The sequence below is a fragment of the Sturnira hondurensis genome, unplaced genomic scaffold (assembly GCF_014824575.4).
Source record: "Sturnira hondurensis isolate 20B ecotype Veracruz unplaced genomic scaffold, ASM1482457v3 Scaffold0021143, whole genome shotgun sequence".
Classification (NCBI taxonomy): domain Eukaryota; kingdom Metazoa; phylum Chordata; class Mammalia; order Chiroptera; family Phyllostomidae; genus Sturnira; species Sturnira hondurensis.
In genome coordinates, this window is record NW_028093774.1 from 25,224,105 (window position 1) to 25,367,447 (window position 143,343).

The 143,343-nt window shown below is 49.0% G+C and overlaps 1 protein-coding gene and 2 long non-coding RNA genes across 8 annotated transcripts in view; 1 reads left to right on the forward strand and 2 right to left on the reverse strand.

The window, feature by feature from the left end:
• Positions 1-33,389: 33,389 nt before the first annotated feature.
• On the forward strand, positions 33,390-39,766 carry LOC118976809 (uncharacterized). Its single transcript, XR_005064353.1, has 3 exons — positions 33,390-33,980; positions 36,597-36,836; positions 39,685-39,766. It is a non-coding gene; the product is annotated as an uncharacterized LOC118976809 (long non-coding RNA).
• Positions 36,718-106,344, reverse strand: LOC118976808 (uncharacterized). Of its 3 annotated transcripts, none has more exons than XR_005064352.1 (3): positions 105,982-106,344; positions 40,618-40,709; positions 36,718-39,807 (listed from the first exon to the last, which is right to left on the reverse strand). It is a non-coding gene; the product is annotated as an uncharacterized LOC118976808 (long non-coding RNA). The 3 variants fall into 3 exon arrangements; XR_005064351.1 differs by lacking the exon at positions 105,982-106,344 and adding an exon at positions 40,941-41,027; XR_005064350.1 differs by lacking the exon at positions 105,982-106,344 and having other exon boundaries at positions 40,618-41,027.
• Positions 106,345-128,200: 21,856 nt separating this feature from the next.
• The window catches only part of RAD51B (RAD51 paralog B), a 519,294-nt gene continuing 504,151 nt past the window's right edge, over positions 128,201-143,343 (reverse strand). For all 4 annotated transcript variants that reach the window (XM_037031686.1, XM_037031684.1, XM_037031685.1 and 1 more), the window contains 2 exons: positions 136,657-136,735; positions 128,201-128,670 (listed from right to left, as the gene is read on the reverse strand). In XM_037031686.1, the coding sequence (XP_036887581.1) occupies positions 128,654-128,670; positions 136,657-136,735 (96 nt within the window). In that variant the 3' untranslated portion in view covers positions 128,201-128,653. The remainder of the gene's footprint in view (positions 128,671-136,656; positions 136,736-143,343) is intronic.

Genomic DNA, 143,343 nt, shown 5'->3' on the forward strand with positions numbered 1-143,343 from the left:
AATAGGTGGTATCTTTTTTTGTAGCCTCCACATTTTTTTCTTTTTTTTTTCTTTCGACATTGGCATACCTGTTCCTACATGGCTTTCAGATGCTAGGATTTTTCTGATGTCCCCTTATACTCTGGAGCCCCTGGCCAAGTCAGCAGTGTCTAGTTTTGGGGTTTGCCCTCTTTCACTACTATTTCTTTATCATAATTAGTTCTTAAGATTTTTGCTTCTGGTCATGACAGAGCAACAAGAACCAGATTTACCCTCCCACCACAAACAACTAGAAAATGAGACAAAAATACTGATGACTTCAGATACTGCACAATAGGCAGCATAAGACTGTGATTGCTGAGATAAAGGAAGTAAATGAGGTGAGCCCTATGATCACCTCCATTTCTGATTGGAGATAAAGCAGAGAGGCATCCCACACAGAGTAAGGCTGATTTGCTGAGTTGAAAGACAGAAAGTGAAGGTCAAAGAGACTCTGGATAGAAGTTGAATGGAAAAGTTCCATAAAAGAGAGCTATGTGGGAAAAGCCCCAGAAATCTGCATAATATTTCTTAGTACTAAGATGTACACACAGAGTAAAATTCCATAAGGCTGGGCAAAGAATGACTAGAAACTATAAGATGAATAGTGGATAAGGTTACATGGAACTGAGAAATGTTCAAATATCAACCAGCTTGATACTCAGGACATTTGGTAGAGACCCCATAATGGTCATCCCTATCTAGTAGGGGTAAATTATCCCTAGAGAAAAAGAAACTTTATACTCACTCTAACAAAGCTTAAAACAAGGTCCTAAAGGACCAATCTTACCCACAAGTAACCTGACAACCAGATAAAAGCCCAACACTCTTCAAAGGGAAATAACAAGGCACTAATGATCAACAATGCAACTTTGAAAATATCCAACATCCAATCAAAAATTGCTAGACTCTCTAGGTAGCAGGAAAATGTGACTCATAACCCAGAGAAAGCTCAGTCAATAGAAACAGAGTTGAAACCAATGCAGTTGAGAAAATGAGCAGAATGAACACAGCTATTATAAAATATGTGTGCAAGAATTTAAAGAAAAATGTGAACTTAAAGAGGAAACAATGGAAGATATTTAAAAATAATCAAATGGAATGTCTAGTAATGAAAAATGCAGTATCTGAAATGAAATGTAAGTGAAATTTAAAGCAAACTGGACAATACAGAGAAAAAACAAGTGAAATTGAAAGTGTAGCAAAAGAAACTATCCCAGTGAAGCACAGAGAGGAAAAAGACAAGACAAAATAGAAATCAACAGAAAAAATGAAGAGGATCTCAGTAACCTGTGGAGCAATATCAAGTGGACAAATATATATATATACACACACACACATATATATATACATATCAGAAGAGGAGAAAAAAGAGAGAACAAGTTTTTAATGAACTGACAGCCAAAGTATTTTCAAATTTGATAAACACTAAAAATACCATAGATTCAAGAATCATGATGAGGCCCAGGCATAATGTAAGAAAACCATACTAAGGTACATCATAGTCATTTGCTAAAAGTTAGTGATAAAGAACAGATTTTGAAAAGCAGTCTGAGATATTTTGTAGAGGACCAAATATAAGAAATACTGCAGACTTATAATAAAACTATGCAAGCAGGAAGAAAATAGAAGGACATCTTCCAATGTGCTGAGGGGGAAAAAAGATCAACTTAGAATTCTGTATGCAGTAAATACACTTTAAAAATGAAGGCAAGAATAGAGACTTTATGAGACAAATACCTTACAGGATTCATCACAAGAAAATCTGCATTGTAAGAAATGTTAAAGGAAATCCTCAGGCAGAAGGAAAATACTTAGATTGACACATAAGCATAAAGAATGCCAGAGATGGTAAACATGAGGGTAAATCTAAATATGAAAGAGTTTTTTAAATGGAAAAATCTCTTTAGAATATTAAAGCAAAAATAATAACAAAGTTCTGTGGAGTTTACAACACATGTAGGAGGAAAATGCATAACAACAGTAGCATAAAGGACATAAGACATATATAGAACACCCCACTCAAGAACAGCAGAATACATATATTTTTTCCAGTTCCCATGGAACATTCATCAAGGTACACTACAATTTGGGTCATAATGAAAGGCTAAACAAATTTTTAAAGCATGAAGCCTCATCACAAAACAAATTAGGCATAAAAACCATAAATGTTTGCAAAATACATATTTGGAAGTTAAACATGACATTTTAAATAACCCATGGGTCAAAGAAGGCAGTGCAAAGATCATTTAAAGTTATTTTTTTAGTTAATGAAAATGAAAGCATCAAAGTTTGTGAGATACCACTAAAACAGTTTAAGTAGAATTTTTAAAACTCTTGCTAAAAGCTATTTATTGAGGTATAATTTATATAATATAAAATTAATCTTTTTTATCCTCACCTAAGGACATGCTTATTGATTTTAGAGAGAGAGGAAGGAGAGGAAGGGAGGGAAAGAGAGAGGGAGAGAAACATTGATGCGAGAGAGAAACACCGATTGGTTGTCTCTCATACATGCCCCGACCAGGGACTGAACCGTAACCTAGGCGTGTGGCCTGAGCAGGGATTGAACCTGCAACCTTTTGGTTTATGGGATGATGCTCTAAACAACTAAACCACACCAGTTTGGGCTAAAGTTCACCTGTTTTAAGAGTATGATTCAATGATTGTAAGTAAGTGTATAGAATCATGCAATCATCACCACAATGTGGATTATTTTCCTATGGTCCCTCAGAAACTACTGTTACATCACAACTGCAATAAAGTTACAATCATCAACTTCTTATCCACACAACCAGCTCAACATTTAAAAATTGAGATATGATTCAGATAAAATAAAAAGCATAATTTTAAAGTATCCAGTCCAGTGTTTTATACTGTATTTACTATGTTGGGAATCACTATACAATTCCAGAACATCACCCCCAAAAGAAACCCCACACCTATTATCCCCTGGAAATCATTAATCCACATTCTGTTTCTTTGAATTTCCCTATTGGGGACATTTCCTATAAACAGAATCTTACATTATGTAGCCTTTTGTGTCTTGCTTCTTAGACTTCAGATGGTAATTTAAAGTTTTAAATGTTTAGATTGGAGAAGAAGAAAGATCTATTTTTGATATGTTTACCAAGATAATTTAATAGGGGTAAAATAGTCTTTTCAGTTGGTGGTATTGATACAAATAGATATTCATATGCAAAAGAATGATGTTGGACCTCTATCTCACACTATATACCAAAATTAACTCAAAATAGATTAAAGACATAAGTGTTAAGAGTTAAAAATATAAACCTCTTAGAAGAAAACTTAAGTGTAAATCTTTGTGAGCATGGATTAGGCAATGGATTTTTAGCTGTAACACTGAAACACAATGAAAAATGAGTTAAACATCATTAAAATAAGAAACATTTGTGCATCAAAGTATACTATCAAGAAAGTGAAAAAAAACAACCTATGGAATAGTAAAAATATTTGCAAATCACATATGTATGATAAGGGACTTGTACCCAAAATATATAAAAAACTCTTAACAGTGAAACAATAAAAAGATAAACATCCCAAATATTTAAAATATGCAAAGGATTTGAATGGACATTTCTCCAAGAACATACACAAATGGCCAATCAGTATATAAAAAGACCCACAATGTCTTTAGTCATTAGAAGAATGCAAAGGAAAATCTAATGAGAAGCCTCTTCACACCTACTGGTATGGTTGTAATAGAAAAGACAGACAGTAACACGTGTGAGAGGATGTGAGGAGATCGGAACCCTCGCCGATCACTGACAGGAATGTGAGATGGTACAGCTGCTTTGGAAAACAATTTGACAGCCCCTCAAAAATTAAGCATGAGTTACCATGTGACCCAGAAATTCTCCTCCTAGGTATGTACCTGTGAGAACTGAAAATACATCTGCACATGCACTTGTACATATTAGTGAAAAAGTAGAAATGACCCAACTATGCATCAACAGATAAAAGGATACACAAAATGTAGTATTCCCATACAACAGAATATTATTCCACCATAAAAAGGAATGAACTGATGTCATCCCAACACATTTAATAAAAATGATAAGAGAATGAAGTTCTCATACATGCGACAACATGGATGAACCTTGAGAACATTATTCTAAGAAGCCAGACACAAAAGGCCACATACTGTGTAATCCCACTGGTAGGAAATGCCCAGAACAGGCGAATCTGCAGATGCACAGGAAGTTGGTGGTCACCAGGGGCTGGAAGGAGGGAGGAATGGGGGGTGACTGCTAGTGGGATTGCTTTCTGGGGGGATAAAAATATTCCAAATTAGATGGTAGGGATGCTACACATGACCTCGTGACTACACTAAAAACTACTGAATTATAAACTTTAAAATGGTAAAAATGTATGATATGCAAATGAAAGATTCAAGGGTCCTAAAGGAATGACTTTCTGCCCCAGTACTGATGACCGACAAGGATTAGTGTGCCATTTGTCTCACGGATATCTGCTTCGACTTGGGCCCTCTGCCAAAAGCGACATAATTTATTTTCTCAAAAAGTCTAGTTCGTAGGACTTTTTATTTTATTCTCACCTGTGGTTGCTACTGGGCCTCCTCCAAAGCCTGTCTTGTAACAGGCAGTGGGGGTTTAATTAGTATTTTAAGATCTAGGCTAGCTTTCCTGCAGTACGAATTCTCCAGAATTGGCGCTAACTTGCTCCCGTGGGCAGTTGAAAGGATGAAAGATACGGCGAGGTGCTTTACAGTGCGCGAGAAGCGTTTTCGTATTCACCCCTGTTTTGATCTTAGGCCTTTACACTTACATTGGGTATGACGGCTGGCCACCCGGTGGCAGGCCCTGAATTCTGGCCCCAATTTCTCTGACTCCAAAAACCTAGCTTTTCTTTGAACGGCCAAAATGTACTTTGGAACAGGTCATGGAGACAAGGCCTCCCATACCACTCTCTACCCCATACCACCAAGGGCACCACGCAGGTTCTTCGGCACTTGAACAGCAATTTGCACCGTGAAGATCCCGTTGGTCTGCCTTATGGGGAATGACCCCACATGAGCCGTGGGGACCGCTCAGAGGTTAAGTATCGCGGCCCGGTACGCTCACCTTCTTGACCGTGGTGTCTGTGGGTCCGTTTTCACTCCTGTGAGACCACGTACACCCACCACATGCTCGTGCACACACACACAAACGTACTTGTCTGCTTCGAGTCACTTGTCTGCTTTGCCTCCGCAGTGCTGTGACCAGGGCTGAGTTCATACTTGTGTCTCTCCCCCCCCCCCGCCTTTTTTATTGTGGTAAAACATCTGTACATCTAAAACAAAATGTACCCTTTTAGCCAGCTTTAAGTATATAATTTTGTGAGGTTGAGTATATCCCCATTGCCCACCATTCATTTCCAAACCTTTGTCATCATCCCAAACCGAAACTCCGTATCCACCAAACACCGACTCCGCTTTCCCCGCCCGGAACAGTCCCTTGGCAACCGCTGTTTTCCTTTCTGTCTATGAATCCAATGACTCCAAGTGCCTCGCAGAAGCAGAATCATACCATGTTGGTCTTTTGTCACTTGTATTTCTTGATGGCACAGAGTCACCTGGCCCCAGAGCTGGCCCCTGGGACCCAGTGCCTGGTGGGGTAAGCAGCCCAGGAGGAGTGATAGGGGGAGTCCAGAGCACAGAGTAGCCCCGGTCAGAACCAGGGGGGCTTTCTTACCCTGACGACAGCTGGAAATTCTTTCTGCTCTTCTTTGAGTCTGATGTTACAAACAGGCGACTTTTCAAGTCCAGTCCCAAACACAGGAATTCTCCCCTCGTCTGTCTGTCTCCTGGGCCCCAGTGAGACAGCTGGACTTCCCACGCAAGCCAAAGCATTCGACTGCAAGTGCACTTTCCTAGGTCAGCCTGCTCCAGCTTGCTCGCGAGGGAGCACACACGCTCCTTCAGAGTCACGCCTGCTTCTCTCCCAGGTTGCACAGAATGTGGCGTGGAGGACTTTCAGAATGTTCGTTGCTGCTCTGAGCAGCCGTGGAGGCAATCTGTGCCACCTCAGTTTGGCCTGAACAACTGCGTTCACCCAGTTATTTGAATTTTGCTGCAAGGGCCCTGGCTGGTGTAGCTCAGTGGATTGAGTGCGGGCCTGCGAACCACATGATCGCGGTTCGATTCCCAGTCAGGGCACATGCCTGGGTTGCAGGCCAGTTCCCAGCAGGGGACACACGAGAGGTAACCATACATTGATATTTCTCTCCTTCTCTCCATCCCTTCCCCTCTAAAGATTGAAAAAAAAAAACTTAAAAAAAATTAGTGCATTTTGCTGCAAGGATATGAGTCTCTTGCAGGATCCTTCCACTGGTTTTTGTGAAGTTGAGTGAACCATTCCTTATTACTGAAAGAGAGAATCCTTCCCTGTACTGGGGGGAGGGCCCCGCTAGACTGGAAGCAAGGAGACCTGAAAGTGGGGTGGATCTAATGGGCTCTGTGATGTCCAGGCCAGAATGGTGGGGGAGGGTTGAGTGCGTTCTGTGTGTGGCTGCCCAGGCACAAGGACTGTGAGAGCCTTCACCAAGTGAAAAAGATATTTTCTCCAGTTCCCCTACGAGACCTCGTGTGTGAGATTACCCAGTGCGGATAGTCAGAAAAACAAGCAGTGTCCTATTGGATTTTTACAAAACACACTAGTTTGTTTTTATAGGGTACATTTTTGCCTAGGAGCTATAAGCTTTACCATGCTTCAGAAGTCCTCCTACAATAAAGCAACGCTGCAAGGAGGGCAGGAGGAGCCCTTCGCACCTCTGTGGAAGGGCCAGCTGGAGGCCAGGAGACACACCGCAGTGCTGAGGGTAGGGGAGCTGGGAGGCAGAATAGGGAAGAGGAAAGAGGATTTTCACTGCAGATGCTGTAAGGTGGTAACTTAGCTGAAAAAGGTGTGAAAGCAATTTCCCTGGTGGTTCAAGAAACAGACTGTTGGATATTCAGTTTGGATGGACTGGTGGGGGGTTGGGAGGTGGAGGCAGTATTAGAAAAAAAGGCTGGTGACTCCTGGCTGCTCCTCTGAGGTCTTTCTGTTCTGATTCTAGCCTGCCCAGTTGAGGACCTTGAGTACGCTGTGGAGGACACGTGTAATCAGACCTTGGCAACTGAGCCGGAAGTTCCTTATTTTCTGAGTACTGCACCAGGAAACCCGGAGATGAGGGCTGGGATGTGATTCTGCCGCTGACTGGCATTATAAGACATCGGGACACTCTGGCCACAGTTTTATCATCTGTGAAATGAGGGAATGGGGCCTGATTCAAATGTAATAAACTCTTTCAACAACGTGTAGGCTTAAAATTTGGGCAAGAGCTATTCTTTGGCTGGTAGGATCACACAACCAGGGAGATATCACACACACACACACACACGCACGCACACCAATGTACATTTGGGTGCAGTTGTAATAGGAGAAAAACCACTGCTCTCAGGGAAAATGCGGAAGGGGAGAGATTGATGCTGCCTTTGGAATCTCGTAGGTTCTCGGAGGAGGCAGGCTGTGAGTTAGGCTGTGTGGTTGGATTGGGTGCAGAGAGCGGGTAGGGGAGCAAAGAAGAAGAGGTGCATCTGGCAGATAAAACAGGTGAACAAAATGAAGAACCAGCCCATGGGGTGGATGCAGAGTGGCAAGTTCTAAGAGTAGAAAGTAGGTGACGATGATCCGAGCACACGTACGTGTTAGGCAGTAGGTCCACAGTCAAGATTTGCTGAGCGATGATGGCTGGAAGGGCAGGCAGGGCTTCTCTCCGACTGGAAGCCACAGCCATGCCGAGTCCCCATGGGAGACGACCAGTACAATCAGGACTGTGTCCAAGAACATGTGGCCCACGGCTGAGAGAACACGTCTAGGGGAGGGATGATGAGCACTTGAATTTAGATAGCAACATTGAAGTGGGGAGGGATTTAGAAAATAGTGCTCAAGAAAATCCTGCAGGCTTCCAGAGGCTACTCAGATGTGCACGGAGAGGGAGAAGATGGAGATAACTGCAGTTTGCAGGGGTTTGGGGACCTGGGCAATGGGGAGGGTGGAAACTCATGAACAGAGACAGGCAAGCTGGAAAAGAGAGATGGGTTTGGAGAGGATAGCATCAGATTAATTTCATGCAGGAAGACTTTGGGATGTGTGCGGGGAGTCTGTGCAGAGACGGGCAGCAGGCCACTGGAATTGTGGCAGTTTCTGTAGCTGGAGATTTGGGGTTCATGGTTGAAGATGTGAATGTGGGTGAGAGGGAGGGGATGTGGTGAGAGGAGAGGCTGGCCGGGCAGAGGAGCAGGTGAGGGCCACTTGGAGAGGAAAATGTAAGCCTGGCAGGAAGTAACCAGGGGAGCCCAAGGAAGGAGTTCAAAGGGTGGGTGTGGGCCAAGCCACGTGAGGAGGCGCGTGGGGTTGGCTCCTGAGGGAGGCCTGAGAAGACGCCTTCAAGCTGCAGCCAGACGCAAGGGCCTGAGGAGTGGGAATAAAAGAAGCAGGTGTGAGGGACCTTATAAAGGAGTTTGTAATAAAGACAATGAGAACAGAAAGATGGGGACTGGAGAGGAGGTGGGGCCATTGGCAGCCATTTTAGGATAAGGGTGATGTGGCCATGTGCTGGGGCCTTGCTTCTGCAATGTGATGCGCATTCAGATCGCCTGGAACCCTGTTAACATCAGCTCTTGTCCAGCAGTGAGGGTGGGGATGAAATGGCATGGGAGAGACAGGCGCTGATAGTGCCATCTTGGACCCAGGTAAGTCAGTCAGGTTTGCAAAGGGTGGGGGGTGGGATGTCAGCAGCTCACAGACCGAGAGAAAGGAAGTAAAGGGTGATGTGAAGGATCCATTTGGTGGGGGAAAGGAGACATGAGGGAGTCCTGTGGAAAGGTTTGGACCCTCTCAGTCAGGTGAGTGGGGAGGGACCTGCAGACAGAAGGGAAGCGGGGAGCTGGGGGTTTGGAGGAGAGTGGAAGCCACAGGGACTATGGTCCAGCTGACTTGCTGGTCCGAGAGGAGAGGGACCCAGGGGAGTTGTGCAGCCAGTGTGGTAGCTGTGCTCCTGAAGGGCCTGGGTGCTGCAGAGCAAGTGGGCAGTGGGGTCCATCAGGGGCTGAGAGGCCAGAGGGTGCTGATGTGAGCTTGGTCAGAAGGGAAGCTCCTATAGGGAGATGGGGCGGGGTGTGGGCACGAGAGGTGGGGAGGGCCAGAGAAAGGAAGTGAGCAGAGGAGAACTGCTGGAGGTGTCTCAGGAGACAGCGGAGTGGGAGGATGAGGAGGGGTCCCAGCATGAAGGGCAGGGCTGGTCTCCTGGCAAGGTGATGAGTGACTGGGGAGGGACTGGGGCCCAGCAGCACCAGGAGGGGCAGAGCCCAAGGCCTGGCTGGGAAAATTGTTGTGGAATGTTCTTCTACTCATTAGCTGCAACATCTGCTGGAAGCCAGGAGGACTCCCAGAGGCAGAGGGGATCTGCCCTGTACTCCTTCACTCAACCCCCACTTCTTGAGGCTCCTTGAGGGAGGTCTTGGGCTGCGACGCTGAGGCTGAGTTTCATGCCTTTGGACTACAACACGGAGAGGAGGGCTTGATGACAGGTGACTCTGTCAGCTGCAGACCCACCACCCTGCAGCCTGCTCAGGATCACTCTGTGGTCACCCCAGCCAGCAACCTGCAGCTGCTCTCCCAGGTCAGGGAAGGTTAAAACGCCATTCTGAGATCAAGCGCTTAGACGCTGAGATTCCAGCAGTTCCCACTTTCCCAGCCCCTGGGACCCCCGCCCCTCACCCCTAGCCCCCAACTGCAAGGCCCTTTTTGAAGCAGGTGAGTGTCTCCTGCACAACCCCTGAGCTGGGGAACTCTGCTAGGGAAGGAGAACAGGCCATGGGCACTTCCTGCCTCAAGAGGACAAGCCAAGAGCACGGCTGGACATCCCGCTCTCAGTTTGTTCGGCTCAGTTTGATTCTCTTTCTCTCCCTGCTGCGCCCTAGTTTGGAGTTGTTTGCTCTTCATCAGCAGTTTATGGAAATGCTGGTGTCTGGGGAGGAAAGAAGAGAGAGAACTCTCAGATGCTGTGCTGGTGCCCAGCCGTGCTCGGGGTGGCCTCTGTGGGTGATGCCCACGCCCAGCCCTCAGACCTGCAGCCCTTGTCAGACTGCTCCTCAAAGTGTCCTTTCCAGGTCCCTGGGGACCGCTGACCTCCTACCACCCCCTGGCAGAAATCACCATCGGCCCCTTCCCTTTAAATCACAATCCTCCTCTCTTTATTCTCTCCGCCAAAGCCGGGGATTTCTGGGATTTTCAGCCCTGCTCTTCCTGTCTATGGAGGGAGGTCTTGCAAGAAAGAGGCAGCAGGCAGGGTGGCTGGCCTTCCCCAGCCTTGCTGTCCCTGGACAATCCTCTGGGACAGTCTCTACAGCTGGTCCTGCGGAGCCATCCCCTCGCTTAGTTCCCAGCACCACGGCGGACAGCCTCTGGTCCTTCCTGATGTGTGCCTCCTCCACGTCTGTTCGTCTATCTGTTCCTGTGCTCCGCACCCCTTCCCTGTGCCCCTGGTTATTTGTCCACAGAGGGGAAGGAAAGCTATGAAGGATTAAGGTGGAGACCCTGGGCAGAAGAAGATAAATGGAATTTGCAATAAATCCAGGAGCAAAGTTGTAACTTGACTTAAAAACAAACAAAAGGGCCAGAACTGCACTTAAGCTCAGCAGAAGCTCATCTCCCAGTGTAAACAGAGCAGGCGGATGGACGTGGGCGGAGGAACCTCACTTGGCCTAGGCCAGTCAGGGAGGGAGGGGTCTGGAGCAGGCTGGCCGCCCACTTCCTCTGGATGGGATGGGTCGTGGGGAAGGTCTCTGTGGCCTTGTGAAAGGAGCAAGAAGATGCTGGCACTGCTGTTGTTTGTCATTCACTTTTCCAGGCCTTACCCTTTTGAAAAGACACTATCGGGGTTGGGACTGGAAGGTTTTTTTGGGGGGAAGTGCTTTCTCTGTCTGTTCCTGGGGCTCAGGCTGGGCAGAAAAGAGCTGGGAGCAGCGAAGGGCAAACTGAAAGGCTGGGTGTGAGCCTCCAAGATCTTCCAGTCTTGGTCCCTTCCCTGGGACATCGTGGGGTGAGGGGGTTCACCTGGACCCCTGGAGGGGCCACTCTTGCTGGATGTGTTGTGCCTCACCTGGAAGTGTCAGGCGGTGATTACCACAGTTAGAGTGCGTTGCCTTTACACATACTTTTGAAGTGCTTCCACACAGGTCCTCTGAGGTGGAATAGACATCATCAGCATTTTATGGGCAGGAGAAGTGACACAGAGCGGTAAAGGGTCCTAGCCAACATCACACAGCAGATCGGCAGTTGACCTAGGTCAGCGCTGTGGGGAAGGGGCCTGAGGCCCAATGCCCACTTCGGTAAGGGCAGGCTGTGAGATCTTGGGTGACTTATTTTATCCCTCTGTGAGCACGAGCTTTCCTCTGTGAGATGCAGTTCCCTCGGAAGTTTAAACAGATCAGCTGCCGCCCCCTCTAACTCTCTGTGGCTTGGCTTTTGAAAGTCAGAAAACTCAGGAGGACCTGGTGGTGTGTCAAGGAGTGTACAGAGCTGCAGTTTAAACACGGCACTTCTTTCTGGGGCCTCATGTCTGTACTCAGATATTCCTGAAGGGAAGAAAGCCAGTCTTTTTTTAAAAAAATTGTAGAACAAGATGGCTATGCTACAGAAGATGCAAAATTCACACTTTAAAGTTGATCAGGGAACACGTCAAGGACAGTTGGTGCCTGCTGCTGTCTGTGTCAGGTCCCCTCAAGTACACGTCCACTCCTTCCTGCGGCCTGGGAGGAGGTGGGGATGTTTTCTAATGGGCATTCGGGGTGCACCAGGCAGAAACCCACATTCCTGGTGAAGGGGGGCAGGTAGTGCGGGGGCTGCATTCCCTTTCCTGGAGAGAGACGTGTTTTCACAGCATCTGGCACAGTTTTTCTCATTCCAGGCTTTACGTTAGAATCACCTGAGAAGCTTTTGAGACATACCCATGCCAGTTTCCACCCTGGCCAAGAGAAGCAGAATTCCTGGGAGTGCGGTCAGGGCTCCATGTGTTTCGAAGTTCCCTGGGTGATTCTGATATGCAGTGTGGGCTGGATATACTGACTTACTGTCCAGTCTTGGAGTCCAGGGAGACCCAGAGTGTCCACGTCCAGGAGGAGAAACAGTGGCCTACAGACAAGCTTCTACCCTCTGTGTCCCATCTACTGCTTAGACCAGGGGGCAGAAGCCCTTGCCCCCAACTGAAGGAAAGGGCAAGGGAGGTGGGGGGTAGGTGAAGAATAAGATACCTTTGCTGGGTGGGGCAGGAAGACTATACCAGGTTGGATAGTGTCCTGCCCCCCCCAATGATGCCTTTCCTGTCATCTCAGAAGCTGACCCTATTTGGAAATGGGGTCATTGCAGATGTAATTAGTTAAGACCATAGGTTGGCCCCTAATCCGATATGACTGTCATTCTCGTAAGAGGAAGAGACACGCAAGAGGAACGCCATGTGAAGATAGAGGCAGAGATTGGCTCTTGAGTGAGGAGGTCGGGCCAATGAGCACTAAGATTTCTACCAGTTCTGCTATCCCATGACTAGACAGGAGCAAGAAGGCTGGCTTGGCTGGAAGCCATCATACTGCCACTGGGCATTTTTGGGGGTGGCTGCTGTTTGTCTCTGAACAGGGCCAAGTGAGGGCTGCAGGGTACATGTGCCCATGAAGGTTTGGAGCGGGACCCCTGCTTCCCTCTCTGGGTGGAGATGACGAAGCAGGCTTCGCTGGAGGGCCAAAGCGGTTGAGGGCAAACACTGGTCCCGTCCTGCCAGTGCAGCCACTGGCGGGGTGCTATAGGCGGTGAGACAGGCCATGGAGGCCTCCACAAATTGTACAAGACCAAAAAATCTCAAGAATATTTTCAGCCCATTTGCACTTATCAAATATCACACTGGAAAGCCCAGCAGTCTGCTACGACCTCATTTCCAGAACGAGAGGATTTCACAGACTTGGCCTTGTGCAGGGTAAGTTTCTTGGAATTTCAGCTTCCGAGCAGACCTGGCTTCCTCAGTCTGATTCACTCGCCCTCTCCCACGGCTGCAGCCTCTTCCAGCACACCTGGCTGCCCTGTGCCAGCGACCCTCGAGACAGACACCCAGCCACAGATATCTGTGTTCCTCCGGCTCTTTGGTTTCCCCTTCACATTTTTGGGAATTCCGTGGCACTTGGCAGCCAGGGTTTCTGGCAGTCGAAGAAATACAAAGTTCAGGGCCTGAGGCCGCTGTGGCCTCTGCTGTGGTTTTTCTGAAGCTCCATTTCATTTGGGCTAGAGGTGAACACTTCCCTCCAGAGACGCCAGCAGGCTGGGTCTGAAGCAAAGTTCAAGGAACAGTCGCTTCTGTCGTGGCTGGGTGTTGTTACTCTGGCAGAGACGCAGCCTGACACGTGCCAACCAGGGGCCCAGGAGCTGCGGGGCCTGCAGACTGGAGGGGAGGTGCGAGGGGAGACGCAGGCCACCCAGCTTCCCGGTTCCCAGCAACTGCCTAGCAGCAGCCAGAGCATGAGATCCCTGAATGCTTTTTTTTAAAAAGATTTTTTATTTATTTATCTTTAGAGGGGAAGGGAAGGAGAGAAGGAGAGAAGGAGAGAAACATCAATGTATGGTTGCCTCTCGTGAGTGCCCTGCCGGGAACTGGCCTGCAACCCAGGCATGTGCCCTGACTGGGAATCGAACCGCGATCGTGTGGTTCACAGGCCCTCACTCAATCCACTGAGCTACACCAGCCAGGGCCCGAATGCTTTTATTAAAAGTTCCATGTTACCTGATGCTTGAACATAATTAAAACAGAACAGCCAATTGTAGTCAGCTTTCTTTTTTATGACCTCGCGGATTTTTCAAGGATGTCTCAGAACACCTTCTGTTCAAAAGGAAGCCAAGAGGTATGCTGAGGGCCCTGGGAAGAATAGAGAGCAGAATCCCAAATCTCCTCATACTCATACATGATTAGAAAAGAAAAAACATGAACTTTTTTTTTAACTTTACAGAAGTTAGCACATGGCCATAGAGGACAATTTGGAAGGCACAGAAAAGACTGAAAAGTCAAGTAGAAGCCACCGGCAACCCCACCCCTAGAGACAGCTGTCATTGTTCTGGGGACATGTACCCTTACTGGGTGTGAATGTATCTCTTAACATCTGTACCTTAAAAATAAAAATGGAAACAGATTTTGGCACTACAATTCATAATTTCATCAATGAGGCCCCAAAATCTTATACTTCAGGTAAATTTAACATAGGATCAGGGAAAAGACTCAAATTAATTACTGTATTTTGGACCATAAGATGCATCTGGGTTTTAAAAGAAAATAGGAGAAAAACTTGAAGCAAAAACTGTGGTAAAATAGTTAACATAAATAAATGTAAATGGAAACAGAACTCAACTGCAGCATTAACAACCATTATTACTCCCAAATTTGTGTGTGTGAGGTGCATCTTATGGTCCAAAAAATAGGGTAATCCACAAGTAACTGAGGGCCTGCTTTGTATGCAGCTCTCCCTTAGGTACCGTGTGGGTTAGAGACCCTTGCAGCAGGGCCCTGCTTCGGGAAGGCAGAGAGAAAGACAGAAAGCGCACGTTTGATATCCGTGTCCTCAGCTTCTAGCTCAGTTCGCCATTGGGCCCTCGGAATGATTTGCTGTGTCAAGTTGATGGGTGCCCATCACAAAGGCACTGCACTGCACACTCACTCAGCAGTTACTTAGCACATGCCCATGAGGAGCCGGGGGAAGGTGCTGTAGGTTTTAGAGCAGGGAACCGTCAGGACGAGAGTGAGGACACGTGGGATTTATGTGAGCTCTGGCTTACTGGATGGATGGTGTGATGGTTAATTATGTGTGTCAGCTTGGCTAGGTCATGGTACCCAGATATAAGACTCCCATCTAGATGTTGCTGTGAAGGTACTTTTTGGATGTGATTAACATTTAAATCAGTAGAGTATGAGTAGAGCGGATGAATGACCCTCGTAGTGTGGGTGGGCCTCGCCCAATCAGAAGCCCCTCAGAGAAAGGACCGGAATCCCCCAAGAGAAAGAAATTCTATATCCACACTGCCTTTGGGCTGGAGCTTCAACATTAGCTCTTCCCTGGGTCTCCAGCTTGTCAGCCCGCCCTGTGGACTTCAGATTTGCCAGCTCCCACAACTGTGTGAGTGATTCCTCAGTCTCTCTCTCTGTGTGTATGTAAATGTATATGTATATGTTTGTGTACATGTGTGTACATGTACATATAGGGCAGGGCCAAAGCATTTGCAGTTGTATGAAACAGGGTATATTCTCGTATTATTATGTACAATTGTATTGTTTTCCATATGCACAACTGAAAACCTACTTTCGCCTCACTCTGTGTATCTGCTCTTGGTTCTGTTTCCCTGGCTAACAGACGAGAAAGGAGAAAGGTGGAAGTACGAAGAAGGGCTCCTTGGAAGGGGAGAGGGAAGCCAGTTTCAGCCTGTCAGGATGCTGGAAGGGGAGAAAAATGTGTATGTGGATGTATGTGTGGTAGGTCTACCTAAGTGTGTACGCCTGTATCTATGTATAGGAGTGTCTGTGTGTTTGTGTGCATCTACACGTGTGTGATGCGAGTTTGCTTATGCATGCATATGTGTATGAGCTATGTGCACATCTGTGCCTTAGTCTGTGTGTCACTCTGTGTGTTTATATGCTTCTGTGTGTCTCTATCTGTATTTACACAAGGGAATGTGTGTGTATGTCCATGTCTGTTGGGGAGGACGTAGGCAGCGGATGAGTCGGTCATGGTGCCCCAGGAAAGGACCTCTCTTGCTAGATTCTCAGTCAGATCCATGAGCTGCTGGGAGCAAGTGTGGGAACTGGGTTTGGGAACCTGAAAGGAAGGTGGATAGGCAGGAAAGGAGGTCCTGAGGTATATGCAGCAGGAGTGGCCAACAGGAAGGGGGTGGGAGACATTTGGGTGGATTTGGGCAACAGGATGGCCAGAGGTCAAAGTGGTACAGAGAGGGCTGTGTGGCATTCAGGGACATGCCCATGTCATACCTGCCTCAAGTCTGGGGGTTTCTTGAGCCAGGGGAAGGATTTGGCAAGGACCAAGCAGGCTGGGAGAATAAGGGCCTGCACTGAGGGTGGCGATGAAGAGGGAGATCTGGAGGCTGAGTCCCCCGAGGCTGTGAAGAGAAACCGGGTGGTCAGGGTAGGAACGATGATAATTTTAGTTTTGGCCTGTTGGGGCTGAGGAAACCGCAGAGTGAAACTTCCAAAGATGAGGAGGGGCTACTGACCAGTGTCACACTCCAGAAAAGACAAGGAGAGTAAGGAATAAGAAAAATCCACCGGGCTTGACATCCACCTGCAGTTAGGTGGTCTTGGTGACCTGAGTGGAGGGGATGGGAGCTGGTGTAAGGACAGAGGCAGTAGGCAAGCATGGTAGGAGGGTAACGTCTGTTGGACCTGCTACTACATATAAAATGAAAACAACAACCAACACTAGGGTAATAACATAAGCGGACAGCAGAGCCGAGTGACGGGAGCCCCGAGCACATCTGAGTAAAGAATGAAACTCAGTCGTCAAGATATTCAGCCCTGATCCCATTAAGTACTTCCTCTAAGAGTTAGCAAACTGTTATCCTTTAATCACCCCTGCTATTTATGAAGGCCTTTCTCCAAAGAACTGCAAGTGCCCCATAAACAGTAATTGTTTCACTCTCCCATTCTCCTTCAGGGGGAACTTGGTGGCAGGTATCATCATATGTTTGTAGGCACAGAAACTATGGCCCGGACTCGAAGGACGCTGACAGCCAAGGTCACAGAGCCAGTGGGGTGGGAGGTGTCGTTCCGGGCTCTCCTCCTCCCACTGCTAGACCGTTCCTCAGCCCCTTACATCTTGCCAGGACCCCCAAGTCACTGGCGAGACTTGGCCATGAGACCAATTCCAGGGTCCAATGCTCCAGGTGGTGGCTGCAGGATAATTCCAGAGGGATCCTTGGACCAGCCAGTTGGGAGGGGTCGGGAATAAATCTTTTGGGTGGTCAGTCCCGGGCCACAAGGAAACCTAAGCAGCTCACTCTGCTGAGTCCTTAAGGGTTGCAGGCGAACGCTGAATGTGAGCAACCACAAAATCGCCAAACTCAGGAAAGCGGGCAGGTGTTCCATCTGCTTCATGGGTGGCCTCACACGAGCGATTCTCCAGTGGCCTCAAGCAGGGAAATGGCCCCAACCCTTGTGCTTCAGGCTGCGCAAAATCCAAGCATTGGCTCACAAGCAAAATCATCTCTACATGCAAAGAATAATCAAGGGCAGCACACTAGGAAGAGGATTTGCTCACCTTGGGTGGTGAGTTTGGGCTTTATCAGGCCAAGAAATGTAAGGAATCCCTGGGGTCCCAATGGTGGAGGTGGTCCACACAGCCCCCCGGCTGTGGCCCCGGAGGGTGCAGAGGTAGGGACCACTAGTCACTCTGTACTTCCAGGGTGGGGGCTGCCGACACCTGCGGAGCCCTGAGAGCAGGCTCTTCGCCAGTGAGGACCGGCTCTTGTGGGATCAGCTAAATGGTTCACATTCCCAGTCCAGTGTTTATGTCACTTGGGTGGACCTGGGAAATTCAAGGGGCCACTAGCATGTTGGCCCAAAATCAGGGTTTAATTAAGCCCTAAATCTCCCGTGATTCCATTGGCGGCCTGATCCCTGTGAGGCCAGCCAAAGAGAGCAGCCTGGGATGGGCTTTTGAGTCTTCCCCTCAACCCATTGTTGGCAGAGACCATGCTCGTTAGTGTGCGCAATCTCCTCATCATCACAGGGCAGCCTGCAGGAAAGCAGAGGACCCGCCCCACACCCGAGCCGCTTACCTATGGGGCCTATCACAGCAGGTGTAGGCCGTTCCCCACACCTGCGAGCTGCGGAACGTGGAGATCTGTGAAGAAAGAGGGTCTAGATTAGCACAGTAACACTTTCATCTTGGGGTTTCTGTTTAAGAATCCTGGGTGCTTGGTGAGCAATTACCAAAAACAGGTCTCGTTCAGGAAATGGAATAACTCAGGCTGACCATTTGAATTGGGAGGCCCAGAAGGCCCAACCATCCAGCAGGGAAGAGGCCTGGGACCCACAGGCCAGGCCTAATCTCTGGGGTCCTGCAGACACCTGGGAAGGAAGAGGGGGATGGGAAGTGCCTCTGAAAGGAGGGAGAGCCTGGGATGTTCAGGGAATTGTCTTCTCCTCGTGCCCCTCCCCCCTTCGCAGCCTCGAAGGAGAGAACTTCCAGCTTCCTACAGCGCAAGTGAAGGGGGCCAGCCCCGGAAGGGGCAATCACGGTGCAGCCCGCCTCACGTCTGGTGGCCTCAAATGGTTGAGAATGCCATTTCCACAGAGCTGGGTGAGAAAGGACACGGGCGCCTTTGTAACACAGGTGGGGCCAATGGGTTGGCAGGAAGAAAGCTGGGAAGTCCAGGTTTTCTCTGCCTTCCTTCATCTGAAGAGAGTGCTCGGCTTTTAGAGTCAGATGGCCTGAGTCTGCACCCTGGAACGTGCCCCCTGGAAATGTGGTCCCACTTGGTTTGGGGCCTGCAAGCCCCAGGCATGATTTCTCTACCTGCACTGAGGCCAATGCGTTTCCTGGAGAGGGTGGGCAGATTTCTGCCTCGAGGCCTCTCCCTTCTGCGGCTGCTGGGGAGGTAGGTAGCCTGCTAGCCTCCTGGGGGTTTAGGAAATGAGTTATGGCTCCGTGTTAACACAGCCTCTGGCACACCGTGAGTTCTGTGCGTTGGTCCATCATCATCATTCCGAGATGGCTGGACATGGAGATGCGTCCACGCTGCCCCAGCAGCGGCAGCCTCCCCATGCTCCCACACATAGTGTGGGAACGGGGCGCTGGCCTGTGTGTGACGGCCAGCACTGCCGAGGGTCATAAAACAGCGGCAGAGGGAGCGGCCAGCCAGATAGGGCACTGGAGATGAAAGCCGCCGTGTTTGCCTTTCCAAAGGGCCGCTGTGTTCCCGAAGGCCTGCAGCTTCCTCCGCCCTGCTGAGTCTTTTTTTTTTTCTTCCCAGTTCCTCTCAGTGATATCTTAAGAGGCAAACTTCCAGCACTAACAGGAGGTCTTTTGTTCTCCTCTTCTCTAAGTGGACTTTAACCCAGTTACGACAGATGAGTCACTGTGAAAACAAACAAACAATAATACTCCATTTTCTTAAAGGACCTTCCATGCCTGCTGACAGAAAAGGGGGGAACCCGATGCTGCACTGGGCCTTTGGGGCTTCTCCAGGCCCCGACCTTCTGGAGGTGCAGCCTAGGAGAACCTTCCAGAACACACTGGAGACCAGCACTGTGAAACTACTCACCAAGATTCTGGTTTATTTGGCATCTCACCTGATTTGAGGGGGGCCTGGGCTCTGAGGAATTTTGGTCTCAGCACAGTCCCAGTGGGGATTTACACTCCTGGGTCCACCTCACACTAGATTCAGGAGTTGCCTCCCTTCGCACTTGAGTTTCTTTATATGTGAAACAGGGCTATTAGACGCTCTCGGATTTTATCAGGAAGGGCTTTGCAATAAAATCCCTTCTGCTCTGTTAGCAGACTCCAAGGTAGGCTAAGAGCTCAAGTGCAGCCTGCACCCAATGGACTCAAGTTCGCCAGACCGTCAGTGAGGCACCGGGCTCACAGAGAAGAGAAAGACCCACCTCCTGCCCTGAAAGAGACAGGCGTGTACATGAATCAGTGCAGTGATTTCTGAGACAGGTAGGAGGGGCCAGGTGCCAAGGGTGGGAGCAGGGTGAGAAAGGGGTTGGCCGTTTGACCCTCGAATGCTGGGCAAGTCTTGTCAGAGGGGACGGCCTCTGAGCTGAGTCTTGAACCATGAGTGTCTATTCAGTAGACGCTTGGGTGAGAAGGGGACAGAAAGGGCAGGCAGAGGGAGCGGGGGGCATACTCAAAGGACGGAGGCCTATGGCCAGTTCCGACCCACCCTCCTGCAGACCCTGTCCAATCTTTGTCTAGGCATTTTTGCCTATGTGCTTAAATAGCGCTGGACCTTCATTCTCCTGAGAAGGCGTCATTGCTGGATGACTATGCCACTGACCTCAGGACTCTGGTCTGAGATGCCTCCTGGCTGCATCACACAGTAAGGCTTGCTTTGGGCCCCTGAGCACCTGGGATCACTGCTGAGGAACACAGCCATGCTCCTGACATGGTGGTGGTATCCCGTCACTCCCTGGAACTCAGATGCAGATTTTGATACATTCATGTCTACAAAACAGTTCAGTCGCCTGGGAAACTCCTTCTCATCGTCAAGCCCCACTTACAAGTCTCCTTGACCATGAGCCGCCCCCAGAAGCCACAGGCAGCCTAAGCAGTCACTCACTGGCCTTTGTGCTCTGTAGCCCCTTGTTGTTTGGCTTTGGGCTGCCACAGAATCGATTATTATTTCAGTTTCCCTGAGTGCCGTCCTCCCAGGCTGTGAGCTCCCGGAGGGGGTGGCAGGCTGTGCACAGCGTTTGGTTCATGTGAATGCAAGGTGTTCAGTAGACGTTTGTTAAACGGTCATGTGAGTGAATGAACGAGGTTTGAGTTAGTGTGCTTTCCATTGTCTAACAAGAATATCAGCTGAAAGCTTCACCTTCATCATCTTCTCTAAGACGATGGTAGGGCCTAAAGATTTCCTTCTGAGAGTACCACTTAGTGCAGAAGCAGATATCTCTTCCCCAGAAACTACTCGCCCTAGAGAATCTAGATTTAAAATCAGACTGAGCCCACAGTGACACTCTACTAGGGTTCTCCATTAAATCTGTGCAGTTTTCACCCCCTGAAATACAGCTCTTTCCACTTCTGTGTCAACCACCTGAAAAGTGACATCTTTCCATCTTTTGAGGTAGAAGGATACAGCTTTCAATTAGCAATGATTGCACCTTGGGTAAACTTCACTGGCTACAATACTGCGGCTGGGCAAAGCTGGTCTCAAAGGATGTATTAGGGTAGACTTCCTTCCATCTGTCTATGTCTGTCTGCGAGCGCTCTCTCTCTCTCTCTCTCTCTCTCTCTCTCGGAGTCTTATCAAGGGCCAGGTGGTGGGAGCCTTATTGTATTCTTCTACAGAGTATGCACTCTTTAGCTGGCCCCTCCTTTCCCACTCTGTACTCTGCCACCCTCAGGTGTCCCCAGGCAATCAAGAGTAGATGACACGAAATGGTTTTAGTGGCAGGCGGAGTGGGCATGGGTCCTGGACTCGGTGCACAGCCCAGCCTAGCCACAGCTTGTTTCTTCTCTGACGGGGGGAGAACTCGGGCCCCTGCCTCACACTTCGTCTCCTGGGGTTGAATTAAAGCTGTAAAAGGATGAGTGAAATATTCCAGGAACAGGCTTCTCAATGACAACAGCTGGCTAATTACTTCTGAGAACATGGAAACCTTGGTCTCCTGATGGGCGCAGTGACAGGCACAAGGGAAATTCTCCAATATAAGAGGGAAATGAATTTTCCAAAGACAGGGTGACTGACAAAAGCCACCATCTCTGACCATGCGCCAGAGTTAGGTAATGTAGCACCCCTGGAGAGGCAGAGTTGGTGGGCTGGAACAGTGGACTGGGGGGACAGCAGTGTTCCCAATACATTCTAGGTGCATTACCAAGGTGGGAATGGTGACTTCAGGACAGGCAGAACACTTGTGGTGTCATTTCCTGTGGTGAGAAGTAAGATGACCTTGACCATTCGGCTTTGGAAGAAGGTGGTGACGGGGAGCAGCTAAAAGCTAGATAGGTTCTCCAGACCTTTGCCGGAAACGGTGCGCACCAAGGCCGGCCTCTGTTCTGCAGCAGTGGCCCGCCTATGCCCTCCTCAGAGCTCATTTACTGCTCCTTTTGTCCACTCTCTGCTCGATGCAGACCACCATCCCTGAACTGGACAAACAAAGCCAAATTATCTTCTTAGTCCCTGCGTTTAGTTCTCTCCAATGTCCTTCATCGTCCTTCTGTACAAGGAGAAGGACCATGGTTCTTCCAACCCCTTCCCTTTTACTGTGATGGCAAATTTTCAACCCCCCCCCCCTACCAAGGGGTAGGATGCTGTAGAAAGGCCAAGGAGCAGGGGCGAATCACACTCGTGTTTGAAAGCCCACGGGGCAGCTGTTGACGTTTATAATTGTCCTCCGTGAGCCCCTCTCCACTTATTTATGATCTCTTGGAGAAGCTCATTCCCAATTAGGAAAAAAAATAACAGTTTTGGTATGATTAATTCCCAGTGCTAGGTGAAAACAAAACCTTTCCAAAGCTGTTACTGTCAGAGAGGAATTCTTGGCGATGCTGTTCAGGACACCGGCCGCTCCAGGCCTCAGGCTCCGTGAGTGTCTGCGGTGGGGAGGGCCGAGGAACTCGACCCTGCAACACACAGTGGAGAACAGACGTGGGGTAAGGAACAGGAAACACATCCGCCAATCCCTCAGATCATTTTTATGACATAACTTTCCCCTGATTTTGGAATAATAAGTGTTCATGGGAGACAATTTAAAAAATGGAGAAAAATCTCCCCCAAAGAAAAGTAAGCCAAATTTTACTACCCAGATAGCATGGTTAGTGTTCTTATACATATTCTTTTAGTTAAAAACCATATACAATGTTTTTTTTTCTTACAAGACCACTATAGTCTGTGCATACTGCTTTATAATCTGTCTTTTCCCCTTTAAAGGTAGGTTGTGAACCTCATTTTCCCATGAGGTTAAGCCTTCTTCTAGCACATAATTCTAATGACTGCCTAGTATTCCATCATACAGGTGTTCATTCAGCTAATACCCTGTGGGTGAACAGTAAGGTTGTACCTATTTCTTGCTATTGTAAATAACATAATGTACACACTGGGAGACTGACTCAGGCTGCTCCATTGTTCTGGTCATAAGTCACTTAGTCCTTCCTCAAAAGCCATTTGTCATTTTATGGGCCAGAGAAACTACATCACAGCTGACTTCACAGTCCTTGCTAAGGATATAAGCACAAACTTAATCTACCCAAGCTGGCAGTAGCCCTGAAATATCTCTTTAATTCCACAGAAATAGCTACCCCTGGAAAAAGGCAGTTGTTCTCAACACACTTGTTCATAGATGCACTACTTCAGACCAAACAGGGCGCCTCGACTGGTTCTCCTTTGACCCGAGGTCACTTTAAAAAAATTCTTACCCAAGGACATTTTTTCGTTGCTTAGAGAGAGAGAGGAAGTGAAAGAGAGAAACATCAATGTGAGAAAGAAGCAATGATCGGTTGCCTCTTGTATGTGCCCAGAATGGGATTGTATCCTCCCCAACCAAGGATTAAACCTGCAACCTATGTATGTGCCCCGACTGGGAATTGAACCCACAACCTTTTGATTATGGGACAACATTCCAGCCAACTGAGCCACACCAGCCAGGGCCTGGGTCATCTTTGAACAATGAAAGCAAGCTCAAGTAATAGCAGAGGAAGCTTAATAATTAGCAAGGTAATCCAGTAGAGGTAACTGGAAGCATGCATTTTGGATGAATCATACATCGTTTTGAATCATCTTCCATGTGTAGTATTATGGTGTCAGCGTTCTGCCCCATCAAAGTGAATAACTGTGAGTGGGACAGAATAAAGACCTGGGGCTCCGTGCATGCCAAGGAGTTTCCCAAAAGACTGTGTGGTAGCCTGGGCAGAGGGGGAAGATGGGCACTGAGCAACCTCTCAGTTTAGAATCTGAGGGAAGGTCTAGGCTATCAGTTCCTAGTTCAGCTCAGTTTCAAGAAACTCCAGCTGCCACATGGGGTGTGCCTTAGACACCTCCTGTTTCCATATTACTGGCACTTAGGCCCAACAGGAAGCCATGGAGGAAATATACTCTGAGGTGAGGGACAGGTGCTGTAACCCTGCGAGGCTGGGTGCAGGTGGGCCAGATTAGCAGGTCGCCTCCCAAGCCACTGCCAGCGTCTCATCCCAGTGGCCATGCCTCCATCTTCAGCAGTCGTGGGATGCTGAGATCTCAAAGGAAGAAGTTCTCATTCCAAAGCCCAGACACTCTTGTTGCCCTCAGAGGCCCTGTGGCTTCAGAAAGTGGCTGGTAGAGAAAGACTTCATGGAGAGACTTCAAGGAGAATGTCATGGGAATGCACACTATGGTTGAAATGTGCAAAAAAGTGTGAGAAATTAAAAATAGGGGGGGAAGGAAGAGTGGTGTGCACACTGTCACGGTTTAATGGGGTTTCTGGGAGAGGGAATGGTGGTTTCACAAGCATATGAAGAGTCCCAGGGGGACGCTCTCTAAACAGTGTTGGGGTGAGGAGCCAGAGGAATCCCAAGGTTCCTCTGAGGCAAACAGGTTTGTCCCACTTTCAAAAGGCCGACTTCCACTCTCAGTTGCTCTCGTGTGTCATCAGACACCCTTGCCCAGTCTGACAGGCCTGTGTCCCCAAATGAAGTGCCCCAGTGAGCCATTCCTTCCCCCATTCCTTCTGAGGGGTCTTCCGGGAGTTAGGGAGGGTTCTTTCCAGGCTGATCCGGCCCCGGCTGATGAGCTCAGCTGTCTCCTTTCCTAGTAAAGCAAGCAAGGCTTCTGGGAGAGATTTACAGCAACAGAACGCGGCCGCCTTCCACCACTTCCCCCGGCCACCTCGGTCTTTCTTCCAAGCTGGAGACAGAAGTTGGGGAATTTTATGGAAGGGGTGCTGGAGATAGACCAATATTCCTGTCCTGTGTGATTGGGAAGCTGTGTAAACGCAGCAGGAGCCTCTCTTCACGCCCATAATTGGACAGTAGCACCACTGAACATGCCAGCCCAGAGAAATTCTTCATTTCCAACCAGCCCAGGGACCAGGCACCTGCCTCTTGGCTTCCGGCGATTAAGAAGGAAGAACCCCATGCCCATTTGCCCATCTGCTATACCAAGGATGTGAATTCCTTTTCCATCCCATGAGATTTCATCTCTCCCTCCCCCTGAAGCTGGCAGGGACAGGCCCTCATTGGTTCCTTCCATAGTTTTCATCTCTCTACCACTGGTTTAACTTGGCCTCCACTTGCAGTCTCTGCCTACCTCAGCCTCAAAAGGCCAAGGTGACCATAGGCTGATGAGAGTGTGGAAGCTGACCCAGAGAGCCATCCATGGTCCGGGCCCTGCCCTGTTCTAAGGTCATCTCATGTGTTCATTCATTTGGTTCTCACACAACTCTATGAGATGGGTACTGTTATTGTTCCCATTTTCCAGATGAGGATCCTGAGGTCCAAGGAAGTTCATTAACTTTTCCCAGTCACACTGCTAATGAGGGGCAGAATGAGAACGCTAACCCAGCAGCGTGGGTCCAGAGCCCTGCCCTTATAGCCACAGCGCAGGCGGAATAAAATGGCTTTGGTTCTACCTGTCCTGCTGCTTGGGCCTCGGATCGAGGACCGCATGCTGTCTTGCTCCTCTGCGTGGGCTCCTGCTCTGGAGGCCTTCTGGCCTGCTCACCTGTCTAGGATACACTAGGATGCCTGTCCTTACAGCCCCCATTTCAAGTCCTGAGATCCCGCTCCAAGCCCATTCTAATGGTGGCAGCAACGGGCTTGCCAATAGATAGGTCCCAGAAAATAAGATCGATGTCTTACTTGAATTTGGGCCCCACAAAAAGCCTCTAGCAAACAAGAGGTGTTGAAAGAAAAAGGCATTACATGGAAGGAAATCAAGGCCAAATACTTTGTGTCTCAGTTTCCTCATCTGTACAAGGAGATCATGGAAAGCGGAGTTTTGCAGAAATAAGTAAATCTGTGTAAGGCACTCATGACAGTGTCTGGCGCAGGACAGGTACACTCCAGTGTGGGCAGTTGTTATTGTCACCTCCTATTATTGTCACTTCCTGTAGTTACATCATTGTCATTACTATGGACGTGCGGAAGACTTTGGGTTCTGGGTCAGAAACCAGAGTTCTCACGCCGGCTCTGCCACTTCTCACATCTATGATTATACGCAGTTGACCCAACGTTGCAATGCTTATTTTCCCACTTGAAAAATTACACAATAATACTTGTACCTCACAGGCTTTTTTTTTTTGAGAACCTGTGTGCTTATGTGCCTGACACAGAGAAAGATCTCGCTAAATAATAGCCAAAAATTATTAGTATTACTCTCGTGATTATTTAAAAACTGGGATGCATATGTTTAAAGCATTTTAGGCCACTCAGCCATTTTGTTGGGACCGATTCCTCTCTCTGAGAGTCAGGAATCACCTGCTCAGCATCTCTCTTCTCTCCCTTGAACACACCCACACCACACACCCACACACACCACACAATCACACCCACACAACCCCTCAAACCCTCACAACCTTATAGCACACCCTCCCACTCTCCCCATTAAACATACAGGCACACCCCTACTATACCTCCATCCTCACATTTGTGGTGCACTTAAGACCTCTGGGATTTTGAAGGTCCCCTCTCAGCCCATGAAAGCAGGGCCTTCTGATGGAGGAAGGGGATTGGCTCCTGGAGTCCCAGAGCGCATCCATCTCCTCACTCCTGGGGCAGAGGGATGCGGCGTCCCAGCCATCTGCAAAGGAGGGCTTGGCCAGGTCCCTCAGGGAACAGGGCCTTCGGTGAACAGAGAGAGTGAGCATCCCTTTGACCGCACAAAAGTCACTTGCCACCCGTGTCTGCCTGGTTCCACACAGTTCTGGGGTGGCAGGCAGTTTCTCAGGGCTCCATTCCTCCAGCCGGATCCAGCAGGGACAGGAAACAAGGGGAGTGAGAGGAGGACTGTTGGGCATCTGGGTGGCCGGACAGTCAGTCCCACGTCTCCAGGGCTCAGGCTTGCAAGCAGCACACCCTCCAACAAGTGGGAAGGCGCCGTGGCAAATTCTTGTGTGGGGAATCCTGGGGAGCAGCAAAAATGGAACAGGCAGTCCCCATCTCCCCCACCAGCATTTACGTGAGGAGGGCTTGGCACTGCCGAGGGGGAATGCCTGGGGGAGGCGAGTGCTGAGCAACAGGGCTATTGGTGTTGAGGTGATTCCAACTTTCAGAAGGATCTCTGGTTGTCTCTGGGGAAGCATACGTGCTGGAGGGGAATTCTGGAGGGACTCACGGAGGAAAAAGCCCAGGAGAGAGCTCCCCTCTTCCTTTTGTGGGTGACTGTGTGACAAGGGGAGCAAACAGAAAGGAGTGTCCTCAAGACTCTGCTGGAGGAGCGTGGCAGCTCTTCAGCCCCTGCCCTGGTGGGCCCCGGCGCGGGGGACCGTCACTCTCCTGGCTCCTGCTTCTGGGTCTTCTTCCAACCTCCACCCCCCACTGTCCTTGCGTGTGTCAAAACACTCCTGGAACCCAAGGTCATTCTACTGTTGACGACTGCTCTGAGCAGCCTCCCTTAATCCACTGCAGGGAAGGTATCACAACTCAGTGCCCAAAACACGAACAGACTAGAACCAGAGTTTTAACTTGTTTCAGTAGGAAGGAGGAAGGAAAAGGGTTATGGGTGAGATGTACATGCAATGCTACCACAGTGCCGTGAGGGGTGGCAGAGGCTGCTGGGCCCTTCTCAGGTGGGGCAGTCCCCTAGCGGGGGCTCCATGGGCTCGGCTCAACCACCCCTCCACTGCCCCTCTGGAAAGGGCCCTCGTGCTGAGAGTGTTGAAGATGGGACACTCTGAAGGCTCTACCCTCCTCCATGGTCAGCGTCAGGATAGTCTGTAGTAGTTGATACTTGTTAGCTCAGTTCTGAACATACCCCAAGAGGTGAGCCTGTGTCATTAGACACTCAGGCAGAAATGTTGCAGAGGCATGGAGAAATTAAGACCGATGTTCCTCAAGGCAATGGGCTAACCCCAAGTAAGGCAGCAGATGGTGTCGACATTTAGCTCTCCAGGTAGATGCATTCATAGATAGCCCCAGTGGGAGCCCGGAGCATAAATCCAGGTCCACTCCTCAGTCTTGGAGGCAGCAAGGGGTTCTGAGCTCCAGGTCTCTACATCATGGACAGATCTTCAGGTGAACATCTGAAGCTTTCAGGCTTTCTTTGTTCTGGGAACCAAACTCTGAGACGGGTGACCCCAAACCTGCAGGGCAGGAGAATGGGAACACCTCCCCATGCCAGCAAGCCGGGTGAATATAGGTGTTGATGTGCGGAGTGGCCAGACTGGTTTCAAGCTTGTCACCTAGCTGTGCAAAACTGGTTCCATTTTTCCACGACTGTCAACTTGGCCCCACCTGAGCCTGGGTAGCCTGGCTGGCTGGGCAGTTTGAAGAGAAGCGTGGAGATTGCGTCTCAGCTCTCACTCCATCAATCAGCCGAAACCTTCCCCAACCCACAGAGCCTGACAGACAGCAAGGCTCTTCCTGCCTCACTGGAGGGACAGGCAGGAGATCTGAGGCCAGTCTGAGGTTTCAGAATCAGCATCTAGGAGGACACACCAATCAGTCGCCCTGCGGCGACATGTGTGGGAACATGCAGGGGCTGAACGTGGGGTGTGGTGGAGGCAGGGAGGCAGGCTGTGAAACAGGGCTAAGTCTAAAGTGAAACTGAATGTCAGGGAACGCTAACAAACACCAGTTGCACAGATCTGTGTGCATGTGGAATGTGTGTGTGTGTGTGTGTGTGTGTGTGACTTGAAGAACTAAGGAAAAAGGGAGCGGGGTGGTGGGGAGAGGAAAAAAAAACGTTCTCTCTATCCCTGTAATCATTAGAAAGAAAATGAAGTCCAAATTGCGTTCAGGGCTGCTGGGACAGAGGAATAGAAGCAAGAATGGAAAAAACAGGCCATAAAGATGCCAGGGCTGCTTAAGCAGAAACATCTGTTGAAGTCATAAGACTAGGGGCCTGGTCAGGCTTCTAACAAACCCAGGAAGAGGAGAGTCTGTGCTGGATCAGGACGAGCCTGGCCCACCCTGTGCAGGGCCCCTGGGACCAGCTTACGTGTGTGGAGGAGATACCTTCTCCAGGGCTCAGCCTGGGCCTGGCTTCCAGCAGGAGAGGAAGTGAGAGGGAAGGGAGGGAGAGCCATCCCCAGTTCAGGAGGGGCCTGCAGCAGTCGTGGGGGCAGGGATGTGACAGCAATCTTGAGCATGTATTTATTTAAAGCTTGAAACTCACCGGGGCAGCCTGGTGAGCCACATGTCTCAACTCCTGCAGCCAAGGAAAGAAAAAATGGAGGTGGGGGAGGTGGGGGAGGTGGGGGAGGGGACGGGCAGTTGCTAATTTGCACAGAGTGGGGAGGCTGGGCTTTCTGTTTGCAAATGGAAATCACTCTCTTACTTGGGATTTTCTACCTAGGCCAACTGTCCAGGGCCCACCTCTTTGAACAGAAACGGCAGCTAACGCGGATTGATTGTATGCCTCTCTCTGTACCACCTTCTTTGTAAGAATCGCCCCATTTAATCCTCCAGAAATCCCGTTTCCCCCAGAATAGGTAGAGACTTGCATGGCAACTTCAGGGAGTTTCTCCTATTAGCATTGTCATCCTCAGAGGAAACTGAGGCTTAGTGAAGTTAAAGGACCCACCCAGCTGGCCAGGTCACCAGCCAGCACATTCCAAAGAACACCCAGGGGCTGTCCCTCTCGCTTCCCGCCGCCCCCCCCCCCAAACTAATTTGAAAAGCAGCCTCAGCCAAGCTCTGTTGGGAAAGCAGCTCTGCAAAATGAGCCCAGCATTCACGGAGACCTCAAGGTCCCAGCAGGCCCCTGTGGCTTGTCTCTCCAGTGCTCCGTTACATTAGCCCAGGAATGTGCAGGGAACTATAGCTACAGAACGCACCAACACAAAACAAAGGGAAGTGGCTTAGTACCTCAGCCCCATGAGGACGGAACCCTAGCGTCTCTCAAGAAAATGCAGGGATGGTAAAAGAAAGGAAATCCAAACTCTACTACTTGCTTGTAGAAAACAACCAACATGCCGTTTATAAGGCTCCATTACCAAAGTCAGACGCTGTGTCTCCTCTTCCTCACGACCCGGCCCATCCACATTCACGAAGTTCCTTCACCCATAGCTGTCCATCCTCCCCACAAGGGCACTCAGGATCTTATTTCATGTGGAGGGTAATGTGATTGGAGATGAAAGGCTTCAGGGTTCACCGTCAGGGGTCTAGAAATGGCCCCAGAAAATATAAAAGTGACATAGCAAGAGGGCTGGCCAAAATCCCAACTCCTGGTGGCTGACTTGGGGGAAGCAAATGATCTGACTGTTCCCTGAGCCACCAGCTCTGTGCTGCTAATAAGGACTAGCATTAGAGTCTATTGGTGCCGGGCCCCTGCCTCACATCAACACTTTATGGTAGGTAACACCCCCTCTGCTTTAAAGGTGAGGAAGCTGAGGCTCATAGCAGGTGCTTACCTGACCTAACATCACAGTTACTGAGCGACAGAGTTGGAATTAGAATCTATGAGGTCAGAGACGGAAGCACCCCATGCATGTTCCTCCCTGGGCTCCAGTGTCTCACCCGCCAATGCACCTTCGATCAGTCAGCCATCTTATTAAAATGCATCCCCTGATTCAGAAGGGGCCTGGGATCCTGCATCTGTAATCAGCTTCCAGACGATGGCCATGCTGCAGGCCCCAGGACCACACTGGGAACAGTGAGGCTGCGTTGCCCGTGCTTGCCTGTGCCATTGGGGCTGGCACTTCTCTGCCTCTTCAGTACAGCTTTGTCACCAGAACGGACCAAAAGCCATCTGTGCAGCTTGTCCGGCTACACTATGCACCTAATTATCACTAATTGTCTCACTCCTCCCTGTTACTTGACTGAGTGCTAAGAAACTCAGCATTGGCTTTGGGTGAGAAAGGCTGACTGCGGCCTGCAGGGGTGGTGTGGCGTGGACGGTGGCAGAGGTCCTGCTCCTCCAGGGCCAGGGTAAGACTTTGACACCATTCTATGCCTCTGGGGGGTGAACCTGTGTGATGAAATCTCTTCCTAATGCCCCGCGCCCAGCTCACCCCCCATACTGCTGGCCTCTCTGGAATTTCCTGCTCAGACCAGTGGAGGATCTCTGGGTTTGCTCCTCCAGTGCCCATCTCAGTGGGAAAAGAAACAAGAGGCAAGAAGGCAGGTGTGGCTTTGGTCTGAGCCCAGATGACTCGGGGTACTGGTTCTGCTCCATGTGTAGCTTCTCTGGTTTTTTATTTGCAGCTTCCTGGGCTGGCTCAGGGGCTCTGAGTGCAGGTCTTTCAGGAGACCTATGTTCCACAGAAAGGAGGGGCTGGAGCTCAGGTTTGCTCAGGAGCACAAAGACAACCTGGAAAACCCAGCCCCTGCATCTTGCAGACAATGGCCCTTCTTTGTCTCTCTTTTTAAGAGACATTGCTGACGGCCTCCCATGCACAGAGCTGTGCGAACGTTGGCATGTATCAGAGACCAGGATTCCCTGGCTCTGGCTCCACGGAGCTCACAGCTAGAGGGAGCTGACTTTAAACAGACCAGAGGAGTTCTGTGGGTCAGGGTTGGGAAGGGGAGTGGCGGCGATGCTGGGGGTACAGGCTCTGGGTGCCCATTCCCTGCCCAGCTGTGCTGATCATGCAGCCTGGCCGTCTCTTCTCCAAGGTGAAACCATCACTCTTTGGCTCCACGAACCCCCCCCACCCACACTGCCTGGCAAATGTAGGTCTTCCTTTCTCCCCTGACCGGACTCCACCACCCCTGACACCACCCTTGTAGAGCCTACTGGACACCTTGGTGAAAACCAGAGACACACATGGGATGCACTTCAGTGGGCATTTGGAACTTATCAGAATGAGGATTGGTGAGATCGTTCCTTGGAAACTCTGCAAATGTTTGCCTGGGTTAAGAATAAAGGTGCGTGTGGAGGGGAAAGGTCAGGTCAGACAGGGAGGAGATAAGAGTCAAAGCTGCGTGTGCAGAATGGAGGGGGAACTGGAACTGGAGTGCCGACACAGACTGGTTCTGCAGGGCTCCTTAGCCCCCAGCCTCCAGCAGTCCTGGGCCAATCTCCACTCTTGGACCGGGGCTATGGCAGCTCTGCCTCTGCAGACCAGCCATAGGGAGCTGGGTTGTAGCTCTTCTCTCCTTAATTATCTTCTCTTCCCCAGGCTACAAGGTGACAGGGTTGAGGGGAGGGAGTTCAGAGGAAAGCTGATGGCAGCAGATTCACTATTAAAGGAAAAGAGTAACGTGCTGTGGATGCTTTGCAGGGCGTGATGGGATCTGGAGCAGATGAGCAGTTGCCTTGGTGACGCTAATGAAAAGCAGGCCTGGGAGAGGTCCAAGAACCCCCGTGGGCTGAGTTATCTCCCCCCTCTGCCGCTCCCCTGGCCTCCCTGCCACCAGCCTCAGATCAAACTCCCTGAGTATTTATAAAATCTCCACCAGAAACAGAGAAAGTCAGCCGCCCAGCCAGGCGTCTGCCCACGTCCTTCCGGAGCTGCTCGGGGAACGCTCTCCAACGTGGCTCATTATTCTATTTTTCTTCCTTGCAGTGAGCAGGGCAACCAGAGAGGGAGGAAGGAAAGAAAAATGTTTGCTCTGCCCTAGTCTGGCTGATTTTGAAGTGGGGAGTTTACTCGTGGTTCAGGGGTCTTATTTTGGGCAGGTCACCCCATCCCCTGCGCTCCCTGCTCTTCTGCTCCAGCTCTGTGTTCCTTGCTCCCGTCGCTGACAGAGCTGGGCTCCAACCTAGACCCTCCGCTCCATACTCCGTGGCTGCTCACTCAGCCCCTTTCCTGTAGTGGCCACCAACCTTCTGCCTGGGGCATCTCATCAGCCCCTGGAAACTTGGAGGGGACACTTGCTAAGATGCCCTCCAAATTTCCAAAATGAACATGCAAAAGGATTATGGTGACTGGCAGCAGGAGGAGCTGGCCCCTGCTATGGTGGGGCAGGAATTGGGTTATCCTTTCTGAAGAAACTGGCAGACTGCAGGGAACTGGGCTGGCCTGATAAAATCTGGGTGACCTTTGGTAATCACTTTTCTTTTTTTTTTTTTGCCAGGTGGCTATTCAAATGGATAGCAAAGAACTTGAAAAAGTGGGGTATACAGAGATGGGCTGCCACTGTGGGCTCTTTCCTGCCGGGTAACAAGGAGGCCCCCTTTGCCAGTCAATGACTGGAGTACATGGGTGCCCTTCATGACCACCCCATCCTGTGGGTGACACAGAGCTCAGGGTGATACGGGGAATTCCTGGATTGGGTCAAGAGGCTTGAGTGCAATTTAAGTGTAATTTCAGCAGGTTCAGTCTGGCTAAGTTATGAAACCTTTCTCTTCCTCAGTTTCTTTTTTTTTAAATTTTTTATTTGTTTATTTTTAGAGAGAGGGGAAGGGAGGGGGAAAGGGAGGGAGAGAAACATCAATGTGTGGTTGCCTCTTATGTGGCCTCCACTGGGGACCTGGGCCGCAACCCAGGCATGTGCCCTGACTGGGAATCGAACCGGTGACCCTTTGGTTCCCAGCCCATGCTCAATCTATTGAACTACACCAGCCAGGATCTTCCTCAGTTTCATCTTCAAAAATGAGGATTGGACTAGGTGGTCTTTAAGATCTCTTTCAGCCCGTTGATTTTTATGTAACAAGGAAAGAATAATAATGCCGTGTGGTAAAAATGCTACCATGGATATAACTCATGCGCCAAATGTGGGGTCCAGGTGGTAAACAACACAGGTGATACACCAGGGGAAGGGTTATGGGAAGTATGAGGAATATCATGAAGGTGAAGCTTAAAATGAGCCTTGAAAGATGAAAGGGATCTGGACAGAAATACAAAGTTGAGCCAGGAGTAGATGAGCAGATAAGCGGACGCTAGGGGCAGGGAGAAGCCCAGGGGAGGAGGTGAGCTGGCTGGGGTCGAGACAGACATTGGGACACTGGAAGGTAAAGTTCAGTTGAGAAGGCTGGCGCATGCAGTCGGGGCGGAGCGTGAGGAGAGGAGAGGCGTGCTCTAAGCAGTGTAGTAGCACTTGCTTTATTGAGGAGCGATGAACCTGCTTTGAATGGCTTCCACCAGCACCCCAGCAGTGAGAGGTGAGAGGAAACCAGGTCAGTGACTGCAGGTCAGGACCTTTGCCATTGCCTCATGTGGTCGGGAGAAGCTTTGGGTTCTCGCCGAGGGATTTAACTCTCCAGAGACAGGTCCTTTGTCACCTTTCTGCCAAGGAGGCCAGCCAAGTGGCACAGGCTGGTGGGGATTAGAATCAGGGAGTGTGAGAGGAGGGAAACAAGCTCCCTCCTGTGTCAGGAGTGTGAGACGGTGACACCTGAATGACCCTGAGGCACGAGGCGTTGGGCAGACACCCAGCCAGGACAGGGAGGAGCCTGGGCATCCTGAAGACTCTTCTAGGAAACCTCCGAGGCTCCTCCTTCCCATTTTCATTGGCTACCCCCACTCCCACTGGGCACTGGCCCCTACATTAGGGGTCTTCTCTGGCTCTCCTTCAGCCACGGCCCAGAAGCCATGGGCCAGGCATCTGTGGGTTAAAAGGCCATGTCCACCAAGAGCGTACCACGTACTGCACTGCTAGACCTCGCTTTGGGTACTGGAGTTCCCCGCCCAGTTTCCAGAGCTTAACCCCAAGGCTGGTGCATGTCTTTAGCCCAAGTCTATCCTGCCAACGAGGGTGGGCTGTGTTACGATGTACATACCTGTGGGCCTTAAGGGTGAGCAAGAGGTGACTTTTGGGGGTGGTGTGGGTGTGCAGCTTGGACATGTGGGCTGAGTGTCCACACCTGTGTGCGCAAGGCCCTGCCTAGCACAGGATGGAGCTGGGTATGGAGCCCAGTCAGAGCTGGCTCTCTTTAGCCTGCCACATGCCAGTGTGGGACTCCGAGGACTCTGCCAAAAATTCAAACTTGGCCTTCAGGATGTCATGAAGGTATAGCCATCAAGGTAAGAAGAGAGAACATGTTATATTTAATAATTCGTTAGCTTGACTTACACCTTTCAAAGATTTAGGCATCTAGAAGCTGGCCGCCACTGTGTTCTTGCCCAGGCCCCCAAACAAAATCAGTGGGGGTGACTGAGGGAGCCATTCAATGGGGCAGCAGGGGCGGAAAACAACCCACACATGCGTCGTGTAACAGTGTCTTCCCACGCTGGCCACTGTTCTAAGAGCCTCCCACGTATTAACTCATTTCATCCTGACCAGGGTGAATTACAGTTGGAAACTGAGGGGTATTTCAAGGTCACACAGCCAGTACAAGGCTGCAAAGGGGTTTGAACCCTAGGAGATCAACACGTGCTGATCACTATATTCCAGCCAAGCCCGGCTGGTCTGTGAGCAGGAGGCGAAGATGTGGGGCAGAGTAGCAGGGCCTCCCGAATACGGTTTCCACCATGTCAAGAACTGTCCATAAGATGTCCATGTCCGCCACCTTCCAGAACACGGCAGGCACTGAAGGAGAACAGGGGATAAATCCGAAGGGCTAATGGGAGGGTACTGGAGCCTGGGCCCTGTTTCATCCTGGGACAGTGGGGCCAGTAGAGGCCCCGGGATGACTAAGGCAAGAGGCTGCTCTGATTTGGGAGTTGCTGGTGTGTTTGAACTGTGCAAATAGGGTTGTCCAATAAAACACAGAACATATGATACAGTTGGAATTTTAGACAAGCAAGGAATAATTTTTCAGCAAAAGTATTCTGAAATATGTCCCAAAGTATATGTCCCAAATACTTTATGGAACATACTTAAGCAAAATTATCTACTACTTATCTGAAATTCAAATTTAAATGGGTGATCTCTATTTTTATTTGCAAAATCTGGCAATGCTACCCTCAAACACAAAGCCCCGGCCTGACCCCCAGGGCACAGACAGAGAGCAGCCCTGGCTGGTGCTCTGCCTTCGATCTAGGGGTCCTGCTTGAGTCCTTGTGCTGCAGGAATCAAAGAAATCTCTGAGCGGCATTGGTTCATTGTCTGAGAAGTTCAAGTGCCGAGTGAAGAGGTCCCCCCTTCAGCTCACTCTGGTGGGGCCTATATCTCTGTGGGTTAGCTGGTTGGGGGCACAGGGGAAGTTTCACGGTTTGGAAGCAGCTGCACAACGGTCTTGAAACAGAAGACCGGGAGCTGGGTTCTCACATGGAAGGCTCTGAAGCGACTTGTTTTCGGATCCTTGAATTTTCCAAAGTAAGTCCATGTGTGTAAAGGGAGATGGGTGGTGGTCTTTTTGGAGGGAGGCCAAGCCTCCAACTCAGATCACTGAATACCCCAGTACTTCCAAAAATGTAGGGAGGGTAAACACAACTTAATAGATAACCCTCAAGGGCACGTTCCTCTCCTCCCTTCTCTGTGAACCCTCAATATGCCACGTCTTGGCAGACACACAGATTGGGGAATGATGTCTAAATCCAGACCACCTTCTTTGAAATTTCTTCTGGATTTGGCCCTCATGGTCTTATGACCTACTCCTTCCAATGGTCTCAGAAGTTAATTATCAAAGCCCCTTCCCTATAAATCGATATATCCTTCAAGGAGAAAGATGATCAAAAGACATTCAGGACCTGGGGTTCAGATGTGAAGCTTGTTTGTGTTTAACTAATTGCACAGGGGATCATGCCTGAGGAGGGTTGGACCATTTAGGAACCTCGCCGAAGGCTACTGTGTCACCCTCCCCATGGAGGGAAGTCATTCATTTTTGCTTATTTGCTTTCACTCCCATTAGCAACAAGTTCCAGCAACCGTCACCACATTCCACTGCGTGGGCAGCAACATGTGTGACAATATGCCAATGACAGACACGCGCCACAGAATGAGGAAGGTCAGCATGTTTTTCAAGAGTTTCCCTGATGGCAATGACTCAAGTGCTGGGCCACCTTGAAGTCCTACAAAGCAGTAGGCACACCCACCATCCCTTTGGTTTGCACCTACCCTGAGGACTGACTTCCATTTGTTCGTTCCTTCAGTAAGTACTTACGGAGAACCCATGACACGGAAGGCACTATTCTAAGTGTTGGGGATACAGGTTCGGAGAAAATAGACAAAGCCTATGCCCACATTGTGTGTGTGTGTGTGGGGGGGGGCGAGGGGGAGATGATTAAAAAGCAAATGTAAATATAATAGATGAAAATAAGTGCTATAGAGAAAAATAAAGCCGAGGAGGACAGAGAGTGCTTGGAGGTGGCAAGGCTGCCTTTTATACTGGGTGATGAGGAAGGCTTTTCTGATAAGGTGATATTTTAGAGACGTGAAGTGAGGAGCTAGTCAACAGCATTCGGGGGATAGAACACTCCAGGCAGAGGGATCAGTGAGGATAAGGGTCCTGAGGCGGGACCACACCCATTGTGTTGGAGGACCGCACGGAGAGCAAGGGCTGTGGGGAGGAGGGGCAGGGCCACACAGGCAGGGCCTTGTAGGTCATTGTTAAGACACTGACATGTACTCTGCGGGAGCATGGGGGCCCCTGAGGCCTTTGAGCAGAGGGGTGACACAATTGGTTTATGTTTTTGAACACGCACTCTGGCTGCAGCGTTGAGAACAGATTGAAGGGGCACATGGGGAGGTTGGAGGCAGAGACCCAGCAAGTGCTTTCACAGTGATCGGGGCAAGAGATGATGGCAGCTTTGAACAGTGAAGCTGAAGGCAAGGAGGGAAGAGGTTGTTGGGGATTATTTTCAAAGAACTACAAACAGAATTTGCTGGTGGCGAGATGTGTGAAATTCCCAGAGGAGGCAAGGATGGCTCCGTGACTTTTGGCCTGAACAACTGGAAGGATGGAATTACCCTTTGCAGTTATTGGGAGACTGAGAGAAGAACATGTTGGGAGGAGAATCAGGAGTTTGATTCTGGAAATGTGAGTCTGAACATGCTCAGTAGATATCCCAGGGGAGATGTCAAGTTGGCAGTTCGCTGTGCAATTCTGGAATTTAGGGGAGAGTTTAAAGCCAGAGACTCAATTTGGGAGTTGCTAGCTGACGGATGTCATGTACAGCTACGAGACAGCATGAGAGGGTGTGGGGAGTGAGTGAAGACAGAGAAGAACAGAAGGTCTGAGGGTGGGGCCCCGAGGTCCCTGCTTGATGGTCACCAGTGGCACCTCAGGGCCATGCTCAGCACTCAGTGCCAGGCAAGTCACCCACAGTAAGAGCTGGCTTTTTTGGAGTATAGGTTTAACCAAGAATAGTCTTAGGGGTGAGTGATGGCTCTGAGATAGATCTCACACCTATTCCACTGAACCTAGAGGAGGAGTTCAAGGAGACGGGCAGATCTTCATGAACCTATAGCCAGGTTTCCACCTAGCACTGCAGGCAATGAGACTTAATGTGTACCCAGTGGGAGACCCTCCTAGGGCATGACAGACAGGCTACAGAGGCAGGTCTTGGGTGGAGAAGATCATGTGCTGGGAATGGGCTCTGGGGGCCTTGGAAACCAGAGGTGTGGGCCAAGCAATATGTAATGAAATGGATCCTAAGAGGGTGGCTGTGCTTGGGTGAGTGGGTGCTGTAGGGAGGGATCTACGCAGATGACATGTGAGAAGGCAGAGAGGAACCTTTTCATGTGCCAGCTCTGAGAGTGGGCTCTGCTGTCAGACACCTGGGTTCAAATTGGGCAAGTGACTAAGCCATGCTACCAGTGAGGAGCTTAGCACTGTGCCTGCAAATAGCAAATGATCATTAAATGGTAACTTAGTAATTATCCTTCATGATTGTAAGATCAGCTGTTTACATCCAAGCCTATTCAGGCCAAGGCTGGGGGACAGATTTCAGAAAAAGCAAGGGCAACACACACCATTCCTCTAAGACAGCCCGGTTTCTAGAAATGCCTACATCGAAGGTGAAACAAGGAGGAGACTGGTTCTTCTGAGGTGGGGAATAGCTCTCTCCCTGAGAAAATGCATCTTGGAAGAACCTGACTCTCAGCAAGAACACGTTCTCATCTTCAAGTGTGACAAGAAAGGGAAGAAGGTGAGGCTGGACAGGACAGTCCGTGACTCGGAGCTGGGAAGGTGGGGCAACGGCTGGAGTTGGTCACAGCATTGGCCGAGAGACTGACCTCAGCTGCGGGAGACTGAGGAGGTGCCACCAGACAAGTTCCTTCTACAGGGGAACTGGGAGTGCACCTGGGGCCAGCCTCACCTTTCCATTTTGAGAGGAAATGTGTCTGGAGCCAGGACTCTCCACAGGTGGGCAGAGGGGTTGAGAGGACAGAGCCACACAGTGGGATCTGCCTGAGGTGTCAGGAAGGCGTGAAAGTGGAGAGCAAAAGGCAGGCTCCGCTCATGACCTGGACTTTAGAAGCCTGTGGCAATGAGCAGCCCTGGATTAGGTTTTTTGTTTGTTTGTTTGTTTTTAATTCTTACCTAAAAATCACAGGAACAAGGAGTAAAATCACAAGCATAATAATTTGCATTTCACTATAAAACATCTAGACTAAAAGAGAGGATTTGTCTTTGGTTATTTCTTTTTGAGGCTCGGCCTCCACTTTCAAAATGGTTAAAATCACGGCCAAGTGGCACAGAACAAGAAGAAACCAGTGGCTTTGCTCTAGTTACCCTGTGTGTGGGGTGGGCAGGGTGGGGATGGGACAGCCCGTTCCTTGGGTTCCCAAGAACCTGGAACAAGAAAACCTGGCATTGCTTCCTCTCTCCTTGTCCCCTGGTGTCTTCTCTTGAGTTACAGTCATCATGGAGATCAGTGTGGCTCTCTGGCTTTTAGGCTAAAGGTCAAGGCCTGGAAAGACTTGGAATCGGACCAGGGATTCTGCTTTCCTCTTCATAATTCCATGTGAGCCTTGAGCACCTCCTGTTTCTGCAGGTGTTGGAGAGCATGTTGGCCTCTTGTGTTCTGATCTTGGCCTTCCCAGCTTGCCTTCCAGAGAGTCTCAGCAAATCACAAATAGAACAGCACTGCTCAATCCTCCTTTATCCAGGATTTCTTCTAAACATAAGAAAATGAAACGTTTTCTCATGCTTTTAAAGTGTATGTATGCTGGGCTCTGCTGGGCTCAGAGAGCAATGAGCTCAGCAAAGAGCATGGATTCTGAGTCAAAAACACAGCACCCAGCCCAGGCTCACCTCTGGCTCTTTGCTCACATTCCCCCACCCCAACCCCCCACCGTCCCAGATCAACATCCAAACCAGATCTTGCTTCCAACACAGCCAATGCAACAATAGAGTTCTGAGGAGCAATACTGATCTAATCTACTGATCTAATCCTTAAGGGGCCAGGACCTCACTTACCCTAGAAACTTTAAGGTACCAAGGCCTGGATCCCTCCCTGCATCCCTCAGATCCAGTGCATGGCCATGGCTTTAGTGTCACTGCCTGCAAAGGAAGACTCGTTCCTCATCCATCACCAGGTGCCATGGACAGGGTTCCCCAAGAGGCTTGCCTTAGAACAAAGGCTTTAAGCTTTGGGCATCCTGAACCCTTTTTGGTGAAAATCTTGACATCTCATTCCCCAAAGCCTGGATATCCACAAAGGGTGAAATTGGCTTCCTACTGGGCAATCAGCCCCTGGTGCCGGGACAGCTGTTGGTTTCTAGAAATTTCTAGAAGGAGCAGGGCAGAGGGCCCTGGCAGTTGCTGAACCTTCCTCTTTGGGATAATTCCAATTCAACAAGTGTGTATAAGTGTGTGTGTGTGTGTGTGTGTGTAGGTGGGCAGTGGAGGAGGAGAAACCAACAGAACCTATGTTCTGGAATCTACCAGGCACGATTTAGAGATTCAATGGTCAATTTTAACTTACCAGATGGGATTCAAGACCCAAAGAAGCAGCCACTGAGTTCATTTCCCTAGGAGTCAGCTGGATCCCAGCTGAACCTGTGTAGCTTCACAGACCTGGGGGGAAAGTGCAGTCTGCAGTGTGGTGACCCCCAGAGAGACAGGAATGGGGCGTGGTGTATAAACTCTGAATTCAGACAGGCCTGAGTTCAGACTCTGGCCCCACTATTTAGAAGCTATAGAGGCTTGGGCAAGTCATGTAACTGCTTAGAGACTCAATTTCTTCATGTTCCAATTGGGGATAAAAACAACCACGTACGGTGCCAGGTGGGTGGTAGACTTACATACAGGGTGATCACTTCATAAGGTATAGTATCAGTGTCTAATCCCTAGGTTGTACACCTGGAACGAATACAATACTGTATGTCAACTGTCATTGGAAAATCAATCAATCAACTAAATATTCAAAAAGTTACCTGGAAGAACCCGAAGCACATTCCCCTAGGGTTGCTGATTCAGTAGTTTTGACTGAATACTCTCAGCAGCTCCTGGTACGGAGAGTTGTCGAAAGGGCTTGCTGAGACCCCTGGTGCAAAACAGATGCCCAGTAAATGGTCCACTTGTTAGTGCCTAAGCCCACCTTCATAGCATCCCATTAGAGAACCAGTTATTCTTAAGGAGCTTCGTGGAAGCCAAGGTGTTTTTAGTTAAGACTTTAGATAACCAGACAACCAGTCACAGACACGTTTTCCTTTTCTCTAACCTCACAGTGCGTTTGGACAAGAGAACTTCACCCACCCATCTGCCTCTTTTACCCTGTGGCCTGTTTCTCTGGTCCTTCCACACCCAGAAGCTCCTGAGACAAAAATCACTGCTAAAAAAATTAGCTGGCTTTTGCCCCTCTCTGAGAAGCTCTGGAGTTGACTGAGATTACCCTAGGTGCTGCCTTGCCACCAGCCACAAGGAAAACAAAAATAAACTATTCTTTATTCTCTGTTGGAGAACGGCGCTGGGGGACACTGACCTAGAGTCAACAGAGGGGAGGAGTACATAGTGCCCCAGGTTCATGCAGGTAGCCCTCTGGGTGCCACCCAGACAGGCTGCTGAAGTTCCAGGTGGGAAAACAGCTGCTATCTTTTCGGAGAGATGCGCAGCAACTTCTCAGTTTGGTTATTTTAAATGTCCAAGGGTGGGACGGGCTTTTGAGGGCTGAGAGTCAGACCCACGTGGTCAGCAGCATTGTTAGTGAAGACGGCTGCTTGTCATCCCTGGCTTGCTAGAATCAGGGTGAAGATAGAGGAGAGAGTTTGGGATTCTCTTCAACAGGTGAGTGAGCACCAAAAAAACAAAAAAGAAACCAAACAAACAAGCTAGCAAACAAAAAAAGTCATGAGAGAGAAGTGATCTTAGACCAGAAATCTGTGCGGCATGTTCTTGTTGGCCAGGCTACATGGTGGGAACTGCACGCCGGGGTGGAGCCAAACCTGCATCTGTGAGCTGAATGGAGGGTCTTCCACCTGGTGGCCCAGGAACAGGCAGAGGTTGGGACCTGGGTTCTAGATGGTAGTGACAGCCTCCAGGGAGCTTGTTCCTGAGGGGATCCTGGGGCTTCATCCATTCATTCAACAAGCATACGCCGGAGCTTTGTTCCCAGAGGGAGAGAGATAATAAACAACAGGCACATATCTCGGGTGTTATTAGACGACGATTTTATGGAGAAAACAAGCTGGTAAGGGGCATAGGGAGCCTCTGGGTAGGGAGGTCAGCAAAGGCATGGTGATTTTTCCTCTTTATGTAAAGTGTCAACAAAGACCTCCTTGAGGAGGGAACTAGCCATGATATGGCGGGGAGGGGGGAGCAATCAGGGAGGACTAGCAAGTACAAGGGCACTGAGGCATGCAGGGCCTGGCTTCCTGGAGGAGCAGCAAGGAATGCAGTATCGTTGGAGAGGAGGAGTGTCGGGGGAGGGAGCAGGGGGTGAGGGCAGAGAAGGAACAGGGCGAGGTCATCTGAGTCTGCTGGGCACTGTCCGTCTCCGGCTTTTAGTGAGTAGGACCGCAGCTACTGGAGGGGTTTGAGCCGAAAGGGGATGTGCTCCTCTGTACACAGGTCACACTGGCTGCTGGGAGCGGACAGTAAGTGGGGTAAAGTAGAAAAAAGGTGGTAATAGCGAGAGTTCCGGAGAGGTATGATGGTATCCCTCAGCCTGTGTTTGAATACCGATTGATCACGAAAGGCCCATGTCACCTGGGGTGGGCTATTTAATGTCTTGTGCTCTGTTTCCTCACCTGCAAAATGGACTAGTACCCATTCTTCCTAGGCTTGTTGTAAGGACTGAATGAGGTAATATAGCCACAATGCCTGGCATATAGTAAAAGCTCAAACATTAGCTATTATTACAATGCTGACGTTGTCGCTATTGTAACACAGTGTGGAGATGGGAAGTCAAGGTCTACAGGTGCAAAGGGGTATCGAGATTGAAGTCACCAACTGGAAGGCCAGTCATGGAAGCTGGGGCTCACTGGGTGGTCAGAATAAGCAGCAGGTCAAGGATGTGTGGACAGCCCAGCTTCCGAGGCTGGGGAACAGTCTGCTGGTGGGCAGTCGGGGACAGCCCAGGGGACTTCCTGAAGAGCATGCCTCAGCTCCCAACAAGGCAGGAGGCGGTTCGGCTGCTGCCAGTCCAGCTTGTGGTATGTGAGGTTGGGGGAGCCATTGGTCAGGGTCCACCAGGCAGGGCTGGCGCTGATGTGGTGGGGAGACTCAAACCCACTGCAGTGTTGTGAGGCTCCAGGGGACTGCTGGACACTTAGCAGAAGCCGCTGGTGTGTTTGGATTAGAGATAATATTTCTAAAGGTCGACCAGACGTTTAAACATGGATTACAAATACCCCTGCTTCTCAAGCATGGGACACTGGGCTGAGACCGAGGATCTGGACCAAGTTTTTGCCGGACATATGAACTAGCAGTGCCCCGGAGTCTCCAGGGGTAGGTGGGCTAACAAACTTCTCCAGACGGCATGTTTTCTAGTTCTTGGGATTGCACTTTATAGGTGTATTGTGATAGGCAATGAGATAAAAGTCAGCGTTTGCTTCCTGGGTTTGCCTCCAGCGGCTCCTCCTTCCCCTTGAGACTGCTCACTCTCGCTTTTCCCTTCTTCTAAAAAACGTGATTATCTGGCTCTTGGGTGAGGACCTGAGGGGCGTGTCTCAAAAAACAAACCACAAATAACCAACTAAACAACCAATAACTGACTAACCTACTAACCAAACCTGGTAGGCAGAATAATGGTCCTTCAAGAATGCTCACGTCGTAAACTCTATAACCTATGACTATGTTACTTACAAGGCAAAAGAGAATTAAGTTTGCTACTTGGCCAGCCTTAAAATAGGCACACTGTCCTGCGTTACCTAGGTGGGCCCAATGTAGTCACAGGGTCCTTCAAAATGGAAGAGGGAGGCAGAAGAGGAGGCTTTGCAGGTGGAGGAAGGGGCCACGAGCCGAGGAGTGTGTGCAGATTCCGACAGCAGGGAAAAGGAAGGAGACGGGGTCCCCCTGGAGCTTCCAGAGAGGAATCCACCCTGAGGGCACCCTGACCCTAGCCCAGCGAGACTCCTGCCAGACTTTGGTCCCCAGCACCGGAAGTTGATGTATTTGTATTTATTTAAGGCGCTAAACTTGCAGCAGTGTGTTACAACAGCAGAAAACAAACCCACGAACCCCCAAACCCTCTCTCCATTCAGCAGGGTGTAGCCCAGAGCCGCAGTACGTGGGGCCCTTAGCCTGGTTCTCTAGCCTGAGTTCACGTGGTCGCCTGTCCTGTGTTCCACAAGGTCACCTGTCCTGTGCTCCAGCCGGCTAGGGCCGCTTTCCGCTCCTGGACCGCCCTGGCCTCTCCCCTCTGCCAATGTTGGAGACTCCTCCTTGAAGGGTCGTTAAGTCTTACACATTCACAAGCTTTCAGGTGTACAAAGCCCCTTTGGTGGACAGGGTGAGGCTGAGAAGTAGTGGTGTGCATGTGAGTGCGCGCTGGAACGTGAACACAGTCTTGAAGGAGGAAGAAACTTGACATGTCGGTGACTCTCCAGCCATCCAGCCCGAGGCCTCTGAGTGCCCCAGAGCTTCCCCCCTTAGCACGCTGCCCAATGTGTCTCAATCGACAGTTCCACGATATGTGAAATTACCCCCTCACTAGATTTGAAGCCTCTCTGAGGGCAGGGTTTTGGACTTAGTTATTTATCTTGGCAACTCTCATTGAGAGACACTTCGCTGGGGTGAAAGTGGGCATGAGGATGAACACAACAGGGTCACAAAGTCACAAGAGGTGGCCCAGGGCACTGGCCCTACCGCCTGGCTTGGCCACATCCCCAGACTCAGACTCCCAGATGACTGGGCCACACGTTAGCCCTTTTAGGCAGAGTAGGGTATTCAGGACACAGTGATCGGAAACCGATTTCTCCCTGTACCTTCGCCTGGTTTCTTTCAGGTCCTCCTGCGAACTCCTCCAGATGCCCCTGGTCCCGGCTACCCGGGCCTGTCTTAGGCAAGGCAGCAAGACCAGTTTCACACAGCCTTGTCTGATCCCAGGCCTTCTTACCCAGAGCTGAAGGACCCCTTGGAGAGAGCCTTCATTCTGGGTCCTGTCCTAATCTCAGGCTCCCCCACAGGTCCTGTTCTGGTCCCTGCCCCAGACAGGACAGCCCTCTGGCTACTCTCTGTTCCCAGAGGTGAAGGGAATGGACGCCTGACAAGGAGCTACATGGCAGAGAGACCTGGGTCTAGGGACCCGTGGCCACCAGGGCAGGCCCATTCTTCCCTCTGGCTGGCACAGCCTGTCCCATTACTCTGGACCACTGTAGGTAAACAGGGGAAAGAAAACAATGACTGTCGGTTACGAAATGAAACCATCAGGAAAGGGGTGTTATTGCCAAGTGTTCTCAGAGGGCATAGCAGACAAAGAAGGTGAAAACCCGTCTTTAACCTCAGGGCCCGCTTCTGACCACGGTCCCTGGCAGCTCTCCTATGAGCGGAGGCCTGGTGGTTCTGAAAGAGGATCCCTTTCTCTCTGCTTCCTCTCACTTTGCCAGGATTACCTGGCCTGTTCCTTCAGCTCCTAGGTGAGGGGCTCCTGCCGAACAGCCAGCGCGGGGAAGAGTCTGCTGGGACTCGGGCTGCTGTCGGGGCTAGCTCGGTGGCAGACCTGAGAGTCCATGGCAATGTGGCTGCTGGCTGTGCTCTTTCAGAAGCGGCATTCCCATCTCCAAGGAGGCAGCCGCGTCAACACAGGACCTTCAGCACTTTGTCCCCTGGGCAGGCAGAGGTGTCCCATAGCAACTGGGGCTGTGATCTGCATAGGACAGCACATTGCGTCTATTCACGACTTTCTTTCCCTGGCTTTCTTTGAAACAAGCTTGCCCTATATCCAAGTTCCCTGTGAGCCCCATACAATGAAAACAGCAGTTGACAGGTTCCCTGTAACTCATGAAATCCGAGTGCATCCAAGGGGAGAAAGAGAGTGCTCATTACCGAAACACAAAACGAGCCCCTTTCAAGGCTCGGCTGGTCGGCCCTTCAGTTTGCGGCCGCTGACCCCGCTGCCCTTCCAAGCACAATGAGCAGAAGCAGAGCGAGGTCTTTACTCCGTAAGTTGCCAATTGATCACCCTCCTAACCCCTATGGGGGCTTCTTTGTTCAAACAATTCAGGTGACAGAGGTCAGGGCTGCAGCCCATTCGTGGGGGGAGAGCTCAGCTCTCCCTGCAGGGACTTTCCCAGGTGAAACAAAGCCCAGCTCTAAGAAGCCTCAAACAAACTCCTGCTGATGACGCAGAGGGGAAACAGAGCAAGGGGAAATTAGAGGTGCCTGGAATCACAACACTGGCCCTCAGCCCTTTCATCCAGCCAGACCCCAACAGTCTTTTCTCACCCTGGGCCTGGGCCTGGGCCATGCAGTGCGGAAGCCCAGTCAGGTTGAGCTCCCGCACGGTGGCCCAGGACCCACTGCCTAGCAGCCGCGTTGGGGTGAGGAAGCCAGGTAAGGGGTGGAAACTGCTCTACTTATGCCCACACTGGCTTATAGCTGATTAAACCAGCTTTCTAACATCCAAAATATCAGAAAACTAGAAAGAAGAGGTAGAGGAGGCAGAGGAAGAGGAAAAGGAGGAAGAGGAAGAAGGAATTTTTGAGGTAGGGTAAAACAGTGCAAGCATCCACCGAAAGCCTGTGGATAACTGCCCATTCCTAAGGCTGTCGCATGAGGGCCCTGGAGGATCCAACTCCGTTGCTGGAATACGCACCTGCCAGGGCACAGAGCAGCACAGAATAGTGTGAAAGAACGAAAGCACACTGGGACTCTGGGGCGTATCCCACCGGTCCTCAGAAGAGCAAGCAATGGCTGAGCAGGAGAGGGCTCTATTCTTTGGTTTCTGATTCCAGAAGCAGCAACTGAGAGTGAACACACAGCCCGGCTGTGCCAGTGATCTGGTGCAGGTTTATTTAGGGACCACAGATAATCATTCAACCCCTGGGCTTCCAATTCTATCACCGGGAAATACACTGTACCACTTGTAAGCCCCTAACTACACCATGTACTTTCATTTTTCCAATGCCATCCCTTCCCATTGCAATGCCCTCTGCCAACTCATCTACCTGGCAAATTCCTGCTGATGCTTCACGCTACATGGGAAGTGCTATATTCTTCATACATATTCATATCTTAGCACTGGTCACATTGCATTATGGTGATTGGTTTACTTACTTTTCTGTCACAAGGCTATAATTCTTTTGAGGGTAGAATTACTGTTTTATTAATTTTAGTATTGTTGCTGGTCAGCACATAGGAGCTATTCAGTAATCACCTAAAGATGGAACTGAATCATGATGAGGATAACTATTTCCTTTTAAGGTCCTAGGTTGGGTTTTATTGAATCACCAAGGACTTATGCGAACAAGGGAACTTAGGGAACATTGCATAAGGGCAGGGTCCCCATTCATATGTGAAAGAGGCTCCTAGAGCTCTGTATCACGGTGGCCCCACCTGTGGAACTCCTGCCACGGACCAGGCACAGTGCTAGATGCTTCCTGTAGCGACGGAGACAGAGCTGATAGGAGGTGGTGCAGTCAAGGGTGGGCACAGCAGGAGTCCGGGAAAGGAGAGACCTGTGTGGAGAACAGCCACTGGAGAGGGCTTTGTGAAGAAAGCAGGCCTCCCACTCCCCATGAGGACTGGGTAGAAAACAGAATCACAAAAAAGAAGGCCTGGAAAGCACAGAGGTTTGTGGGGGCTATGAAACCCTTCTGTGTGGTACCGTATGGTGGGCCCCTGTCATTATGCATTTGTCAAAACCCATAGAATGTACAACACTAAGAGCGAACCCTGAAGTCAACTGCACACTTTGGGCGATGATGAGTTGATGCGAGTGCATCAATTGTAACTAATAAACCATTGTGGGAGGGCAAGCAGATAGGGGATTAAGCAGGTATGAGCACAGGAGGTGTGTAGGAAATTTCTGTATTGCCTGCTCAGTTCTGCTGTGAACCTAACACTGCTCTAAAAAAAGAAAGTCTATTTAATAAAAAAAAGAAAACAGAAGTATGAGCCTATGGAGGGATATGAACAAAAACAAGCGTATTAAATAAGGAAGACGTGGGAGACAATAAACAACGTGGCCTGACCATAGATGGGGGAAGGGAGTACGCACTGAAGGGTAACGAGAAATCAGGTTGGATGGGTAAAGTGGGGCCAGGGTGAAGAACCCTGGAGGCCAAGCGGAGAATTGCCACTTGATTTTGGAGAACACAGAAAGGCCTGATAGGCTTTAGGGCTGAGAAGTGATATAATAAAAATAGTAGCTGTAGTAGTAGGGTTGGATGAGGGGTTAGAAAGAGGAGAGACTAGAACATTCTTTCCATCATCAAAGTACCAGGAGTGTCTCCCAGCTCAGTAGCTGTATGCTGTGATCTCATGACTACAGATGAACAGAGCTGGGGAAGAGCAGGGCTGATCCGGCAGCAGTGGATGAGACCCTCCAGTGCTCCATGAGCACGAGCCGTCTACTAATGGGTCAAGGTCACACGATGAGTGAAACTGACATAACAGTGAGTGAGACAAGGAACGCTCAAGCTTGAGGGGCTGGCCTGGCCTTGCTGCTTCCTTGCTATTTGAAATTTGGCCTTGATGTTCTTTTCCTAGTCTCTAACAAGGATGATAAATAAGACAGTTCTGTGGACAATGGCCCAGGTTCACCTTCTTGTTTATTCTCTGGATTTTTAGTATAGAATGTAAGAGATAAAGATGTGGTTTTCAGCACCTTGGGAACCAGCCAGTCACTCAGCTGATAGCTATAGACTCTGAGGTTAGAGCAGCAAAGAATATAGACAAATTCCATGCCCTCCCAGAGGTAACATTTAAGTAGGAGACCATGTAAAGTTTCTCATCAGCTGTAGTGGTGGAAATGCATAACCTGGAGAAGCCAGGAGAGAAGGTGACAAAAAACAGGGAAATGTGAGGGGTTGGCAAGAAGAAAAAGGAGCAAGCTTAACTTGTTCTAGGAAAGTAGTCCTCAACTTTCTTCCCAACGTACCCAAGGGAAGCAAACAGATACACCTCCCTCGGCAACAGTGACTTTGACCGCAGTGGTACCAGGGAAGGGTGTGAGTGGCGAAGCCCCCCGTGGAAGGAGAGATCCGGGACCATGCCCCAGATACATGCACTGGGATAACCAGACAGAGTGAGACACACCAGGGAGCACATTCTCCAAAACTAACGTCTTTTCAGCAATATCTTAACAGATAACACTGCCATGAAGATGTTAAAGCCCATCCTGAAAATACATTAAGGTGAAATCAAGAGTCAGTCTGTCCAACACATAATCAAACTATTAATGACCAGGCACGAGATGTAGGGAGAAGCCGAGGGAGAAGGGCTCGACCTTTGCCGTGTGTCTGCTCTGCCTGATGCTGGAACCTGGCCACACTGCTGTCCAGCTCTCAGCAATGATCAGAAAACTGAGTCAATGGATCAGAGTCACAGAGTGGCACATTCTACCTCAATATAAGAAAGAACTTTCTGAGGAATAAAACCTTCAAACAGTGGCTCAGGAGTCTTTACAAAGTAGTACGTACCCAACCCTGGAAGAATTCCAATCCCAGGAAAGTCATCTGTTGGAACATCCTATATCAGCAGGAATACTGGGTGCCATGACCACTCCAAGGCCTCAAAGGCGCCAAATCTCAGATTCTGGTCATGGAAAGCAGAAGTCTGAGGAGTAGGAAGAATCTGAGCACTAGCCTCGCCCAGAACGCAGAGGAAACCCTCTCTGCAGCAGTCACAGAAGCCCCAAAGGCGGTTCTTAAAACTAAGTGTCCACAGAATTCATTCCCTGTTCTTCACCGAGGGCTTGGCAATCATTTCTCCACACCATTATTTGCTGCTTGGAGGCATTTTAAAGATGGCTGGAGTGGAGTGGTGAGAAAGGGAAGGGCCTAGTTCAAAGGAGAGACTTGGCTGGCACTCAAACACAGTGAGGTTTGCTTGCAAGGTTCTGTGCAGAATCTCCCCATCAGAAAGGCCTGGCTCTGAAAGACTCAGATCTCAATGGCTCCTGAGCCCTTGTCAGCCTCCCCAGTTGGTTGAACAAATGGCTGTAACTCACCTTTTGCTGGAGAAACTGGGTTCTCACAGGAGGGCCTGAGATTGGCCCCTGATAAGGTGGTGCGTCCCGTCTGGCTGCCCCTCCACACCCTTGCAGCTGGGCCTGCTGTGGATGTCACAGAGTTCAAAGGCATGGCTTCCCTTGGACCCACATCAAGGGCTGGAATGAGAAAAGGGTCCTCTGACCTTCTCATACTGAGAGATGGGACCACCTTTGTATTGTGTGTGGGGCTTGGGGGGAGTGGATTTTTCCTGTCACTATTGTGTTTTTATGCACTGGATGTAGAATATCTGAAAACAATCATCGGAAATAGTCTTTCACCTATGGCCAGAGGCTGGAGCCTGGCCCAGCGTGGGGAGAGGCTGTGTTCACCCAGGGGAACCTGGTAGCCCATGCAAGGGATGCTCACTAGGGGGCATGGCTGGGCTTTCCCAGCCCCTGCCCCACACATGGGTGCCCTGGGATTCCCTGGATCAACTAGGCCCCTGGCTCTGACTGCAAGTGCCTTTTGCCCACCAGCTCCCTCAGTCAAGACATCCACCTGGAGGCCAAACCTTTCTTTCAGACACATAATCTACCTCCATCTCCAGGTTTTCCACTTTGGCTTCAACCCAACCTAATCAAGACCCTTCAAGGGTGATGTCCAACCTTCTCCTGGGTGCCTAGGAGGGTGCCTGGTGGTGGTGGCGGTCACGTGGGAAGCCAGTAGGATTTTCTCCCATCCTGAGAGAAAGGTTACTGGGGGCTGATGGTGGGGGCTGATGAACTTTGTGGCTTCAACTAAGGGAGGGGGAGGCTCCTTCAACCCGAGCCCCCCCCCATTCAGGGTACCAGCTTCCACTCTAGAAAAGGGGGCCCCCTTCTCCCTCTTTCCCAGGCTGGGAGAGACAGCCCAGCTCCAGAGGCCTCTTGTTAACAGAAAGTACCACAGAAATGCTAACAGGGACTGTCCAGGCCTCTGTGGTGTGACCTCCCCTGGAGGGAGCCTGGCCAAGCTGTCGGTCAACACCCACAGGCCGAAAAGGAGGAAGGAAGAATGAGAAGCACGAAGAGGGATACTAGCCGCAGTGAGTCGCTCTGCAGGCTTTCTCTGCCATTCTCCGTCAGCCATGAAGTTTAAAGGATCCGGTGAAGAAAAATTGGATCTCAAACTAATTATGTGCCAACTTCACCAAAAGACACAGATGACCTCTTTTCTGCCCCAAACATCAGGCGGAACAAATGCTATTAATAACCGTGGCCCCTCCCCAGTCCACACAGGGCAGGCAGGGCTGGAGCCCTTCCCTCCGACGCAGCCAGCTGTTCCGAAGCAGGTTTGGGAAAGTGATCTTTGGCACCTAATGAAAAGGGTGTGTATGGTGTGGGGTACCCAAGAGTTCTCTATCAGGGCCAATATTATTTTTAATTGCCGAGAATCGGCCTGTGGCTGTTCCTCAAGGCTACGGCGCCCAGACTTGCCAGGGATCGGAAACCAATTTCGAGGGAGGTAAGAAAGCAAGTCCCAAGGACTGTTCATTACCAAGCTGTCATTTCTTATGGAAAATCAGGTGACGCCTCAGAGTTTATACAATCCTCTCCCCGCCACCTCTCCCTCCTTCGTTCTCATCTAGAAAGGGAATAGTGAATTTGAGCAATCTGGGAATTTTGGTTTCTGACCTCCACCCCCCCGGCCCCGGCCCCCAAGCATGACCGATGGCCCATTTTTCAAGCCAGATCTCACCCCTTGAAGGCAGCTGTCAGGAAACCGCAGAGGTGCTTGGAGGAGCGCAAGGAATGGCTGGTTCTAATCTGGAGAAAAAAAATGAATTAACAAGGCAGCGACTTATGGAAGAATGTTTTCTTTTCTTCAGCCTCAGCCTGCATATTTTCACAACATGTGTACTCTGCTACCTTGTCACTTCCTTGTTTTTTTGGGGGGGTAAATAACTGGGCTCTAGACTTAGGAGAAAAAGAAAGAAAAAGAGCCAGCTCAGGAGTGTCACTGGGATGGCCTGCCTGGCTGATCGGAAGGGAAGAATGGGCGTGCGCGGGGGGGAAAACAGGCTGGTGGCACACCCGGCCTGGCCCGCGCGGCATGGCGCTTTTCCCTGAACTCCACAAGTCACAGTGTGGGGGTCCGAGGAGGGAGGGGAGACCTGTTCCCTGGGCTCTGGGGCTGGCAGACCTGGAGGCCAGGGGAAATAAAGAACTTTTCTCCTCAGCCAAGGCCAAGGGGAAGCCCTCTCTGAACTCGACAGAGTCAACATGGCACACTGTGGCTCTTCTCTCAGCCTCCGCCTTCCCTCTGGCCCGGGAGCCACCAGGGTGGGGGAGGTTGGCAGGCTGGTGCTCCCGTGGTGAACGCTGGCAGGACCCAGGTGCTTCCGTGGAGCGCAGGCATAAGGTCTTCCACTGTGGCGACACATGGCAGGTGTTTGGATGTGTAGGCAGCGATCTCCATCTAGAAAATGCCCAAAGGTTTTCTGAGTCTCTTATTCGCTTAGGTCCTCACAGCGAATCCCTTAGAATGGAGGGCCAATAGTACTCTTGCTCAAAACATCCGAACAGCCCATAAAAGGAGTTGGCTTATGTTGCTCCACATGCCCGTGGGTGCTGGCTCCCCCCTGCAGGAGGAAACCGAGGCAGCCAGTACGCAGGGGCTGAAACCAGCACCAAAGCCCTCACGGCCGACACGGGGAATCAATCGGGTGCAGTGTGGGCCTCTGTGAATGTGCGTTTCCTTTCTCCATCTGCTCAGGGGCCTTTGATTCCAGCCTGGAACGCCCTACCTCACCTTGTAGATCACGCAGCCTTCGTCGGGCAGAGGTTTGGAATTCAAAACCAGAGTTTTCAGTTGCAAAGGTCTGGCCCCCATTTGTTGAGCAGTTCCTTCGGTACCGAGGGAAGGGCTGTATGTGTCCCACGAGGTGGGGTCACTTAGAGAGGAAGGGGGTACCTGTTGCAAACTGGCACTCACAGGTGTTGAGGGCTTTCAGAAGGAGCAAAGGGGAAACCCAAAAGCTTTCTGGGAACAGGGAGACAAAGACATTCACGGGCTACCCAGATTATTCCTGTGGTCTCATTCTGCGGCTTCGGTCGGTTGGAGATGGGCTGTGAGGCAGGCGGCAGGGAGGGAGGGAGCCTCTAGGAGAAACGACAGTGGCCCCTGCTCATCCAGCTGTCTCTGGGCTGCTGCGACCTTTGCACGTGTTACCTCACTTCATTCTCTCGGTCACCCTCTGAAGTGGTGCTATTGTCCTCCTTTTCCAGATGAGGAACCGGAGGCACCGACGTGTCCGTAACTTGCCCAAGTTCACTCAGAGAGACCAGACAAGTGATGGTGGCTCAGGCAGGGAGATTCCAAAGCCAGGATCTCTATGCCGCATGCAGTGCTGCCTCCGAGGAGCCCCCAAGGGCCCCCTCCCTCTGCATTATGGCATTCAGGAGCAGCTCCGCAGAGGAGGCTCCACTGGTGCCCACGTTGGCAGCGGAAGATTTAAACATCTCTCCCGCCACTGTCGCAGTAGTCTCCACGTGGCGCCCTCCAGTGCTGGTCCCCGAGCGGTCGCATGGCGAAGTGCCTGCCCTTCTTCTGCTCACCTCCCCAGGCCCAACCCATGCCCACACATACCTGGTTTATATGGGCACCCCAGTCTGTGCCTTCTCACTTTGGGTCTTTACTTCCTTCTAGTTACTTCCCCCTGTAGGTGGCAGAGACCTTGTGTCAATGCACCTGATGAAGAATGAAGCCACCTTCCTTTAAGGGGGACCCCTAGACTCTGAACACCAGAGTCCTCTTGCTTTAAGAATGCAGAGCCTCAACAAGATTATCAACTATAGGACTGGATATCTGCATTTTTAACATCACCTCCCCCAACCACGGAAATGTGATGCTCCCTAAAGTTTGAAACCTGCAATCTAGGCTTTTTCTAAATCGGGGTCATCCTGAGCTCTGCCTCTTGTTGGCCAGAGGCTGTGGCGTGGGCACTGTGCGAGAGCTCAGGCTCAATCTGGGTCCGGGCAGGGGTTTCTCAGACGGAGGCTGGGGTGAAAGGAAGTATGGGTGGCAGAGGGAGGTGTAGGAGGCTGCACAGATCCCTGCCAGTTTGTTTCAAGTCCTGGATGGGCGAAGGTCCTGGCACGAAATTCCACAGCAGAGGCTCCAAGCAGAATGCCTCCAGAACCCGTGAAAAAGCGTTCCTGAATATGGCCAGGTTCCTGCTGGGTGATCCCAGCAAGCAGGGTGGAGAAGAACCAGGCCTGAGGGCTTGCAGAAGGGAAGCCAGCAAGCCTTATACGACAGAGCGGGGCAGGGCGGGGGGACCCAGGTAGGCTGCCTGGGCACAGCAGTGCTTGGGAGGATGAGAGCCTTTCCAAGGCTTCTGAAGGTCACTTTCAGGGAAGCTCAGGGAGGAGGCAGCCCCCGAGAGACCTGAGTCTCCAATTCATTATTCAAAGACATCCCAGGCAGGCCACTGTGTCTAGAAAATGAGACAAAACTTTTGGCCAGTCAGTTTGGAGTTTGAGAAAATGAAAACAACAACAACAACAACAAAACCTTTATAAAATTGAAAAAGGAAGTTGCCCCTCACCCCATTTCACCAAGAACTCCAGAACAACTGAACACAAAGTACTTTAAACTTGGCATACGGTAAGACCTCCATGAAAACAATTTCTTAGCTTATTTGAAGGGAAAATAGTGCTATTTTTGTGACCACCTATAACATTTGGGCATGCTCAGTGGAAGAAATTCAAGCGAAAACCCGACTATTAGTTGGAAAAGTGGGGCAAGGGGGAGCTACAGAAGGCAGCAGTGTGAGTCCGGGCGCCTTTGCGGGGTGGAGGCGTGCTTCCGCTTGTACAGCTGCTGTGCCCACATGGACTTGGACGAGCTGCTTCATGTTTCCGTCTCTCCCCTGAAACGAGGTAGAGAGGAGCCCTGCATGGGCAGCAGAGTTGCTGCGCTGGCACTGGGGACAGCCAGGCAGACACACAGCGCCTCTGTCCACCGCACGTTTGCGTCCTCTTCAGAGTCCAGCTGGACAAGTGCTGGTGTCTGTGGCACAGACAGACTTTTTCCGCCACCTCTTTAGTAGGAAAACCATAGAAAAAGCATTAAGAGCTGCTCTGTGGCTTTATCCTTTTGATTAATAAAATGAAGGCATTACTCAGAATTACTTTTATGATTTGTATTCTTACAGCATCATGAGGTCTCTCTGGAAAAAGTCCAACCATTGTTAACATAACAAGGACGGTTTGCACCAGATCGATGTAACCCGGGGCAGCCAAGGAGAGTGGACTGGGATGCGCATGTGTGAGCAATGACGACTTGGCTATACTAGTCAGTGCTGGTGGTTGACACTGCTGAATGAGCACGTGTACTGTGTGGCTGTTGCACTCGAAATGCCTGAACCAGTAGAGCAATGAATCTGCATCAGGTTTTACATTAAGCTTGAACGTTCTCCCTGGAAAATATTCAGAGGACCGAGAGGCCACAGCTGTGAGCGACTGGTGATTGGCAGCTTCATCACAACACAGCCCCTCACACATCACATCTCGTGCAGAGATTTTTGGTGAAACATCAATTCGCCCAGGAGACTCAGCCCCCCTAAAGCTCAGATTTGGTGCCCTGTGCCTTCTGGCTTTTCCCAAAACTAAAATCACCTTTGAAAGGGAAGAGATTTCAGACATTGATGAGATTCAGGAGATTATAACAGGGCAGCTGATGGAGACTGGGAGAACTGTGTGAGGTCCCAAGATGCCTACTTGAAGGAGACTGAGGTGTCATTGTCCTGTGCACAATGTTTCTTGTATATTGCATCTTCAATAAGCATCTCTATTTTTCATATTACATGGCTGGATACCTTATGGATAGACCTTGTATATTTATTAGTGTCATATATATTTATATTATGTCATTTATCGTACATACACATCACAAATACCTGTCATTTATATATATAGTGTCATATGCATTTATATAGTGTCATACATATTGTATAAGTATACTAAATACAAATCATATTATATGTATATATAGGTAACACCTATTACTTTATAGGTATTTATATATATATATACAACATGCACATATGTATAGGTATTTGTGTGTATATATATGACATTCTATAAATACAAATCACAGATACATGCACCCACACCCACATACACACACAGTCACTGATTAAGTAACCTAAGTCTTCCCAATGTGGCCACAGACAATAAACATTTGACTCCTGCTGTGGGTCAGACTGTGTCCCAGAAAGATACACTGAAGTTCTTACCTGTCGATATGAGCTTTGAAAATGGGGTCTTTGCAGATGTAACTGTGATGTAAGTGAAGAGGAGGCCATACTAGAGTAGGGTGGGCCCTTATTCCAATGTGACTGGTGTCCTTAGAAGAGACACAGAGATGGACATACATAGGGAGGAGACACAGACACGCAGAGAGGACGGCTGCATGACGGTGGTGGCAGAGAGCGGAGTGATTTGCAAGCCAAGGAATGCTGCAGATTGCCAGCAGCCCCCAGAAGATAGGGAGAGCGGGGAGGAATCTTCCCTAGAGCCTTCAGGGCATCGTGGCCCTGCTGACACTTTGATTTCAGACTTCCAGCCTCCAGCTTGTGCTAAGACACATTTCTATCATGAAGCACCGTGTGAGGAACCCTGTTCGAGCAGCCCTAGGAAACTAGGGCCGCCCACTGCAGGGTGGAAGGGAGCTGAGCCTCTTCTGCCTCTGCTGAGCCCCCAGTTCTTGGCTCCTTTCCATGACTCTCCCCCACTCTGTTAGGGGAAGCGGGGGTGGAGGTACTTAGCTGTTTTCAACTGAAACCAACACTTAAAAGGTTATGAAGGCCCCTACACCCCCTGCTCCTCTGTGGTGATGGCTGATGGCTCAGGCCACACTGCTACCACCCTAAACCCAAGCTTGATCATCTGGAAATGGGGAGCTGAGAGAGGACGGCACATCACAGCCTCACTCTCCCTGACCCGCTCCCTCCCACCCCGGGACAAGCCCTTTGAGCTCTCAGAGGGTGGCGAAAATTTATGGTCAGTGTGCCTGCAGATCAGAGCTCCTGCTGTTAGAGAGTTTTCTTTTTTCACTTTAATGGTACACAGGAATTCTTCTCTCCCTGCCCCGCCAAACAGCCACACATCTTTTTAAAATTTGCACCTTTTTTTTTTCAGGCTGGTTTCCTATGGTGAAGGAGAGGCTAGGAAATGCCCAATAAATCATCTGTCTGTCCTCACTCAATTGAAAGGCAGGAAATGCAGAGAACAGTCCCCTTACCTTTTCCACTTTGCATATAACAAGAGCTATCAGGACCCTTTGAATGGCAGCGCCTCTGACAGCAGTACGAATTCTTCAGGGCCACTGGAGTTGTTTCTAGGGACCAGGCCCAAAGGGGCCAGGTCCCTTTGGGATGGGGACTGCCTAGGCTGCCAGCGCCTTCCACGGGCAGCCTCTCTGGGGCTTGCTCTGGGAAGTTGATGCAATCAGCAGTGATTCAAGGGGCTCCATGTGCATGGCATGGTACTAAGTCTGTGCAGGATAAAAAGAATTTTAATCCCTTGTTTTTGTCATTAAGGGTTTACACCTAGAAGGTGCAGCAGCTAAGTCAAGCACATCGAGTTAATGACCTCCATGCAGAGGGGTTTATGGAAAATGTTCCAGGGAGGTTGGAAGGGAATGTGGGGAGGAGCAGAAGATGCTGGTTGGAAGAAATGGAGAAGGCCGGGCGGAGGCTTGAAGACTAGGTAGGGTTTGGGGACACAAAAGAAGGAAGAACGGCCTTGCTGAAGATGTGGAGACAACTGAGACCCGCAAGGAAAGCGGGCGTGAAAGAGGCTGGAAAGTGTGTGGCTTACACAGGAGACAGTGAAACACTCGGGGCGTGTGGAAATGGTTGGGTGGGTCTGGATGCAGTTTCGTGGTTGGGGTCTGTCCCCCTTACTCAACTGGGAGCCACGAGTCTGTGTCTGTTCTCCCCACCAAAGCTGCTCCAGGCGCGGGCACATGGTGGACATTCAGTCCACATCCACTGAATAAAGGAGTGTCAGCATGAAGGGACGAGTATGTAAATGAGTGACTCGGCAGTGCCCCATGGAAGAGAAGGGACCCTTTCTAACCCTCCTGCAGGTGATAGGTTTAGGACACGCCACCCTCAGTCATGGCGCGTTGGCACATTCAGTATTTAAGCTGAAGGAGTCGGAGGCAACAACATAAGCAGAAAAGTCACTTCGACCTTCCCCCAGGCCTCTCCCCTGAAAGACGTCATGAAACCTCGGGTGGGAGGTGCCCTTCCTATACCTGGAAGTGTAGCTAATCTCCGAAGACGAGGGACACTGAGAAGAATCCCAACCAACAGGCCCTGCTATGTTTCCCCCGGCTGACGCCACTCTCCTCGCGACCATGAACACTCACTTCTTCCACGACTGCTCAGTCTTCCTCAGACCCAGCGGCAGAAAAACACTCAGACCTGCTTCTCCAGGGCTTCATTTCCTCTGAAGGCTCCCACGTCACAGAAAACTTACAGTAAAAAAATGCATATGCTTCTCTGCTGCTCATCTGCCTTTGTCAGTTTAGTTTCCAGACCCAGCCAGGGACCCTGTGAGGGTCGAGGAAACCCTTCTCCTTCCCTACATGGGACAGCGAGCAGAGACCCAGGATGTATCTGCACAGCTGGCGGTGACAGCGGCTTCTGCTAGGTGGAAGAGAGGGAGCCACGCTCCATCGGGGTCCCAGGTCCTGTCTCCCATTTCCCCTGCACTGATGCCACTCTGGGTGGAATCCGAGACAGCATTGAACTTGCCCTCTGAGACCGCACTTCCCCTCACCTCCCATTAGATGGACCAGGAGACCCTGGCTGGTTCAGGGGTGACTCTCCCACTTGAGGGCTCGTGGGGGTTATTTTCCCCCTGGGACAGCTGCTTTATGGGCTGCAGTCAAGGCTTTGTGTACTGCCCCTTCCAGAAGTACGTTCATTTTAAATGATGACTGTGCGGAGCAAATAACATTTAACACAGGAGAGGGGAAGGAGAGAAAGGGAACCGACACAAACAGATTCCCCCTCTCGAACTAGTCACTGTGCTAGTGCCCTTAAGGATCTATTACTTATCTAACGCCTCTTACTGCTGTTCGTTGGATTACTTTTTGAGCACCTGCCATGTTCCAGGCCTGGGGAAACAGCAGGGAGCAAAGCAGACAAAGACCTGGCCCTCATCACACTTTCATTCTAGTGGAGAAAACAAATATTAAACAAGAAAATGAAGAGATTGCGTAGTATGTTAGAAGGTAATCAATGCTATGGAGAAAAATGAAGCAGGGTAGGAAGACAGGAGGTGTCAGTGGTGGGGGTTGGCAGTGGGGAGGCTGCCGTTTAAAATAAGGTGGTCAGGGAAGGCACCACGGAGGAGGTGGCATGAAAGCAAAGGCTTGGAGAGGTTAGCGAGAGAGCGGGGCTGCACCTGGGAGATGAGGTTCCAGGAGCAAAGGCCACAGCTCTGCGGCGGCAACGCGTGTGGTCTGTCCGAGGCACAGCGCGGGGCCGGGCCGGTAGGTGGACACCGAGCTGCACTTGAAACGCGGAGATAACTGGCTGTCCCCGGTAGGTCACCCGGGAATTCGCCTGCTCGCGAGGTCCAGGTCACGGGTGTGCTACAGCCTTGTCTTCCAGCAAAAGTCCTCTTTCAAAGACAGGACTGCTGGTCACAAGGAAATAAATCAGTGACCGTATCCCCGCCCTTTAGGCTGGTCTGAGGCCCGGCTCCACTGTGGCTCCCTGTGTGTCCTTGGGCCAGTCTTGCTCTCAGAGACTCCGTTTTCTGTTCCATGAACAGCAGGAGGGAAGGGGACGGTGTATTTAATAAGCCCGCCCCGAGAGACCGGGTGCATGTAGCGCATAGAGCATTTTGTAAGTTGTGGCGTGCTGTAGAGATCGTTCATGGTTGTTATTATTATGCCACAAAAGCAGCCCAGGCTCCATGTCCAGCTCACGCTGGCTCTGTAAAGCCACTTAGTAGGCAAAATTTTAAGACCTGTTTGCTAGGCCGAGAATACTGTTGTTACTCCCGTGTTACAGTAATCTTACTATTTTCGGCAGGAAAAGACTTCAGGAGCTTCTCGGAGCTTTGGCTGGATCTGTTAGGCCAATTCCTGAACCTGAGATAACCCTCCCTTCCGCACTCTCACTCCGCTCCCCCCTCGGCTGCGGTCACTCAGCCTCTTTGGAGAGAGCTGCATGTCCGTTCCGTCTGTGCCAATGGCCTTTATTACCAAATCCCACGGTGTGACCTCCACTGGGCTTTCAATGTTGCCAAACAATTTCCATCCTTTGGTTAAGTCCTTGTTTGCTTCTTGCGGTGAGAACTAAAACCCAAGCCCCCGGATTCACATCCTCTCTCCCCGCTCCAGGCAGATGACCTGGCTTGGGCCACACTAAGAGGTACAAGTTCAACAACGTGGGCTCCTCCCTGCGGGGAGACTCCTTGCCAGACCTCAGTCTTCGCTTTACTCTAGATCCAGAGCCAACATCATGTCCAACACCAGGGAAGGGATGATTTCTTCTTATGCTGGCAACCATGTCACACTTTCTATAGAAATCATCAGAGGGACCCATAAGGGTTTATGAATAAGGAAGTTGATTGCTGTTCTGTTAATAACGACAACAACTGGGAAGCAACTCCAGGTTCGGCAAACGGGCATTGGCTAAACTGACTGTGGGAACGGCCGGGAGCCATCAGGGAAAACTCTATAGGCTGTGCAATCTCAGCTGTGCTAAAAAGCCAAACAAGACTACCAACAACAGACACAAATATGTGTCTAGGCGAAAAAAAATGACTGGAAGGAAATACACAAAAATATTAATAGTGATTATGTTCAGGTGATGAAAGGATGTGTAATTTTTACTCACGCTTAATACTTTCCAATATTCTGAAGTTTCTATTGTAACCGCATAGAATTTATATAATTAGAACAAAGAGCAAAAATATTATGAGCAACATTTTGCCATAGAAAAGCTGCATGTGACTCAGTTCTTCTTGTTGTCTCTTTAAATGCAGGCTCCCCAGGTGGCGTCTGGTTGACAGCTGCACAGTGACTCTCCTGACGTGTAGGGACCAGCAGCGAAGAAAACCATAACCAATGAACATTACAGCGGGAGCCGAGGCATGCAGAATGGAAATGCCTCAGCGGGAACGTGTTATTACTAATTTTTTCCCCATTCTGGGACAGGTGTTTAAGGGAATGAGCTAAATTTGCTCCAGATAATTTCCTTTGAAAAATACCACGATTGCTTTAATTCTCTGCCTCCGTCTTCATGGGAACTTTAAACATGCGGAACCATGCAGTTACGGATGTTTTGTCCCAAGTCAATCTATTGATCGAAGGCCACCGGTGACACACAGGGTTGTCTCCCAGTGATTCTCCACAGGGGTCAGTGTGGCACCTGCCACTCAGGGACTTGGGAATATGTGTGGCGGTGTTTTTGACCGTCAAAATGATGGAAGGAAGGGTGTTACTAACTTAGTGCAGGGTTGCTAAATATTCTGCAATGTGTGAGACAGTCCTGTGTAACCAAGAATTGGCCAATCCTCAGGGCCAACGCCCCGGGGGAGAGACACTGGACTGCGCAGTGGATGCAGACAACGTCTGGGAGGGGCGGAGGGAAAGGAGGGGACAGCTGCTTCTCCGAAGCAGCCCGGCATCGCCATGCTGAGATTCAGGGTCACTGGATCTCCCGAGTTTTCCAGCAAAGCCAGAAATGTAGATGATGATGTAAAATTTCCTGATTTTTAAAAAACACTGCGTAGGCCAAACACAACACATCTGTGGGCCAGATTTGGCCCTCGGGTTGCCAATTTGCAGCCCTGTCTTTGGGAAAGACACAGTCCTGTCTCTTCGAAAAGAGCATAACAGAGCCCTTATGAGCTCAAGTTCAAGTCCTAAAGTGGACAAACCTGGGTTCAAATCACAACTCTGTCATTCACTACCTACAATTTCAGACAAGTAAATATCCTCTGAACCTCAATTTTCTGCCACAGAAAAAACAAACAAACAAACGCCCCAGAACTGGGTGGGAATACTCAATGGTTTGTTATAAAGATTCATCCAGGTAGGAAAAGTCCTCAGTGCCCTGCCCATGGGAAATGTTTAATACGGCAGAACTATTATTATTATTAAGGACTTCCCAGTCTAAAATAAGCACTTACTGTATACAGCACATTGTGCTAGGTGCAGAGGTCTCATAAATAAATGTGAGAGGAAGCCCTGGATCGGGAGGTATTTTCGTCCTGCAAAGAGACAAGCCCTGGACATAAACATGGTGGGTGGGCCAGATATAAGAATGTGACCTACCTCGGACAGTTCAAGGAGACCAGAGAGGCTGGTGAGAGCCTCATGAAATCTCTTCCTACCAAAATAGTAAGAGTACTCTAACACCAAAGTGAAAATAGTCTTTGCAACCTCGCAAAAAGATCTTAAAAGTCGGCCTACTAAAATCACTATACAGACCCCACATGAGCTGGACATATATCCTGGGATGCTTTAATGGTGTGATAATAACAATGAGAAATCTCCTTTTAATTTTTTAAAGATTTTGTTAATTAATTTTTAGAGAAAGGGAGGGAGAAAGAGGGAAAGAAACATCAATGTGTGGTTGCCTCTCTCATGCCCCCTACTGGGGACCTGGCCTGCAACCCAGGCTTGTGCCCTGACTAGGAATCAAACTGGAGACCCTTTGGTTTGCAGGCTGGCACTCAGTCCACTGAGCTACACCAGCCAGGTCACAATGACCAATGTCTTCAGCACATTATGAGGAGCTGGTGGGGTAGGGGATGGCGTCCAGACAGAGGGACAGAGAGGAGTGACCTGAAGCAAAGGGTGTGTTATAAAATCATAATAACAACCGAGTGCCTACCACATGCCACTCATGCTCTCAGTCCTCCAGTGGGTGGTGAATATGCTCCTTGGCTTCAGCCATATGAGGGACAAGGCATGACTCTGAAAGGCCTTCTCCTAAACAGTTTTTAAAAAATTTGGAAGCAATTCCTCCTCTCATTAATGTGTTGTTCTTTTCAGATCTCTCCAGAAAGCCTGCACTTATGCCCCTACCGACCCCCTTCTGCTTCGCTAGAACACAGGTCTCTTCGGCTGCAAAGAAGCCTCCAGAGTCCCGACCCACCAGGCCTGGCTGCTATGGAGTCCTGTACTGCATGTGACGAACAGAGGCTGTGCGTAGCAAATTCTGTAAGTCTTTTCCAGGAGGAAATGGTTAACCCACTAAAAGAACAAGCTACTTCCAAGTGCTCCAACACCATTTTCATTCCAACAGGCAAAATGCTGTTCACACAGGAGACCCATCTATCTTTCAAAGTTGACCAGGCCACACCTCTCCCAGGGAAGATCTTGTTAGCTGTGGTTCTGATTTGTGCCACGGGATGGACAGGCATGAGGCTGTTTCACTGGGAGGTTTGAGGTCTGAGACCGTTGGGACCATAACTTGGGTGAGTCTGCACCATTGCAGGTTCACAGCAATGCATCTTTAGCATGGAAAGTGCCCAGACTAATTCCTTATCCCCTTCCCTCACCCCAGTTTTCCAGTTGTCTGTGGAAAACACACCCCTTAATGATTCTCCAGGGGAAAAAAAAACCCTTGTGTCTGTATTTCCTGGAGGAAAAGTAAATAAATGCGGTGCATGGTGATCAGATACTGAGTGGGCCAGGAGGGAGCACCTTGCAGCTTAGACACGGGAGGGGAGCAGGGCCACTGCGGGGTGGGGTGACCTTCCATGCTGCATCCTCAGAAGGTGGCTGAGTCCCACAAGTTCTCTGCCTCTCCTCCCAGGCTCCACCCCACCAGTGAGACAGACACCGGTGGACAGCAGAACAGCTCGCAGCAGGGAAGAGTCATCAGACAACAACCAGAGCTGACCCCACATTTTCCTGGGCAGCCTCGGAGATGGCAAGTTTCCATTTACAACGAGAGGCAAGCAAACCTCTCTGTCTGTCAGCGGGGACATCGGCAGGATTGTGCTGCGGCTTCCTCCAGGAATCAGAAATGGAGAAATACTGATCAGAACCCCTCTTTCCCTCTTCTAGAACCTTCTATAAAGATGTGTCTGCAGCAGGGATGAATAACCAGATATGAGCTAACAGTACTGTGGTTACCTGGCCCCTGATTTGGTGCAAGTCACTTCTTAGCTGTTAAATGGGGATTTAAGGCCCCCCAAAATCCGAATTGGCTCCTGAGCTCGAACATTCTATGACTTACAGATACTGGCTCAAACACTGGAACTCTTCCAACTCCCACTCAGAGCCTTGGAATTAGGATCGGCCTCCTGAGGGGAGGGGAGCTGGAAGTTTATCTGGAGGCTTTTGAAGAGCCTGACAAGGCTCTGGGCTCCAAACCCTCTCAGCTCCCACCCTGCCGCCCCTGGCCTGACATGTCTGTCTGGCAGTCACTCCCTGGAGATCTGAATCCACCGACTGTTCTGTTGGGGGGGGGGGTACTTTAATCAAATGCAAATTATGCCTGTAAGCACCAAAAGGGTGGGAGGAGGGATTAGCTGACAACCCTGGGAGCACTGCCTGCCCGAGTCCCTTGGGAGTGACAGCCCCCAACAGGGAAGGTCAGGGGAGAAAGAACAAAAAGGGGAGAGCTCTGGAGGGGTCAGGCACCTCCGGTGGCCCCCACTTCATCCCCCGCTGTGCCTGGAGCACGGCCCTTGGTGGGAGGGGCTAATCCCCAGGCCCCTGGCCCTTGCATTGTCTTGGCCGGGTCAGGACCCCCACCCATGTGTCACTGGCTGCACTCCTGGCACTCGGGCCATGGTGCTTCTTGCTAACCTGCAGTTCTCCAGGCAGACGGCCCAGACACATCCCTCTGTCCCTCTCACTCCTCCCAGGCTTGGGAGTCAGCACTGAACACAAAGAGAGGGGGGCCTTGCTGGGGCCACAGCTTGGAGAACAGGGGCACACAGAGAGTGGCAGAACCAGCTTGGAACCAGCTCCAACAGAGTAAACCAACGGCTCTCCTCCCTGCCCTGCAACCCTTTCCAATCAGGGAGTCTAAAATTACCATATTTACAGCGTCTGCAGCCAAGCCAACACTAAGCAAGATGAATAGCCGTGACGCACGAGCTGGGTAGAAGTATGCAGGAGGGCTGGGCTGGGCACCAGGGTGAGCAAGCCACAGGGGGAGAGCAGGACGGGCCCAGGCAGGGTGGCGCACAGGATTCACCCAGCACTCAGGGGAGGTGGGAGATGGGTAAGGAAGCCCCAGCGTGTCAGTCTTCTAGAAAAAGAGATGGAGCTACACACACACAGAATATGAGAGACAGGCAGTCAGACAGAGAGAATATGAGACTGCGATGCCAACTTTAGAAAGCTTCTCCCTTTCATCATTCCATCTCTCACCCTAAGAGGAAACTGTTGAGGCCTCCATGACAGGATCCTGTAAATTCTGTGTGTGTGTGTGTGTGTGTGTGTGTGTCTGTGTTGGGGACGGAACATGCAAGTTTGGAGTCCCTTTCTCACACAGCCTTTCCTAGGGGAGCAGAGAAGCTCTGGTCAACCCATGCACACCGAAGGACTCCATTCATAAAAAGGGCCTGAAAGTCAGGGTGATGCTGCTCTGGAAGCGACCAGGCAGGAACGATAGGCCTGTGCTCTGGGTCAGGTTGGCTCCAACGCTCTGTCCCAGCAGGCCTGTTCTTCTCCCGGGAGGGAAAATGCTCAGGGAAAGAGAGTGGAGACTCATGACCTGCAAACGCTCTCTCAGAGAATGTCAGAGTCAGGAGGGACCTAAATATAACAGAGAGAGGGGACAGGGCTGAGCTAAGGCATCTAGGCCCACAGACCCCATGGGCCTGTGCATTTCTCCTGCCTCCCAGGCTCACGGCAGAGGCCCTGGCGCTAGGACTCCTGGACCCTACACTCCCACCTTTAGCTAGAGCAACTCTACATTTTGCCATGTATAATGTGCACCCACCTTTTTGGCCTAAACTTTCAGGAAAGAAATCTTTTATTTCAATTTTTAAATTCAATTATTTACTTATTGATATTTAGAAACTTGTGTGTTTTTTTGGTATTGTAATTTTAGCATTTATTTATTTATTTAAATTTATTTATCTTTAGAGGGGAAGGGAAGGAGAGAGGGAGAGAAATATCAATGTATGGTTGCCTCTCATGTGTCCCCTGCTGGGAACTGGCCTGCAACCCAGGCATGCACCCTGACTGGGAATTGAACCGAGATCCTCTGGTTTGCCGCAGGCTCGCGCTCAACCCACTGAGCTACACCAGCCAGGGCTTCTTAGCATTTATTTTTGAACATATATGGTACAAGAAATTTTATGAAACAAATAATTGCCAAACACAAGAACAGGTCCAAGGTATTTTAGGTACCCCCCACGCATCCATATTTTTCCCTAAAAAATTTGGGCAAAAAGTACACATTATACATGTCAAAATATGGAAGGTCCTGGGCTTCTCTTTAAGTTTTCATTTCATTTCCATGACATTTTCAGTGACTAAAGGAAGTGTGGAAACCCCTGGCCTGTATTAGTAGACAGGATAGCTAGAAGGAAAGCAGAATAAGGCGCCTGTATAATAGGGACTGGATGTGGGGGGGGGGTGCTGAAGAGAGGGGAGGGGAGCTGGAGGTCAGTGCTGACACATGAACCAGCCCCCCAGAGGAAGATGGCTCCCACCAGGGCCCTGGAACTAGCCGCTGTCTACCTTGACCCTGCTGGAACCTGAACCCAGACCCGTAAGTGGGGCCATTTGTTAAGCAACCATCTCGTCCAGGTGAGCCATTCTTGATAGGGGGAGTTGTTGGCATTGTTAGCTGCCCACCCAAAAGATGTTTCCAAGCTGAGGACACCCTCTGGTAGGCACACCATTCGTGCATTACTAAACCTGCCCTCCACCCCCCGCCCCACCACCCCAAGAGTCTGTTAGAAGGAGAAAGTCCTGATAAAGCTGTGTTTTTGTTCTCAGTGGCCCGGAATCACTAAGACACCCCCCTCCCCCGCCCCATCACCACTAGCATGGTAAGAAATGGGCAGAGAGAGCCACCCAAAATGACCACTCCTATTCCCACTGCTCTGTCCCAGGTGGGGCCCCTATTTCTCAACAGTGGCCAGGGGTCCCCCTCCCTTCTCTTCTCTTCTCCTCCTACGGCTCAGACCTTGCCTTCTGGTTCCTCCACTGGCTCCTCTTTCCTACCCTTCCATTAAATTGTATTTCTTCCAGGTTGGACTGCTGTTTTCTCTTCAACTCTGCTCTCCTTGAGCAACCTTAGTCTCTGCTGGCTTCATTCATCACTGAAAACCCGTGACCTCAGCCCCAGCCATCCCTTGAATTGCCCACATGCATTTCCAACTGTCTGTTGAGCATCTCCAGTTGGACCTCCTCCAGTTGTCTCAAATTGCACATGTCCAAAACTGATCTCATTATCTACGCTCTCCTGATTCCCACGACAGGCCGCTCCTTGGGTTCCTCTCCTGCCCTTTCTCTCTCAGTCAATGATATCACCAACCACTTAGACATCCCAGTGGAAACCTTAGGGTCACCCTGCCCCTGCCCCCCCCACCCCTGCTCCATCAAGCTCTGTCAGCGTTCACTCCAATGAATCCTTTAAATCTTTCTCCCTTCCATCTGTGCTACCAGAGCCCCAGACCAGGCTCTTAGCGTCTCCCTTCTACTCCAATCCCTCCTACAAATTCCCCCAGGCTTGGATCTCCCTCCACTGTACAGACAGCGGATCAGTGCCTAAACACAGACCCAATTCAGAGAATACTTCCTAGGGCCCACTTTGTGCCCAGAACCGGGCATGTGGCAGTGAATATGACCTGTAGGCTCCCTGTCCTCATGGGCAAACAGCCCACTTGGGAAGCCAGACAGGAAATTAGCACAAAACAGGTAAGTGAATAAATACTTCTAAATTGTAGTAAGTCCCATGAGAGAAATAAGTCAAGGCTAGGGTGGGACGTAAGTGGGGGGGGGGGGACAGATGTCTGTGCCACCACAGCAGAAAGACCTTTGAAGGACCGTTGTTGCCTATGGAACAAAGCTTGTACTCCTCAGCTTGGTATAGGCCCTTGCTAATCCGGCCCCAACTATTTTCCAGTTCCTTTTCCACCACCTCCTCTCTCTTGCCTTCCCTCTCCCCCATGCTCCCTGTCTTATTCATCTCTGAATCTCTAGCCCCTTGTTCCTGGCAAATAACAAGCAGGTAATACATGTTCTGGGAACTGGTGTGTGGATGGATGAATGAATGATGGATAGAGTCTTTTTTATAGTCACGCCCTCTTGCCTTGCTCATATCTGCTCATTGGTAAAGCTTATGTATAGTGGTTCCTACCTCTAAGTCTTCGTAGCGTTTCTCACAATATTTCTGCCCTGGGTACTTACAGGACGCATTTGACCGGCTCTCCTGTTAGAGTGCTAAGGTATTGAAGGCAAGGGCAGTTCCATTTGGAAAAGAATGCACATAGTGGGCCTGAAACATGCTAGTAAGTTGACTGTGAAGAACATGAAGCAAAGGGAAGTGACAATTGTCCTTTCAAATTGTTTTCTGTTAAAAAACACACAACAACCCAAAACTCCAGTGGCCAGAATATTTGGGTGGAAAGAAGCAGTGTGGAGACCTCCATTGCCAGCCAGTGGACAGCCAGGGGCACATGCCTCCCCTTGCTCAAGGAACAGCCTCGAAGAGGCCCTGTGTCACTTTATCTTTGCCTCGAAAAATACTGTTGCACAACCGAAGCCGAGAACAATGGAGCAGGTACGTGCCCTTGGAAGCTGATGATCAAAGGTCTGCCTGTATCCACGTGACCAGAAACTCCCCTGAATTTGGAGTTGGTTCTAGGACTCAGCTTATCCCTTCACCAGATCTGCGAAGAGCCAGCTCGATTTCCATGCTAGCAACCTAGGGTACTTCTTTCTGTCCAAGGGCCTTGCATGAAACCCAATTTCTCTGCTCTTTCCACACCCCGTTTTTGAAACTCCCTAATCATTATTCCTTCATACCAGAATAATTGAACACAGAGGTCTGTTGGCTTTTGGCAAATACATTCAGAGTCTCTGCCTCCTTTGGTGGGGTGGTGGCGGTGAGGGTGGGGGTGGAACGTGGACAGGGAACCAATCACAAAAAATTTCAAGAAAAAGTCTGATTAAAGGTAAGAAAAAAAAAGTCGATTTTGTGAATTGTTTTAGGCTTGGTGCCTGCTCTCAGAAAGGTATTGGGCATGTGCCAATCTCCAAGGCTTTTCCAAATCAACGTTGGTTCATTTGAATTTCACACATGGTCACCTCATCCTTCTTTCTTTTTTTCAGTCTCCCCAGAAAGCACCCCACCCCTGACCTGAGCATTTCATTAGTCCTAGGGCCTAGGACTAATGGTCCATAGGGACCATTTGAGATTTTTCTTGACAGTCTTTTTTATTCACTCTGGTTCAAGGTTGCCAATCTCACTGTCCTCAGCCAAGCCTCCAACGGAAATACGATCCACTTGCTGCGTCAGATCGTTTGGAAATAGATGTGATTGGCTTGGAGTCACTCCCACCACGCGGGGCTGTAAAACTGCTCTCTCTCCTTCTAAGTGGGTTGGTTCAAGCCCAAACTGGGGCGAGAGGTTTCCAAGGAATACAGAGCGGAGGAGTGTAGTAAGTGGTGATTCAGACAGTGGTCCTCTGCTTCTGAGTCAGTATGAACCTTCCCCTGGCAGCAAGTGTGCAGAGGCAGCCTTCATAGTCAAACAGAACAGTGAGGTCTTCAACCCTGGGGTTCACGAAATGTTTTACAAGAGTAGCGGGGATGCAAGCTTGGGGCGAATCTCTTCATTCAAGCCAAGTGCTAGTTTAAATTTTTGTGTTTCCAAGATAAATGAAAGTTAGTTACATTGATTTTGAGATTTATGTATCTTATGCAAAGTTGGCCAGGTGTCTATACTTCCACTGGGCCAACTCCACCAAACACCCTTGAAATGCTCATATGCATTGTCCTAAGGTCTCTTTGGAATTTTAGATGGGATTAATTTCTTCTTTGAGCTAATTTTGCACCGTGTTATTTTTGTCTAATTACCTGGGAGGCTGTCTGTTATGATGAAAGAGTCTAATTTTGGAACCAGGGAACCAGGGCTGAAGTCCCATCTATCCTGGGGCAGGGCAAATCAGTTAGCTTGCCTCAGTTGCCTCATCTACAAAATGGGAATTGTGCCACTTGCTTGGAAATCCATACAGTAACACAGAAAGGTATGAAGGTTTTAGCCCTACCAGTGGCTGTGTGGTAGGACATAAGGGATTCTCCAGCATCTGTTGAAGCTGCGGACCAAGACAATGTGACAAGAACACGAATGTGGGTGGTCAGGTGAAAAGGACACTGACTGCCACGTTAGAAAGCCTACTTCCGACCCAAGCCAAATCTTGTCATCTCATTATTAGAATTCTCACGGAATTTTCTATTTGGGGTAATTCTTAGAAGTCACCTATTCAATCTTATACCCAATAAAACAATTTTACTCTCTTTTCCCATCAAGAACATCATGATAATGCTTGACAGTCAAGAAGATATCTTTAATGAATAGCTTCTAGGTCCCAGAACTCTAGCATCTAGGGACTAAGAAGAAAAGTCTTTGATTTGGGGGAATTCAATTTTTTTGGAAAGATGTGTTTTACATAGACAATCATGGAGAAAAAGCTAGGAGAGGGACAGTAGAAAGGTGACAAGTTCTCTAGGGCAGGGTTGGCAAACAACAGCTCTTGGACCAAATCCAGCCCACGGCCTATTTTGATAAAGTTTTACTGGAATGTAGTCATGTTCATTTGTGTGCATATTGTTTATAACTGCTTGTGAACTACAATGGCAGTATTAAGTATTTGGGACACGGAGACAGTATGGCCTGCAAAACTTAAAATATTTTCTATCTGACCTTTTATAGAAAAAGTTTGCTGATGTCTGGTCTAAGGAAATCAGGCCTTTCAAAGATTTAACTTGGGTCCTCAAAATTAAGTAGGAATTAGGCAGGTAGAGAACAGGAGAAAAGCATTGTAGTTGGCTGGAACAGTAAAGAGAAGGAGCAGAGTTATCAAAGGACATTTCATGTTTAGGAAGCAATGGGAAGCCTCCATGGTGCACGACAGAGAACAATGGGTGATAAGGCTGCAGAGATGGGCTGAGGTTGGACAGACATGGTCCCTTTAAATCAATGCCAATGTGTGTGAAATTCATCCTGTAGACCTTTGGTCTCCAAATGGGATCCACGCCCCAGAGTTGCACAAGGTGATCCATTAGAATTCAGGTAGAAATTACTGGAACTTTATTTTTATCTAAGAAATTTGTCCTTATAATACATAGTATACATATTGACAATGGAGTCCTCCCTCCCTCCATGGCATACGGCCACATGTCGCAGTGGTTCATGGAATGAAGCATCTTGCAGCAAAGTTTGGAGTCACACGTGGCACAGGGGTTGATGGTGGTGTCCTCACCCCTCACTCCTCCCCAGGCTTTTAACAAAATAGGAGGCAGCACAGTCTACATGGTTTGGGTTCATTCGATCACAAATACTATCTAGTTTGACCTGGCATGCCTCAAAATGAACAAGGGGACTAAAGATAGGCCTGCGTAGAAACAGCAGCTGACAGGAACACGAGTGGTACAACCGCAGACGGACGCCCAGAAGAGAAGCTCCGACACTCCCCAGAGAACAGGTTCTCTTCTCCACGTTCGAGCTGAAAACAAGGGCCAAACCTTAAGATGTGACCAGAAGTCAAGCCAAGACGGTTAGAAAATGCCGAGAAAGCTACTGGACACATGGATTTATATCTACCACCCTTTATATTGAATCTCAGCTGATGTATTTGTTGTTTTGTGATTAGTTAACGATTGCATGAAGAAACCAGCATGATTAGCAAGATTTTTTAAGCGATTGCTTACTTCATCTTTATTTCAGCCTTTAAAAATTTTAATATGTGTATATTTTATAATGTGCATAATGCATTAACAAAGTAATACATGGGTATAATGTCAAAATTAATATACATATTTAGAAGTCCATAGTCAAAATTGTTTATTCTTAGAAGGTTCAATAGAAAAAAGTTTGGAGACTATTTCTGCAAACAACAGAGAACCAGCAGAGGTCTTAGTAAAGAGACACAGGGCTTTAGTTTTGTTTTTGAGGAAGACGCCACAGGTTGCCATGTGGAGAGGGAGAAACAGCTGCTGAGCGACCACGTCAGCCATTTTTAGGTGCTTGGAGATCTCGAAACAAAAAGTGCAAATACTAAGAGCTGTTATTACACATTCCATTCTGCCAGCTCTATTTTTTTTTTTTCAAAATGAATGGTGTTAGGTCCAGGCCAAGCCACAAAAGAGCACACTGACAATGTAGCTGTGCGATGAGCCACGTTAGCTGGGTGACATAAAAGCACAGAACAGGTTTCAGGTATGAGAAAACGCACCCTAAGAAGACTGTATGCATCCGGACTCAACTTTCCCCTCTGACCCGCATGGGTTTCCAAGGCAAAGGATTCTTTAGTCAGGAGGGATGCAGCCACGGTGTCAGCCAGAGAAGGGCCATCCCCACTGCTGACAGGCATGATTAATTAGTTCTGACAGGCAGACACAGTCTATCAAGACTGTGCGTATAGGATGTGGCTTCTGGGAAGGACTATGGCTTTTCTGCTTGGAAAGGGGCCATTAACCTATTACAGTCTTTTCTCCTTAGCCATCTATTCACTGCTGCAAGGAACCCAGTTGCCAGATTTGAAGAACTGAGCCTATATCCCGCCAAATCTTCAGGAAAAGAAGCAGCTACAGCGAACTGGGCCCGGTGAGGCTCGGCAGGATTTCTCAAGGACACGGCCCCCAGCAGTCCCTAGAAGGAACCAGCATTGGTCTTGAGCCCAAACTTAGGAACCCTGAAACACCAAAGAGAGTTTCCGTCTTTGTGCTCCATGAAGGAGGGCATGCCTTCTTTCTTTCTGCCTTTCTCTTTAAAGCACTTGAGGGGGGTAGGGATGGAAATAAAAACAAAGCAAAAGCAACAACTACCCCTTTTTAGGGCTAAAGATGGAGTTAGGGAGGAAAAAATGCATGCACTGGCTATCACAGCTCTACCTCATTTGGCTTTATTCTGCAGTTGAAATATTCAATCTTCTTCCTCACATGGATTCTTCACATGGAGAATTCCCTTCTCCCAAACACGCCATCTAATTTAACCGTTCGCCCGTGGTTGAAATTCTACTTGACCTTGGAGCACTCGCAAGCCTCCGTGAGCTTCTCAAAGCTTCCCTGGCTGCTCTGACTCAGCCTCTCTTCCTTCTCTGGGTTAGCCAGGGTCTCACCTTCATTTAGGGCCCCCCCCCCAAAGTGTTTCTCTAATCATTCTGGATCTACGCAGCTGACTTCCTGGGGGTGGGGGTTATGTGTCAATATGTATTTCCATGGAAGCTAGAACCATGCTGACCCCAAATTTACAAATACTTATTGTTTGACCACCCAGTTAATAGTGTCACACAGAGAAATGAGTGATCAAGTTGGAGAATAAAGCACCCTCTCATTTCTGTTTGATGACCAAGATCTTGGGAGGGTGGCAAGTGAATCGAGCTGAATAGGGGGAGGTGGACTAATAATTCTCCTGGTTCATGGGGTCAGAACTTATCTCAACTGTCAAGGATTCCTGGCTTCTAAAGACTTCCGATGACCCCCAACACTGTTGTGTGGTCTGCAGTGGAACCCTAGGATCTTGAGCCTCAAAATGAGTGCAAGGAACTCAGAATCGTTCTCCTACATTTGACCTGAGCAGCTTGTTCTATTCTTCCAGATCTCGCATCACAACAAAGTGCAGGAACAAGATGAGGTTCACTCCTGACCCAGGAGCCCTGGGAAGGGGCTGAGAGCAGGCAGCTCCATCCACAGACTCTCTCTGTCTGTGTGGCTTCGGTACAGCTGCTGGGGACAGATGCCAGCACAGACATGCTCTTACAAGGACACATCCTGCCAGGGTTACAGGGCCTAAAAGAAACATCGACAGGAGACAAGCCTCACACCCTTTCTTAGTGCCTCCGTGGAAAAAAGCAAATGAGCAAATGCAGGAGGCTCAGCCCACAGCAGCCTGGAGCTGCTGGGCCCCTGTTGGAGGCCACAGTTTAGCATCCTTTCACTCAGACGAGGGGAAAAAAGTCCCTCCTTTCTCACCCCTTCCCCAAAATTAAAACAATGAAAATCAGTTCTCATTATCCCGATAATTAAGTCCCATTCAACTAGCTGACAGCGGCCAAAGAATGATTTTTCTGTGCTGCGCTGTGTGGCTGCCCTCCATGGCCCGATTCATGGGCCACTGTGTGCATTTAATCACCCTTAGCCGGCCGAGCTAATGAAATGCTGGGGCCTTGCCCTGCCCTGACCCTGCTGCTATTTCTATCTGAGCTCAGCACGCCCTTTGCTCGACAGTTGCAACCGAACAAGCAGATTTTTCTCTCCCATCTATGGAGTGTAAAGAGCCTATTCTGGCAGCCTGTGGGGCTGGGGACCCCACTGGAAACCCAGTGAATGTCCTTGGAGGCTAACTTGCAAAGCTGTTTTCCAGACCGAGAGGCGGGGTGGAGGAGGGGGTTGAACGTTGAGACCTGAAGCCACTGAGGACTGTGGCCCCCACGCACACGGGAGGAGGGCAAGGGCTCTTCTGGGGCAGGAAGGGAAGATGAGCCTAGAAGAGTAAGGGACCACGCAGGGGGACAAGCTGATTTATCCTGACGCAAACCCGAACAAAAGCTCTTTGTCAGTTATCAAAAATCTCCCTCCCTCACTGGGGTCAAAGTGAGAAAATGAGTGCTCCGTTTGGTTTCCAGTTCGCACGGCCTGGTGGAAAGAGGGCGATCCCCGCCAAGAGACTGCTCTCTTGAAATGCCTCGCTGCTGTTTTAATGATTCCCCAGGATTCAGAAGTCAGGGAACAGGATGCCAAAACTATAGGCATTTATCCAAATTGAAATTTAGGGAATTTCACTTAGCTAATGAAAAAAAAAGGCAGTTTTCTTAGAGGATGTTGGAAAGAAGAGGCAAAAAAATGATTAAACGTGTTAGCATGGTGGGTTTACACCAAAAGGACATATCTAATGAAGGACTTAAATCGGGGGTGACGAACTCGAATGTCCCCAGGGGCCAGAGAGGTCACCAAAATGAGTGAAGGGAGACAGGTGGGAACTGTGGCCAATGGGAAAACATCTGTTCCATCTAGAGCAGGCAGTTGCCACACAGCCCCAGACCCTTCTGTCGTACAGATAGGTGGGCCCTGAATGACACGATTTTCTGTGTCTTGTTAAAAAGAGAAACCAGAAATCTCACCCTGGCCGGGTGGCAAAGTCTATTGAAGTGTCATTCCACATACCAAGAAGGTTGCAGGTTCGATCCCCAGTCAGAGCACATGTGAGAGGCAAGCAATCAATGTTTCATTGTTCCCCCTCTCTCTCCCCCTCTCCCTCTCTTTCTCTCTAAAATCAATGAACATATCCTTGGGTGAGGATTATTTTTTAAAAAGAGAAACCAGACAAGTCCATTCTTATATGAAATCTCCCAATTGTTAATGTTAGAAATTAATTCAAGATGTTAAAAAAAAAGCCAACCGAGCATGCTGGCCAAACGAAGTATGTTGGCACACTGCAAGCCCACCCCTCACATTTGCAGAGCCTGGGGCAAAAGTACGATGGAGGCCTACATATCATATGCCTAAATATTTAAAAAGTACAAATCAAGCTCACTAAATGTTAAAGGAAATCTGTTCCATCTGCCAGCAACAAAAAGATGTGCTTTCTTAACAACCTGCCTGGAAGCCAGGTGTGCGTTCACAGGTCTGGGACACCCTGGGGCTCCTCACAGAAACCGGGCAGTGGCGGCGGGGAGCTGGCTCCTGACCCTTGTCCTGTCTCTTGCCACCCCCAGCTCCATCCTGCATCACCAGGGACCTTGTACACCCGTGTGGACACTCCCGCCCACAAGTCCCCACTCTGGCTATCCCCGTCACTCAAAATGGTCACCCCATGGCTGTCCTTCTGGCTTCGGTCCATACCAAGGGTGCAGCCTGACCTTGAGAGGGTCTGTCGACCCAAGTGGGCTTGGAGACATTTGACAGACATCTCCTGGGACTCAGACTGTGGTCTAGAAGGAGGAGTGTCGGCTCTGGGTACTCACTGCTCTTTGGCCTGTGGGGTGAGACAAGGATGGAAGTGGAGTCCTTTAAAGCATGGGGCCCAAGGCAGTCCTTCTATCCCCGCCCCAAGATCTAAGTGTGGGGTTGGCATCAGTTTGAGATCCCTGACTTAAACAATCAAGTGCCCAGGAGGGAAGACATCTTAATTCTTGGCCTGGTTTTATGACTAACTAGCTATGTGACTTGGAGTAGTCATGATCTTTTGATAAATCAGTTTCTACATGAATCAAATGAAGGCAAAATACTTTTTTTTCACCTACAGATTTGAGAAATAAAAAGAGATTATGCAGTAAAAACAATACTTCAAAAGTAATAACTAAACAGAGAAATAAGAACGATGATTAAGAAAATAACTGCCACAGACACAAATGTATCAAGAGGAAATACAGGTCTCACTCATAGAATTTCATTAAAATATATCTGGAAATATATCTTATCATAAGATACAGGTGAAGTCTAGAATTGAAATTATAGTACTTTTCATTGAGAATCTTCTCTCTCAATTTCCACCCTAAAAATTTCCATGAGGATCTTTCCATAATAAGTCAGGAATTTTATTTTTAAAGACTTAAGGAAAAATAACATTAAACCACACAGGGGAGACAAAGGGTAACTTGGCATAGCAGGCAACGTTTGTGTGACAGTAATTTTAAGGGTTCCTCCCAAAGAAATATTGCTCAATACTGATAATCATGTCAAAGCCTCTCTAGCCCTGGACTAAAAGATATCTTTCAGTTTGGACCAAGCCCGGGCTGACTCTGAAAGTACAGCAGGGAGGAGATAAGGTTTTGTGTCCTCTTAAATGTCCCTGGAGGAGTTGGGGATTGATGGGGATTGAGGGGGTTTGTTGTGTTACAACACCTAGCATCCATTTCCCCTTCCAAGTAACACCCCACTTCCCTTTTAGGGGGTAATCTCTTCCCTGTAGGATACAGTCTGTGGGCAGAGCTTCTAATTAGGAAATTGGTGACCCAAGTCAGGCTTCCTCGATGGAATGTGAATTTTGAGCAGAAGGACAGAGGGAATGGAAACATTAGGAATGTCATTCCACCCAAGTGGTGTGTCCTGATTAGACATTTGTGACATTTGTTGTGGTGCTTATTTCCTCGTTTCTTGGAGCTTGATTGCTTCTTGCCTATTTCTGAGACTGGCTCCTCCAGTCTTCCCTTAATCTTGTAGGCCCCCTATATCCTTGTTTCAAATTTGCTTTGGCTAATGTTAGAGGATTTTTTGTTTGTTTGTTTGGTTGGTTTTAATAGATTTTATTTATTTATCTTTAGAGGGGAAGGGAAGGAGAGAAGGAGAGAAATATCAATGTATGGTTGCCTCTTGTGAGTCCCCTGCCGGGAACTGGCCTGCAACCCAGGCATGTACCCTGACTGGGAATCGAACCGCGATTGTGTGGTTCACAGGCCCGAGCTCAATCCATTGAGCTACACCAGCCAGGGCTGTTAGAGGAGTTTCTGTTACATGCAACCAAGGAACTTAGTGGATACAATAGCACCAATGCACCATGGGAAGTGACCTTCAGTCCAGTTTACCAGATGCTTATCCAGACCTTCCAGGTGCTCTGACCCCGGGGGAGCAAATGTCTCATGGAGGGAGATGATGCAGAGGCTTAACACAGGAACGGCGACACTGTCCCAGGCTTCCTCTACCCAGTCACACACTCATTTTCTTTCTTGGTTTTCCTGACACGTTGGAACATTCAGTGAGTTTTTCACTTCGTAGTAAGATGAGCTGTTCATAAGCCGGCCAGCAGAATCTCAGCACTTCAAAAGGCGCTCCCAGAATGAGTATGTTGTTGGAATCAGTATGACAGTGAGTCATCCGGGTGATCCCAAGGCCTGAGGTAAGATCGATGTCTCAATATCACATGCTTAGAAACTCGGTTCCAATGTGCCTGACTGCCTTGAAAAAATTTAGTGGAAAAGGCTGAGGTTTTTGCCAGGTGGAACTAAAAATAACAAAGAAGGGAGATATCGGGGTGGGGTGGGGTGGAAGGAAGGAAGTGAAAAGAACTGGAACTGATAGCAGAGAGCGCCTCTGTCACAGTGGGGGGTGAAAAAGTATCTGACCTGAGGGACAGTAAGTGCCTTGTACTACCTTTAGGTAGCTTTTGAAATCAGTAGTAATATTTATTGTTTAACTTTTAACCTCATAGCTATTTGGTCATTTATCATCACCTGGACTCTCCTCTTGATATATCTCTGTGTCTCCTCCAACCACAGGGAGGTGGGGTGATTTGGAGGTTAAGAATACAGGGGCTCTAGAGCCAAACTCCAACTAGAATGTGCTTGAACTTCAGCTTTGCTACTCACTAGCCCCATGAACCTAAGCAAATTATTAATCGTCTTTTTACCTCAATGCCCTCATCTACAAAATAGGGTAAAATAATAATACACATAAAGCACTTAGCTGTACCCATGGCAAATTAATGCTCAATAATTATTAGCTACTATTATGCATTTGACAAATACTTATTGAGCATCTATAATGTCCCAGGCACTATTCCACTCCTTGGGGATACATCAGTGAACAAAATAGCCAAAGATCCTTACCCTCATGGACTTTATATGCTTGTGGGAGAGAGACAACAAAAAAAGTTGGTGCTATACTTAATATCTAAACCAATTATTATTATCTGACCCAATGTCTGCCTTCTCCACTGACCTTTCTAGAGTTCCCTTAACTCCTTGTCTTCATTAAACATTTTGTTCATCTTAGTTCCTTAATTTAAACTTACTTGGCCCTGAGGGTGTGGTTTTCCCCATTGTAGTCAAAAGTGGGGTTTGCTTTCTCTTTCACTCCCCACATATCCCAGGGCCTAACGATAGAGAAGCGGGCTCCCGTGCTTCCCACTGCTTCTTCCACACCCTTCCTCCTCCTGATCCCTAAAAACCACAGCTCTTTGGGTGGTCACTCCTGCAGACTATATGACCCTTCTCCTACCTGGTTGCTCTCATCAGCTTTCCCATTACTCGTGTACTGAGCTCACCCTCTTCCCTTTCACCCCTACCTCAGTCATCATTCTTGGTGACCTCAACGTCTTAGTCTCTGAGTTCCTTGACCTCCTAACTTCCAATGACCTGTTCTTCTACCTTCCTCAGCTCCTTTTAAATGAGACTGGACCTTATCATCACCACTTTTCAGGTCTCAATTTCCATCATCAGAGGATCCAATCACCAGTTTCTTTCTAGCCAATTTTTTTTCTAGTATTTCTCCTCCAATCAGCTAATCTCACCTGCTTATTTTTACCTTATTTTTATTTACTACCCTCTCACATGTCCTCATTCTTCTCTTTACCCATCATCGAATCTATGGCTCATTATTATAAACATGGCCTACAAATATCCTCAACTCTTTCGACCCTCTGGCTTAGGCTACAATGGCCGTGAGCAGTTTAAAATTAATGGAGAAAATAATACACCGAGTTGACTGGTCGTACTTTAACTCCATGACTACTGCAGTTCTCAAATGAGTACAAAATGTTGCCCAGAAATCCTACATTGCTTCCTTACTAAATTAATTTGATTTTTTCTGAGAGCACTCTGCTATTGATACTCATAATGGCGCCTTTCTTTTATTTAGTATTCCTGGTGTATATTGCGTTATCTCTTTATTTTAACTTCCTGTGTGGTTTGATCTATGTGTGTCTTGGGAAAATGGCCTACTGCTAGATACTTAAAAATTCTAGCCTTAGTTGGTGTGGCTCAGTCGGTTGGAGTGTTGCCCCATAAACCAAAAGGTCATGTTCATTTCCAGGTCAGGACATGAGTAAGAAGCAACCAATCCATGTTTTTCTCTCACAGTGGTGTTTCTCTCCCTCTCTCTTCCTCCCTTCTCCTCTCACTGAAATCAATAAGCACATCCTCAGGAGAGGATAAAAAATTTTTAATCTGATAATCTCTGATTTTTGATATGTATATTAAATCCATTTATACTTATTGTGGTTACCATTATATTTGACTTGTTTCTTCTATTATATTTAGAGTTTTTCATTTATCTTTCTTCTTTGTTTCCACACTTTTCTCTCTTGCTTGCCTTCTCTTAAACTGGTAGGATGTTCTAAATTCTATATTTTATTCTTTGTTGGTTTGGAAGCTATAGATTGAAGTTCTTTTCAGTTCATGATTACCCTAAATTTCACCATACACATTTAACTGTAAATGTTTCAAAGTGTAAAGATTTTTGCTATCTTATCCTCCTCTTGAACAGGCAAGGGCCTTAGCATATATTAACTATCTAATAAATACTTCCTCTCCCATCATATTATCTTGATTAATATTTTGATTTAGCCTTTGTTTTAAACTACAGATTTATTTTTATAATCAGTTGAAGTGCATTTTAATCAATTTATTTGTGTCCACTGTAGTTTTTTATTTGTATACCCTACTCAGGACTCAGTTTTCTTCTCATTATAATACACTCTTTAATGGCACTTCTAGTAAAAATCCAAGACTTCATTTTTTTTTAATTTCTAAAAATTCCCTATTTTAAAGTCACTTTTATATGCTAGTTTAGCTAGGTATAAAACTCTAAATTAACAGTTTTTCCCCTTAGATCTTTGAAGATACCACTCCACTGTTTTCTGGAATCCGTTGTCATTAAGATGCCTATTATAAATGCAATGTTCATTTCTTTATATATAAATAACTCCTTTCCTTTCTGGTAGCTTTTAATATTGCCTTTTTTATCCTTGAGGTTCTATAGTTTCACTACAAAACATATAGGTATGGATTTAATTTTTATTTATTCTGCTCAGTATTTAATATACATTTTTTTCAATTCGTATCTTTTCAAATGTTGCTTCTTACCATCCCTTCAATGCCTTTCTTCAAGAAATCCTACTAGACATAAATTGGAGCTTCTCAATGGTCTTCTAGGTCCCTTACTCTGACTTTGGCTGCATTTAGGATGACTTCTTCAATACCACCTTCCCACTCACTAAACCCCTCTTTATATATGTCCTATCTAAAGTTTATCCAATCTATAGATTTTACCTTTCTAATTGGTTTTTGTTCATATTTAACAATTCTTGTTTCATTTATATCTGACTTATTTCACAATTTCCTTTTAAAACAGATGTTATTCCTCTTTGAATACTTAAACATACTTAAAGTCTTTGTCAGATTGTCCTGTTAGTTTCTTTTGGTCAAAATTCATCTAACAAATGTCAATTTTGTGAACTCTTGCTTTTAGTGTTGAATATCTTTGCTTGGATAATAATTTGAGTGGGGAGATCTCTTTCTTTTTTTCTCTTCATCTTCTCTCTCTTTGAGGTTTTTATAAAGGTCTCTGGTTCAGAACCAAGTGATAGTGTTGGTTCTGCCTAGCCATAGTATTAGTGGTCTCTCCTGACTAGGGGCTTTAGCCCTGTTCACCATTTCAACATAATCCACAAAGAAAAAAAGAAAATCAACTGCATATGTTGGATCAGAATAGGTTTGGGAATTATTTAGAGCTGGACAGACTAGGGTGGCAACCACAGACTCATCACTTACTAGTTGAGAGACTGGCGGAAACTTCTAACTTCTCTAAGCCTCAATTTTTTTCACTCATCAATTAGAAATGATAATATCTATCTCACAAGACTGATGGGGTAGAGTTTGAAAAGGTGCCAGGCACCTAGTAGATGCTCACAGCATGCATTAGAATGATTATTAAACAATCACTTTAAAAGGTAAATATTTAGTCTCAAACAGCTCCACATTTGTAGTCAGAACTTTTTTCCTCACTAAATATAAGAACCTAACTCTGCAACTTTCTCCTTCATGCTCTTCATACTTCCCTCCTGGTACTTACTGGTCAAGATGTTTAATAACATGAATTTGACCTGACTTCTTTTTAAAAGAGATCAGGTAAAATTTTATTTATTTTGTTTATACTTTATGATTTATAGCCAACTTTCAAAGAATTCTCAATATAGTTTACAACAAAAGATGCATGCATAGTAGGGGGGATGAATAAGAAAAAGAGAAATTTAAACCATAGAGAAGGGAAAGAAAATAATTATGCCAAAAACCTGAGCTAGTTATTACTGTAATTGAGCATTAAATTTGTTCAAGGTTTCCTGGCAGCTAAAAGCAAAAAAAAAGATTGGGTGACATAACTCTCCATTGTTTAAGTTTTCTTTTAAAGAGTTTAGCAAGGTCACAATGGGCTGGAAACCATTTGGGGTTTAAGCTTCATTCAAGGTGCATGGTACAGAAGAGGAGGGAATTCTTTGCAGGTGAGTGGTAGACTCTTTATCAACAGGTCAGACAACTCTGGTTTTAGATGGTTTATACAACTCTGACTGACACCAGGAAGCTGGGATTGAGGACTTCTTAAACAATAATGTTTAAAATTTTTCAAATAATAAAAACTAATATTTTGATCGAAGAGTTGGAAAATAAAGAAGAAAAAATAAATCCTCATAATCCCATTATCTAGAAACAATCATTGTTAAAACTGTGATGCATTTCCTTTTGGACTTTTTTCTGTGCATACTCATTAGCTGACTTCTTGCAGTTTTTGCTAGTTAGTCACCTAACTAGCAGAAGTCTGGTGGCTTTTGGCCTAAGTGGTCGATATATTTGATAATAAGAACAGCTACTATGCTACTATTGAACACCTAATGTTCCCCACACTGTATCATCATTTCCAGTCAGTCTAGTATCAACCAGTACAGGCAGTTTTTCCTATTTGCAGAGAGGTTATGTCACTCGTCTAATTCACACACCATGAAAGGAGGAGCAAAATCACAAATTCAGGCATGTGTTCTGTACAGCATGTCTCTTTCTCCTACCAGGTGCTTCTTCCCTGAGACACAGGCATGTCCCTGACTCCTGCTATTCACCTGGGACTCCTGGGCGCAGGGGACACCTGGGTCTGACATAGGCTCAGTGGACTCAAGACCCCAAATAGCCAACATAGAAAGTAGAAGGAGCGCATTCTTTCCTACTCTCTTCTTTTCTTCCCTTCCCCTACATGCTAGAGGTCAAGAAGTCAACCTGTCTAGGCTTCCTGGTTAGCTCTGGCAGCCATTCTAATGTTTTTTGCTTTGATGAACTAGTGTAATTAAAACCTCTTTTATGGGGATAAAGGTAAGAGAAAGTCAAGAATCCCAGTCCTGTTTTTTTCAGTCTCAGTGATACTACAGAGTATGGAGGATTTCTGTTTGTTGTTACTATTACTGTAGTTTATAATTGAAGCTTTGTGCACGCATAGCTTTCTTCTCTCTTGAGCTCCCTTATCTGCTCAGAAACTTGGCTTGAGCCACTCACAGACCAACGAGTTCTGCAGCAGCCCCAAATAGCCACTGGGAGCCTGCTCTCTCCATATACACCCAGGCCACGTGGTTGTTGCCAGAACAGGCTGGTTGCCACACCCAGAAAAAGCAGGCTATTGTGAGGGGCCTCTGGGCAACACGGGCAATGTTCTGGGCACCAGGGGGAATGAAAACTGGACAGTTTTCTCCCTCCACTGTCACCACTGTTTGGGACCTATGAGTTGAGTCTTAAAGAACCAAGGGGACTAAATGACAGGGTTCCTGGTAAGTCAAGTGAGCTGAGACTCTTTGAATAAGTGGCGAGCTCTGAGCAGTCTGGATGAATCAGGCCGGGATGCCAGGGGGTGTGAATCAGCCACTGAGATGCCCTCTCGGCAGGACACTTGCATAACAAAAGCAGGGCTTTGTCTTTCCCATCACTCATCTGGCCCTGAGGCACAAGTGCTTGCCTCCTGAAGGCCTTTTTGTTTGTGGGGAAAAAAGTTCTAGAATAGGATGTCACACACCTGAGCTTGGATACTCTGTGAGGTAGTAATTCACCTCAATTGCTGGAAGTATAATCTGTGGTGAACCATGAAGCTGGTTTTCCTGATGTGCCAAATGACTTGTCCCTGAGGTTTGGGACCCATATAATAATAAAAACAACCAGAACAACATCATTAATAGGAACAACAAATAACGCGTAAACAGCACTAAGTGTGTACCACACATTTATTAAGTCATCTACTTACCCATTTTACAGACAAGACAACTGAAGCCCAATGACGTTAACTAACTTAGCCAATGTCACAGAGCTAGTAAGAGGCTGAGCTAGAATCCTGGGGATTCTAGATTTTTAACCCAGTTCAAAAGTTTGACTTGTACTTCTGACTAAGATGGAGGTATAGGTAGACGCACTGCCTCCTCGCACAACCAAAATTAAGGACAACAAAAATTTAGAAACAATAAAACAACCAGATCTGACAGAAAATTGAATTGTACAGAAGTCTGACAACCATTCATCCAGACCAGTAAGAAGGGTGGAGTTGATGGCCAGTGGAGAGCTTTTGGGGCAGGAAAAGGTGGTGGCTGGCAGACCTAGGCACGCAGGAAGCGTGGGGCTAGCAGACCCTGGGCGCAGGGAAGAAATGAGCAGACCCAGTGAGGCGCACAAGGCATTTGGCTGACCTCAGACATACATTCGCGTGCAGATAAACCAGGCAAAAACAGGCAGCGAGACAGACCACTCAACCCAGGGCCCCAGAGCCAGGAAATAAAGCCTCGAAACACCAATTGAAAACACTTGTGGGGGTTGAGGTGCTGGGAGAGACTCCCAGCCTCACAGGGGAGTTCGTTGGAGCAACCCACAGGGTCCTAGAACGTACACAAGCCCACCCACCCGGGAACCAGCACCAGAAGGACCCAATTTGCTTGTGGGAAGCTGCAGAGGGGACCAAGATCAGAGAGAGCACAGAACAGGTGCCATTGTTCCCTCTCTGACCCCGCCCCCACGTATAGCGTCACAACCCAGCAACTGGGTTGCCCCGCCCTAGTGAACACCTTAGGCTCCACCCCTCATACATAACAGGCGCAACCAGACCAAAAAAAAAAAAAAGGTTCAAATGAAAGAACAGTTCAAAGCCCCAGAGCCAATACATCTAAGTGATCGAGAGATAGCTAACCTATCAGATGCCCAGATCAAAATACTGGTGATCAGAATGCTCACAGTACTGGTTAATTTTGGTTGCAAATTAAATGAAAAAAATAAAGGCTACATTAAGTGAAACAAAGGAAAATGCACAGGAAACCAATAGTGATGGGAAGAAAACTGGGATTCAGATCAGGGGAGTGGACCAGAAGGAAGAAAGAAACAGCCAAACAGTAAAGAAGAAAGAAATAAGAATTCAAAAAAATGAGGAGAGGCTTAGGAACCTCCAGGACATCTTTAAATGTTCCAACATCCAAATTATAGGGGTGCCAGAAGGGGAAGAGGAAGAGCAACAAGTGGAGAACTTATTTGAACAAATAAAAAAGAACTTTCCAAATCTGGCAAAGGCAATAGACTTCCAGGAAATTCAGGAAGCTCAGAGAGTGCCAAAGAAGTTGGACCCAAGAAGGAACACACCAAGACACATCATAATTACATTAGCCAAGATTGAAATGAAGGAGAGAATTCTAGAAGCAACAAGAGATAATGAGACAGTCACCTACAAAGGAGTTCCCATCAGACTGTCAGCTGGTTTCTCAAAAGAGACCTTACAGGCAAGAAGAGGCTGGAAAGAAGTATTCTAAGTCATGAAAGGCAAGGACCTATGTCCAAGATTGCTCTATCCAGCAAAACTTTCATTTAGAATGGAAGAGCAGATAAAGTGCTTCTCAGATAAGGTCAAGTTGAAGGAGTTCCTCATCACCAAGCCCTTATTATATGAAATGTTAAAGGGACTTATCTAAGAAAAAGAAGATAAAAAATATGAACAGTAAAAAGACAGCAAACTCATAGTTCTTAACAACCACACCTAAAACAAAAGCAAACAACTAGAACAGGAACAGAACCACAGAAATGGAGATCACATGGAGCATTAGCAACAGGGGAGTTGGAGAAGGGGAGGTGGGGAAAAGGTACAGAGAATAAGTAACATAGATGGTAGGTAGAAAATAGATAGTGGGAGGGCAAGAATAGTATGGGAAATATAGAAGCTAAGGAACTTATGACACATGGACATGAACTAAAGGGGGGGGGGATGTGGGTGGGAGGGGGTGTGCAAGGTGGAGGGAAATGAAGGGGGGAAATGGGACAACTGTAATAGCATAATCAATAAAATACATTAAAAAAAGTTTGACTCAGATGTTTGTGTGAGAGGAATGGCGGAAGACTGGAGAAAAATCACAAATTTTCCAAGAAAGCTTCTCAGACCCAAGGTTGTCCCCGCACATGTAGGCTGTGTAGGTTCTGTCATACTGATTCAATTTTCCAGAGCTCATGAAGTTGTAGCTGGCTATCTGGAAGGGGAGAAAAATTCCCCAAACCTTGTGCTGTCCAGAAGTGCCTGGCTTTTTGGATGAGTGTAAAGATCAGCACACTCTAATGTCATGGGGTGTCTGGACCACACTGGGGGAGGCCCCACAACACTGCCCTAAAGTGGAACACCCCCAGTTGAGAAGAAGCACCATGCAAAGAAAATTCGGATGGCTGGAGTGTGCATATGTAGGTGGTACTTGGCTAGGAGGGCAGTGCGCATTTCCAGTCATTGAGAAAATGCTGAGGTGGCCCTCATGGTTTTCAGCCCAGTCATGGGACCTGGAGGAGGTTGCTGTCTTTCAAGTTGTCAACCATACCCTGGATTAGTTTCTCTATGGCTTCTATAACAAATTGCCACAAATGCAGTGGCTTAAAGCAATACAAGTTTATCTTACAGTTTGGGTGGTCAAAAGTCTGACACCCATCTCACTGCGCTAACACCAAGATGTTGGAAGGGCTGTGTTCCTTTCTAGAGGCTCTGGGGAAACATTATTTTCCTTGCTTTTTCTAGTTTCTAGAGGCTGCCCATGCGTCTCGGCTCACGGTCCCCCTCCAATCCCAAAGGCAGCAATGGCCCATTGAGTCTTTCTCACGTCACATCATGCTGGACCTGATTTTTCTGCCTCCCTCTTCCACATTTAAGGACACTGTGATTACACTGTGCTCACCTGGATGATCTAGATAATATTCCTACTTTATGTTATTTTTTTTAAGAGTTTATTTATTTATTTTTAGAGAGATGGAAAGGGAGGGAGAAAAACATTGATGTGTGAGAGACACATCAGCTAGTTGCCTTTCACACACCCAAACCTGGGACCGGGCTCTCAACCCAGGCATGTGCCCTGACTGGGAATAGAACAAACAACCCTGCATTGGCAGGCCAGTCTGCAGTCCACTGAGCCATACTAGCCAGGGCTAATATTCCTATTTTAAAGTCAATTGATGAGCAACCTGAATTCCATCTATTCCCTTAGTTCTCCCTTCTCATATAATAAAACATATTCACAGGTTCCAGGGATTTGGACATGGACATTTTTGGATGGCCCTTATTCTAGCTACTACAGCCTAGCCCCAGTGGAAAAGCTGAGAATCACTATCATGAGCATTCACAGCCCAGCTGAGAGCCTGCTAAGCTGCTGGCAGTCTCTGTTGCATGCTGGAGAAGATGCACTGGGGACCTGCTTCAGAGAAAAGGCTGGGAGATTGCATGCACAGTATTTAAAGAGCTACAGGTACAGGAATCTTCTGGAGAAAACGCAAACAACTAGAGGTCTCGAGTTTCTGTGCTTGTGTATATCATCAGAACCTTAATAAAGCACCATCCCATGGGGTCAAACCAGTGACACAGACCGCTGGAATCCTCCTGAACAATGACTGAGAGAGAGAGTTTATAGGCACGAGAGGCAGTCTGCAGGAGCATGTGAGCATTCTCCACAGTTAATTCAGCCCTAAAAAAATCTAAAAAGTATGTATTGAGGACATTTCTTAGTCATGTGTTTGGGATCTGTTAGGCACACTGTACTTAAAACCAGCTGGAGCCTGTAGGCACGCTTAGCTCGCCTACAACCTAGGACAGTAAGTGCAGTGTGTACCTGCATTTCTGGGTCTTGAAACAACTCCTCCAGGAGGGTATAGGAGTGAAGACTCTAATTCCAACACTCCATGGGGCTACTGCTCAGTATTTTCCCTCTCCATACACTTTGGTCAGACCAGCCTGAAAAGGTTGGATATTGAAAAATTTGAGCATCTTGGGTCTTTTAATTTTTTTTCTTTTTTTCTTTTTGGTGTTTCTAAGCCACTCTGGGGTCATGACAATAGCCCTTTCTGTTGGTCTGTCATGAGTAGTACTGATTCTGTGTGTGATCTTGGGAAGGTTGCTCAGCTGCTCCCTGCCTCAGTTTCCTCACCTGCAACATGAAGACAGCGATAGCACCTACCTCCTGGGGCTGGGGCAAGGCGTCAATGAGTAAACCACGCACAGCCCTTAGAACAGCGCTGGGTACTTGGTAAAGTCATGATACAACTTGCCCATTATAATTACCAAAATATCGAATCAGACACGAGCCTCTATCTTACAGTCACAGAACTGGCGATTTTGATGACTCTCGAATCCTGATATCCACCCCACCTTGAGCACAGCAGACACATTCCTAAGCAAAGTCCCTTTTTGCTTTGCTCTACGGGAATACTGTTCCCATAAAGGCCATTTCTTAGAGTCGGAGGGACACATCAAGGCCCACTGTCAAGGGGGTGAATGACAGGCAGCTGGGGAGCTGAGGACTTGTGCCAGGGCCAAGAGACTCTCTTCTCAGCTTGGAGAAGGGGCACAAACGCAGCACCATGAGTTTTCTTGGGGCTCGTTGGTGCCCATGGTCTACCTTACTCCATACTCAAAGGGGAGCCTCCGAGAATAGTGTCACGTTGCCCTAATAGTCAACACAGTCCTATTAACTCAAAAGGCCACCTGGACAGTCCTTTTGTGAAAAGATCTTGGCCAAAACCACCCTCACCTGGCTTCAAACCTCATACTCCATTTCCACTCCCATCTCTGCCCTTTGTGGTATGGTGCTGAGCGCCATAGAGCAGTCCTCGGGTTCTGTAAGGAAGCATGAGCCCCCAGGCTTCATGCCCTACTCCAGGGCTGCTTGCTGACCTCTGATCTCATGCCCAGTACTCTATTTTCCACTCTCATAGCCATAGTCCCTGCCTCAGGATGCCAGGTTCTACCGCCAAGGCCAGAGAGCTTCAGAGCCAGAGAACCTTAACTCCCAGTGGCACGCAGTCCACATAAATACCTCAGCTACACCCTCCCCAAGAAATGCGTCCTTGGGGATTCGGTTTATCTTACCAAGTTTCAACGGAGGGAATAACATTCTAATGGCATGTAAGGAAAGCTGTCAGAGAACTGTTTTGCTTAACATCAAATGCATTCCAGGCCTTATCTAATCAGAAAGACTTCTTCACAGCTGATGCACAGGCTGTTGCTGCAGACCGTCCCTGAGCCAGGGAGAAGGGCCTTGGTTTTGAATACAAAATAAGGGTTCTTTTGGCTCAGGCGAAGTTGGTGGGCAGCTGGAGATTTGGGGTGACCCCTGACCCTCTCCCACAGTTCCTCCTGAGTCCCGCTGCACAAAACTAAGCCAGCCTCAAATCCCAGGCTCTAATTGGCTCTGGTTTGTTTTGCTTTTCTATTCTATCCCAAGCTTCAAAAGGCGCTTCCATAATTGTCTGAGGCATGAAAAAGGCAGGTTTCAGCTTTCCTAACTGGAATTGGAGGTAATTACTGTCTTGCACACACGGGCCGGTACATGCTTCAAATCAGCTGGCTCTGGGTTGTTTTATAAAGTGTAGCTGGGCCCCTGAGCCAGGAGAGGGAGGATTATGGAAACTTCCAAGAGCTCCGTTCCAGAGAGAGCATTTGGACTTCTCAGAAACGGGCAGGGAAGGTTCCATGTTCTTCTGCAGTCTCTCCAAGCTCTGCCTGAGAGCTTTGGCCTGAGGCGGGTGCGTCCTTGGCCTCAGCCTAGAAAATTCAGGAGGTGGGTTTTTTTTTTTTTTTTGGTCCTTTCTCTCAAAAGACAGAAGCTGACACCCCACACCAGCCCCGTCTTGTTTGTAATCAGCCGCTGTGGGCTCGGCCTGGGCTGTACCCCCTGTGAAACCTCAGAATGGGGCCAAATCAAGCCAGGCTTAGTAAAATCAGAGAACCAGGTTGAGGATTCACTTCTGTGCTCCCAGGACGGCAAAGCCAACATGGAAAGTCTCAGACTTATCTCCCACCCACACTTGCCTGAGTGGGGACTGGGCCGCAAGTTTCCAATGTCATCTTAGTAGCAGTATGTCCACAGGCAGCTGGCTCACATCACTAATCCTCCACGGCTTCACCAGCAGAGCAAGAGCTGTGAATGGCTCCACCTCGCAGGGTTGTTGTGACGTCCAGATGAGGTCAACCTGTGCAAAGTGCTTGGTATAGCATCTGTACGTAATGAGGGCTTGTTAAGCGTCAGGAATGTCATGGCTGCCAAAGGAACCACTCGGAAGGTAGTGGAGGGGCTCAGGGTCCAGCAGTGGAGGAAGAAAGCAAGCTGCTGCTCGAACAACGTAAGGAAGCTGGGGGCTGGGGGCAGTGGAGTCACAGACCCCACCTCAAAATGTCTTCTCTCCCAAGGCCCTCACCTTAGATATATCAGGTTGTTGAACTTGAGGAACTGATGTAAGCCTAAATGTCTGATGTGGGGAGAGCCTAAATGATATTCACGGACATGACCCACTCTCAGTTATTCATCCCAGTGGATAATCTAATAGTCAATAACCTAATAGTTTGTAATGTCATAGCTTATAATCTTGAAAGTTTTACAGGATCGGATTACATTTCTGAATTTGCATTAGGATATAAGGAACTCTAGTCGTTTAGGAAGTCACAGTACTCTGAGCTCAGATGTCCCTTGTTACTGTCCCAGGTGCCTTAAGGACTCCTATTGGGCTCCAGCCATGTGCAGAAAAAAATACTGCATTGTATTCTTTTGCGAGGAAAGTGCTTTGGTCTTTTTCAGTCATAAGAATTGGGGTCCACACTGCAGTTCTTTCACTTGCTAACTCTGTTTTCATGTCACATGGTCTCCGTAGTCTCGTCAATTTCTGCCTCCCAGGACTGTTATGAAATTCAGCCAAGTTCTCAGGGAAAATTGATCTGAACCACTTCCTCAGATAGATGCAGAATAAGTCCAATGTGGAGCTGGCCCTCCACAGACTTTCTGTCTCACATCTGAGAAAAGAAAGATTTCTCTTCCCTTCTTTTTTCCTCTTGTTCTTTCTGCCTTAAAGGACCCTCTCTTCCAGGTTCAGGGGGTTCCAGTAAACAAAGGCCTTGCTTTACAAACCACGTTGGACCGTGAGAGCTCCAGCTAATGCCTGTGCACCCCTGAAACAAACACTGTCCTGGGGGAGCTAACGTGGAACACTGGCGAGGGCCCTCCACAGCCCAGTGACAGCACAAACGATGGCGACTCCCTTCATGTTGCTGCACATGTCTGGGCACTTGCCCACGTTGCCTGGAAGCCAAATCTCAAGGTTGGAAAGCAGAGACAAGCTGAGATCCAAGGCAGAACCGACCATGTTGTCAGTGGGTGGCTGGGACTCCAGAGTTCCCACCTCCTTTTCTTGTCATGAAGTTTATATCTCGAGGGAAAACAGCTGTCCATTCTCAGGCCAACTGGGACCGAAGCCAGCTGCTCCTTCCAGATGCCAAGAGCCAGATGTGCACCCACGCTCCTCTCCCACTCCCTAAGCCTCAGGTCTCAGACTTTACTGAATTTATTAATAACCATCTCGACTTGCTAAAAAATGCATTTCTGAGGGCTCCTCACCCCGTGCCCCCACCCCGCCACCACAGCATCTGATTCAGTTAGTTCAGGCTGGCCAGAAAAATCTGCATCTTGATAACACCCCCCACCCTTCTCTTTTCCCTGGGACGTTCAGATATAATTAGTCTGAGAATCATACTTTGAACAACAGTTTCACAGTAGAGGCACCAGGTCACTGGTAAATGTTTAACAACTAGTTTTGGAGGAGAGAAAGTGTGGTCTGCAGCCCTCTGATTTCTGTGATGTAAGTATTCCCACCATGGTCCATTCAAACTACCCACATGGCAGGATGGTTTCAGAGCTGGGAAAGGGGTGTGCACGAAGTCCCTACCAGCTCAAAGGGGCTGCCGTAGCAGCCCACTGGATGCCCGGCTGGCGATTCCCTGGCTCAGGTGTGAGAGGGCCACCGTCCAGCCCACGATGTCTCAGCCCTTAGTTCTCTTCTCTCCTCTAAGCTTTTTGCATGGTTCATGTTGGTGACTGGTTCCCAGAGACCTCTGGGGGTGCCACGGTAGAAAGAGAGGGCAGGGAGAGAGAAGGAGCTCCAGGAAGGAACATGCCATTAGTGGGAGACGCTGGCCTCAGCCGCACTGGCACCCTCCTCCAGCCAGCTCTTGGCAGAGAGGAGGTTTTCAAATCCCTGTTTTTGCCTTCGTCTGATAAGCTTTTTGGTCGACTCATGTAAACCTGATCCTGCTGACCCAGAGAATGATGAAAGGCTGAGTGTTGGGGACCTGAGGGGATGAAAGGCATGGGGGAGAACCGTGAGGTGGTCATATGACCCGGGGTCACCGGTGGCTTAGGGCTTCCCCTTTGTCCCACTGCTCTGGCCCCACGTTGGAAGGTTTCGGTGATTTTCCCCGGCCCCCCTGCTGGGCGAACACATGTGGAAAGGTCTCCGGTTCCCAGGGCTGCGGACACAAGGTCTTGTTGTTTCCGCCTGCAGATGGGGCCTGTGATCACAGATGAAACCACAACATAGTCACTCACTGGAGAGCTGAGGCCAGGCAGGTGCCGGGCTCCGACCTGCTCTACGTGTCTGCAGCTAAAAGGGCACATGAGCTAAGCTGGATGAGGGTGAAAAGTAACCACTGCCCTCGCTGTCTTGCTCGAAGTCCACTGTACAGAGGTGCTGGGGGACCCCAGGAGAGGTGATGCCTTTAGCTCCCCACAGTGACAAAGTTCGCTGGGTGACTCGACCATTTGAATTTGTGCAACCTTTAGGACCTGTTGCTTCTCTCGTCCCTCACAGCGGGTACTGTGGATGCGAGACCTTTGCCATTTGACAGATCCAGTAACTCTGAAAAAGACATGTTTTCACTGCTCATTGGAGGAAAAGGAGAGAAGAAAAGGGTTACAGAGGAAAGGGTGCTGGTGTCAGCTTCATTCATTATTCAGCACCCATAGACCAAGGAATCGCTCAGAGCCTGGCTTCCTACCACCATCCACACACTTTTTATAAGTGGGACCCCCCCCACCAAAAAACCATAAAGACACCTAACCTACTGTAAATAAAGACCCTGGGTCATATCTAGTTCACCCACAAGACTAAGCTGATGTCTAATGAGATGTTTTCTAGCCTATACAACAAATGGTGGCCGTCACAACTTTGCACGAAGACCTTGTTCGTGCATGTCTTAGCAGGTAGCACATTCACCTGGAAGTGCTACCAGTGAGGAACAGCACCTGTCTCCTTAAAGCTATAGTCCTCAAAACGGGGTCTGTGGTCCCCCTGGGGTCCCCGAGGCCCCATTAGGGTATGTGCAAGGGCAAAACTGTTTTCATAATAATACCAAGATGTTATTTGCCTTCTTCGCTGTGTTGACATATGGGGACAATTGCTGGCGCCAGACACTGTGCTGGCAGTCATCATGTTCTTCCCCACCACGAAGTTGCAGGGCAAAAAGAAAAGAAAAAAGAGACCAGTTTCACTTAAGAATGTCCTATATGAAGCAGCAAAATTATTGATTTTATGAAATCTTGTCCAAAATATGATTTTTACTGCTCTCTGTGGTGAATCGGAAGGTGAGCATGCAGCGTCTCTGTGCATCCCCAAACACAAAATTTTGTGGGTCAGAAGCTCTCGTGAGAGTCAGGGCTGTGAGCTGGGCTAGCTGCTGTCGGGGACCACCGTGCGTGTGGGAGGGGACCCAACAGACTAGGCTCTTCCACAGGCATTTTCTCTGAAGTGAACAAACTGAGCCTGTCACTTTAAGAAAGATAATTGATAGTATTGATTGCCAAAATAAAGCTTTCAAGCAAAAATTAGAATTTTTGAAAACTTGTCTCTGCCACAGCAGACTTAACACCTTCCTAATACTTATGAAGGTTTCTTAGGAGCTCAATGGTGATAGCAACAAATGGGAATTTCTAGCTTTCTTCATGAAATAGTGTCACATTGGAAAGATCTGCATAATTTAGTGAAGAAATATTTTCCAAGTGACCCATGCATAATATTACAAAATCATGCCTGAGTAAATGATCCATTCAAAGGGCAAGACACACTAAATGGATTTTAATGTAACTGAGTACAAAAAGTTCATTGATATAGTTTCAGATTCCTGGTTGCAACTAACCTTTCATAACCTATTATTTGTGGAGTTTTGGTATAGTGTCAAAGAAGAATACTCACAATTATCTGAAAAGGCTATTAAAAGCATGCCTCCCTTTCCAGCGATATATCTGTGTAAGGCTGGGTTTCCTTCATACACTTCAACCAAAACAACATTATCACAGCTGATTGAATGCAGAAGTAGCTATGAGAATCCAGCTGTCTCCTATTAAACCAGACATTAAAGAGATTTGCAAAAATGTAAAATAGTATCACTCGTACTACATTTTGTTCTTCTGTGCTTGGAAAAACACAGTCATTTTTACAATAAGACTGTTATGTTTAACTTTTAAACGAATTAACGAATATAAATTAGTTTGTGTAAATAAACATTAAATAGATGGGCAAGCTGATATTAAATATTGTTAATCTTAATAATATTCATTTAATATATTTACAAGACTACCATTTCTGTGTTTTAATATGGTAACTGATTTAATGATCTATGCAAGTATTGAAATACTCCGAAACCTAGTCACTTGGAGGAAGAATCACCATCTCCCCTCACAGTGTCTGTGGATCAGGATTCAGCAGTGGCTTGGCCGGCAATTCTGGTTCAGGGCCTCCCAGAAAGCTGGGGTCCTCTGACGGCTTGACTGGGGCTGGCGGATCTGCTTTCAAGGTGGCTGACTCACAAGCCTGGCCACTTGCTGCTGCCTGTTGAGACAGGCTCTCAGTAGGTCTCTCCATGCAGGTCTCCCCCAGCGCACTCAAAACATGGCGACTGGCTTTCTCCAGCGCGAACGACCGAGCAAACCCAGTGGGAAGCTATAGTGCTCCTCGTGGCCTACCTCTGAAATCACACGCCCTTGCTTCTGCCATTTTCTATTGGTCACGCAGAATGGCCCTGATTCGATCTAGAAAGAGAATACCCAAGGGGGCATGAATGCTAGAAGATAGGGTCTTTGGGGGGGCTGTGTACCCTGGAAGCCAGCTACCCCAGGATTTCTCAATAGATACAGCCCACATATACAAAGGATTTTTAGGGTCTGCATCAAATTTTAAGAGTATAAAGGAGTCCTTAAAACCCCAAAATTTGGGGGCCGCTAGCCTAAAGGACTTGCTCCATGTGTTAAAAGGGTCTTCTCCCCTCCTCCTTTTGTCTTGTCGCTTACAGCTCCACCATCATTTAGACAACTTCTTGCTCACCCTCCATGAACTTGAGGACAGTTCCTTCTAGCTCTGTTTCTTCTGAACTTGAATTTATTATGGGCTCTTTTATGAGTTTCACCTTCCCCACAACCTTGGCTTGTTGGGTTTTTGGCCTGCCAATGCTCGGGGCTCACCGCAGCACTGGCCATTCTCAGATCAGGCTCCCTGAACAGCCCCTGTCTCCAAGAAGGAAATCACTGGCAGACAAACCAGGTCGCTGCACAGACGAGCAGCTCTGAGCCCACAGCGCACGGGCACAGGACAGAGAGCAGTGAACTAACTAAACAGACCAGAATGCTTGCTCTCATGAAGCTTGAAATACCAGAAACGAGGAGAGAGAGGAACAATAAACATTACCGACGTGTAAATTATGTAGTATGTTAGAAAATGGTAAGTGCTGGGGGGGGGGGTGGTGGGAAAGGCAGAACCAGGTCAAGGGCAGTGGGAGCACAAGAGGGTTGTGACAGCTTGTGAGGTTAACTATGGTGGTCAGAGTGAGCCTCAGTGAGAAGTTGAAATTTCAGTGAAGACTTGAAGAGGTGAGGGGGCAGCTGAAGCAAAGGTCCTGATGCAGACACATGTCTGTTTGAGGACAGCAAGGAGGCCAGTGCGACTGAAGAAGAATGAGTGAGGGGACAGGAAAGGGAGGGAAGGTCAGCATCAACAGGGGCCAGATCCCTTAGAGCAGGGGTGTCAACCTCACTTTCACTGGGGGCCACATCAGCCTCACGGTTGCCTTCAAATGGTTGAAATAATTTTAGGACTTTATAAGTGTAACTACTCCTTAACGGTTAAGGAGTTTAAATTACATTCGGCCTTTGAAGGCAACTGCTGTTGTGGCCCCTGGTGAAAGTGAGTCTGACACTCCTGCTTTAGGGCTTCAGTGGCCACTATAAGGACTTTGGCTTTTTACTCCGAATGAGATGGAAGTCGTTTTGAGCCATCTGGAGGTCTGAGGCAGTGGGGTATGTGCTCTGACCTGGCTATTATGTTGAGAATCTACTGTAGGGCAACGAGTAGCAGGGAGACCAGTTAGTGGAAAGTGGACAGAGAGACTGGTAGGGGGCTCTCACTGTTGCCCAGGGAAGAGATGGTGGTGGCTTGGACCAGGATGTTGGCAGTGAGGTGGTGAGAACTGGTTGGGTTTTGGATAGATTCTGAAAGCAGAGTCAATAAGATACCCCAGCACCTTGGAAGTGGGCTGTGAGAGAAAGCCTGGTCAAGGATGATTCCCTTTAGGCTTTTGGCCAGAACACCTTAAAGGCTGCAGTTACCTACCACTTGAGAAAGTTGCAGGTGAAGCAGCTTTCAGTGGGGAGAGGTTTAGAAACTTCCATTAGACACACGCAGTCTCTTAGTTTTCCATAAAGCCCCAGGGGCATTTGCCCCTCCACATCCGAGGTACACCTCCCGGGGCTTGTACGGGGCCTTCTACCACCTGCTTTACGGAACACAGTAAAGGAACTCACTCACTTGATGCAAGTTTATTTAAAGTACAAGAATGTTGTTCTTCAGCCTCTCACTCTTTTTTTTTTCTTCCTTTGTCTTTCTTATTGGAAATGAAAGAAAACAGCCAGAGGAGATAGAATCTCAGGTCTAGAAATCCTAGCAGGTAATTTGGGAGTTGAAAACCAATCTCCCCTGAAATGCACTAAAGCAGGTGAAGGGGATTCCAGCTTCAACTCCTAAACTACACCTTCTCCCGGCCTAGAAAATAACTTCCTTACAGCCCCAGGCAAACCCCAGCTCCCACCCACCAAATGCCTGCAGTTAATAAACCGTTAAACAACAACAAAATCCCAAAGTGGATAAAGGAAGACTGATTGGAGGCGGAGATGCCAGGAGCTCTGCTTGGGAGCCTCTCCCTGAGGGCTGCGTGCGTGAGAAACCTTTAGAGGAGGAAGCCGGGGAACCCCAGACGTGACTGCTTTCAGAGCTCCAGCGTGCTGTAAATATCTGGCTTGAGTCAGAATCATTATTTCTCTGGATTAAACTTGCTCCTTTGTTTCATTAGAGCTTCATACCACACTAACCATGTTCAAACTCCTCAAAATAGCTAAAATCTTCAGAATCCATGATCGAGCCACATTGTAAGTGGTGCTTCCTGCTAAGTTGGGCAAGTCAGCTGAGAGTCGGCAAAGAAGTTCTCAGACGTCCAGGGAGACCTGAGAACAAGGAAGGGTCGTGTTATGCTATGCGGAATACACTCAGCAGTACTTGTTATTCCCATTTTACTGATCCGAAAATGGAGGCTCAGAGAGGTTGAATGACTAGCCCCACAGGTAGCCAGTAGCAGAGACGTTCATATGAGAATCATGGTGACTATCGACTTGCTGAGCCCCTAGAACAAGACAGGCGAAGTGCCCTGTGCTTTGTGTGTGTTGCCTTGTTTATTTCGCATGGGTTGCTTCTTCTTGAAGAAGTGAAACTGTCCGACAGAACTTCCTGCCACGACGAAAATGTTCTGTCTCTGCTGTCCAATACAACGACAGTCAGAGGTCCCATGTGGCTGCTGAGTGCTTGAAATGTGCTGAGTGGGACTGAGGAACTGATTTTTGAAAAAATTTCATTTCATTTTAAAGGTAAATAGCCACTTGTAACGAGTGGTTACTATTTACTGTATTGGACAGCAGAGTTCTAGAAGGTTCAGTAGATTTTCCAAAAGCTCGTGAAGTGGCGAGGCAAGGGTTGCATCCCGGGGCTGCAGGGTCTCCGAGTCCGTGACTTTCCCCTCTCCCTTCTGCTCCCCAGTGAGGCGGCCTGCATTTGGACAAGTAAGAGGCCCTGGGCAGGAATCTGACCAGACAGTATCACGTCAGCCAAAAATAAAGCCAGAACCTCTAAAGGCTGGGTCTGTATTCGAGCCTGCTTCTTCTGAGTATGTCCAGAGGTCCCCATAGAGGCCCTAGCAGGCAGCCAAACACAGCATCTGGGGGCGCGAGGCCCTGTACCTGCAACTTCTCAGAGCCTGCCAGTGGGGGTCTGGTTGACTGAGGGTTCTGTGACTCATGGGTCCCAACCCTGCTATTTAAACAGCAACGTTTCCTTTGTTGGGGCTTAAGACTAATTGGTAGAGAGGAAGTGAGCTCCCAGGCCCAGCCTCGCTCCTGCTGAGACATGTAGCCCTCAAAGGTTTTTCACGTCAGGCACCGCCCACGAGCGCAGCTGTCATCCGCCCCGTGTCTGAGTGCCCATGTTTAACTCGAGCCGGGCCATCACCATTCGTCAGCTTCTCCACAGCCTTCTGATGTACACCTATACCACATCACTCCCCCGCTTCAAGGCTTTCAAAGACACCCGTGAGGCTCGGAACAAAAGTTACCGTCTCAGTCCTGGAGCTGGTCACTGCCCACTTCTCTGACCTTACATCCCACTGTGGTCCCCATCGCTCGCTCTGCTCCAGTTCCAGACCTCCTTGCTGTTTCCCAACACATCAAGCTTGTCCCCGTCCCAGACCTTTGCGCTAACAATTCCTTCTGTGTAGAAGGCTCTCTCCTAGGATCGTCCATGGCTTACTCTCTCTTCATTCAATCTCTGCCAGTCTCCTCTTCAGAGCAGTCTTCTCAACTCCACTCTGTAGAATAGTGCACTCCTCACACCTATCTCTGTACCTTGCTTTTACTTTTTTCGAGGAATATATATATTGGGTTGGTTTGTTTGCTTCTTGCCTGTCACCACCACTACAAATTGTATGGAGAGTGACATTGTCTTTTCACCCTGAATCTCCAGTGTTCAGAATAGAGCCTGACATGTAGGCGCTCACTGAGTATTTGCCGAGTAAATCAGTGCATCCGTGGATGCACGCATGCATGGTTGCTCAGTGTGAGTGTGAGGAGGTGGGGGTGGGATAGGCTCGGGCTGGGCTCATTCTACACAGATCAGTGCATCCACAATTTGGATACTGAGCCATGAGAAACAAAGAGATTTGTTGGTCTAATTTCTTTTGCCTTGGGAAAGTTGCAGATCACAGATAATCCAGAACTCGGTGCCAGGTTCTGTGACTGGTAGTTGAGGAGCTGTTCACATAGAGGTGGACAGGAGCAAAGGCCCGACCAGGGAGCTGCGGGAGGGGAGCAATGGGGAGAGACGGAAGGACCCTCACAGTCCACACACCTTCCGGTCTGGGTTCCCACCAGTGTCGCTCAAACTTGGACCAGATAATCCCTGACAAGTTTCACCCCCATCTTCCTTTGGGCCAGATCTCCCAGGTGGCCCTTGGGGGGCATGACAGGGACTATAAGCAGAGGCAGCTTAGGTAAGTCCCATCCCTACATGACAATGAAACCTTTTGACCATCTAAAAGGCACACTCAGAACGGTAAGTGTTTGCTAAGGATGGCCGGGCTCAAACAAACAAACAAACAAACACATGGATTTGGGGGCAAAATTGAATAAATATTGAGTGAATGAATGAGAATGTCAAGGTGAAGGGGAACCAGGACCCAGGGAAGAATGGTATAGCTGAGCAGACCCTGATAGTCAGAAACCAAGGGTTGGACCCCCTACTCCTGCTCCAAGGTCTCAGTGTCCCTATCTGTAAAACAAAGGCCTGCACTAGCTAGACTCACCTTTCCTTCCCAGTTATGACACGCCCTCTCCAATCCTCTGAACCTGCCTTCACAGCTTTGTCACGTGGACCAGGTCTTAACGCGTGTCCTACTAACAGCAAGGCCTGTTGCTCTGGAGACCATCCGTTGTGTTTAAGCACCAGAAGTTATTTAATAGCAATGCTCCCAGAATATTTTTTCATGAAAGAAGGTTCTGGAAGGTAGCCATCATCAAAACAGGAAGTAAGCCAGGCCGGTGTTCCATTTATCAGATAACACAGGCTTAACCAAAGTTCCTGTCACCCCCTGTGGTGATTCTGGGAGGCTGACCAGGTTTCAGAGGTTTATATTCAGAGCGGTAAGAAATCATCTCTGTGGCTTGTGGGATTTGGTACCTATTTCCCTCCGTTCCCACAGCACAGGGCTGTGGGTGCCAAGTGAAGGCTGCGGGGGCTCTTCTCCCACCAGCTCAGTGTCCGAGGAGAACTCCCTTCCGTAGGCACCACCAGCAAAACGCTCCGCGTGGCCCTATCGCTTCCCAGTCCGCTACAGCATTTTACTTACGCTGTGTGCGAGTCTGACCATCTCTTCCCACTCTTAGAAGTGTCTCTGAGTACCGGTGCAGCAGAAGTTGGACTCTTTCTCACCGTTCCTACTTCCTGATGCACCAGGAACAAAAGGAACACCGATCGGGGTCATCTCTCTGGGCCTCAGTTTCCTAGGATATGAGGTCAGGACGGGGTGCTGGCCTGTCGCCCTGCCTCTTCCAGCCTTGTGACTCCCTCTGGGCTGGAGCAGAGCCAGCCCTTTCCCACAAGGGAGTCACAGCTTGTAGGTCACGTAACTTCCATAAAGGTGGGGCTTTTTCTTGTCTTTTCTTTTTAATGTTGGCAGGTACACCAGGAAGAGAGCACCATTTTGATGATCCTCGTCCCCAAATATCGTCATGAACATCATGGCAACCACCCGTCTAATAAAACCCACAGCGAAAGCCTCTGCATCTTCAAATGAGGCCCCAGGAACCCAGAGCTCCCTGAAGCCCAAAGGGGCCGGGGCCTCGCGAAGGCCTCGCGAAGGCCTTGCGAAGCTGGCTGATGGCTGGTGAAAGGGCTTAAATGTGCCACTGAAATTCTCCTTTCCAAGATAACCTGTTAATTACAGACACACAACCAGCCCCAACCCCGTAACAGGACGAGGGCCTTTCACCAGGGAGAGCCCAACTCCAAGGCTGGCTGCTTCCATGATTCTGCACATGCTTTGTGTTGGGTGAGTTAACTCCAGGATGAGAATCCAAATTAATTAAAACCACATGACCCCTCCCCTTACCCGCAGCCTCCTTCCCACCTCCCTCCCCTGGAGACAGAGGCCAGTTCAGTCTAATTTGGTCCAGTGTTTTTGTTTCCTAAAATCTGTCTTGGGCTCTGGGCCATTAATAGGTTGCAGCTGATTTTGATCCATATGAATCAGAGACCTCACTTCTTTGGTTTTAAGGAGATTACAAATTGTGTGTCCCACAAACGGGAAGGAGAAAGGCCCTGGGCGGGGAGGGGCGGAGAGGGGGACAGAGCAAAACTCTGCTCTCCATTAAGCGGACGGGTGTGAGTGAGCCTGGGATCTCTCAAAGCTGGGGGCAGGGAGCGGGAAGGAGGTGATGGTCTTGCTGCTGTGACCCCAAGGCAGGAGCCCAGAACCCGGGCCTGCGGGAACAGAGAAGTCTCTGCTCGCCCCTCTTCAACAAGTTAATTTTCTCAAGGCTTGCTGGGCACCCATCGGGCGCTAAAGCAGGGGCCAGATCCCTGATCGCCCCGCACTCTCCTGTCATGGGGCCTTTGAGGAGGAAGCGAGTCACTCTGAGGAGCTGCTCCCTGAAGGTGACGTGGGAAACAGGCAGCAAGGTAGGAAGTGCCGGGCCTCTGAACGACAGGAAGACACTCCCTTTGGCCAGGGAGCTGGGGGTCTTGAACATAACGCCACTCCCTTTGGTGTGTTCCACTGGCCATTTGACAAGGTGTTTTTCATGTCTGGTTCTACAAACAGTCCAGTGAGGGGCTCATGGTAATGTATCTGCATTGTTTAGGTGGAGAAATGCAGCAATGAGTATCAGTGGGTGGCAGTGAGAGTCAGGCCAGACTGCATATGCCCCTTGAAAAGAACGGTTAGCCAAGGTCCAAGAGCTAGTGAGCACTGGGGGTACTTAGCCCAGGCCTTCGGGACCCTTGATGACCCTCAGTCAGGACCCCAGGCTACCCTGCCCCCACTTCCCTTTCAGTGTGTCTCTGAGACAGCCCTTGGCCTTCAGAGGCTTCCTGGCTAACAGGGAACACACAAGGAAGGGGAGAATTATGATTCAATGACAGGCACAGGGATGGAAAGGGGTGCTGGGGAGAACAGAGGAAGGAACTCAACTCTTCCCTAAAAGCAAGCCCCTCCGTAAGGAAACCTGAGCAAAGAACCCCCAGTGCAAACACTGCTGGCCGGAAATGCAATCAGGCCCCTTCCAAGGCCTATGCGGGTGAATTGCTGGGGTCCTCGTGGGGACGGGCAGGGAAGCCTGAGAAATCAGCATCCTCTCAGGGACGTGCCTCGGCGGGCAAGCGGATGACCCCGAGACAGTGGCTGCCTTGGAACAGGAGGGAAAGTGCGGGTCTCTTCCCGGAGGAACCCGTTTCCTCCAGGGCCAGGCCGGCTTCCAGATGGGACATTTCTAGCCAAGGAAGGACATCTTCCCAGGCCGCGATCACAGTGGCCGGGAACACTCTGGAAGGTGGTCGTGTTGGGCTTTGAACAGAATCACAGACCAGCAGATGCCACCTCCAGGTCCAGGTGCCAGCCAATAGGAGCTGAGAGTTTCTATAAAAGGGCAGTCATAGTCCATACCTCACTGTCTCCATCTCCGCTGCTACCCCATGTCCCTTCTCCTTGACAAGCTTCCCCCTAAACTTGAGGCTGTGCCATAAAGCACTTTTGGAATCCACTGACAAGTCCTGAGTCCCAGCCTTTAGAGTCGTGCTATTTTTCAAAGGTGTCCAAGTGACTAAAGATTGTGAATTGTCTGGGGGTGATGGAGGGACTCCAACTGTGCAGGGGTGGAATATAAAGCAATCCTTTTACCATAAACAACCAAAGTCCTGCCCTGGACCAGGGCAAAGCCTCCTGGGGTCCCATCATTAATAAAGACTGTACTCAGAAATAGCTTTACGCAAAGCTTAGACCTGGGTGGATGGCCAAGGAAGAAGGTCTGTGTGAAGAAGCTGTGGCCCCTCTGACACCTACTTCCTGGGGGGCCCCTAGCACATTCCCTGATGGGAACTCTTTGCTTCCACCAGCCCAAGGGGTTGTGACTTGGTTCCCTGATGGGTTCAGACTCTCTGCTCCCTGGAACCAAACAGCCAGGCCATTTTTGCTACCTCCTCCTTGAGTCTAGACTGGAGGAAGAGCAGAGGCCCAGGACTGTCACACAGGTGCCTCAGGGCCCTGCCAAGGGTGCAGGACACCTGATCCAGCAAGGTCCTGAGCTGTGACAAGGAGCGGCTGTTGACTCTGTTGATGCCAGTAATGGCTTCCCGGCCCATGAGTAGATCGGAATGCACCATGGTTAATTAGCAGCCACTGAGCATTTCTCATGAGCTGGGTGCCCCACAGGTGAGCACACTGGCAAGACAGAGTCTGAGGAGGTCACATGCCAAGGGGTTGTTTGCGCAGTGCAGTTTCTCCCAATCTCGAGGTGTTCAGAAATGTCTGTCCACGTGCATGCTATTGGGGGGGCGGCGCGGAGCCAAACTCCTTAACCTGGTGGCAGGGGCCAATCCAAGGACCCCAGAGACCCGGGGCCTTGTACCAAGAAGAAAGTGCTTAAGGCCAGCTACCCCGTTCTGTGCCACCAAAGGCAAGCCAGAATAAAGCCAAGCGGAAAAGCTCACAAACACTTCCTGGGGCTGGGCTCCCAGCTGAAGCCCAGAGTGGAGCGAGCCAGACCAGCTTCGAAACACATAAACATGTGAGAACGTCCAGTTGCTGTTGGCGGAGCAGACCGGGTGCTACAACAGCTTCAGGGTGTGGAAGGAGGACAGCATTTTAAACTTAGGTCCTTCTCTTCTCGCCCTCCCAGCATATAAGTGCGGGGATTATGGGTTAATATTGAAAACTGATTCCACTGGTCTTTCAAAAGATGCAGGGCAGCGGCCCACCCTGTCCATACTCCTTCCCCGTCTTCTCCAAATAACCTCTTCCTCAACTCACCTCTGATACCTGGAGCTCTTGCTCTAAATCATTCTTCGTGTCCTGTATAAACAAGGGCTGGTAACTAGAACAGGAAACGAACTTCACAGGCATTGAATGTGTACCAACCTGTGGTGTGGGGAGCTGCCAGATTTTTTCTGAGAATTTTCACAGACTCTTGAAACTTTCTCTCAGCTTCCCCCCTGCACACTTGAATGCATGCACACCCGCCACACATGGCGAGTGGCCCGAGGGTGCTGGAGGGACTCCAACCAAGCGGTGTACCGCGAGCACACACCCAGACGTGAAATTTCCCCTCATTCTCCCCAAACACGTGATCAGAGATATGTGTTCACATACAGACACACTCCCGTTCTCGAAACTTCCCCTTGGTTCCCTCCATCTATAAATCTGAGCATCCAAGCGTGGGGGCACTGCCAGCCACCCTCACAGACACGCACAGAACTTTGTGCGTTCTCAGCGTCTGCTCAGTGCACAGGAACTCAGCCAGGTGAGTTTGTACTCACACGTGTACACACACACACAGCTATTTTTGGGCACTCACAGGACAGAGAGGTTTGCCATCCATCTGTAGCATTTCTCCCAGGCTGGGGTGTCGGTAAGGTGGCTTTTTAAAAGTCTGTGTGGATGGCAGCCTGAAAAGCAAGGACAAAGGCATCCCTTCCAGTCTCCTGCCTGAGTGTCACTGGCTAATGAGCACCATTCTGTATTGTGTGTGTGTGTGTGTGGGGGGGGGTGTTTCTTTATTCAGCTGAAGAATTTCTGGAAGTCTTCGCTCAGTTTCCTGCTTTACCATCTCACCACTCCCATTATTCTAGGTCCAGGATGCCTGAGGGCAAACTGTGCTTGGGTGGGGGCAGAGGAGGATGGTCCCCGGCACCAGGCAGGTGAGCAAAGGCTAATTCGGGTGGAAACTAAAGGAGATGAAAACGGCCTGAGTGACCACTGCCCCTCTGGGAACTTCGGCTTTAATGATATAACAACAAAAATTGCACATGGCTTAACGTTGTGGACAGGTTCTTAGAAACGATGACTTCAGGCAAAACAGTATATAATGAAGCCGATTTTACCATAGGTTGATGGAGATGAACAAGAATTCTATTTCTACACATACTCCTGGTCACAAAAGCTTCACTGAACTTTTAAATAAGGACCAAAAACATGTGTGATATTAAACACTTAAATAAATGTGAGCTCTGCGTAACATTTAAGGAAGATGAATAAAAAGAAGGAAGATCATTGTTTTCCAACCCGATTACCCAGTTCAGGTTCTCAGCCTCTTCCGGAAGGAGCTCGGGGCTCCAGCTGCGAACCCACCCTGGACAGGACAGCATTAGGTCACAGGGCCCACGCACACCCACGCTCACTCAGACTGGGGCTCAGACCCGCCGGCACACCAACGTGCACATCTCTGGGACGTGGGAGGAGGGAGACCCACACGGACAGTGGTGAGAACGTGCAACCTCCGCAGAGACAGTGGTCCCAGCTGGGAATCGACGTTCTTTTCCTCATCCCTGTTCCAAGGAAGCAAAATTGAGTGAGCTGACATTACTCGAGGACCTGCTGTAGAGAGAATTTCCCACCGCCTCCCCCAATGGCAGTAAAGGTCGCACTGCGTATACAAAGTGGACGGGACGCCATGTTTGCTTTGACAATCGGACTGGCTACCATACATGTTCGTTCCTTCCTTATTTCCAAGAGCCAGAGGGACTTAATGCATCTAAGAAACAAACAAACCTGGGTGCTTGCTGCGTGGGTCAGGACAGAAGGGATGCCTTCCATTGCATCGTTCACACGCTGCACAACTGGGGGTGTCGCGGGTGTCTCACTGTGAGCCACTGAACAGGGCCAGGGGGCTGGCTAGAAGTATTTGTACTTTGTTCTCAGCATTGCTTGTAAACTTGACCCCACTCCCCTCCCCAGAAGAGTCCTTTCTTCAAACAAAATCTTACAAGGAGGGGGGACGAGTTAGTTGTGTGTGTTGGACAGGACAGGACACCTATGGTGGTGGGTGGTGGGGCGTCCATCTGCTCTGGCTCCATCCCAGCTGGGGGTTCTGAGGGGTTCTGCTCTGAGGGGTTCCTTGGATGCCCGTTTAAAAACCACTACCAAATACAGGTTCTTTCTTGTAGTAGTCATTGAACTTTAGTCTCCAAGAAAACACACAATGACAAAGAGCCACTAGAAATATGACACCCCTTCCACATTAGCCTTAATTTTATATACTCTTGATCTGGGCTGCATGCAGCCCAAATTGGGTGTGGCCACCAGAGGTGGGGACCCTTGTGAAACTCCAGGGTCCTCCACATGTCTGTGGCCCACCAGCTGAGAATCGCTGCACAGGCATTCGGAGAGGAGCAAGAAACGAGACTGGGGTCCTAGACGGAGTCCCACGATGAAGGGGTTCAGGGCAGGAATCCATGCTGATGCTATTTGGCAATGGAGAGCCATTAAAAGGCCATGTGCAATTATTACTGTTGTGTTTATCAAAGCTAAGAAATGACATGGTGGGGCATAAACCAGCAAAAAAAAGAATCACTCCTTGGGAATTAAGTCCCCCTTCCCATCTCCAGTTGTCTGAGCCTCGCCCCCATGTGTCCACCAGAAGCAGTTTCCCCAGAATTTCACGGGCAGGCTTCAGCCCAGGGTTTCCCAGCCCTCGTCCCCAGGGGCACTTACTCCCTGCCGTGACTGTACCTAAGATGGGTACCTCAGGCCAGGCCTCTGGGCCAATAGCACACATTGATATGTACAAATGAGTGCACGCCTAAATTGAAGAACACTCATACAACTATAGGCAAAGAAAGAGGGACTTATATTGTGTGCAGGTCAAAGTGAGGCCGAATCCCTCAGCTCTGCTCTCATACCTTTCTTGACCTTCTGACCCCCAACTCCAAAACCCCTCAAAGAAGAACTTGGCTTTATTTGCTGAGTCAGGAAACACAGCAAGAGGTGGCGGCCAACCAGGTTTGGGGAAAGAGGCTGTGCTCCCAGCTCCAGCTCTGGGCTCTGCTCGCCTTGGGGAGGATGGCTGGAGATTTTGGTGCCCAAGACAGTCCACACCTAAAGCGAGGGGCCTGTGACCATGCACCTGCTGACTTCAGACAGGGCGGCGGGACGGAGGTTGGGCCGGCACTGCGCTTCCTGGGTGAACGGCAACACTGAAGTTCTGTGGCCTGCCTCCTCTGCTTTTGTTGTTCCGGTTCCCTTCTGCTCTTCCTGTCTCGGGTCCGCATAAACTTTATTAGGTATTAATTTCAGAAAAGGTCCCCTTGTGCCTCAGAGCAGGATTTTATTTGGTGCCTCAAAGGATTTCGTTCCATAATCCAGACCCTCAAAAGTTTCCTCATGGTCAGGGTGAAAGAGGCTTGCATGTGTTCAGTTCAATTTAACAAATGTTCGTGGGGCATCTATTAACCCAAGCCTGGCCTGGACAGGTGGGGCAAGACGGGAAAGAGAGGGGCAGGTTTATGAACTTTGGAACCAGGCTAGCTGAGGGCCAAGTTCTAAAGGACAGGTCCATGTGTGCCCTTGAAGAGCCTTGGTCACCTCTCAGAATTGCCGTCTTGTCACTTGTAAAATGGAGACAATCTCATCCATCTTGTGGGGCAAAGCCAAAAAAAAGGGGGGGTGTATAAATGGGGTAGTGAGCGGTGGCGGGAGTTTAGTAATTTCCAGCTGTCTCCCCTCATGAGGATCTGGCCTCTGGAGAAATGGAAGGAGACGCCTCTATCCCCACATCTGTTTCTCCTGCTTGAGGCCCTCTGTCCAGTCCTGTTCATCCATTTTGGAAAGAATCCTGGTTAAATCAGCAGTTCTGGAACTTTCTCACAGAGTCCTCCCTACTCCTACCCCCACACTCCTGGGCATATACTCCCTCTTGTACCCAAACATCTCCAAGGCCTCCACGTTAGCACCCTGCTCCTCCCTCTCTCCAAACCCATTCCCATTATGCAGAGGAGAACCTTCCCATTCTTTTAAGAAGAGGAGCCCAGTGGAAATAGCTTTGCTTTGTCGCGCCCACTCCAGAAAAGACTGAACTGTGGCTCCATGACATGCCAGTCCTCCAAAAGTGAGCTTTGGTCAGGGTGGGCTGAGGCTGTCCCTGAGGGGCCAGTTCAGGCAGGACGGGCACGGCATCCTGTAAGCAGGTTCTGCTCTCACCCCCAGGATCTGGCCTGGAAGATGCCCCTGGAACGTCCCCTGGTAGACCCGTTTGTCCGCTCTGAGAGAGGCACACGAACGGCATCCATGCAGGGCCCTGTCCCTCCCTGAATGAGGCGTCCTGCTCTTTCTCAGGTTGCCAGGGAGGGGGGTGGATGCAGGGGGGCCTGGAGTAGGCACTGCAGAGGCCAACACAATTTAAATTAAGCTTCCAATGATTAGGAGGGGCCAGGCTTCCCACAGTGCCCCCAACCCTCTGCTCCCCCTTCCCACCAATGGAGCTTTGAGTGTGTTCAGTCTGTTTGTTCCTTTAAAAGTGTGTCTGGGAAGCTAGGAGTCATTTGTTTCCGAAAGGTAGGCGCTCATCAGGTGGGTGGTCTTAGCATTTTCTGTGTGCCTCTTCTTTTCAGGCCCAGTGAGGGGTTTATTCCCCCCCCCCCACAGTGCTTGGGGGTTTGGCTGCACAGCGAGCGCATCTGCGGGGGCATTTCCCACAGGCCCCCACAAAGGTAGCCCGGTTGCCTTCAGAAAGCCCTGGGCGGCCCCTGAGAGAAGCGGGGCTGCAGCTGTGGGCCACCTCCCCTCTGCAGTGGGCTTTGATCAGTTTTGTGGGGGCTGCATGCAGCCTGACCTCGCATCTCCAGTGTCTCTCAGGTGGAAAGTTCTGTTCAGCTTGTCTGTGGCTTCAAAGGCTCTCCCTCCTTCGGGCTGGGGCGAGACTGATAATGGTTCTCATTTTGTTGTCCTGTAATCTCCCAGCAGCCCCCGTATTTCAATTCACGGGCTTCTGCTTGTTTGCTTGGGCTGCTCTGGCCAAACTCAAACCACCTTTCTGGTTGAGAAAGCACATTGACATCCTCCCGCACTGAGGCTCCTTTGATGGCTCAGATGTGGCCTCCAGCCCAGACAGAGGTGAGCAGGCGGTTGTAGCAGGGCACCTGGTGAATCAGGCTCTGGGCGTTGGCAGGGTGTTCTCAGTCCCAGAGAAGCAAGGGGCCCCCTCAGCCTGGGAGTCCGTCAGGAGGAACCTGAAGCCTGGCCCTTTTTGCCTCTAAATTCTAGGCAGAAGGCAGGCCATGCTTTCTGCTCTGATTCCCTGCAGGAATCTGGCCGTGTGGGCTGACTGTCCACACTGCCCCCCACCCGTGCCTGAACCAGGGCCGCAAGTCCTGAAGTTGACCACACTACTGAGAACTTGAGCTATTCACTGTCTTCAGTGGTAGGCACTAGGCCAGCCATCTCGGAAAGTTCCTTTTCTGCCTATTATTTCCAACGGCTGTGGCTGTAAGGCCTCACTTCTTAACCCAAAGGCTAAACAACAAACAACTAATGCATCCAGTCTAGGGTTCATTTCTGTTCCGGCCCCACACGGCTGCTGACCTGTGCTCAGGCCTCCCAGGCCCCTGGGCTGGGTGAAAGGACAAGGGCTGGATGACCACGGCGGCTGTCGAGGGTTTAGACAGGGTTGCTGCCTTGCCAGAGGTCCCGCGGGGCCCCAGCATGGCCTGCTGTGTCTCCCCATGCGGATGGGGTTAGGCTGCACGTTGCCCTTCGGTTTCCTCATATTTAAAACGAGGGTGGCCAAGGGCAACAGGAGCGGTCAGGAGAGCATCCTTCTTCCCCAGCCTGATAGCGCAGGGCTCTTCCTTCCTTTGATCGTACTCAAAACAACTCCTGCTGCAGAACAATGAGCCGGGAGGAGGCCGGAGGGGGATTTATTGTGCTGTTGTCCTGTGGCACAGCCTGGTCTGGCTTTATCTTGAACAGAGGTCTGTGTGGGAGGAAATCTGGCAGGCCCTTGGGTCATCTCCCCGCTCCTGCACTCCCTCCGACGTGGAATGCTGGAAGGACAGCAAAGCAGCCGCCATGTTGGCCGTACCCTGGCCTCAGCTTTGGGGGTCAGCGGGGGTCAGCCTGGATTGTCTGAAACTCTGGTAGGGGCTCTGGAGAAGGCAGAGGGCTCCTGACACTTGGAGCCTGTGCGCATGTGCATCCTGATGAAGACTGGGCCCCCGACAGTATCAGGCCCTGATAAAAAGAGGGCTTCTCAACGTCCTGTCCTCCGGCCAGTGTCCACTCTTGGCCGTCCTGGCCAAGGTGGTGGGTGGCACCCGGATGAGTTCTGTCTGTGGACTGTGCAGCATCTCACACACAGCTGCTTGGTTACAGGTTTCTTCTCTTCCCCCACCACAGCGGAGGGGAGGAAGGCTAGGGCCCTGGGGCTGGGGGGGTCTTGGTCAGTGTCAGCTTTGAATGCTGACGTCTTGCTGTCCACCCGCTGTTGTCAGGGTCTAACAGGGGCTTGCCGCAACCCTGCCCTCATCAGCTCACCGCCCGCACTGGAGTGCCAGCGGTGCTCACATTCGGAAACTAGACAAAGCCTTGCTTATCAGCCAGCAGGTGATGTGGGGGCACTGGGCGGGCACAGGCCAACCATCTTTGCAGCGCTGTGGATTGAGCATCGGTGGACCTGGGCGCAAGGCCTGGCTCCACCATTGTTCACTGAATGACCTTGAACAGGCTTCATGACCTCTCAGAGCCTCAGTTTACTCACCTGTAAGATGGAAGTGAGGATGCTGACCTTGTAGGATTGTTTTGAGGATCAAAGGGGATAATGTATGTAAATCACCCAGCCTGTGGTAGGTACTCCGTAGAGTGTAGTCGTTACTATCACCTTCATACAAAATAGGTGTTGAGGGGCTGACCTGACCTCCTCTTAGCCTTACATGAGCTGTGAGCCCCGCCGCTCGCAGCCATGATGAGCAAACATGTGAGAAACACAACAGAGAACAGACACGTGGCACAGAATTCACAGTTTGTCTCAGATGCAGTGACCGGCCCTGGCACCGAACTCAGTTTCCAGCCGTCCACAACCCCTGGCTCTCCAATCACATCCTCTCTCTGGGCGGCCCCACTGTGCTAGCTTCCTAGGACGGCCACAACCAATTATTACACACTTGGTGGCTAAAAACAACACAAGTGCGTTTCATCTCAGTTCTGGAGGCCAGAAGTCCACAATCAAGGAGTCTGCAGGGCTACGCTCCCCCAAAGGCTCTCAGGGACAGCCTTGCCTTGCCTCTTCCAGCTTCTGGTGGCTTCAGGTGTCCTCAGCTTGGGGCTACATCACTCCGGGCTCTGCCTATGGGGTCACATGGTCTCCTCTTTAGCACATGTCGCTCTTCTGTGTACCTCTTCTAAGGACACTTGCCATTGGATTTAAAACCCACTGAGGTGATCCAGGATGATCTCAGCTCAAGATCCTTAACTTAGCTACATCTGAAAAGACCCTTTTCCAAAGATGGTCACATTCACAGTTTGCAAAAATTAGGAAATAGACATCTTTTTTCTGGGGCCACCATTCAGTCTACCATACCTACCAACCCTACAACACCTCCTACTGGTTTATGACTGAAAAATCGACACAGGAGCTCTGGGGGTGATGACAGTGTTTTGGAATTAGCAGACAGAGGTGGTGTTCACACAACATTGTGAATGTACTAGCCACCGCCAAATTCTTTACTTTAAAATCTTGCACATTAAATGAATTTTACCTCAATAAAAATTAAAAATGTAAAACAAAAAGTTGAAAGGACAATCTGGCCTGCCCTGGCCAGGTAGCTCAGTTGGTTAGAACATTGTATCAGCTAGCCAAGGTTGCAGGTTGGATCCCCAGTCAGGGCACACACAGGAGGCAACCAATGAGTGCATCAGTAAGTGGAACAACACATACATGTTGCTCCCTCTCTCTCCCTCTGTCTCTTTCCCTTCCTCTCCCTCTAAAATTAATTTTAAAAACACAGCTGGCCCCGGTGTCCCCGCACACAACCCACCCCTGCGCTCGCTCTCAGCGTGCGTTTCCTCCAGGGCAGACTGGGGCGGCAACTTCCGTGTTGGAGCACCGCGTCGGCTGGTGGTGCAGACGACGGTCAGGCTTGTTCTGATGCCACTTCTGAGACACATCCTCTGAAGTCCATGACTAAAGCTGAGTCTGCCTGGTAGCAGCCCAGCGTTAGCAGGGAACAATAGGTGTGGGTGAGAACACCTTAATAAAAGGCCAGGCTGTTGTTTGCCAGCATTTTGTTTTGGCGGTGGTAAAGTGGATTTTCCAAGCAAGATGAATAGGTCTGTACAACTACCTCTCTGCCTTTAAGAACGTCTAGAGTCTGCAAAAGAGAAGAACAACAGTGGCAGGAAACCTAGAAAAAGATGTGCCTGAGGGAAGCCCACCCAGGGTTCTCTTTGAAACTCTTGTTTGCTGAAGTGATGGGGGAAGAAAGTTCACGCTCCCATTTCCCAAATTTATTTGAGGAATAGGAAGAGAACTTTTCATTTTATACTTCCAGAACAGAGAGATTTGGAACTTGGAGAAAAATGCCTATAAGGAGAACTCAGGACACGGGGACTTCCCCGTGCCAATGGGGGGCAGGAAGCTGTAAGTCTGAGGACTGAGCTGCCATTCATTCACGCCCTCGATACCTCCTCGAACTTCGGCCTGCTGTGTGCCAGCAGGCAATGGGCTGGGCCACCGGCTGAGGAGCGGGAGAAGACTCAGTCCCTGTCCCCGGTGCACGTACCACTCAGTGTGAAAGCAGGACGGCCACAGCGAGTGGGTCGTGGCTGTACTACAAGTGCTCAGAGAGAGGGCCGTGGGAGCATGGGAGTCACCGCCTCCCGGAGTTGGTGGCGTCTGAGCCTAGAGTTGAAGGAAGCGTAAGACAGGGCATGAGCATGGCAGGCAAGTAAGCACAGCACCTGCACTGGCCCAAAGGCATGAAAAGAGGCGGCGTATCCGGGAACAGGGAACCGGCAAGGCTGGAGAGGGCTGCAGAAAGGAGAGCTGGTTGTCCGGGCAAGTCAGAGCCGGGCTGGGAAGGGCCTTGCTTTTGACCCAGTTCTTTCTGCTGACTTCTTCCTTTTCATGAGAACAACAGTCAAACAGTTATCATAAATCATTTCCTTTGATCCTGTCAATAGCCCCTTTATACAGATAAAGACGAAGAGGCTCAACAAAGTTAAGCAATTACCCCCCAAAGGACTGCGCACATCACTGGGACATCTAGGGGATGCCCAGAATGACTGCGAGGTTGTTGCTGGAGAGGGTGAGGGGGGCGGGTGCAGGCAGGACACTGGGAGTTGCCCTTTAATGTGCCGGCGCCTGCTGAGCTTCCCACTATGGAGGCGTGTAGGTTGCTATTCTTCATTTTAAATTCCCTTCGCCAAGGTCCTGGAGACAGCAATTCTATAGAAAAAGCAGGACAGAGAGGTGAGACCCTGGCCCTCAGGTGGATGGTTACTGGGACTGTACTTGCAACCAGGGAAGTACAAGGAGAGAGAACTGAGTCTAAGCCCCACTTCCTGTCCTCAGGGAAGGCTTCTCTGCTGCTTGATGGACAGGTGCTCCCAGTTCTTTTTCAAGTGAATTTCCCTTCAGTTACACTGTTTGTTTTTCCTGCCAGCGCATCCTGCCCACACCAGTGCAGTCCCTAGGAGGAGACCCAGCCCCTGCCTTCCTGGTGTGTGGAGCTTAAAACAAGAGCCCTCTGCCCATCGGACATCCTTACCATTTCCAGCTATTGAGTGTAATCAGGTGTGCCAGGATCTGATCTCAAAGCCCAAAGCCAAAGGACTCAGAGGGATCCTCTCTCCCTGTTGCTCCAGTTGGGACTGAACAAACAGGATGTGCTGAGAGCTGCATGGAGCACTGCCCCAGCAAGACAGGCGGGCGGGATGCAGGGCTTGACCAGACTGCCCGTGAACTGGGGCGGTGGCGGGTGTGCTTAATGATGCCCGAGAGAAACAAGAGGCAGGACAAGAGCAGACACAGTGAGTCATCCGACGGCCTCTCTGGATGGTTCCTGATAGATAGTCATGCTCTCTCAGGGTCCATGAGTTACAGAATCTGTGTCCTAGGAGATCCTGACTCTGGCCGTTGACCTTGTAGAGAATGTCGATATGTCTAGAAATCAGAGAGAACCTGCCATGCCTTGTGGGGCAGAAGAGGAGCAGTATTCAGGACCAACATTCAGTACTGATGGGAGGTGCAGGTGGAGAGGAGCCGTCCTGGGAATCCATGTGTTTCTGTCCCTGTTTCTGTTTCTTTTATCCTACATCTGGTGGCTGGCCTTGGAAACTTACATCTAGTAAACTCTCTCAATCAACTTGAAAAAGAGTCCAAAGTCATCCCAGAGAACAGGACCCTTCTTAGGAGGATATAAGAATAATACAACAATATTCATCAAGACCAGACTTGATGGCAAAAAAGGGGGGGCTATTGAAGGCAACAAGGGGGCGACAAGGGGAGGAAGCAGCTTGCACTGCGAGGGAGGGGCCCCTGGGCACAGACTGACCCCCTCACAATGGCAGCACTTAATGGAATCTGCCCCCAGTTCACCATTTTGTAGAGATCCTGTCACTGATACATTCCGACCATGGGCACTTGGAAGTGGCTTGCAGGCACGTCTGGTTCTCACGATCCCGGCAGGGTGCACCTGGCATTCTGCGGATGAGGCAGGAAGGGCGAACGTCCTCCGGTACACAGGACGGCCCCCTACAACCGAAGAAGTACCCCAGCTTTTTCCTAGTAGAGCGGTACTGTGGGATTGGTCCCTCCGGGCACTCAGATGAAGCCCGAGCTTCTCCAACCTACAGTCTTCGAACATGAGTCTCTCGGAGAGAGTCTCTCCAGGTCACTGTTGGTTCTAGATGAAGACAAAGGCACCCAGAGAATGACAACCTGCCTGACATCTTCAGTTCATCATTACCTCTCAAGGCCACTCTGAAATAAACTCAAAAGTTTCCAAGAGAAAAATCTGAGCTGACATAAAGATTTATGGAGGTGCCTTCTCCCAGGGCTGGAGTCCTGGGAAGCGGGGACTTGGGTCGCCTCTCCGCTTCCATAATGTGGGTGTACACTCAGTGGCTGTGTCCGTATACCGTGTGCATAGCGGTACCGTGTGCATAGCTCGAGTGCTCCACTTCAGCAATGGCTAAGAAAGAAAATTCCAGTGCAGAGTGGGTGTGTGGAAAGCACAATGAACATGCCAGTTACAAACAGTTCCTGTTTATGTAACGAGACAACAGGAGTGGAGCTTATCTTCTGTGTGGCCAGAGTGGACACTGAGTGTGGGGTTTTGGGGGAATAAGCTGCATAAATGGACTAAGGAGCTGTCATTCTGGAGGGGCTGGGGGTGGGGAACACGCAGTACCATCCAGATTTTTCTTAAAGGGACAGACCTGATGAATCCATCATTCTACTCATAAGCGAATGATCTTCACAAAGAATTGAACTTCTAGGGAGATTTTGAGCAAAAAGTTGCAATGTCTTTCAGAACTTGATTTATGATTCAAGATGATCCACCACTGAACTCCGGGGTTAGTCACACAGGGAGGGTGAGAAAGGCAGGCCGATGAATCAGGAGATGGCAGGAGACCCTTCCAGGTGAGCTGACTAGATGAAGGGAGCCCAGGTGGAGAAGAAAAAGCCAGGAGTGAAAGACAAAGCCCTCCCCTCACCTCCTGGTGCAGCCAGGAGACAATTCTACTTGCAGTAAACTCGGAGGGATGGTCTAACCTGAATTCTCTCAGAAGACGGCAGCTTGTCTGAGTAGAATTGAAATGATGTTACTTACCTGTGTGACAACATTAAGCAGGTTACCTGAATCTACCCCTTGGTCCCTCACTTATTGATGGGGTTAATGTTACCTGCCTCAGAGGGTTGTCGGGAAAATAAGTGAGCATTTACTGAGCATATTGCACGTGCCAGGCCCAGTATGAGGTACCGGACAGACAACGGTGAAAGAACTGACAGTTTCACGAGAACACTTACGTAGTGAACTGGGCACAGATACTGACCAGCATGTACTAGCTGCTTAACAAGTGTCCTTATACATTTTCTCCAGCCTAAATTCCAGTCATACTATTCGGATCGGGTAAGGCTTTGCAGCGTGATGATGGTTGAGCCGAGACCTGAAGGAGAGTAAGGATCCAGTCCTGGAACCTCTGACCCCCTTTCTCCCTTGCCCTCTCCCTCAGCCCCTCTAACGATTAGGCTCTTGCTGTATACACTGTGCCAGGCCCTTGGGCCAGATGTCACATAGCACTTTATAGTATCAAAACTGGTTTTATGTATGAGAACAAATGTCAGTTTTTAAACTTGCTCACTGGAACAAAGGTTATTCCATGGAGAGCCTGCAGCGATCACAGCGATGGTGGGAGAGATTTTGAGCTCACGTTCCCTCCAGCTACAGTAGGCCTTCTTTGGTTGCTTTCTTCTGAGAAGGAGCCAACCTACATATTGAGAGTCCTTGACATGCCTGACACTGTTCTAGGGGCTTAGGACACTCGGTGAACAGATGGAAGACGTCTGCCGTCCAGAGCTTGTACCGCAGCAGTGAGGACACACAGTGAATGACAAACACAGTGCGTTATTTATTGTGCCGCATGGTGGTGAGCAGAGTCGGGTAAGGAGAGTGAGCTGCAACTTAAACTGGGTAGGGTCTCATGGAGAAGGTGCCATTTTAGCGAAAACTTAGAGGGGTAAGGGTATCCGCCATGGGACTATCTGGGGAAAATGCATTCTAGCAAAGGGTTCAGAAGTGCAAAGGCTGTGGAGAGTGCCTGGTGACAGGAGGAAGTGCCTGGAGACAGGGGTGGCCCCAGCAGGTGCTCAAGGAGACAGCAACAGGAGGCGGGAACATGGAGGGCCTTTGCGTCAGTCTGCGTGAAAAGGGAACCGCTGCCGTGCTCTGAGCAGGGGAATGAGACCGTCTGGCTTGCATCACAAACTAGAGGCTTGGTCACTGCAGTGACCCAGGTTTGGACAGCCTATGGTGGGAGGTCAGCCAGCCATTCAGCTGTGCGGTCATCCCTATGGGCTCCAGGGAACAAGGCTAGTGATTTCTGTCCCCAGGTTACACATTGGGAAGCTGTGACTCAGAGGGGTCCCAGGAGTTCTTTGGGGGTGCAAGCTGGAAGGTGGTGGGCTGGGGACTGATGTCCTACAGCCGCCCCCCACCCCTGACTTGGTCTCAGGTGGGTTGCTGCACACCAGGAACTATCACCCTTCAGGGTCCATGTGAATTTCTTGCGTCCTTGGGGACATTTCTGCTGCAGAGAAAAGACCATCAGGGACCGCACTGGTTTTTGAGATTAGTATTTTATTGACTGAAGTTACACGTTGGAAAAACCCAGTTTTCCCTGAGGCTTTAAAGTTCATCTTACAAATCTTATTTTACTCTAGTTATAAATTGTAGATGCTCCATAAAAGTTTGTGGGCGATTTGCTCACATTTCAAAAGATCCTTTCTTGTCTTATGCCCCAACAGTGAACCCAGTACTGCCCACTTAGTACCTCCCACGCCATCTACCCAACAGTGAATCACACTGGAAAGGAAGACAGAGCCCTGCTGGTGGCCCAGGGTGGAGGTGCAGCTGAGCTGGTGGGGACAGACGTCAGGCCCTGGGGTTCGGGGCCCTAGGCCTGCCCAGCGGACCTGCCGGACATGCCGCCTGGCAAGGGCTCTACCGCTGGGCTCCGCGCTGCTGGGCTCCGCGCTGCTGGGCTCCGCGCTGCTGGGCGGAGCTCTACTGGCAGAACTTTGAAGAGGCACATGAAGTTAGGGAAATGTTTCCCTTCCTTTATTCCCTCTCTCCCTTTTCATCCTTACTGTTGAAAAATAATTGTGAGGGCAAAGCGGCTGGTGGTTTATCTCCCACCATCCTGATTAGCAGAGGCTCAAGGGGTAGCACTGGCGGCCCAGGCCTCTCCTCGGGTCTGCCACCACCCTGCGTGGCTTTTCCCTGCTGTTCCAACTGTTCCCCTCCCCTCGTAGCCTCTCAATACTCCTGTCTCTCCCCCTCCCCCTCCTTCTCAGCTCCGTCCTCCCCTCCTTTCTTTGGGCCTCAGGAGCTCCCCCATGCCCCCTCCCCACATTTCTCTCCAAACCCCACACTCTTTGTTGCTGAATTCAAGGTTCTCATACANTTCAAGGGGTAGCACTGGCGGCCCAGGCCTCTCCTTGGGTCTGCCACCACCCTGCGTGGCTTTTCCCTGCTGTTCCAACTGTTCCCCTCCCCTCGTAGCCTCTCAATACTCCTGTCTCTCCCCCTCCCCCTCCTTCTCAGCTCCGTCCTCCCCTCCTTTCTTTGGGCCTCAGGAGCTCCCCCATGCCCCCTCCCCACATTTCTCTCCAAACCCCACACTCTTTGTTGCTGAATTCAAGGTTCTCATACAATAAAGCTTTGATGATTTGGCCCAATTGAGAAGGAATGTCAGCTTAAATTAATGAAGGGTCTGAATAATAGAATTTTCAAGCAAAGTTTAGTTGCTTTCACGTTGTGAGACATCCTTTCCAGGGAGAGGCCTTCGCATTTAAATGCAGTAATAGCCAATGCCGAGAAATGGGGCAATATGTCTTAGGGACTCTTTCAAATACTTTAACAACAAGAGCCCTTTATACTTTCTTTGAATCTGAGTGTTTCGCTCCTCGAACCTTCCATTTTTATCACTGTGATTTTCCTGGGCTTCTCATAGAATCCGGCATGGTTTCGACCCCCGAAGTCCTTATGACAAAGACACTTCTGCACCCAGAGTCCCTTTAGACACTCAATTTTCAATTGCATGAGCAATCCATGAATGTGTATTCTCTTTGCAAAAATTAAAATCTTCAAAACACCAATAAATGAAAATAAAAGAATTTCTTGGTCCCCGTTTATACCACTTTAAGGTGGCAACAATGAATCTTTTGTGGCCAACTCTCCTGTACGAACCTCCTCCAGGGAGCTGTCCAAAAGAGAACCATCTGCGGCTGCCTGGGTCCTGCTTTCTTGCAAAAATGGGGGCTTCCTGAGGCAGTGAAAGCTCTCAGCCTTCTATCCAGTACCAGTATGCCTCCGTGCATCCTCGTTTCTTCCCGCATCTCTGCCATACCCACCCGTCACCTCACTGACGTGAAGCGCATTGGTAAAAGCTAGCAATCGTTAAAGCTAGATAAGAGTGCTGGGTGTTCATTATACTGTTTATACCATGCTTTTGTTTACAAATTTCATAGCAAAAAGAAATTCTAAGGACAGCAAAACAGCCACGTGACCCTCAGAAACAAAAAGCGGGACTCTCACCCTGCACTGGAAAAGGCTGAGCTTCCTTTACGGGAACAGTAACAAAAGCAATGCATGGTGTAATGCTTAGCAATGCACACACTTTTGCACGCCCTATTCATAAACATTCTTCTTTTCCTTTGGGGGATACGTAAGGCAACTATTGTTCCCATTTTACAGATGAGGAAACCACAAGGTTTAGTGATACTACCTGATAACATTGGCTCGGTTATTGCTTGGTTGGTAGGCAGCAGACATTGTTCCAGGCTTCTACATGTATTAATCCATGTCACCTTACAACAACTCTGAGTTACATGTGTAACTTGTTCAAGATTATAAGGCCAGTAAGCAGAGGGCTGGCACGTGAGCCCAGGTGGCGTACTCGTGAGCCCGAGCTCTTAGACACCTACAGCCTCGTGCGGCGCCATTACAGAGGCCTTTCTCGTATTCCAAGAGTGGAAATCGGGCAGCCTCCAGGGCTCATTCAGATTGTAAATGTGTTTATTTGGCTCACCCAATATGTTATCAATTTTGAATTGGTTGCCATAATTTAAAGATTCATTTTTTTAAAAGATTTTATTTGAAAAATCCAAATTTCTGGCTTCCCTTGAAAAATCAGAAGTTCTGACAGCGTTCAGCTTGCACCCCACAAAGTGACAATTGGCCAGTGCTGAGCGCATACTGTCCCTCTATGCAGGTCATACTCTTTCCAATTGGGCAAAGTCCCCACTACTCCCTATTGTTGCAAACTGGCCTCTTTTTGCAACTGTGTCACCTGTCTAGCCTGAGCATTTGAGTTTGTGATCCCTGCGCTGCAACCTTAACAAAATACAATGCAGTGTCTTCCCTGTTGCCATCGATGCACTACAGGTTGTATGTTTATCCATGTGCATATTCATGCAGCCATCTCTTCGTGTACCCATCCACCCACCCATCCATTTTTCACTCTGTCTCAGCCACCCTCCCCACCTAGCTTAGCCATTCGCAAACTGACTGCAGAGTCGCACCTGCCATTTCTTGAACAATAGCTACTTTTCTCTCGCTCAGAATTAGAAGGGCAGCATCGGAAGACAGGAGGTGAGCTGTTGAGAAAAAGAGAGTTATGGGGGTGTTGTGGACTGAATTGTATCCTCCCCCCCACCCCCCCGCATCCATATACTAAAGCCCAAACCCTCAATATGGCTGTATTTGGAGACAGGACCATTAAAAGAAGGTAAATAAGACTAAATGGGCTCATAAGGGTGGGACCCCACTCCAGTAAGACTGGCGGCCTTACAAGTGAGAGAGACACCAGGAACACACCCAAAGAAAAGGCCGCATGGGAGGACACAGCAAGAAGGTCTCTGCAAATCAAGGAGAGCGGTCTCAGGAGACACCAAACCCACTGGCCCCTTGACCTTGGAATTCCAGCCTCCAGAACCGTGAGAAAATAACTTCCCGTTGTTTAGGCTGTTCTTTGGCATTCTGTTATGGTAGACTTAGCAGATTATTACGGCAGCGAACTATTTTCCATGTGTCCCCCACTGCCATTTCCACCTCCCCAGGCCCTATCTCCTTTCCCCCCAAATAGGCAATCACCTGGCACTCAAACCCATTTGGGTTAGTTAGTTACTGAGAGAAGTTGTCAGCAATTATTCCAGTTAAGAAGATCGTTTACTTCTCCTGCGGTGTGAACACCAGAGAACAACACCGCTAGGAAGGTACTACTGAAGGATTCCCCCAGTGAGATGTCCTCAGGGCATTTCATTAAACCCGGTGTACCTGAAGCAGGGAGATACTGCCTGAAGTTCAAGGCATAAGGAACATTGAGAGCTCCAGGTTCACAGTTGGTTGGGTTTAGCACGCTGTTTTGATTGGAAAGTCTGAGTCCAGCTTAAAACAGAGTGATGGTGAAAATAATTACTGCAAAATTGGCTTCATCTTAAGCCGTCCTATGAGTTTCCTCCAGGTGTTCTAGTTAGAGAGGCTTATGTTATTAACACAAAGATAGGTGGTTGCTGATTAACCCCAGAGGGGCCCGAGGAACTGGGAGAAAGCCAAACTGGCTTCTGCTTCATCTCTGCATCAACTTTTAAGATGTTGAAATGGTAATGACTCAAGAGTTGGGGTGATGGTGTTGGAAGAGAGGCTAGACGAACCCCAGGTGGGTTCTCAGATCCCAGGGACAGCCAATGGCAACAAACTTCAACCTGAGATTCTAAATGGAAGGAGCAGAAACCTGGAAGTGGGCCAGAACCGCTCTCTCTAGAATCCCGCAGCAGCAGGTTTAGAAATATCACCAGAACTGCCTCTTCTGCCATCGTAGGGAGACTGCACGTTTAGTCGGTAGATAAAAGTCATAGGACAAGGGTTGACCAGTGACTTAATACTGGCATACTCAGAGTTTAGGAAAGAGCAGAAAAATACAGGGTTGTTTAGATTTGCCTCTAATTCACTTCTAGCCTCATCTCCGTGCAAAAGACTACGGAAATACTGAAGTCTCAGCTGGATTGGGTTGGCCTTTTAACCAGCTGATGAGATACAGATGCAATGCTCTCTAATGAACAGAAAGTAACGTCCAGCATCGTAATTCAGCTTTTCCCCTAGTCCTCTCACTGATGTGTGAATTCAGACGAAGCTTCCGTGATTCAGCCAAGACAGGGAAACACCACACATGACCAGCCCTCTAAAAAACATGAACATTTGTGAAAACTGCCAATGAGACCTTTGGGTTCTTAGGAGAGCACAGTTGGCAAAGGTCTTATCTAAACAGAGGCCTTCACTTGTGTCCTAAACTTTAGTTTGATGGTAAATTGCTTGGGACTTGTTTTTCCAGGATCTGCACCCAGGAATCCACGAGGCCTGAGCGTAGGGGCCTGGGGGAAGGCAAGGATCCGGAATGGGACCATTCCAGACTCACAGGAGTCAAGGAAGTTCTCCAGGAGGAGTGGACCAGAGATTCTTCCCACTCTGGTCAGTCAGGATCCCTCCGTGAAGCCTCTCTTGCTCCTGCTGATGTCTAATTTGGGGGAAGGGAAATTGCTCCAAAGATTAGAAGAAAGAGGAAAGGTACTTGGATCTCATGATGAGAATGGGATCTTCTTTAGCCAAAAAAAGGATTTCATTTCCATCCCTCCTTCCATACCACACCTTCCCCAATCTCCCTTCTATTCATTGATGTTACAGGCTCTTTCTTCCCACTCACTCATCCTATTTGGGCTCTTCAACAAGGCAAGAAGGACAGTGCAGTCGGCGGGGGAGATGAGCAGTAATGGGGACTAGGCTGTGACAGTGGAGATCAGGTCTGCAGCGGTAAGAAGGGGAGGAAGAAGCAAGGGAGAGAATGAGTGTCCTTGCGGCAATCCAGTCAAGGATACGGACTGTGCTGCAGCTCACCTCCTCTTCTCGTGGCCCCTCCAGGGGGAGCCCCCTTGCCCACCTCCACTGCTGCTAGGCAGCCACGCTTCCAGCTCCCCCTAAGCCCACAAGTAACTGGATGGCTAGTGATCAATGATGTTACCTGAGACAAAACAGTAAGATGAGCCCTGGCCAATGAGATTCTCTCTTAGGAATTTTAACTAGGAAATACCAAGGAAAATAGCCAATGGAAACTTACGTTGAAAGGCTGCCTGGTAGAGAGAGGAGTTCAAGAGGATGAGCCAGGAGGATGCTGAAGTTTTGAGTGAGCAGAGCTACAGTCTGTAGTGCACGTCTGCTGGGAGAGAGCGTAGCCTTGGGTAGGAATGCAGAGAGAATCAGAGACTCCAGGTAATGAATCCCCAGGGCTGCTTCTGCTTGCAAAGGCTTTCCAATTCCAGGCCACCTCTCTCGTTAACAATGCCCGTCCCCTTTTACCTGCAATTCTTCTCCATGAGAAGAGCCTGTCTACTACTAAGAGTCTGTACAAGTTCCATGTAGGTAATTTGAAGCTGAATTATTATCTGAAGATATTTGCTTTGGGAACAACGAGTAGGTGGGATCCCTCAGCAAATGTGGCTTCCCACCAGTGCTTACTTGGAAGCATCTTGGGGACTTGAGATTAGGTTTGAGGCAGGAAATGGTGTGACCTCATGTCTCCCTTTGTTCTTACGATGTCAGGGTAGGCCTGGACCCTGCCTGAGACCCAAAGACAGGAGGTCTTGGCGTCTACAAAGAACTGGTCTGTCCTGAAGGTCCAGGTTTACAAATCTCTTAGGGGGAAGTTATGAAACCATGGCTGTTTCCTTAGTTAAAAGCAGTGAAGAGGTGTGGCAGCCATGTTTGTTCCCCAACAGGATCTCGTGAATCATTTCTCATCTCCGATTTCAGGCCTCAGGAGAGCTAAACTGGAAGGAAAACTGAGAGCAGCTCTTGTCAATATGAGCCCTCATCTATTATGTCCACGGCCTCTTGGAAATGTCCCCCGGCAAGGCTGCCATCAACACTTGACTGAAAACACATGGGAGCGGCCCACTTAAGAGCAGGAATTCATTATTAGAAGAATAATAAGGGAAAGTTTTTCTCTCTCTCAGCCACTGGGAGAGCTGCTTTCTGGAAAAGTCACAGGGCTTGGAGGGAACTTGAATCATGTCTGGTAACAGGGGAGGAATGGAGGCAGAAGGGCACATTTCCAGAGGCCTTTTCCCACAGAGTGTGATGGTCCCGGGCAACTCAAAACAAGCTGTTCCACTGTAGATGCATTGCTGCAACCAAGCCATGGCTCTCTCTAACCCAGAACCCTTCCTGGACAGTACTAGTGTCCGGCAGCTCCACGGGAAAGGCACCCACAGTGGACTGTTTCTCCCTGCTTCCTCTTTTTCAGAAAGGGCCCCAGGAGAAAAAAAGGGGTGCAAAACTGTTGGGTCTTCCCTCTTCAACACTCCCCTGTCAGTCTTTGATATATGCCCATTAGTCCAAGGGACAGGAGGGAATGTGAAAAGGGACACTGGCCAGCTTGCTGGCTCTGGCAGTGTGTAGCAGACATCCCAAGTGTCCATTAATGCCCACCCTGTTCTCTTTCCCTTCAGAGTACAGGGTAGAGTCGGGGTTTGGACTTCCTACCTCCTTGGAGTCGGGAGTGGCCATGACTACTCGGGCTGTGAGAAAAGAGATGTGAGCTGTTCCTCTAAGCGCGGGTGCATGACCTCTCCCACCTCCTCCACCCCCTACCCCCCACCATGTGGCAACTGCAGACGTGCTTGTCAACACTGACATGAAGTCCTGAGTCACCACACGGAGGACAGCAGCCTGGAGACGTCAAGTCCCTGAGATTTCAGAGGTTGCTCATTTAAGCTGAAGTCTGTCCTGCCATACACCCACGATGTATCGGTCTTCTCTCCCCTCACATCTCTTTGGAGTCTGGGGAACTTGCGCTCCATCTGAAACCCATCCTCAGCGAAATTTAGGGAAGTAGGCAACGTGCCCTCTCCAACACTTAGGGTATCCTTCTGGGCGGTGTGATGGACGTCCACCCTCCATGTTAACAAAAGGGGTTCCTGCTGAATCCCGTAGTGGGATGAGGAAGGCCCTTCCTTCCACAGCCGTGGGATGGCAGTGACGGTGATCATATTAAAACCAAAGCTTGGGAAAATAAATGACACCCCGAGTGGTTTTAATACCAGAGTTTTTAGGTCAGAATGTGATATTTTGCCTTCATTCCCTTCGTTCCCATTACCCAACCCTCATTTACCCTTCTCCAGCATTGTCATTTGGCAAGTCTGGGTTTGCTGGCCAGACTTTTACAATCTCATCTCTGAGCAGGAACTTTGCTCACAACATGCAACATACAGGACACTATGCATAGAGCCCAGCACTTCTGGGTTAATCCAGAAACGTGGGCTCTGTGGGCGGACAAGGACCACATGCCTCCGAAGCCTTGCCAGGACCATGGCACGTGCACAGAGTGGCAAGGATGCCAGCACACCTGGGGAGACAAAGCTGGACTTTGTCGTTCTTGTGTGTCTGTACACACACACCAAGAAAGAAAGCCCTGCATTGCATCCAAGGTCAATAAAAGTAATTAATGATATAAGGCACTTCGCTAGCATCTCTTGGGTGGTAGCAGCATGGCAGACTCTCAGCCCATGAATACTGCCTGTGTCTTCTTTCTTGTGAACATTCCCTGGGGCAATTCTCCTGCACACCTGTCCTTATCTTTAATAATGGAGAATCGAGAAGGCAGTGAAGGGGCCTGTACCGTGTTCCCAGCACCACGGCCCTCAGGTTTCTGCAGCAACCTCTCCCAGCGCAGCCCGAGACACTAGTGCTGCTCGGGCAATTCTTCCACTTGGAAAATACTCACTGGGTTCCTATTATGCGTATAGTACTGTGCCACACACTTTAGTGAATTGAGGATCACCAAGAGCGGTTGGAACAGACAGGAACAGAAAAACGACATGGGTGAGGAGAGGAGAGGGGAAGGAGCAAGACTGCCGGGCTTTAAATCCACATTCCACCCTGACCTGTGTGGCTCAGTGGGTTGGGCATTGTCCTGCAAAGAAGGAGCTCGCTGGTTCGATTCCTTATCAGGGTACATGCCTGGGTTGTGTCCTCTGTTGGGGGTGTTTGAGAGGCAACCTATTGGTGTTTCTCTCCTTCTCTTTTCCCCTTCTTTCCCCTCTCCCTGAAAATGGGTAAATAAAATCTTTATAAGAAAATAAATCCACATTCCATCACTTTCTAACAAGAGACGGAACTTTCCTTGCCTGGTTCCTTATCTGGAAGAAGGGAGGATAAAAACTCTACCTCGTCAGTCTGGGAGATTACGTCAACTCAGGCACACACAGTCGACAAGCAGGAACTCTCAGGAGGAAGGGGCACAGTGCAAAGACAGCACTCAGGCCCTGTCCTGGCAGTATGGTTTGCGGCGAAACACCCTGGTGGGCCTGGGAGCAGGAGAGAACTGCGATTGGTTAGTTAATTGCTGCGTATAGAGCACCGTCTTAGTGCGTAGATGGGTAAGAAAAAATAGTCTCAAAGAGGGAGCCATTTAATCTTTGACATTTGCGATGGAGATGTTTTCCTTGTACCTTTTCCAGACATCTTCGAGTGCCTTGTTTTAAGATGTGAATACTTTAGCGTTTCTTTCTTGGTAGATAGTGAAAGTGGAGAGAGATGGAATGAATAGTTACAGTGAACAAAACAACTTTCCTAATTTCTCAAATACTCCCCTTGATGTTTGAAATCAGCCAATTCATGTAATAAGAATTCGTGGAAAATTTACATTTAATCAGCTGCAAAAACTCAGCTTGGTTTTCACAAATACCCTATTGAAGACCACGAGCTCCCAAAACACACCTCACTCGAGGGAGACCATGGACCCCAGTCTGGAAAGTCAGCCTCCCCCACCTCTGCTAGGTCTGCCAAACCACTCTCACCCTCCAATGCCCACGGCACCGCCTGCTCCCCAGGAACACCGTCCCCGATTCTCTGCACCCCAGAGAAGTGTTTCCTCTTTTGCCCTGGTGGCATGTGGCCTGAATGTGTAACTATCATGGCATTTCAGTCTACGCTGTTTTATATTGTTGTTAAAAGAATGTGAGTGAGCCTTTCCCATTCCTGGTAACAGAGTTCTCAAGGACGACGTTCACGTCCTACTGTTTCTGAGCTTCGCCTTAGCGCCTCGTATGTGCTCAGTAAACACTGAGTGGCTACAAGGACTCCGTGGTTCAACGGTTCTTGGCCAGTCTGTACCCACTTTGTGCACAGCACTGTGTTGGGCACAAGTAGAAGACACGAGATAAGCTAAGACTTGATTCTAGTCTCTGAGTTGTTTTAAAAAGCTCAGTAGGGGAAGCAGGTACAAAGTGGTTATATAGAGAACAGCTTAGGGTCACTAACAACTTGCATAAGAGACGTCCCAATGCCAAAGGCTGGGAAGATTTGATGCCTGGTTTTGAAGGGGCCGAAGGCCTTAGGCCTGCAGTAAACCAGTCCTGGACTTTTGGTGGGAAGCCTCATGGCAGCAGGAGGGGGAGGCTGGGTGTTGTGCTGAAAATGACTAAATTATCCTATGGGTCACCAATTGATTTATTTGCTAATTGACTGGCTCGGCTTGGGCTTTAAATCCAAAGAAATCATTTCATCCTTTATTAAATACTGCAAGAATCTCACTCTTTGTTCTGCAGGGCCATACACAATATAGTAGTGAAACTTGAATTTACACCACAATAGTTGTGCCACTAATGACCTTCGAAATGCCACTAATACCATACATGTTCTGCTTCTCAGCTGGATCCAAACCTGTCAGCGAATTCTGAGCCCGTCGACCTCCCCCTGACACGAGAGCAGACCCCCAAGCCCACGCCCGCCCCCAGCCACCCATCCTTCCATGATTTCACCTCTGAATCAGTTACTCTTTGGAGACCCCGAGTCTCACACACCTCCTCTTTTTATTTGGTGGACAATAGTTTATTCGGAAATGTTCCCTCCTGTAATTACAAATCCTGTTAGTCCTCCTCCTCCTCTCCCCACGGGGATTGTGGGCTTTAATTAATGAACGTGGTTAAACCTCTTTGAGGTGCCTGGTTGAAAGGTGCTATGTAAGTGCAAATTATTATTATTACGGCTGTTGATGTCCCATGCGGCAAAGCCTACAGCCCCACGCATCTAGAGGCCTGAACAAAGGCGTCTTCGTCCTCGCTGGCCCTGCAAGGTCTGAGACGCCTGGCTCAGTGGCATGAGGGCAAGTCTGCTACCATCTTGACAGCAATCAAGTAATTAATCCCCATTACAGTGGCTTCCGTTTCCTTCTTCTGAGCAGTATAGTCCTGTTTCATTTCACAGATCACGTCCCCATCAGCTCTAGACAAAGGTCATAGTGTCCTTATGGCCTCTGTTGGCCTAAAGGAGAAAAAAGAGGGAGAGAATGAAAGTTTGAGAAAAAAAAAAACACCCAAAATGTTGCTGTCATGAAATGCATGAACTTTTCAGTCTCAGTAAAGCCTTCCTTCCTGCAGCGGTCCACTTACACGGACACCTGTCTATCGCACAGCACAGGTGTGCATTCAGGCCCCACAGCCCAGGCCTGACTGCTGACAGCTGAAGACACAGGGGAGTCTTTCTGGGCTGGGTGGGAAGAGGTCATCTGGAGAAGCTGGAGCCCCTCTTTGGCTTCCTTCTCTACCCCTAAATTTCCCCTGAGAAAGCCAGCTGCCATCTGCAGCCAGGAATTCCTCACAAAGGCAGGGCCCATGATTTAGACGTTCCGTGCTACACCTAGCACAGCCCGGCCCTTAACAAATGCCCAGTACTTCCACTGTGAGGGTAGCCTTTGAAAGCAGCCCAATGGGGGAGACTTGGCCTCTCGAAGGGACGCTGCTGACCAAAATGCTCCTTACAAGGTTGTGCCTCAGACCCTTTGTTAGCGTGGACGTGGGTGAGCCTCAGGGGGTCATGTCTTCATCTGCCTCCATTTATCCTCCCTATTGAAGGGCTCCTTCGGGACATCGGTCAGTCTCTGTGGGAAATGATTGGGAGCGCGACAAAAGAACTTGGGCCCTTTGGGGGGCCTTCAGAATTCAGTAAACATCTGGACACGGAAGGCCGGGTTCTCAAACAGTCGAGCTGGGAAGATGTCAAAAGAGAGAAAGGGCTGTGTGCAGGGCAAGCTCTCAGTTCTGTGGCGACGTTTGTTGTAGAGAAACACAGACGCCCCAGTGGGTCGATGGGAAGACTTTTCAAAAGCTCCTCTACGTGTCGGCTTCTGTGAGTGCAGCGCCCGTTTGTTGGCTCTCATGGCGTGCGTGTGAGGAAATAAATGTTTCGCATGGCTAGGCTGCAGCATGCGATGGCTGTTCTGATTCTGTGTGTGCTAGGAATAACCCATGGTTGCGTAGGCCTGTCCAGGCTCTGGCCGTTGATGCATTTTGTTATCCTAAAGGTTTGTAAAGCACCTTCTAGTCAAAGTGACTTGGATTCTCATCATGAGCACCTTTTCATTGACCAAACACATGAAGTACTAGAGCTAAATGATTTGTACTTCCTGGTGAAGTTCAGGATCTGAACTCTGGACTCTCTGTGTTCCCTTTATTGTTGAATCAATCCATTTAGAACACATTAGTCAGTGTGATTCATTAGTCCCGTGACACTGATCAGCATTCCCCAGGGTCCCCAAAGCTGTGAAAGAAACTGGTCTCTGTCAGAGGGCAAAGGAATGTTGCCCTCACTGGCCTCAGGGGCCGACCGCCAGTCTCGGGCCCACGTGTTCTCAGGGAACTGCCTTGGTCACCCTAGCTGGAACGGGTCTCTCCCCTCTGTCCTTCCATATTCCATTTTTGAACCTCGATACTCTGAGTCACAATTTGGCTTTGATTACACTTATTTTTGTCCGGGAATAACTAGATTAGGAAAGTGTCGTGGGTTGGAAAGAGCAGAGGCTCAACCCATACCTGCGGACTGATGTCCCTGAAATTCGGCTAAAGTCAAATACCAGGTGGAACACTGAGTCCTTCTGGAAGAGGTTTTCAAAGAAAATCTGCAACGTGGATGGCTGTAACACCTGTTGGTATTATTACCTGGACGTCTTCATAGATGCAAACTGTTAGCTCTGCAAAAATAGCCAACGGCCTCCAGGGCCTTCTCGAGGAGTGTGGATTCAGATGACCTCCAGTCCAGGCCTTGGGACAGAGGTTTTCTCTCCAACCTTATTCCAAGTAACATTTTGTTCCGTGTTTTAAAAAGTTGTGGAGACAGGAAAACACATTTTGGGGAAAAAGAAGTGTTTATTCTCTGACTTTGGCCTCAAATCCACACCCCACCTTGGGCTATAAGCACTAGTGGCAGTTGTGCAAACACCCTTCGCACAGTGCACAACAGCAAATGCATCCTAACGTTTCTGCCTGAGGCAGATCCCGTTTTGGGTGGGGGGCCAAGGGTTTTGGGTGCTGATCGGTGGTGTCACTACTGACTGTGATACCCCATTTTTCTGCTCTGGACTCTGCTGAAGAGGATCCTGAGAGCATTTTTAACACATAGCAGTGACGTGGCAGTTGGACATCACGCAGTGAGACCAGACCGAGGGTCTGTGCTGCTGCACCGTGGGACCCCTCTCTGCAACTGGACTCCTCTGAAAGGGATGCGTCACTGGATGCTGCTCGTGGAAACAGAACTCCCACTCGTGGCTGTACTCCCGGCCATCCAGATTAACAAGTACAGACACTCTGACCAGCCTTTCTACCTTTTGATGTATGCCCAGAGAAACCCTCAGACCTGCACACCAAGAAACACATGCAAGAGTATTTGTTACATTAATATATAATTGACATTTCCATCAATACAGGAATATTCCAGATATGGAATATACCACGCCAACGTACACTCACACAGTGGTATGGCTATACCAGATAACATACGGTATATTCAAACAGTGGATGTGGGTACCTCAATTAAAGTGAAAGAACATGATCCACGTGTAACGTGAACACACTGCGAAATGTAATGTTGAGGGACCAAAGCAAGTTAGGGAATGGTGTGTACAATAAACCATTCATGCAAATCTGGAATGCTCTTAAAACAAATCCCTATTTGAGGCTAAAAGACAGACTAAAAGACAGGCTAAAAAAAAAAAGAAAAGAAAATGAATGAAGCAGAGGGCTAGTATGGGAAGATGTCATGGAGGGAGTGTGAAATGAATGTTAGAAGAGAATTAGACGAATAAGAGTCTTTTGCATTTTCTCCGGGAAGCTCCACACCAAGAAGCCGGCAGAAGACGCAAAGGACAATGCTCTGGCCTGGATGGGCTTTATGAGGCTGCAGTGGCACCTAGCAGCCCGGGGACAGTTACAGGCCTGCTCTGCCCTCTCTTCTGTGGCCTCCTGGGGAGAAGTTCACTCTCTCCGCCCCACTGAATCCCAGGCTCTCCGCCCAGGCTCCCACAAGAATGCCAGGCTGTGCCAGGTGTGTGGGTGGTGTTGATCAAGCCGACACTGCCCTACCTGGACGGAAATACATTGAGAATCTTCTGGGTCACTTTGAGTCCACCAGGCAGAAAACACTCAGATGGGTTACTGATTCGGACTGAAATCTGATGAACTCAGATGGTGGGTGGTATTTGGGGAGAAAGAATTTTTCAATAAATCATCCAGTTGGCTCAGTGACTAAGAAAATGGAGAAGAAACTAACCCAACTTTGTGACAAGGGAACAAATAGAGGAGATTAATGTCTTTCCCAACACGCGTGAAAAGGCCACCAAACAACCACTCATGATTTTACAAGAAAGATGAGGCACACAGCTTTCCAGCTCCTAAAACATCATTGTTTTATTTCTTTGTTTTTGGTTTCTCCCAAGTCCCTACATCAGGTGGTGAGGAAAAGAGGAGACCAGCTTTGTTTCTGGCCCCTCTCTGGCTCCCCCTCAGGGTCCCTTGGGCCTCCTTAAGTCCCATCTCCATCCCAAGGTGATGCTGCTCATTCAGACCAGTTAAGTAGGCGCGGCCCCAGAATCCGAAGGCAACCTGTCATACCTGATCTTGATCTTTCTAAAGTCAATATAAAAAACCAATTCTGCCCTACTGAGACACTAAGCCATTAATTCCGTCCTGTTCAAAACAATCAGGCTTTTGTTTTTCAAATGTTCCCTAGACTCCTGAAGAAATGGGGAGTGTGGCATAGGCAGCCAAGCAGGAGGTGCTCCCTGGCCAGCCCTGCTCTGGGGTCTTCTTCTTGACCAGACCCCAGGGCGGGCCTTGATTGTGATGAGCCCCACAAAAGCCTGGGCGGCTCCCCGAGAGCCGGGCTCCTAGTTCTCCCTAAGCTTCCTGCAGCGTCAGCCACACAGCCAGGCTGCTTTCAATGACAGGATCTTTATTTCTGGCCATGACACAGAGGCCCAGGGGTCCCAGCTGTGCTCTGGGTGCACAACGTTTGGGACTTCCTAGGGGAACCGAGAGCACGACAAGGGCAGAAGGGAGGCAGGGCAGAGTCCGTGGACTCTCCCTTTCCTCTGCAGCCATGTGGTTGTGGGTCCACCCCACTGAAGCCCATTCCAAAGCCGACTCCTGCTTTTTGCTCTCCACTAGGTCCTGGCACCCCTCAGCCTTACTCTGGGCTAGCCAAACCTCTAAGCTCTTCCTCAGTGCTTCTGGGGCTTTCATGGTGAACTCTGGGGACAAAAGGAAAAATGGATTAAGGGCACCTCCCCCAACCCCTTCACCTTTCCCACTTCAGTTGCACAAAGAAACTGAACTACCCTCTGCTGGGACCTGGTCCCTTGCAGAGTCCAACAGTCAGAAACTGGTGGCTGTGAGCTCCTTCGCCTTTGGGGCCTAAGTATTTCCAGGGTCTTGGGCCCAACCCTGAGAGGCCAGGATCTCCAACAAAGAAGATGCAAACGGCGGTATTACCATGGTAATGGCCTGAGCCAGGCGGCCTCCTGAAGATGCTGGGAGGGTGGGTTTTCTTTCTTTTCCTTTTTCTGCCCCTCCCCACCCTCGGCAAAAGAATAGTTCCGCTCTCTATTTTACTACAACAATAGCATGGACCAGCTCCTTCAAGAGTTTCAAAAAGCAGCCTGAGAAATCTCCTAGCAAGCCCCCTAGTCTCTCCAGCCTGCCGTTTTATTGTCCGTCCCAGTGAACAAAGGGACGGGAAGGGTATCAGGCTCCCGGTTGCCGGCTGTTCCCAGCATCCTAATCCTTGAGAACCGGTGAGGGGAAGGGCCTGTGGAGTGGGAAATCGAATTCTGGCCTCACCTTTTATTCCTTTCCTCTGCCTATGCACTCGGGGGCTCCTCCGGTATTAGAGAACCTGGTTAGCAGGCCAGTAGGCGTCTTGAGGCTTCTAAGGGGATAAAAGGCCCTGACCGATCATTCCCGCACTCACTAATAGTCTCCTCCATCCCCTCCCCCCCTCAAAAAAGGTGGTCTGTTTGGGTTATTCTTTCCACCACTCCAGGCTGGCTCCATTACAGCGGCTGAATATGCAGCCACAAGTGGTGGGCTGGCAGCGTCTCTTTCCGAGGGCACCACAGGAGCTGCCCCCTCTCCCAGCCCTTCCCCTCCCTGCCCGCCCTCCAGGCACCAAGGGCACACTGCTCCCCACTCCAGCTCCAGGTACCGACCTCCGTGCCAACCAGGGCTCTCATGCCAGAGAGACCCCTCCCACCAGAAAAGCTCATTGGCCTCAACTGCTGGTCCCTTTATCCAAGGTCACACTACCCAGGGATCAAAGGTTTCTTTAAACCTGGGGAAATGGGCAGGTGTTTTTCAGTTCAGTCACCTGGTAAGACTGGGGGCAAAAATAAGCTCTTACGTTCCCATGTGTGGAGATCTCAAGGATATGCTCTCCTGGGCTGAGGGAGTGAAAAGCACACCACCTCCTAGGAGAATCAGACTCAGCTGACGCTGGGAAGGCCTAGAGACCACGCAGGCCGCAGGCCGAGGACGACAACCCAAGAAAAACATTTGCATTGCAACCTCCGCACAGAAATTCAAAATGCTCATGCACACAGTCACACAACAAATATTTCATGAAACAATAAAATGTGTTGGTTGTGACTCATTCATTTCATTTTATCACCCACTAATGGCTCGTGACTAACTTGCAAAGGACTGAAACAAGGTCAACATTGTATTTTCAAGCTGACAAAAATAGTGTGACAGAGATTTTCTTAAGATCACACCAGAGCTGGAACAGAAATGCCAGGGTGGGGAGTCTCTCCAATAAAGGAGGGGTCATCATTTTTCCTAAGGGTCACAGCTTCTGTTGGTTTTCCTGAAGTCTTGGGAGCACAGAGCTAGAGGAAAGGGCCTGCCCCGAGGTTTGCGTTCAGTGGCATTGCTGATAGGGGCAGGGGCTTTTCGCTGCCGAGAAAGCCTAGGAAAACCTCGGAGGACCTCGGAGACAGAGGTGTGGCTGGAGGGAGTGGGATGGACAAACAGCTTCAAGGCAACCAGAGGAGGCTCTGCCTCCTCTCAGACATTTCTGTTTATTCCTTGGGTTCTTGGGTCACTGGACGCTTTCCTAAAATTTTTTTTTCTTTCCTGGACACGCTGCTCCAGGTCAGCCTCCTTCAGTGACCCATCTTCTCCCCTGTTCTCCAACTTTTTCTAATAGGCTTTCTTGGTTGTTTTTAAAATTCAACCCGTTGATGGTGGTTCCAGTCTTTACTTTCTCTAACAACTTCCTCTTGGCTGTCAAAGTCATGACCTTACCGGTGAGTGTCAGAGAGGCAGCCCTGGGCATGTCGATTCCACGAACACTATCCTAAAAGTGACCCCAATCAGACACATCATCAAAGTGCTATTTACCAAAATGCCAAGACTTTCAATACAAGTTTTCTGGGTAGAACTGGCTCTTCCCCCCCGCCCCGAAATTGTTCTATAACCTTCCACAGAATTTCTTGAACTCTTAGTCTAAATTTGCTATTGACTAGGATTCTAATCTTTTCAGAAAGGCTCTAAAAACGAGGACCCCAAGCCCCACGGTGCACTGAGTAAACAAAACTGCAGCCTCCTGATTGCTTGTTAGTTATACCTCCTCTGAGAGTGTGTGACAAAGGGGCCTGCTGTTTGCTTTGCTTAATCTGGTCTTAAAATCTCTGCTTCTTTGTCAGAAAACAATATTTGCAATTGTAAAAAAAATATTTACCAAGGAACTTGGATAGCACAAGTCAAAGGCTAAGAGCCAAAGGTCAGGAGTTCTTACCCCAAATTTCCCTGGACCCGAGCCCCTGCTGTGGGGCTCGGCCGCCCCCAACAGACACTGCTTCCCAGTCCATTGGTCCATCGCGAGGCGGACGTTTTAGAAGGGGAGGAGGGGGAAGGCTGCCGCCTCTTCCTCCGTTAAGAAAAGCATGTGCTCCCCAGCCTGCCCCACAGAATTCCTGCTAGATCTCTGCAGTGTATGGGTCTCCCTGGGGAGATTCTAAGTACCCACCCTGTTCCACAGACCTGGGAAAAATACTCAACTCACAAAGTCCTTACGGGCAGATATTGCTCCCACGGGCAGCAATGACAATAAGGTCCTCTGTGTTTCAGGCTCTATGTTCACCTATCTCTCTGAATTGAACCTTCTGCCTGACATTGGGAGACAGATCTGTATCCTGAGCATTTCTGTGGGGAAGCTTCTCAGTTTTCCAAGAAGTATGGGACATTAGACCCTGTGGGCTAAGCTCAGTGGTGTTTGAATTGATCTGGACATTGTTTTCTAGACAGACCTGCAGTTGGCTGCCTTTCCTCCCTAGCAGAGGACCCAGCGTCTGGGAGTGAACCTACCGCAGATCAGTGAGTTACAGGCTGCTTCACCACGAGCCAGGCCTCACTCAGCTCCTTCTAAGGCCCAGACCCATGTCATAAGGCGCAGGTCAGCAGGGCCTGGTCCCCAGCTGGGACGTGAGCACAGGGAAAGGAATGGAGTCACCAGGAAGAGGAAGAGGAAGGAGTGCTCCTGGAGCCAAACAAAGTGCCCCCAGGCTGCCGGGCACACGGCTCTGCAGTCTGCTGAGCAAGAGGGCTCTGAGGCCGTATGGGGTCCTCCACCCCCGGTCAGAGATCGCCGCCTGCTTCCTCATGCCACAGGATCTGCCACGAGGACCGAGGACCGGGGTGGAGGCAGTTCCTGGCTTGCTTGGATTGATCCTCATTCTTTGGTCAAGTCACCCTGTTAGAAAATTCTATGTTTTCTCTGAGACCCACCACTACCTTCTGTCACATTCTTGCTACAACTGCCAATCTCTTTCATCTCATCAGGATACACAGCACTGGCCAGCTCCCCCCGGCCTTTGATTCTGTCCTGGGTAGTTTCCATGAGGAGCACAGCAGTAATCACAGCTAGCCCTGAGCAGCCCTGAGCACGGTCAGTTTAAAGCAATGGCTTAACCAAGGACCTTACCTTGAAGAACCAGGCCTTCCTTCCTGATGGTGTAGACAAACGAGGTGAAGGGAGCCAGGGGGGACTTGGCGATGAGAATCTGCAGATCAAGCACAGACGCTCAGGGTCAGTCCAGGGGGATGTCGGGATGAGGCCCTGTTCAGTCTCCTTCCCGCGCTGAGACAAACTGGTCCCACATGACTACAAACCATAGGGCTTATTTTTTAAAAATTATTTTAGAACCAGATGAGTGTTAGTCTGTCGGTCAGTCGATTACCCTGGAAAGCTGCATATTTATTCCAAGTGTTCTGCCTCCAAGTGCCATATTCTTAAACCAGTTTTTCTAGAAATAAATTTTATTATCTTTGTCACTGGCTTAAACAGTTATCTCTGTTCCCAATGGTAAACCTAGCCTAATTTCATTCATAAACATGGCTATTTTACAAAACACATGTTTCAAAGTTCCTTCAAGAGGTAAAGATTTACCATCACTGTGGATATTCAAAATAATATCCTTTGCTAAAGGCAAAGCCATGGTAGGTTGCTTGGTTGGTCCCAGCTCTTCACTAAGTCTGTATTCCTACCCATTGCCACGTGCCTACATTTCCTTTTAGTTAAGGTGCAGTGTGTTTCTCGTGCCCCTTTACTATGGGTTTGGACACATGGCTTGTTTTGGCTAATAGGTTGTGCCAGTTCTCCACCTGGGCCTCAGAAAGCCTAATATAGCTCCACTTAATTCTCTTATGCTTCTGCGACTGCCAGAAAAAAATATGTATCCAAGCTAACCTGCTATTTCAGAACGAGGACAAGAGTCACGTGGAGCAGAGCTGGCCTGCAGAGCTGGCCCACCCTGAATGGTGACGCCAGGAGACCCACGTGCACATTAGTTAAATGCTCACTGCCGTGGGCCCCTGAGATTTTGGTGTTGTCGTGGAGCATCACTGCAGCAAGAGCTGGCTGACGTACCAGGCAACGCAAAACACCAAAACTATTTCGAGCAATGGCATTCTCCTAAAAAGATACCTACCTTAAAGGGGATGGTCGTTTGGTTATTACCACTAACTCATTATCATAACTCATATGGTTCTACAGAACTTGTAAGGACCAGTGCATCGTTTTATTATAACATTTCTCCTAAAGGAAGACGAATTTCAGCTTCCCGTTCTACAAATGAACATCATCGAAAATAGTGACCATTGGGTGCAGAGCCACTTCGGTAATCAGGGAGGCAAGGAAGAAGGAAGAATAATTTCAAATAAGCAAAAGCCTCACATGTAATTCTATCTCAATTCAGCAAACATTTACTGACTGTCAACTATGAGAAATGGTGGAACATTTACTGACTGTCAACTGTGAGAAATGGTGGAATAATGCAGTGAAAAGATCACCGGTTTTAGTCCTGGAGTTTGAATGAAGGTGCCTACAGCAAGGCTCATAATTCCCGCCTCGTAGCCATCCCCCTTCTTCCTTTTAGTGAATAACCCCTCAAGTCCCAACACTCTTCTGCCTCTTTTGCAACTAGGGTGGCCATATGACTGCACTTGAACAGAATGTGAGTGGGAGTGGCAGGTGGAACTTCTGGATTACATTTTCATAAGAAAATGGTGTGCTGTTCACTTTCCCTTCCCCTGTCCTGAGAACAGGAACTGGATTCAACTACGTGGATGTGGACATCCTGGGGGATGGCAAAGCATCACAGGAGAAGGAGGCTGGGGGACCTCGTAAAGCATCAATACCTCCCACCTGGGGTGACCTGTCCACCTCAGGAATGGATGTCACTGTGGTGTAGCCTGAATTCTGACCAGTCCTGGGCTAGGCACGACCTAACTTTTTTGGCCCTCAGCTTCCTCACATGTAAAATGGGGATGATACCACCCATCTCAATGGGATGATTGGGAGGATTACAATAAGTATAGAAAATGCCTGTTATTGTGTCCAACTAACAAGAATATTTCCAACCAACTCATCATACATGCTTCCCAGAACTCCCTAACTCTCACTCCTCAGGAACCAGTATTTTTCATTTTTAGAAGGATTCAACTCAAGGTGAATCTCAATAATTTTTACACTTGCTTCAAAGTTGTCTCGATAAACTAGCTCATTATTCTCAGGATCAATGAATAGATAGGGGCATTTACATCTTCATGCCAAAGAAATCTCACTTTTAAAGTGGAGCCTTTCTGACACAGACAGTTTGGGGGTGGTTCAGCGTGAGGTTTATGGAAGCCCCCGGTCAAGGGAGCGATATGATAGAAGCAAGGGCAGAGCTTCTCAGGCTTTAAAGTGGCGTGGGTCACCGTGGGTCTCGTTAACGCGCAGATTCTGATTCAGTAGGTTTTGAGCGGGGTCTGAATGTCTGCATTTCTAACAAGTTCCCAGGAGATGCTGATGCTGTGGTCCATTCTGAGTAGTTGAGTTCTAGGAAATTAGCCCGATTGAAGAGCCTAAGAAGAAACAAAAGATGGGAGTCCTGAGGCCAGTTAGGAGGCTTATGATAACTCAGGGGTGAGGTGACAAGGGCCTAAACCACAGCTGTGTTAGAAAGAATGAGGGAAAATGAAATGGATAAAAGCAATATAAATCCTTTAAATCAAAGAACAATAGAAATAAACTAAACATATCCAAAACTTTAGATCTTTAATGTCTTCATGAAGCATTGGACATGAAACCAAAAGGGTATATATAAATAATAATCAATAAAGTATCATAATGTATTTTGAAAATTATATTAACATTTTTATTTTATACACTGCAAAATTAAAGCTCAGGGGAAAAAAGGATGTGCTATTTCAATGCAACACAGCAATGGCACCTGGGCCTAAGCCTTCCAGCTCAGTGGTACTGCTGCCAACATCGACTGCTTCCGGTCGATGTTGAGCAAGTGAGCAAGTACGGCGCCCTGGCCAGGAGGGCCTCACCTGGAGGGACCTCACTTGTGGAAGGACCTCCTTTCCATGGAAGCAAGGGGTTTGGACAGGCCACTGATGAATGCTGTGCCCTTCTCAAGCAGGGTTTAAAATGGCCATCGAAAGGATGATTTATGTGCAGTTAGGAAAAGGAAGTAAGCAGTTATGGCAGATGAATCCCCCTTTCTTTTGGGGGGAGGGAACTTCCAGGTTGATAGATCAAAAGCAATCTGGCGAGGGGCAGCCACCTCTGGTACGAATCCACTGCAATGTGGCCTTGGTTCTGACATGCTCAGCATTCCCACTGACTTGCCGATGCATTCAACCACATCCGCACAACACGTACAGGGTCCAGCAGGGAACAGAACTGCTGACAACTGCTACCCTAACACAGCTTATAGTCTAAAGGTGGCAAAAAAAAATAATAAGCAAAGTGAGTAAATGAAATATATAGTATGATAGATTAAGTGTGTTAGATGATTACATAATCATACCTATATAATTATGTAATAGAGAAAAAAGGCAGAGAAAAAGTATAGCAAGTGGATTGGGATCAATTTTAAATAGAGTAGTTAAGAGAAGACCTCACTAAAAAGGCGACACTTGAACTTGGGGGTCGTATAACTAAACCCATGGATGGGATGCTGACTATGGCAACGGAAGATGAAAAACACGGAGAAAGAGTTAATAGATTATATAACTATAATATCAAAACAAATCTTAATTTGGTTAGGATATTGGAACGAACCCTACGAACCGTTTAGGATTCTGGTCACATTCTATTGGTTACGGAATGGGGAGGTAAGATTGAGCCTCTGGAGAATGGGTCTGGAGTGTTGGTTAACTGAAGCTCAGTACAAGGCGGCTGTGAGATACAGTCCACAGAAATGTAGTGGGGTCGCAGGCTGTACCAATGAAGGCAGCACCTAGAACAAGGGAGTGATTCTGCCCTGCTCTGCATTCAGCAAACCTTGCTGGGTATAATGTGTTTGGGTCAGAGCCCAGATGCCAAAAGGGAAACTGACAGACAGAACAACCAGAGGATCGTGAAGGTGGTTAGACACCCAAAGCAACCCATGACCACAAACCCCTCGATGCAGGCCGGACGGTGACAGCCCTGATGTGAAGGGGCATATTGCTTTTCATACGGGTTTTCCGACCTGGACATTCTGTGGTGTTACACAGCAGAGAAGGTAAGCGTAAATGAGATGTCTGGCCTAACAGATTTCAGAAAAAGAGATGCTTGCCATGTGTCTTTGTGAATACAGATAGACTCTTCTCTGTTCTGACTGGAATCAATATTCCATGCCCTGTGCATTTATGCCTTTCAAACTATAATTTATCCTCTCCCAAAGCAAACAACCCTTCCTAGCAGATCATTTGGGCTGTTCCGTTTCAGATGTTCCATCATCCCGTAAATGCTGGGTGCTCTAATCACGGTCTGACTTGGGCTGTTGCCAAGTGTTGTTCTATCTTCTCCAATTAGATAAGGCCCTGCAGGGAGGGCCTGGCTGCTCAGTAAAACTCAAGGGCCCTGGTGAAAAAATTTTATCACACCGAAACCCATGTGCAGTGTGTGAAATTGGCTTTGAAACTCTCTGAGGATTCACAGAAATACGTAGTTGGCCAAGAATGAGTGCAGACATGTGACTCAGAAAGCTCAGAGCTCCGCCAGGCAGGTGTGTGGCATTGTGAGGTGTTAATTCCACCTCCTGCAAACCGCCAGGTTGTTTTTTCTTGAACATTTCCTTCCTATCAGACCAGCTCGACTCTAACAGCTCACTCATTTATTCAATCCCTCCGTCAACAAACATTTATTGAGTACCTACTATGGGCCAAGAAGATTCCATTTGTACCGTGTGAATTCACGCTTTATCAAGATTTCCATCTGTTTGACCTCGATTTATTTCTTAGATGTATGTTCTGAATTCTTGACAGGATTATGAGGGTCAGGGGCATTTTCTTTGATTCCTTACCCTTCTCTTCCAGAGGGCCCAGTCCCAGGCTGCGGGCTCCTAAAATGACTGACGGGCATTCTCCCCACTGTTCTTTGCTTTATCCCCAGGTTGCACGTGTGAAGGTGTCTCCCAGTTTACAAGTGAAAACACAGAGGCCGAGGTGCTCGGAACCAAATGTGGAAGGAGAAGTCGGCCTGTGGAGCTCACTGGCTTCCCATTGTCGACCCTCTTCTCCTTTCAAGTCCATCTCTTCAACCACTTGTTTTGCTCTGAGCAAATAAGTTGCCGGCTGATTTTCTCTCATTCTAAGAGCTGATTAAAACCTTCCAGTGTTACCCTTTCAGGTGTGTTTGTATTTTAATATAAGACTTTCTATGGAGAGTAATAAATCCAAAATGGCAGAAAGTCCTACAGGGTCAGGGTGGGCGGGGCAGCCTTCCAGAGTTCCCAGAGTGTTGATAATGACAACAAAAATGACAACAGCCAGTATGCAGTAGTCTTCCCAACAACCCTTTGAGGGTGGTGAGGCCTGGATTCCAACCCAGGTCACCTGGTCCCATAGACCATACTTTTTAACCAGCCTGAATGACAGTGGCCTGAATTCAGCATGCACACATCAACCCACCTCCTGAGACAGGAAATCAAACCAGGCAGGATACTTAACAGCAAACAGGGCGACGTCCCCCTTGCACCATCGACATCGCCCAATTGAAGACAAAGAAGGGGACTTGACAGGGCCTCTGTGAAGGCTGCCTTGGCTGTTCATGAACTTCCACATTGGCAGTTTCTAGACGTCCAAAACCTACCTACTCTTTGAATCCCCTGTAAACATCAGCTCTTCCACAAAGCTTATGCTGATTTCTCCAGCCTAAGGTGATCTCTCCCGAATTCCATCATACTTTATCTGTACCTCTCTAATAGTAGTGCTTTTCCACTGAATCTGGTGCTTTCTCCACTGAGTTTACTACCATGCATGTGAAGGCAGAGACTATCATCATCATCATTGCTGTTTCTTCTGGTCCCCCCAACCTCTGGTATGGAGGTATAAATGTAATAGAAGCTCAGTTATGAAACGCATAGATGGGTGAGTGGATAGATGCACCAATTGGCGACTTTCAGAAGCTCTAACTCATACCCATTTTGAGGACTTATCTGGCATCCTCTCCCCGAAGCTGGGGACTTAGAGGATGCCGTAGAAAAGAGCAGGCTGCCCAGTCCATCACTGCCAAGGTTCCCAGCGTGGGCTGGTCCAAAGTCAAGTCTTTAGTTTCAGCTCGCTATAGCATCACATGTTTTTCCTGGCCGAATCCCACTGCCAAGAGACTCAGAAAGTGGAAAAGGAGCCATAGAACAGAGAGTGCTGGGCATAGGAACCTCAGGTCTCCTCCAGGGTGGTGACACCTTCTAGGGAAAAAGGCTGTGTTATCCTTTTAATGTACGGTTGTCACCCTCATCTGGACCGACCCAGCCTATCCCGTCTCCTCCACGGGTGGCCAGGAAGGCCAACGTGGAGCAGGCAGCACAAAGATGTTAGAAATCTTGAGCAAAGGCTATCCTGGAGGCTCCTTTTATAGTGTCCTGGCAGCTGCCATGAGTTCTTGCAATAGAGCCCCAAACTTAGGAAAAAGTGAGTTTCGCCTTTGTGGCCCAGGAAAGCAGACATGAGTAGGCAGCCATGTGCTGACAGTAAGCTGGCAGCAATCCCTCCACTTCTCTCCTCTAGTTCCTGTGCCAGTCAGGCTTCCTTTAACAGCGGTAACGAATTCTTCCTCTCTGCTGTTTCCTTCCCCTTCCCATCCACCACCCCAACTCTTACACTGGCCAGGGGTGAAGGGCAGACGAAA